At 39.1% G+C, this 144,179-nt stretch overlaps 1 long non-coding RNA gene across 7 annotated transcripts; it reads left to right on the plus strand.

The window, feature by feature from the left end:
• The first annotated feature begins 25,651 nt into the window (after positions 1–25,651).
• On the plus strand, positions 25,652–102,906 carry LOC114680957. Of its 7 annotated transcripts, XR_005089976.1 has the most exons (9): positions 25,652–25,849; positions 26,621–27,728; positions 27,872–27,969; positions 30,376–30,465; positions 77,845–77,929; positions 78,600–78,761; positions 94,243–94,310; positions 96,721–96,852; positions 102,189–102,906. It is a non-coding gene; the product is annotated as an uncharacterized LOC114680957 (long non-coding RNA). The 7 variants fall into 7 exon arrangements; XR_003732845.2 differs by lacking the exon at positions 77,845–77,929; XR_003732844.2 differs by lacking the exons at positions 77,845–77,929; positions 94,243–94,310.
• Positions 102,907–144,179: the final 41,273 nt, after the last annotated feature.

A 144,179-nucleotide genomic window follows, 5' to 3' on the forward strand; every position in this document is an offset into this window, starting at 1 on the left:
AAGCCCTGTCTACAGTGGCACCTTAGAGCAGAAGAGCTGAGAAATTCTTCTCTTTTTGTTTTATTTATTTTCCTTTCCTTTGTTAGACTGAAGGTATGACTTGTGGTAAGAAGAAAGAATGACTTATAAGAACTGGAACAGCCTTAGGTCTTAGGTGGTAGTTTTCTGGGTTTTTAACAGAGTGCATCAAGCCTTTTTTGTGTGGAAATATAATTAAAATAATGGATACCTTCTACTTACGAAGTATGTCATTCAAAGGAACTGAGGAGTGCCACAGCAAGGTTCAGAGGGCAGGAAGAAGGGTGCCCACAGCTTTGGGTTTTCTTAAGACTCTTAGGTCAAAGATAAAAATATGGTAGCCTTACATACTCCAATTTTTCCCAAAGCTATTTGAATTTTATTATTTGGAATAATTATTGAGTCATACATCCTCTGATGGGTCATCTAAGAAAACTAGGAATGGCAGAATCCTCTGCAAGCCAACAAAGAACATGTATGAAAATTCTGTGACCAAGATCATTACATAACTGTGGAATCCTGAACACCCCTTTCAAGAACAAGAACAAAGGAAAGACATCTGCTTTCATCACCAGTATTAAGCATTAAAATATTCTAAGTTGGCCATGGTAGCATACTCTCAGAATTGATCCAAAGCAACTTGGTTGTAGATGGAGGAGGATTGCTGCAAGTTCAAGGCCAGCCTGGGCTACACAGTGAAACATAATCAATCATACCGCCTCCACACACACACCACTCCATACTCCACACTCCATGCTTCTGATTATACTTTTGTTATCTTGCAAATGTCTTCACTTAGCCACCCAATTTGTATTTTTTTCTTATACAAAGAAAAATGAAAGATTTCACATTATTAAATGTTAAACAATGACATCTTGTTATTTAAAATGATTATTTTAAAATTGTGTATTTTTGCTTCTGGGGAGATAGAATTTATTAAGTCCTCAAGTAGCAAAATCATGGGGCATTATAAACAATAATGCCTAATGATTCTTATGAATAAATAACTCAAGTAAAACTAAAGAAGAGATATTGTATTAAACATTACATTCACATATCCAAATAAGTAGGGAAATAACTGAAATACTGTATCAGAGAGTTGAGCTCTAAGTGGGAGAGCTATAGAAAATTAAAAATGAAACTGTTTTCCTGGAGGATGATAGTATAGATCAGTATCTTACAAGCTTAGCCCATCAAGGGAGTAAAAAGAATACTTTATCTAGGTCCAGAAAATGTAAATCTTATGTGCCTAATGTGCACTTTGCAACACTTAAAAAGAAGGAATCGTCTTCTAAGTTTCATGTAGCCACACAAAAGTGTTAACTCCAGTTTAGGGCCATTGGAAATCATACTTTAAAAAATCTAGAAAGACAGTAAACCTGATCATATCAGAATGTGGTGACACAGGCACAAATTAAATTCATGAGTCACACCATTTTGAGTTCAGATGTTTTCCCTCCGTTCCCCCTTGCACTCCTTGCAGAGACAAAAGCAACAGGACTAAATCCGTCCATCTGTTATATCGGAGAGGAAAGTTTTCCATTCTCAAAGATTCCTAGGATCAAAAGCCCACAACAGTGTCTGATTATAGCAATGTGTTCACAACAAGATTTGATTTCAAAGATACTCAGAATTTTATGAGTGCTCGGATTGTAAAAACCTTTTTAAATCATAAATACATTGCATCTAGGTAAGAGAATGTCATTGCTTTTGGAAATATCCCGATGACAAGATCTAATATTATCAACTTGTTGTAAAATAGTTCAGCAAACAACAACAGCAAACATAGACATACATAAACATATGCAGAGAATGACAAAATAAATCAGACAAAATGTAAGCTATTTTAGATGACTGTGATAGCCTCTACTGTAGCGGTTCTCAGTCTTCTTAATGCTGCGACCCTTTAATACAGTTCCTCATGTTGTGGTGACCCCAACCATAAAGTTATTAGTTTATAACTGTAATTTTGCTACTGTTATGAATCGTAATTTAAATATCTGTGTTTTTGATGGTCTTAGGGAACCCCTGTGAAAGTGTTGTTCGACTCCCCAAAGCTGATGCAAGCCACAGGTTGAGAACCGCCGCTCTATTGCCTTTAGACACATCTGTTAAATATTTATAAGATTAAAGAGTCATCCTCTAACAAGTCATTTAAGCAAGAATGCTTACCTCTACCTAGCATTCTCATTCCTTTCCAGTGGGAAGCAATCATGCTTTGTGCGACCATTTAGCCATACTGATCAGCAAATCCAGAATTATTTCTGATTACATGTTCAACGTTGCTTAACTGAAGAATTGAACCTTGCTTGGAGCTTCAGGGAGGTAATGGGTTTCTGTGGCTCCAAATAGGAAAAATTATCTGACCTGTCATATGTAATAGGCTCAGTTCGGTTTCAGAAATCTCTGAAATGTGACATATACAGGTCATTTAGGACGATGAATACCAAAAAGGTTATGATTTAGACAGATACTTTTTTGAAATTTTAAAACTTGATGTAATTTCAAACTTCAGCATAATTCACATATCCTGGACTTGGATTCACTAAAAATATGTATTTTGTCCTGTTTGCTTAGTTTGTACTCTGTCTCTGTCTCTGTTTCTCTTCTCTCTCTCTCTCTCTCTGTGTTTGCATGTATGGTATGCATGTTTGTGTATGCATCCACATTTGCTTGTTGTTTTCATTACTATTGTTTTCTGAAACATTTTAGATGACTCATCTTGATGATGAGAACAAGCAGAAATAATAATTTTAACAACTCATCATTGCTGAAGCCAATCCTGAATGCTAAATTCAGGATTAGAGAGTGGAAAGTATTCCTCTCTTTTGGCACAACAAATGAAGGACATCATGCTCAAAATCTTGTCACATAAAAATGGCAAAACATGGTGTGAAAGGCAGGACTATGTCCAAGGCTGGTGACCAAATGGGTCCAAATACTGGTACAATGTCTTAAAAGATCAAAAATTCTCATAATTTATTTGAATTTGAATCTTTTAAACTCAGTGCAACTCAAGTTCTTTCTCTGTAATTAAATACATTTGTTCATACTGATACTTTCTTTAAAGGATAGGATTATCCATTACATTATATATACAGAGTGAAAGAAAACAGTACAGTCATGTTTCTCACTAGATACTGTGTGGCTTTCTATGACCTACCCTTAAGCATCAAAGACCAGCATTTCTACATTGTAGGAGTCAACAAAGTCCAGATAGTATGGGGCTCACATTCCAAGGTAGGGCACACAGTCCATGACCATTAAATGCAGGTCTTACGGACATTATCTAAAATTGTCACACTGTGTGATTGTTATGCCTCAGCATTTCTTTGAGGCTTGTTGTGGCTATAGTCACTACCCATTCAGTAAAGTTCCTTGTTATTTCCCGTGAACATTTCTCAGGCAGCTATTGTGTTAATTTCACACTTAGTCACTTCAAACACGCAGTTATGGAGGTTCAAAATCATTTCAGGGTCTTAAAGGGCTAAAGTAAAGGTAAGAACAGAGATCCTTGTCTTTTGGGGGCTTCGGGAGAGAATCTATTTGTCTCTATCCCCAAGTTTCTACTGGCTGCCTGCATTCTTTGGTTCCTAACTCCCTCTGTCTGCAAAATTGGCAACATGTCATCTGCAACTATTTCTCCCCCTCTACTCTCCTCTTTTTTTCTTATGAGACCTTTGTAATTACATTGAGCCCAATCTAGATGATCTAGTAAAAATTCTTACTATCTTAAATGTATTATAAAGGGTAATATATCTTTAGGTTCAGGCATGAGATGTGGACATCTTTGGGTTTGTCAGTCTATCTCTAGGGCCATGTTTTGAGGAGTTGTAGATTGCCTGGCTTTGGAACTTTAAAACTGTCTTAGTTAGGGTTTCTATTGTTGTGAAGAGACTCCATGACTAAGGCAACTCTTATAAAGGAAAACGTTTATTGAAGTGGTGGCTTACAGTTTCCAAGTACATTATCATCCTGATGGGAAGCATGGCAGCATCCAGGCAGACATGGTGCTGGAAAAGGAGCTAAGAGTTCTTCATCTGCATCTGCAGGCAGAAGGAAAGAAGACTGTCACCCTGGGTGTGGCTTGAGCATTTGAAACCTCAAAGCCCACCCCTCAGTGACACACTTCCTCCAAAAAGGCCACACCTACTCCAACAAGACCCCACTTCCTAGTAGTGCTGCTCCCTATGGCCTATGGGGGTCATTTCTTTCAAATCACCACAGGAAGTTTGTAGTTACTTTGCCCTGCATGTTATAATATGGGGGGGGGTGTGTTCTGATTTGTTGGCCAAGAAGAAACTCTTAACTGAAATAAAATTCTCTTTCTCTGTCTCTCTCCCTCTCTCCCTTTCTCTCTCTCTCCTGCATCAGTCTTCAGAATACTGGAATTGCAAATTTAAGCCACCATGCCTGGCTAGCTTCTAAACTTATAAAAAACATTATGAGTATTTACTTGTGTACATTTATGTGTACATAGGTCAAAAGACAATTTGTGGAAATCCATTCTCTCCTCCCACAGCGAATGTGCAGAGAATGGAATGAACTTGGGTTTTCAGGCTTGGTGGCAAGTTCCTTTATCCACTGAGCCATCTCACAAGCCTTGAAATTCTTCTTTTTTTCTTATTTTAAAACCTCTCTCTCTCTCTCTCTCTCTCTCTCTCTCTCTCTCTCTCTGTGTGTTGTGTGTGTGTGTGTGTGTGTGTGTGTGTGTGTGTGTGTGTGCACAGATGTGTCTTGTAGGTCAAATCCTCTGGACTGGAGTTATAGGTGGCTGTAAGATTGTAAGACACCTGAAATAGCTACTGGGAACCAAATTATGGTTCTCTCCAAAAGCAGCAGGCACTCTAAATTACTGAGCTGTGTCTCCAGCTCCCACGATTCTTATTAAAAGTTGCATGCTATTATCCATCCCATGACTATCAGTTTAATTTTAGTTTTAGTATAGCGTGGTTTAAATTCAAATTGCCAGGCTTGTGAGAGATCCCTGATCTGAATTCTTAATTCTTCATAGCAATTTTCTAGGACAATTATATTTTATAGCTCAGTGACTGTCACAGAGTAAAATTTCAAATAATATGTGTTAAATGAGTTAAATCTCTGTATGATTACTGAAAACACTGGGTATGAATCCACTATTAATCAGGTGATGCCTTTATGATGCCTTTATGCTGCAAATAACAATCCAAGACATGTTTTCTTAAGAGAGTGTTTCCTTTTTCTTTTCTTTTTTCTTTCTTTCTTTCTTTCTTTCTTTTTTTTTTTTTTTTTTTTTTTTTTGTTTTTTGAGACAGGGTTTCTCTATGTAGCTTTGGAGCCTGTCCTGGAACTCATTCTGTATCCCAGGTTGGCCTCGAACTCACAAAGATCCACCTGCCTCTGCCTCCTGAGTGGTGGGATTAAAGGCATGTGCCACCACCACTCGGCTCTTTTTTTCTTTTTTTTTCCAGAGCTGAGGACAGAACCCAGGGCCTTGTACTTGCTAGGCAAGTGCTCTGTCACTGAGCTAAATACCCAACCTGAGTGTTTGCTTTCTATGCACAATCTTTCAGCTAGTGAAATTATTGGATGGTGTTTGTTAATACTGGCAAATAAATAAAAGAGATTTATGGACAACTGGTGGTAATCAGTCACTGACCTTCGACTGAAGTAAAATTGTTTATACTTCTATGTCACAAATGATAATACTTGCTGCATATAATAGGACTTTCCCCAATAGTGTGGGTTTTTTTTTTGACAAAACAAAATATAATAAGATGAAGCAAAAACTATTACACTGAAGTTGAACACAACAACCCAACAGGAGGAAAAGAGTCCCAGGAGCAGGCACAAAAGTCAGAAACCGACTTGTTCTTATAGTCAGGAGTCCCATAAAAACACTAAGCTAGTAGTTATAATATATATGCAAAGGACCTGATGTAGACCCATGTAGGCCCTGCTTCAGTCTCTGTGAGCTCATATGCACCTTGCTTAGTTGATTCAGAGGGCCTTGTTCTCCTGATGTTTTTCACCTCCCTCCCCCCTTAAACTCTTTATGATTCCTCTTCCTCTGGATTCCCTGAGCTCTAAGGGGAGGGCTTTGATGGAGACCTCTCTTGAGGCAGAGGTAAGAGAATGCTGCAGCTGGTGTTCTATTGCAGTGCTAGAGATGAGACTGGGGGATTGAGTGTGGGGAACAGAGAGAGAAGAGAAGGTCTTTGGGCAGCCTACCTGGTTTTCTGACAGGCATGGCCTGTGGTTTAGCAGGAAGTGCCTGCTGGAGTTTGGGGATGGGATACAGACAAGAGTAGGGGGAGAGAGGTTAGGAATGGATAGTCTGTAGGATCCACAGGATATGTGAGCAGCAGGGAGGGAAGGCTTTAGCTAGTGTTCTGTTCCAGCACTAGGGACAAGACTGGGAGATCGATCTGGTCTGGGGAAAAACAGAGAGGGGAGGGTCTGCAGGCAGCCTACCTGCTTTTCTGGCAGGCATATGTTTATTTTTTTTAAAGACTGTAAATATCTCAGTTTATCATGGTATGATCCTGATGTGACTTTCACTAGTACCGCACTGAAATCCTTGACCAGGACTGGCTAGAGTCATTGCCTCTATTCTAATTTTTGTCTTTCTTTACCTCTTTTCCAGTGACTGACCATAGCAGTCAGTTCCTGTCTCAACCTATTCTGTAACATGTTTCATGGTCCCTTTCCCTTTTTCATATGACATCTAATAAGTGAACTGCAGAGAATTTCTCTTTTCTATTTGTCAGTACAAAAAGTTAACAATTCACATCTCAACAGCCATATAATGGAGGGTTCTATAGCTATTCCCACTTCCTAGTGGAGGGATACATGCAAAAAAATACAGAAATTTGAGTGTTTGTTCACATTTTTTGCCCTTTAGAAAAATTAGACCCATTTCTTGACTACACAAAGAAGAGGTTTTATTGATTGGTCTATGTCCACTAGAAACACAGAAATTTTAGGCTAAGTTGTTTCTCATAGATGACGCTCTCAAAATCTAATAATCCTCTAAATTTGTGCACATGCACCATACCAAAAGCATCATTTTATGTTGGTCTACTAGTGACTATAAAAGCTGCATTTCTTTGAATACTGGAATTTCAGCAGTTGGGCAACTTCCCACAGAATGGATAGGAATACAGCACGACAATGCTAAATTAAATGTGAGAAGTTTACTCCTAGAAACTTCAGGAAACACAAAAATGAGAGTTGCTCATGGAGATTCAGCAATCTACTATATAGCTGAAGCCTAAGAAATTGGGGAAAATACAGTTCCAAAATGGTTACCTTCACTGTTGGTCCTCATTTCCCCACCTCCACTTTTATAAGCATGTACTCATTAAATAAATTGTCTTCAGAATTCCATTCACCTGTGTCTTCTGCTTCCTCTTGCTAAACACCAAATAACAGTCAGTGAGAGGAATATTTTCTAAACATTTCTCAATGGTGTTATCACCTCGTATGTAAACTGTGTTCTGTGCTATAAGTCACTCTATTGTGATTCAGAAAAAAATGCTTTGTACCTGCCAAGATGACAATAGCACACAAATGTAGCATGAATCTTCAAATTTCTTATTAATAAAATCAAACCTGAGGCCAGTTATTGGGGTGAAATGCTGGTAGATCAGAGAAGCAGAACAAGCCACAGCTACCTCACCTTGCCAATTCCTCAGCTGATCCTGTATCCTCAGACTGGAAACCTCTGAGTCCTCATCCAGAATGAATCTCAGCTGAACTGCTTGCTGCTCCAAAGCCTGAAGGCTTAACCAGCTAAAAGCTTCTAGTTTCTGGTCTTCACGCCTTATACACCTTTCTGCTTTCTGCCATCACTCTCTGGGATTAAAGGCTCAATTCTTGGGATTAAAGGCTTGTGTCACCATGCCTGGCTGTTTCCAGTGTGGCCTTGAACTCACAGAGATCCATGCCTCCAGAAGGCTAGGAATAAAGGTGTGAGTGCCACCATTTTCTAGCCTCTGTATCTAGTGGCTGTTTTGTTCTCTGACCCCAGATAAGTTTATTAGGGTGTACAATATTTTGGGGAACACAATACCACCATACACAAAACTCTATAAACAACACTGTCTTAGTCAATGTTCTATTGCTGTGAAGAGACATCATGACCACAGCAACTCTTATAAAAGAAAGCATTTAACTGGGTCTGGCTTACAGTTTCAGAGGTTTATTTCATTATTGTCATGGTGGCAAGCATGGTGTCAAGCAGGCAGATATGGTACTGGAGAGGTAGCTGAGAGTTTTACATCTGTATTGGCAGGCAGCAGGAACAAAGATACCTGGGTCTGGCTTGAGCATTTGAGACACTAAAGCCCATCCCCAATGACACATTTCCTCAGTCTTTGTCAAGTAGTACCACTCCCTAATGACCAAACATTAAAATCTACAAGCCTATGGGGGCCACTCTTATTCAAACCACTGCAAGCATGAAGAAATTGCCTTAGTGCTAGTGCACTTGGGGCTTTCAGAAATCTTCTGTACTAACAACATGAAGAGGGAATCACTGCTGGGTTATCATTCTATGACTGTGGAAAACTGGGCATATTTTTGCTTAAGAAACACTTTACTTATCAGTGTTGGTTGTACCATCATCACATAAGCTTTTCTTGAATCAAACCTGTCTTAGGTCTTGAGGTAGGTTGATTCTCAATTTTCTGAGAAACCACCATACTGATTTCCAAAGTGGCTGTCCAAGTTTGCAATCCAACCAGCAGTAAAGGAGTGTCCCCCTTACTCCACATCCTCTCCAACATAAGCTGTCATCAGTGTTTTTTTTTTATCTTAGCTACTCTGACAGGTGTTAAGATGGTATCTCAAAGTCATTTTGATTTGCATTTCCCTGATGGCTAGAGATGTTGATCAATTCCTTAAATGTTTTTTAGCCATTTGAGATTCTTCTGTTGAGAATTCTGTTTAGGTTGGTATTCCATTTTTTAATTGATTACTTGGTATTTTGATGTCTAGTTTCTTGATTTACTTATATATTTTGGGGATCAGCCCTCTGTCAGATGTGGAGTTGGTGAAGATTTTTTCCCATTTTGTAGGCCAGCATTTTGTCTTATTGACCATGTCCTTTGCGTTAAAGAAGTTTTTCAGTTTCAGGAGGTCCCATTAATTAATTGTTGATCTTAGTGCCCCTGCTACTGGTGTTATATTCAGGAAGTAGTCTTTTGTGCCAGTGGGTTAAAGGCTACTTCCCACTTTCTCTTCTATCAGGTTCAGGTAACTGGATTTATATTGAGGTCTTTGGTCCACTTGGACTTGAGTTTTGTGCATGGTAATAGATATGGATCTGTCTGCAATCTTCTTCATTTTGATATTCAGTTATACCAGCACCATTTGCTGAAGAGGCTTTCTTTTTTCCATTGAACCATTATGACTTCTTTGTAAAAAATCAGGTGTTCATAGGTGTGTGAATTTATATCAGGATCTTCAATTTGATTCCATTGATCCACATGTCTGTTTTTATGCCAATAGCAAGATGTTTTTTATTACTATAGCTCTATTGTAGAGCTTGAAGTCAGGGATGGTGATGCCTCTGGAAATTCCTTTATTGTACAGGATTGTTTTGGCTATCCTGGGTTTTTTAGTTTTTCATATGAAGTTGAGTATTGTTCTTTCCAGGTCTGTGAAGAATTGTGTTGAGATTTTGATAGAGATTACATTTAATCTGTAGATTAATTTTGGTAAGATTGCCATTTTTACTATGTTAATCCTACTTTTTCTAAGAGCATGGGAGATCTTTCCATTTTCTGATATCTTCTTCAATTTCTTTCTTCAAAGACTTAAAGTTCTTGTCATACAAGTCTTTCACTTGTTTGATTAGACTTACCCCAAGATATTTTATATTATTTGTGGCTATTGTAAAGGGTGATATTTCTCTGATTTCTTTCTCAGTCCATCTATCATTTGTATATAGGAAGACTACTGTTTTTTTTTTTTTTGAGTTAATTTTGTATCCCACCATATTACTGAAGGTGTTTATCAGCTGTAGAAGTTCCCTGGTAGAATTTTTTCGGGTCACTTATATATACTATCATATCATCTGCAAATATCAAAAGTTTGACTTCTTCCTTTCCAATTTGTATCCCCTTGATCTTCTTTTGTTTTCTTATTGCTCTAGCTAAAACTTTGAGTACTATACTGAATAGATTGTTTTGTTTTGTTCCTGATTTTAGTGGAATCACTTTGAGTTTCTGTCCATTTAATTTGATGTTGGCTCTTGGCTTGCTGTAAATTGCTTTTATTATGTTTAAGTATGTTCCTTATATCCCTGATCTCTAAGACCTTTATCATGAAGGGGTGCTGGATTTTGTCAAAGGCTTTTTCAGCACCTAATGAGATGATCATGTTTTTTTTTTTCTTTCTTTCAGTTTACTTATATGGTAGATTACATTGACAGATTTATGTTAGTTGAATCACCCCTGAATCTCTGGGATGAAGCCTACTTGATCATGGTGGATGATTTTTTTTTTAATGTGTTCTTGGATTTGGTTTGCCAGTATTTTATTGAGTATTTTTGCATCAATGTTCATGAGGGAGATTGGTCTGTAATTCTCTTTCTTTGTTGCATCTTTGTATGGTTTGGGTAACTGTAGCCTATAAAAAGAGTTTGGTAATGTCCCTTCTGTTTCCATTGTGTGGAACAATTTGAGGAGTATTGGTATTAGCTCTTCTTTGAAATTCTGGTAGAATTCTGCACTGAAATCATCTGGCCCTGGGCTTTTTTTCTTTTGTTGGGAGACTTTTAATGACCATTTCTATTTCCTTAGGGGTTATAGGTCTATTTAAATTGTTTTTCTGGTCTTGATTTAATTTTGGTATGTGTTACCCATCCAGAAAACTGTCCATTTCTTTTAGATTTTCCAGTTTTGTGGAGTACAGGTTTTTGAACTATGATCTGATGATTCTCTGGATTTCCTCAGTGTCTGTTTTTATGTCTTCATTTTCATTTCTGATTTTGTTAATTTGGATGTTCTCTCTCTGCTTTTGTATATCAGATATTTACATTTTGATTTATAATAGTAGCAAAATTACAGATATGAAGTAGCAATGAAAATAATATTATGGTTGGGAGGTATAAGGGGATACAAATTGGAAAGGAAGAAGTACTGTATTAAAAAGTCTCAACATTAGGAAGGTTGAGAACCACTGAACTAGGTGATCTGGCCAGAGGACCAGTATCAGCCTCCACATAGCCCTTACTGGAAGCCCACTAAAATTCTAGGGAAAAAGAAACCTGTAATGCTTTTTATAAATACCTGTCTTCAGGTTCAAGATGTGGCTGTGAGTGACATCTTGTGTCAAAGATGAGTGATGATTCCAAGATAATGGATTTTTCAGAGCGTCTTGGTTACCTACTTCTTCTATCTGAAAGACCACACCATAAACAACTGATCAGATCCTTTCATGGAAAATCTAGGTCAAGCAGAACCCACCAGTTGTGAATATAGAAACATGGCAAACCTTCCTTGAAGTAGCACATTCTGGCTTTCAGAGCTGAATCTGGGAACATGAATCCTTATCTGGGAAGAAACTGAGTCTCCCCAAGGAGAGAAAGAAGAGAAGAGAAGGGAGCTTCAGTTATTTTCTAGGTAGAACCATGGCCATTATAACTCAGGTAGTAGGGAACATCTCTTCAAGATATACTTCTGAGGAAGATCTTAGGATAGGAGAGGATATACAGATTCTCTAGAGATACTCAGTAGCGAGTCTGGTTTGGGAGTTGGGGCTGAAATTGTCAGAACGGAATACTTGCTTCTCTTTCTCTACTGCTGAAGTGAGGAGGAAGCTGGTTGACAGTAGTTCAATTTTTCAGGTATCATCATGAATTCTATTGATATGATAATAAATTTCCACTTAGAAATAATCCTGTTTAGCTTTCTTTCAAATTTCATGTGAATGATGAGTAATAATGCTTCAAATTATATCAATTTTCTATATGAGAAAATATGACATTTTCATGACATTTTTGTTTTTTAAAAAGGGAATCAAAAGGTGATTCATGACTGCATTTTATAACTTCTGTATGGGTTGAAAGATTTTTCTAAAGAATGTTGTCATGATGATTTCACCCTGGGGAGACTGGAAATGCTTCAGAGTGAAATTTTTAAGTAATTGCATTAAAGGTAAGTTTGGATGCAAGTGTCAATTGCAATTGTAAAAATCTTTTGTATTTTATTTTTTTACCTGTGCTAAAATCAAAGTTTTTAAGCCTAACTTCATACAGAAAATATTTAGCAAATGAACCTTAATCACACTCAACCTCAATAAAAACTGAATTTTGGGGGCATACAGGACTGATTTCATGGGCCAGAGGCCCGTGCAGTTGCACAGGGATCCAATTATAAGGAGCCCTGCACTTGATTTAATACTCTGGTGTCTTGAAAGTCTTAGTAATTTTTTTTTCTTAGCAAACAATCCTGCTTTTCTGTTTTTCACTGGTCCCTGGAAAGTTATGCAGGAACCTCTGGGTCTGTGTATTAAGGCTTTTGTTTTATGTTTAATTTTTGTTTTGTTTGGGTGAGGATTGTTTTCTTTCTCTTCCTTCCTTTGTTCCTTCCTTCGTTCCTTCCTCCCTTCCTTCTTTCCTTCCTACAGGCTAACCTGGAACTCCAGGGCCTCCTGTCTCTATTTCCTAATTGCTGAGATTGCAAACATAAACCACCATGGCTTTTTTTTTTTTTTTAAGATCTGGCTCCTCATTCTAGGCTGGCCTAAAACTCACTGTGTGGCCCTGGCTAGCCTCAAAGGTTCAGCCATCCTCTTGTTTCAGCCTCCCAAGTGTGTTTATTCCTTAAAGCATCTCAGGTGATTTTTGTACCCAAAGCGCAAATAGATAATGTTGAAGTCTTGGACAATGCTACCAGTGAATAGCAGAGGATGTCTGTTGATAAGAGAACTGGAGCTTCTGAAGTCTAGAAAATTCTTGTCTTCAATGACACTGGGTTCTACTTCCCTAGAGGATCCTCTTGCCCTGCATACCTGCTATCTCAATAGAGATTTGCCAAGGGCCCATGTAGTGGGAACCTTAATGAAGGAGATAACTATCACATCTTAAACATAGATCCAAGCTTAGAGAAGCAGGTGTGCACTGCCTTTTCCTGCTCTAGTGTTCTGCAGTAAACAGGGTAAGGGGGTAGGTGACTCTGGTCTCTGCATAGATGAGGGAGTTCTCCTAGTTGAGTGCCCAGTGCTAGGATCCTGGTGTTTGTCTTCTGCTCTGAGAGAGTGTCAGCTGACTCCTATACTCTTCCAGTCAAAGATTTTCTTGCCCATCTCTGTCATTGAATCACCTGGGTTACTGCGCAGAACTGGGAGAAGAGCCCAGATTGTGCAAAAAGAAGGTTTTAGGTAGTCACCACTTAACATTCAGACACTATCAGGTAGATCCACATTAATATATTCATAAATAAGAGCCAGGTGTGCTTGCCAAATTGCCTGTAATCCCAACATTAAGAGGTAGAAGCAGGAAGATCAGAAGTTCAAGTCTATCAGCAATATATAGTTTGAAGCCAGTCTCTGTCTCTCCTTCCCTTTCTCTTTGTCTCACAGTCTCTCTCTCCCTCCTCTCTATCTATATGCATATATATATATGAAGAAGAAATGTACATGTGAAGAGAAAGAGAGCACAAAGTATTCATTATGAACTTTTATTCTTCATTATTATCAAGTCTTTGCTTCGTAAGATAAAATTAGTCAGAAAATGAACTGGCTTTCCTATCAATAAGTGGGTGAAATCTGAACATTCTTTGGTCTTATTCAGTGTAACATATGAACTTACTGTATTTGTATTGGGACCGGTGAGCTAGTTTAGTGGGCAAAAGTTGTTGCCACTAACCACCTGGGTTTGATGGAGAGAACTGACGCCCATAAATTCCCACTGACCTGCATGTGTGTACACCCACATATATATGCATGTGCAAAATAAATAAATGTAATAAAACTTAATCATTATACCAACCAACATTTCAACAAATAAATAAATGTAATAAAACTTAATCGTTATACCAACATTTCAACAAGTATTTTTAAGTCATCTAGAATGTACAAGACCTAATTCTAGGTGCCAGGTCATAACTGTAAACAAAATAAATGAAAATTCCTGCTCTCTGCTAGGGAGAGATGGATGATAAAAAGAATAAGATGAAGGGCATTTGATGGAGATCCATGCTACCAAGAAATATAAAGCAGTGAATGCAGCTAGTGGACATTGGAAGTTGGTAGGGTATGTTGAATGAAAAATGTCCCTGAGAGGCTTAGATATTTGAATTCTTGTTCCTTAGTTGGTGGTGGTGCTTGGGGACATTCTGGATCCCTTTGGAGGTAAAACCTTGCTGGAGGAAGTCTATCATTGGGGAAGGGTGTTGATAGTCTCACATCAATTCCTGTTCAGTTTCTCTGCTTAGTGCTTGCATTTGAAGATATGAATGCTCAGCTTCCTGCTACCATGTCTGCTGCTTGCTGCCATGCTTCCCTGCTATGACGAAATCTTATGCCTCTGGAATAGTAAACCTAAATAAACTCTTTCTTATGTAAACTGCCTTGGTCATGGTGTTTTATCACAGCAACAGAAAAGTAACTGATAGTGTAAGGTTTGAAGTTGCAAATCAGCAATATCTAAGTAATTGCTGTACTTGGGTGATGGAGAATTCTTGTCTGATATTGGCTATTACTACCCTAATGCTAGGGAAGGCTTTATGACCTGGGACTCAATTGCTGGGCAGCATCTTCACAGATGGAACCTTCAGCTTCCCTACTGGTATTCTGATTGGTTGGTTTAATGATGGGTGGAATTCATATGCATGTTAAAGAAGAACTCTTTACTAAAGATACTATATCAAAAGCACTGAGCACATCCATACACAGTGGTACATGCATGTAATCTTAGTCCTTAGGAGGTGGAAGCAGGAAGATCAGAAGTTCAAGGTCAGCTGGGCGGTGGTGGCGCACGCCTTTAATCCCAGCACTCGGGAGGCAGAGCCAGGCGGATCTCTGTGAGTTCGAGGCCAGCCTGGGCTACCAAGTGAGCTCCAGGAAAGGCGCAAAGCTACGCAGAGAAACCCTGTCTCAAAAAAAACCAAAAAAAAAAAAAAAAAAAGAAGTTCAAGGTCATCCTTAGCTACATAGCAAGTTTGAGGCCAGCCTGGACTACAGAAAACAAACAAATAAACAGTCCCAAACAATACAACCTATAACACCATGAGCAGACCACCAAGTTTTGAATTTTTAACATTTTCCACAGGCATGATTTTGAGAAAAACAAACAAATATCAAATTTATTTTCATTCTGCTATAACACTTTGATTCAGTTTGTGGGCGATAGCTGGAATACCTTTGTACATTTTTGTGAGAGTAAATTTAGTCAAGTTCCAAATGGCTTTTGACTGTTTGAAAGATTTCAAAAGTTTTTAAGAGTCTAGGTATTAAGACCGAACAATGGACATACAGAGAATTATTTCCAGCTTTTCTTCTTTTGGAGAATTGACACTTTCTAGTTTTCTTGGCACTTCTGTCTGAAAAGCCACACTATTCATCTTCAAGTGGTGCAGACTCCTTTCAAAAGCATTCAGTTCTCTTTTATGGGTAATATACAAAGTGTTGGGTTTCAGATATTGCTTTTTGGTTTATATTGGGTTCTATCCCAGGCATACATTTCAAAATGAGTTCTTGCTATCAATGGCAACTCTAACATTTTCTATGGAAGAAGGGCATAGGACATAGGAGCTGCATAAGATTGGAGTTAAGAGACTGGAGCCAGGACTGGAAAGTATGCTTCAAGTTGCATTAGCATATTTCACACTGTTATCTAACTTAGATATTTTAGGAGGATGGCTGAAGAGGGGTCCAGAGTTAGTGGAGATTCTAAGAGAGGGTGAAAGACCCCTCCCTGACCTATCATGCTAACTAAACTGGGAGGAGTAAAAAGAATGAGGCTCCCATGACACCTCTTGCTCCCATGTTACAGTTCCAAGTTTCTATCAAAATTGGGTAGAACTTCAACTTTCTGAAGGCTTCTTTTATATAAAGCTCTAGGACCAAGTCTGTCTTGGATTTTCTTTTTCTTCCATTTCTTTGTCTGCCTCCCATGCATCCTCTATGGTTAAAATGATGCTGTCGCCTCCAAAATTTTTGTTGATCCCTAACCCCCAAAGCAATAGTATTAAGAGAGAACTTTAGGAGATGATTAAGCCAGAAGAGTTTTGTTATCATGGATGGGGAGTGTTCTATAAAAGGATTGGAGGGGGCTGATTTTGTTGCTCAGTTGATGGAGTACCTAGCATGGGTGATGCCTGATCCCCAGCACCACAAAAAAACATTAAGTAATGGTACACATCTGCAATTCCAGCACTTGGGAGGTACAGGTATGGGGATCAGAAGTTCAAAGTCATCCTCTGTCTGGTAAGGAGTTCAAGGCCTACCTGATCTAGAGACCCTATCTCAAAGGGAAATAGAAAGGGAAAGGAGCTGGAGAGAGCTAGTTAGGTTCTTTCCCCCTTCCACCTTCTATTATGGAAAGACACACAAGATTTTGTATGAGGAATAGGCCCTCATTATTCTCAGCACTTGGATTTCGAGCTTCTTAGCTTCTAGAACTAAGAAAATTAAATTCAATTTCTTATAACTGACTCAGTCTTAGTTATTTTGTTATTGTAGCACAAACAGACTAAGGCTTTGCTTATTATATTCTTCAGTCTAGTTCTTGCTAATCTTAGCTTCTCACCTAATCTGGCAGATATTTATGGAGGAGACACTATGTGCTGAGCCTTTTTCCTTAAGTATTGAGAAGCTTTTGGTCTTCAGTAGTCCCAAATTAAAATATAAATGAATCTGGAAGACTTCCCAGACTGAACTAACATCAATTCCCAACTTGAATAGTCTTCCGTTCACCATTATATCTCCCATTGTTTAGGAAAGAGGGTATCACAATCCACTAACTAGAGGTGAAGTTGAATCAGTGGGTATTGTAATTTGACTATGGAAAGTCTTATAAATGAAAAACATTTAATTGAAATGGCTTACATTTTCTGAGGTTTAGTCCATTATCATCATGGTGACACATGGTGGCATACAGGCAGACATTGTGCTGGAGAAGGAGCTGAGAGTCCTACATCTTGACCTTGAATTCATTCATTCATTTATTCAATCATTCATGTGTTTATGTGTTTGTCTAAGTATATGTGCACACATGTGTGCAGGCAATAGGAAGTGGTCTGAGACACTGGGTCTGGCCATCTCCACAGTGACCCTCAAAGACCATCCCCACAGTGATACACTTCCTCCACCAACAAGGCCATACCTACTCCAGCAAAGCCACTCCCTAGAGTTGACGGGGCCCAATTACATTCAGACTACCACAGTGGGGCATACTTTGGGTGTTGCACAATCTGTGGAGATTTTAAAGTCATAAACCCTGCCATGTGTCTCTAAAGAAGGGAAAAATCTCCAAAATCCTTTAAATATGCTAAGATTCTATAATTCTAAATTTCTAACAAGTCCTATTTTGGAGGAGCCACTAGAGTAGATAAACTCTCAAGATTCTTTCCAAGTTCTACATGATTTTGCCTGCTGCTGTTCTTTGTGAACAAAATTGACTCTGCCTCTCATTCTTTGTGTATGTGTGTGGTGTATACATGTGCTCAGTGTGTGTACATATATGTGTTTGCATGTGAAAGCCAGGGTTACCATCAGCTGTATTCCTCTATTACTCTTTACTTTTTTGTCTTAAAATATCCATCCTTCCATCTATTCATTCATTCATTCATTTATTCAATAATTCATGTGTTTATGTGTTTGTCTAAGTATATGTGCACACATGTGTGCAAATCTGTGTGCTCATGCTCAGGTGTCCTCCTCTGTCACTCTTGGCTTATTATTATTTAGGTAGGGTCTCTCCCTGAACCTGGAGTTCTCATTTTGACTAGGCTGGAAGCCAGAAAGCCTCCCTTGTAGCTAAAGTCACAGGATTAGCAGTGATCCCAGGCTTATTACATGAGTGGTGGGATGCACATAACTACTGAACCATCTCTATAACTCCTTTATTTTTGAGAAAGGGTTTTTCAGTGAACCTAGAACTCACCAATTCAGCAAGACTAACTAGCCAATAAGTCCCAAGAATCCTTGTCCTTGCTTCTGGAATTATAGGTGCAGGTATGCCACACAGTTGTTTTATGTTGGTACTGTGGATTCACACTCATGTCCATAAGTACATCACTAACTGAGCCATCCTCTCAAGAGTTTGCCTATCATTCTTAAATGTGCTACCCTTGAACATTGGCTGTAAACTGAATATACATGATGGACAGGTATCACTAAGAGTTGGTGATGACTCCCTGCTGTACTGGTTCCCAAGTGCTACAAAGTATCTCAAACTGGGTGGTTAAAACTAGCAGACATGCATTGTTTGACAGTTCTGGAGACTGGAAGTCTCAAATCAAGGTGCTATCAGAGTTGTGCCCCTATAAAGACCCTAGAAGAGGGGAGTCAATTCTTGTTTCTCTGATTTCTGGATTATCTTGACTTGTGGCAACCTAACCCCAATCTCTAGTGTTCCTCTGACTGGACATGGGGAACTTCACTTTGTCATCTCTTCTTGTAAGAACTACCAGTAAAACTGAATTAAAGGACCATTTTCTACCACTGTGACATCATCTTAACTTATGTCATAATCACATCTCCAAAGACCCTCTTTCTAAATAAGGTCACACTCTAAGGTACCAGAGAAAACAATTTCAGCTTATTTTTGTAAGAGATGTAATTCTAAACACAACACCTAGGGACCAACAATACATTTGTCAACCATGAAAAAGAATAAAGCAAAACTGTCCACAATGGCAAGAAATCATGAGTTCACTAAACTGATAGGCTTCCCAATTGTCCCAAGGAGCCATACATGTAGCCACCCTTCCACAATGTTGCATGTCTTTTCCTAGAATACTTGGATAAACATGAATAAATGTCTATTTACTTCAGATAGGGCATCCTCTGGTCTCTCCCAGCAGACCAAGGATATGGTTATAGCCAAGTCTAGCTTGCTGAACTAATGAATTTATTGATGCTGCTCATAGTAGAATGTGAGAGGGTTTAATTACGGAAGTATGGATGACTACAAGGCAGCTCTATCTCCAGAAATGCCACCCCTGCACCCTAAGTACCCCAAAAAGATGCGTCCCTGGGTTGCAGGGTCCTGTACATGTCTCCCATCCTGAGTTATTTACTACTAATATAACTTTGGGGAGGTACATCTCATTCTTGTTACTGTCTGAGTTTCTAAATCACATAAATTTCCTTAACTCCTGAGCTTTTTGACCCTCCTATCTCCTTCTAGGAGGTGATGTTTGGATTTGTAGGAAATTGCTATACAACGGTATTAGTTCTTATTGACATCTTTCTTTTTCTTTGGTCCCTTCTTTCTTTTCTTCTTTCTTTCTTTCTTTCTTTCTTTCTTTCTTTCTTTCTTTCTTTCTTTCTTTCTTTCTTTCATTTTTCACCCAAAGTCATGGAATGATACAGTTAAATGGCGATGGGAATTTATGGAATCTAAATTTTTACAAAGTACTTTCATGTGAATAATATAAATAGTAATGTATTCCTTAATTTGCCACATGCCTCAAAACCAACCATCAATAAAGAGGAGGAGAAAAGGAGAAGAGGGGTGAAAAATATCTTACCAAGAGTTTTGTAGGTGAAGGATTTATCACAAGTATTCAGATTTACATTTACCCATTGTTTATATATACACACACTGTCGCTGCATTCCTGCTGAGCTCCACCTGGCCTGGCTCCAGAGAGTAGCACCTAGCCCTAATCCATCTTTTGTTTGGCAGACACCTTTTGTTTCCCTTTTTGCCCTACATGTGAATCCTCTCTTAGAGTTTCCCAAGGATACAAAGGCCTATGCAAAACTTGATTCAGGAAAACTGTGGTACCTGAGAAATCGAGGAATTTGCACTTGGCATTGTATTGTTGGGAGCTCCTTTCAGGCGGTTTTGAGCATATGGAAATTAATTGGCTAAACTGTATTGGAGAGAAATAAAACTGCCCTAGGCGAAGGGATAGGCTTCAGTCCTTCGAGGCTGGTCCCCCTGCAGCAATGAAAGGCTAGATTCATTCTTAAGATGCCTCTGTTCATTCCACGGATCTGTGTAAATCCACACACCAGTGTAGCCACCATACAGCTGCAACAGACCTACATGCACATACTTATTTTTCCTTTAAAGTTTTTAACTTATTTTTTGAGAATTTTATATGTGAGTACTATATTTACATTATTTTCACTACCCCATCCTCTCTGCTTCCAATTCCTCTCATACCTCCACCTGCCTTTCAAAATCATTATCTCAGGCTGCCCATGATAGTACATACCTTTAATTCCAGCACTAGGGAGGCAGAGACAGGAGGATCTCTATGAGTTTAAGGCCAGTCTGATCTACAAATTGAGTTCCACATGGACCAAAGCTATGTATAATAATGAAACTCTGTCTTCAAAAAAAGTATAAAAATAAAAACAAACATCATACACCTACACACACACACACACACACACACACACACACACAGAGAGAGAGAGAGAGAGAGAGAGAGAGAGAAATTGTCTGTTGCTCTTCATCTAGGGGTGGAATCTTATGAGATTTCCTCCATCCATCCATGCTTGGATGTCAACTGGTGCCATCATTTGCAGGTCTTGCTTAGGAGACTATATTGTTGAGATTTCATGGGCACAGCTTTCCTGTCACATATAGAAGACACTATCTGGCAGAAGAGTTCTCAGTCCTTTGGTTCTTAAAATATTACTGCCCCTCACCTTCCGAGAGCCTTAGATATAGGGATTATGGGGTAGATGTATCAACTGGAGATGAGGAACTCCATGGTCAGTTTTTCTTCACATTTTGATCAGTTGTGGATCTCTGTAGTAGTCTCCATCTGCTGCTAAAAGAAGCTTCTTTGATGAGGAGTGAGAGCCACAGTTACCTGTGGGTATAAGGATATGTATTTAGAATTCATTTGAAATTATACTGGTTTAGGAAATAGCAATAGTAGGTTTCCTGTAGGGTCCATGACCTCACTAACCATTAGTAGTTGGGTTGGTCTACAATGGCAGGCATGAGTTCCTTTCTATTTAACAGGCTTTGAATCCAATTGTTGACTATTGTCTATTTTTAAGTTACTTAAAAGCAGTAACATTTCAATTTGAGAATTAAATGGGTGGTATTGTCTATCCTCATTGTCTTGTGTGTTAACTGCTGACATATTTCCCTAACACAAGGAGACCAATTAAAGTAATTGACATTCTGCAAATTTAAATGTTGCCCACTAACTCTAATCAACCAAAGTAAAGAAATTTAGTTCTTTTCTCAGAGCCAGAGTGGCAAATGTCAAAACAGCTGTCCCATCATAGCCTTGTAAATCAATTCTCAATTACAAGAAAAAAGGAGGGAAGATTTTATTATGTTCAGGCTCATAACTTATAAGGTAAATGGACACCGGGCAGTGGTGGCGCACACCTTTAATCCCAGCACTCGGGAGGGAGAGGCAGGTGGATCTCTGTCAGTTTGAGGCCAGCCTGGTCTGTAGAGCAAGATTCAGGACAGGCTCCAAAACTACACAGAGAAACCCTGTCTCGGAAGAAAAAAAAAGGTAAATGGACAAAATATACTAAAATAATTATCAAATGACATCTCAAGTGGGGAACGCTAACACACTTAGAAACGTTTTTGCTGGTGTGAGAACTAGAATAAGAAGCCATCATTGGGATTAAACTGTCAGACAACAGTTTATGCCCTGTTTTAATCCATTGTTTTGAACATGGACTGCAAGTAGAACTCTCTTTCCAGGGCTCTGGGGATGCTCACATCTGTCCTCACCTATGTTGCAGACATGTCAAGGAAACTACTGAAACCAAATTCAGGGTGCTATAGGATTCCTTGAGGACAGTGGAGGTGAGTGTCTAGTACATATTCTTATTTAAAAGTCAATGAAAAATTTTCAACTGCACAGGAATTAAATAAGAAATTTAATGGTGATTGGTTAGTGGGTCAATTGTCCCAGTGAAAGAAAACACAGGGAAAATGGTTTTAATTGTACCCTTTACATATCATGAGATCTTGCCTTAATTTTGGTCAGAATAAAATGGATCTGCTGGTTTATTATTATTTTTTGTTTGCTTCCTTTTATTCAAATGTGTCACACCCTTCTGGTTTTGAGAAATTCAAGCTATCTCTTAGACTATACCTGAACCCCTGATATAGGGCACGCATGGGGAAGCCTGGGTCCTCATGGTCCAGCTTGCCTGAAGCATCAACATGCCCTGAGTTGGGTGCCAATATGATGAGCAAGTATATATGGTGGTGAAATGGGAGAGAAAGAGAAACAGAACACTTGGTGTACTGTGGTAAGAGGCAGTTCTGAAGAAGCAGGGCTGTGTGTGGGTGGCATCTGGGTCTGGGCTGCTGCCTACAGCCGTGGGTCTACAATAGCCAGGGTCTATGTTGACATCTATGACCTACATTGCAATAAGGCCACTGGGATGCTGGGGTTGTGGGCTGCTACCTGTGGCCATTTTGGTGTCCACAGGCTGTGCAGCCACTGGGGCTGTTGATGTGAGTGACCTGTGGTGCCACCAGGGAACATGGTATTCAGGCCTAGGCTGCTGCCGTGAGCCATGTCTGGGTCTGTGGCCCAACAGCAGCCAGGGTCTGGCTGATGTCCACAGCTCCTGTTACCACAGGGGGTCATAGGAACCATGCGTGTTGAGATCCCAGGGCCGTGCTGAGCCAGCCTGTCCCTCACTGGCCTTGGGATAGCTGGCATTCTGCCCCTGCTGAACACTGCAGCAAGAGAACTGATGCTGCCTCCCCCATGGAAGAGTTGACCCCAGTACTTGGGAGAGCTGGCCCCAAAGGCATGGGCTCTGCCCCTTGCTTGAGGAGGTGGTCCCAATGGCTAGGACTGACCAGCTCAGCTACCACCCAGACCCACATTTTGGGCCTTGGGTTGGCCCAGTCTAACAGCTGTCCCATCTATGACCCGCTGGAATGTGCAAAGGGATTAGTCCTGCTTAAAACGATAATTGTCAAGATCGCCATGACTTGGGGCAACAACAGGATATCTGAGAGGAGTTTTGGTGAGGGCCCAGTAACAATGGTATATCAGAAACAAGAGGGCTTGAACCAGACCTTGATCATTTTGCAGATGGGGCTGATTGGACAAAAGGGGTATACTGCATGACATACCACAGCTCCCAATATCACTAGGATGACTGAAGAAGTGCTGGAAAGATGGAGGAGCAAGGTGAGTTTTTCGTGGTTTTTTTGTTTGTTTGTTTTGTTTTTAATTAATTTTCTTTGGCACACTGCAGGGATGAGGGCAGATATGGAGGGTCTGGGAGGTGAGTAGGATTGGGGTGCATAAATTTCCAAAGAATCAATAAAGAATTACATTAGAAAAAAATTAACTATGCCTGAAGTACTCTTTCCAAATTTAGATGTTTAATCAAGCTGATTTTTTTTCTTCTAAACCAAAGAACTCAAGGGAAACTCAACCTAAAGGACAACTGTTAAGTGAGCTCTATAGATCCGGGGCTGATTCTTGAAAATTCAATGGAAATAGTTTAGACAAAGATAGATTCAATAAGGTAGACAGAAAGAAATGAAATTCATTTCTAGAGGATAGACAAGGCCACACTGGAACTCATTATAGAAGCAGCCAATGAACAGTTGAGAATCAATATCTGATATATAACTTAATGTACAGAGGTCACTTAATATTAACTCTTCTAACTCTTCAGCAACACACACTTGACCAAAGAATCTGGCTTGCAATTACTACTAGTTTTTAACCTTAGCTGTTTTTAATTCTTGCAAGTGTTTCTTTGGAGGCAGAAATAAATGTTAGAATAAAACTGAATGTATTGGAGGCATTTACTTGGATTAATTAGGTAATAAAAGCATTTTTAAATTGCTAATTTACTAGCAATGCTACCAGAATGCTAAGTTACTTTATTTTTATTATGATGATCAAAGGAGATAAATGCAGAACTAGCCACAACCAGAAGAGAGAGGAGGCAGCAGTCACTCTGCATAATACTGGCATTTGTCATGCTTTCCACAAAAAAGGATACTTCAATTTCTAAAGACTGTTTTCTTTACTTTAGGACTGTTTATCATCCATGTTGTGCTGATTTACCCAGCAACACCTATAGTAAGTACTACTTCTCATTAGTCAATTTAATGAATTTAATTTTGGTTTACAGTGTTAATTAAAAAGTGTGTACTTTATTCTTATAAGTATAAAACTTAAAACCAATTCTTGGTTCACTCAGGAGTAGGAGAACCAAGAGTTCAAAGCCAGGCTGAGCTATATAGCCAAATCCTGTCTCAAAACAATTATGACAGAAAAACCTCTGTTCCCAAATATCAGGTTAAATGAATGACTAAAAGCAGGGTTGAAATTTTAGTATCATGAGATTCAGATAGATTTTGATAATGGATGATCAGGAATTTTCCTATCCCGTGTAAGAAGACAAATGCTCAAAAACCATGTAATGATTGAAGGGAAATTTTGGAAGGAAAATGTAAAGAAGAAAGGAAGTTTGCCTGAAGGAGAAAGAATTAAAGAAAAAGCTACCAGATCAGATAGTCCATCATTAGAAAAATGAGAATCTTATTTTTTCTTGGCTTTAAAAATAATTTTTTTTTCCAGATCTAAACATATTGCTAACCTGGAAGAAAAAGGATTCACTTTTCTACATAATTACATTTAGTAATCTCCATGAAACTGACATCTTAGAAATAAAGACAAAAATCAAATGAAATCTCTGGGGTTCCTGATCCCAAAATTATGAGCCTGTTTTAATGAAATACTTAAAATATACTTAAAAAGGAGCCAATTAATATAATTACAGTGGATTTAAACAATACATATACACTGAATCTTTTTCTGTAAAACATGGCTGTTCTACTATTTATTTTTGTTTTTAAATGAGAAAGGTGGAATATACAATACATAAAAAATGCAACTTTTTAAAAAATCGAGCCTGTTTTCTTCTGCCATCACCCCCTCAAAAAAAAAAAAAAAAAAAAAGCCAACAGCCCGATACCAATTAGCATGGAAATCTTTAGATTGATGCCTCTGAACATTACTGCGGTTTTAACAAGGATAGCAGCTTATCCTGATAATGTAACAGAAACAGGGCGCAGGCAGCAACTTGCATCCATCCCTGCCCGTTGACATGGTTATTTCTTTGCCTCCTCTCACTGGCTGATTCTACTCCACTTTATTTGACTCCCCACCCCCTCTACCCCCCTTTCCTACAAAGCAGGAGGCATACACCCGCTAGGCGGTGGAAGGTGCCTGGCAGGGAGTGAAGCGATAGCGGAAGAACAGGGCAGAGCATGAAGTGCCCACCGCCTTGGCCGCCGGCTGAGGGCGGGAAGGTTAGGATAGCAGGGGTCGGGGCGGATCCCAGGGCCGCCCCTAGTTCTCACGGGTGCCTAGAACCAGGGAACTGCTGCAAGAGGCGCGGGCCAGGCAGCTCAGGGCTGGGCCCCCCGCAGCGAGGGGCGGGCGGCCGGGGGCGGAACGCAGCGCAGCGCGGGTGGCGGGAAAGGGGCGGAGATGAAAGGCTCGGGTTGGGCTGGTAGCTGGACCCAGTTAACAGAACCTGCAAGCCAGGTGAACCAGCGGTCCTCCAGGCTCCAGGGAAGCTCTCCCAGCTTCTCTGAGGAAGCGAGGCCGCATGTGGGGTCCCGCGGTTTGCGGGTCGTCGCCTTCTCAAGCTGCTGGAGACAGCGCACCAGCGGGCGCACCCTGCGTTCAGGTGGGTCCCCCCCCCCCCGAGCAACAGTGGCTCCTTGCCCGCTTCTCGGGTCGCCGCGGCCTGGAAAGCAGGGCTGCTATGGCCATCGTGGGCAAGGACCGGCCAGGTCCCAATTGGCAGAGGAGGGTACTCGGCCCCCAGGGTGTGCGCTTGAACGCGAGCTGGAGCTAGGTGGGGGAGACGTGCGGGAGAATTACCGCCTGTGGGATTCACTTCTTCGGGTCTCTTAGGGGCGATCCTCACCTCGACTCCTTGGAGGAGCTGAGCTTCCATGCGGCGTCTGGCGACCGCGACCCCTTTATCCATTCGCAATCTGGGTGGTGGTTGCCTGTCGCTCCAACCTTCCGGATCCCCACCCAAAAGCTACCAGGACGACCCTGCTCTCGACCTGCGGGGACTGAAGGGACTGGGTCAGGGGAGACTAGTGGCAGGATTGCCGGGGGAAGGTTGGAGTTGCTAGAGTATTGTATGCCAGCGTGTCACCACACTCGGGGGCTCCCTCCTGCTGTCCGAGCTGGGATAGGGGCTGGGGTGATGGGTGTGCGGAACTTCCCTCCGAGGGCTGGCTGCACACTATCCTCGGGCGCTCATGCACATTTGCACTGCACGAGGTCTTCATGGAGACACGTGGGAGCGGTATTAGTCCTTGGCGGGTACTCAGAAACCTTCCTTGGGATGGTCCAGGGTACAGTCGGGCTTGGGAAGGGAGAAGGTTTTTGGTCTCTATTTTCTTCTTTTTCTTTTTTTTTTTTTCTTGGATGAACACCCTAGGAAGGAGGAGACCAGTGAATCAAGGAGACTTGGTTTTCCAGGATTTGCGCAGTTCTGTAAAACAAAACGAGCTTTCCAGCTTTAAAGTAAATGATGGTAAGTGGGATGCGTCTCTGGTGTGGGCAAAGAAGTCCAGGCTTGGCCGAGTAGCAAGCCAGGCGAGTACGGTAGGGTCTTTTACTGTCTCGGTAAGGGATGGGCGCGGGAACTGCTTCTTGTGTCTTTGGCTTAACACGTTGGAACCTGGAAGGAGATGACCACTTGCCCTGGGAAGAGTGGCGCTCCGACGAGCTGCCCCTCTTGAGGTGCAGCAGCCGTGCAAGGCGCTTCCTCATATTTTTAAATAACTACAGAATTTCAAGGTTTGTCTTTATCTTTCCCTCTGACACAAACCCTTCTCTTATCTATGGCTGATTGGATTCTCTGGTAATTGCTTATGCATATTTTATTCCTCTGTTCCTTCTGTGACTTTTTTTTTAAGAAAAAAAATCCATCTGTATTTTAATCAATATGATGTAGGGAATATCTTTCACGATTTATTTGTGTTCAAATCAGGGCCAGGGCACTATGATGAAGACAGCCCACTGAAAATCTGTTTAGATTGAACTAAGCTCTGTTCAGACTGGAATTATAATTTTTAAATAGATATCTTATGATCTTGTGATAAAGTAACCTTAGCGTGGGTCCCTTATTTCTATCTGGTTAATTTATGGAATTCTTTATTCTCAAATTATCATACTGGGCAAGTTGACTTCTAATTTTAAATGGTAGGTCTCAAAATGGCTGTAAATTATGCTGGCACGTGCTCTCTCTCCCTCTTCTCCCTCTCATCTCTCCTCCCGTGTTCTCTCCTTTTCACACACACCCATCTCCCCCCTCCCTCTCTTTTTTCTCCCTAGATTAGCCTGGAACCCCGTAGGTAGCCCAAGATGGTCTCAAATGCGTGTCCATTTTCTCCTTCTCTACCTTCCTAAGGCTGGGATTAGCAGAACTCCCATCTCTTTTAATGAACTATTCAGAAGGCCATTTGGTTGATGACCTGGGACTTAGTATGTTTCTGTTGCTAAAGAAGTACTTTATCGAACTATTGTGGAAGGAGATGCCTTAGGTATGTTGCATTGGAAGAAAGAAAACTTCGGTTTTTCGGAGCAAATATTTAGTCACTTTTCCTCCCATTTTCTCTGTTAGATGCCTAAGAAAGATGCAGTGCTGATGAATAACACATGATTTATTTCTCTTTTATGTCTACAGGTGGCAGTGTCGAAGCCAAAAGCTTCCAGAAGTGGTTTTTGAAAAATAAGAGTTGAATGTAAATGAGTAAGCAAACACAGGAATCCGAAAAACCACAGGTATGTAGGACAATTAATCCACCTATCCAGCTTTATAATTATTGCATTCCAGTAGTACTAACCCATTTGTTTTTATGCTAAATATTTTGACATTTCTATTGACTTTTATGAAATGAAAATACATTTTGAGGTTCTCTCAGAAAGCAAGACTAATCTATTTCAGATAGTAGGTTTAAATAAAATTATGCAGTACACCAGATTACACCAGTTTACTGAAGAAAAGCATTGTTTTTTCATTTTGTCCACATGGTACATTTTAAGGAGTGGTTTGATCCTTTCTTTTTAACATATTTTTCCTGAAACTTTAAATCTGCCAGCTGCTCCAAGCAATTTTTTGTAAGTTACATTTCTGACTTGTCTTGTTGAGCCAATGTAAAAACTGCTGCTGTTAATTCCATATCACATTGATCAGGCTTCCTTGTAATTCTGATCTACCTGCTTCTGCCTCCCAAGTGCTAGCATTATGGGTGTATGCAACACTACTGGTTTATGCTGGGACTTTGTGTGTGCTAGGCAAGCATTCTACTGCTTAGCCCTGCCCAGGTAGTTTCCTTTACACTAGTCTTTCTGTGTTTCATCACTTCACAATTATTACCTTGCTGCTTTTCCAGCCTAGAAGTTTGTCCGTTTGACTAAACTAAGGAAATGTTATATGCAATGCAGATGCAATCAAGTTTGTAAAACTGACAGCAAAAGGATTTGGTGCTTATTACATTGTAAGATTTTGCATATTAAGGTCTTTAATATTCACATTATTATTAATGGCAGGAGCCAGGGAGGTGGGGAAAGACATTGCCCCTCCTTTTCTCTTTTGAAAGGAAGGTGATATTACCTGTGCTATCTGACTGTTTAGGGTCAGGCGATAAAATCTCCCTTTACAAGAAGAATGAAGGTTTCTCTTAGAGTGGGTAGATGGTGGGTGGAAAGAGTAGGTATGGGAGGGATACCACACATTTATCAAATACTGGAGTGTGATAACACTGTAACCTGCCTGGCAGAAATGAAGATACTTAAAAAGACTTGTGTTTCTCAATCTGACTATCAGACTATTGAAACAGGAATTTCCCCAGGAATCTCATGCTGTGAGAAGGAAAAGCCCTCAGCCAGAGGGGCAACTTATCTCTGGGGAAGACATTTAACACAGTTATAACAACTTGTCAGAACACCTTACAGCCAGATAATGATGGGTCTTTGTAGATGGGACCATACCTTGACTAGGACTGTTTAGATATGGAAATCCTTGGGCCTTTTAACTTTGATCTCACTTCAAGACGCTGACTGACTTGGGGGATACTGGATCTCTGTCTCTTTTCTCAATGTGTCCAGATTGAATACATTTTCCCTTTCTGCTTTCCATGTTCAATTTGGCTTTTTTAATTGGCTTGTTGAGGGTGAGTGGCAGGACCTCACTTGGCACAGGTGTGACCCCCCCACGATTAACACCTTATGATATATATTATATTTATAATATATCATATGTAAATAGATATACACATACATACACAGATAATTTTTAGAGGTGTGTGGGAGATGCTTCTGGGAATGGAATTCAGGGCTTTGAGTGCATACTAGGCAAGGGTTCTAACACCGATCACCCCCAGTCCTACATTGATTTTTGACATTCTGACTTTATAACTGGCGGGTGGGGGGGCATGAGCTAACAACGAATTAAAAATAAAATTCCATCCATGATGTTTTGGAAAATTAAAAGGACACTACTATCATGGTGGTGGATGATTTTTAATACTTGCCCTTGGGAAGGAATAGCAGATGAAATCTGTGCTATGAAGTGAAACCCTGTCTCAGACAAAAACAGAACAAAAACCCCCTGTAGGGCAGGGTATGGTGGCTCTCATCTTTAGTTCCAGCACTTGGGAGGCAGGGCCAGGCAGATCTCTGAGTTCGAGGTCAGCCTGGTACACAGCAAGTTTCAGGACAGCCAAGACTACACAGAGAAACCCTGTCTTGAAAAACCAAAACCCAAAAGATTAACAGTGTCAAGTTGGACATTTGACCAGTAGAAAGCAAACAAGAGTTGTAGATTTCAAGTATAGACTAAATTAAATAAAAAGCAAGTTATTATAAAAACCCAATAGATACAGAGTGGTTTTAGGAAAGGGAACACTGAAAAACATAGGAACAGGAAGTTTGCTCTGAGTCAGATTCATCCGGGATCTTGGGAAACTGGTAAGTCTGGGTACAATAGACTCAACTTCCAAGTCAGAAAAGGAAAAGGAGCAAGGTTGCAATTTGTTAACTTTTGGAATCAGAGATTCCCAAGTGAGAGACCTGAGGTGCTTTACAAATAATTAACCTTTGAGATATAACAAACAAGCAATAAAAGTATAAAGTGCATTAATCCAAAGTATGATTGATGCTCACTTAACGTTTTCTGTGAATATGCAGCCCGTGACAGATCAAGCCTAGTACATTTTCAGCACTTCCGGAGAGTTGTTGCCCAGTCTGTTCAATATTCATCTGGACTCCATCATGAAGGTAAACTAAATTGCCATTAAAATAACAACAAAACTTAATCCAATGCTTTAATCTGGTTTTAAGATCCATAGAAATAATATCACACAATAGGAACTCTCTGGTGTATATCTTCTTTCACAGGTTGTGTGATCAGTAGTTCCTTTGAATATACTGAGCGATAATTGCTTCCTGTTACATCTTTGGGTAGTGTCCAGGATTTGGCTAAAATGAATAAAACATATTTAAACATTATTGCTTGTGTTCTTTGCTTCACATTTCCACTCAGTTCTCCAGACATAAACTTAGGAAAGAGAGTGTTACTTATAGCATTGAGCTTCAGTAGATAGATGTCAACAGTTTTCGAAAGTGGTTGTACCAATTTAAATTCTACTGGTGGGGCATAAGAGTTCTGATTCCTCTCTACATTTTAAGCAACACTTTATCTCTCTGTCTGTCCATTCATTCATTCATTCATTCATTCATTCATTCATTCATTTATTTTTGAGGCACGCTCTCGCTGTCTGTATTAGTTGTTGCTGAGGCTGGTCTATAATGCCTGAGCTGAAGTGATCCTCAGCTTCCCAAGTAGGAGACTATAGTCACGAATTTTTTTAGTTGAATTTTACCTATTTTTGATGAGGACATGGTGGTATTTTTTGTAGGTTTAAAAATACATGCTTTAGAATTGTGATAAAAATACATACAAGCAATTTATTATTTAAGATTTTTTTCTGGTATATAGGTAACGACATCAACTACATTCACATTAACTATCCCTATTATTCATCACAAGAATTATTATAAAACCAAAACTGGTAAACTAATGCTTTATTCCCCCATGCTATTATGGCAACCACCATCCTAGTTTCTATCTGTGAATTTGACACTGTAGGTGGTAAATGAGTAGAATCTTATAGTGCTTTGTGCTGTCTCCTCCTCTTCCTCCTCTACAGTGCTCTGCCTTTCTTCTTTCTTCCTCTTCCTCCTCTTGCTTGTTTTTCCTCCTCCTTCTTAATGGCTTAGATCACTTAGAATACTGCCTCAAGGTTTGTCCATGTTGTAACTCTCGCCATTAATATATTGTTTGTCTATGTGATTTCATGCTATCCATTCACTTGTCAGTAGACTCTTGAGTGGTGCCACCTTCTGGCTGTTGAGAATAACGCTGCTGTACACTTATGGGTACAGATACCTCCTTAAGGCTCTGCTCTCTGCTCTTTCAGTATATACATTATACATAAAGTAGAGTGACTGGAAGAATTGTATTTTTAGTCTTTTGAGGAACTGCTATGCTGTTTGTGTTGTGTTTAGAGCATTTTACATTCCTGACAGTAATGTGAAGATTCTAATTTCTCCACAGCCTTACCACAGCTTGTTAATTTCTGTTTCATTTCCAGTAGTACCCATTCTAATTAGTGTGAGGTGATCCTTGTGGGTTTAAAAACCATCTCTTTAATTGAGTAGTGATGCTGAATGCTATAAATGTCATTGATATTTGTATATCCTTTGTGAGTGTCTGTTCAAATCTTTTGCTCTTTTTTTTAAGGCTTGACCTCCACTTGGTATGTAGTTTAGACTGGCTTCCAACAGTCCAACTGGTATTTCTCTTACCCCAGGCTCCCAAGTGCTGGGATTAAACATGAAGCACCATGCCCATTTCTTTACCCACTTTTGATGCCCCCTTATTTTATTGTAAGAAACATTCCTCATATGAGTCCTTTGTCAGGTATATAAATATGAGTATTTATGGGTTTGATGGTACACACCTACAATCTTATCACTCAGGTAAGATGATAGTTACTTCAAGGACAGCCTGGGCCACTAGTGAGACCTTGCTTTTCTGCGAACATGCAGTTTGCCTTTTTATTCTGTTTTTTTTTTTTTAGATGCCTTTTTATTCTTAACATGTCTTTTGATTTTTAATTTTTAATAAAGTACCCTTGTTTTTTTTTTCATTCATGACTATCGCCTTTGTTCTCTGGGTACTTCAGAGTTCTTTTTATTTTTAAATTTTATTTTTGAAACAGGGACTAACAGTCCTGCCTGGGCTGCTTCTAACTTGAGCAGATCCTTCTGCCCTAGCTTCCTAAATGCTAGGTTTACAGCCATGCACCACCATGATGGCCTTGCATTGCTTTTAAAGCATCTCATTAGCTTCGGCCACCTGTGGTAGGAGGAGCTGGTTGCCTGGGTCAGCTGGCAGACCATCAGGAAGAAATCTCTGTTTAGTGTTGAGGTCGCTCTACATAGCGGCAATGAGTAGAGTTCTTTTTTTTTTTTTTTTTTTTTTTTTTGGCTTTTCAAGACAGGGTTTCTCTGTGTAGCTTTGCGCCTTTCCTGGAACTCACTTGGTAGCCCAGGCTGGCCTCGAACTCACAGAGATCCGCCTGCCTCTGCCTCCCGAGTGCTGGGATTAAAGGCGTTTGCCACCACCGCCCAGCTGAGTAGAGTTCTTTAATGAACAGGTGAAGGCCCGCTGAAGTGACAAGCTTGTGCCAGCACAGTGTGTTTCCCATTATTAGTCCCTGCCACACAGGCTGCACCCCCTAAGTCTGTGGTTTTTACTGGTATCACCAGGGTCTACTTTTTTTTTTAATTGCTAAGGACACATGAAGATTTTTTTTTGTAGCTGTCATCTTAAGCTAGCTATGGAGTTAAATAGAACTTTATCTAAATGCTTGAGTCCAGAAGCAGTATTTGGGTTTTAGAGTACTTGTCTTTATCTAATGGAAACTGAGTTTAAGTGTGACTCATTTATATTTATATAACTTACTCATACTGCTTGATGGTAATTATAAACACTTTATTTATTTTAGTATACCTATGTTTTGACTGTCATGTGAGTTCAGACATGAACTTTTTTAGTTTTTGGAGAATTTCTGATTATGGATTTGGGCTGATCAACTTATATAAGTACATTTCAAATATGTGCCTCAAGGATCAAAGCTGATATCCATTGCTGTTGTGGGTGGCATAAAGGGGATTTAAAAAGTTGTATGTACCCCCTTTCTTGGATCCATTGAATATATTTATAATCCCAGTGCTCATGAGGCAGAAACAGGAGGATTAACCCAAGTTTGGGACTAGCCTGCTCTAATATATGAGTCCCTACCTCAAAAATCAAAATAAAACAATTTAAAATGATTAGTGTTTTCTCCATGGATATAGATGTTGTCATTCATGTTCTCAATTACTGTCATTGATTCATCATTTAAGTCCTGCTTAATAGTGGGAGGAGCCCATGGGGAGGACTGATAGCTACAGGATTGAATGGGCAAAGTGGATATCTCAAGGCTTCCCTCTGTTCCCAATCACCATTACTGATGCTTCTCTCAGGATTTTTTCATCCATTAGCCTTTTGTTTTCTGCATCTTTGTCTGTTTCCTGAATGTTCTGCATTCACACCTTCACTTCCGTCTTTTGAACTTTCTCTATTCCCTACATTAAGATACCCCTAAAATACCAACATTAAAGAGGCTGAGCCAGGCAGGTGAGATGTTTTAGGCCAGCCTGGGCTGTATAATGAGACCCCATCTTTTTGTTGTTGTTTTTACGTATTTCCAGATAGGGTTTCTTTGTGTAGCCCAGGCTGTCCTGGAACTTACTCTGTAGACCAGGCTAACCAGATCTAACTCAGATCCACCTGCCTCTGCCTCCTGAGTGCTGGGAATAAAAGGTGTGTGAGTCAACCACTGCCCGACTGAGACTCTATCTTTAAAACAAAACAAAATTCAACCAAACAATATATAACAAGATGTCCTAAGTCTTTATCTTCTAGTATCTATTTCACTACTCAGGGTCTGGATGTGGACCACTTTCTAAGGTCCTCTTGTCTGTCTCCCTGAGGATGTGCTACAAGTGCCTTTGTAGGGAACATGAGCATTCCTTTCCAGTCTATTCTTCTTTCTTAGCCTACTTACCATGCTTCTAGGGTTATAAAGTAGTAGAGTCTTGGCATAGTTCCTGATCTTCCCACAACTTTTCTTACCTTCACAGCCCATATTTAGTTGATTGTCAAGTCTCCTGAACTTTGCTCCTGTCTCTGAAGCATCTTTCAAAGACATCTTCACTCCTCCATGTTCACTACCCCTTGAGAATGTAGTAATTGCTTTCCAACTGGTCTACCTGAATTAGACTCTGGCCCTAATCCATCTGCAACTGTCATCATCTTTCTTATAACATCTAATTATTCCTTAGGGACAATTTGTAGCACTCAAGTCTTACAAGAGGGATTCAAATTTCACAGCAAGACATACAATATGAGACCCTTCAGTGTTGGCCTTCCATCTGTTTTCCTGCTCCATCATCTGCTATTTCCTCCCTACACTCCATCTGCCCTAAACTATTTGCCACTCCTAGAACATTCCCTGAGTTCTCTGTTTTAGTTATCGCTTTCTTCTACTGTGTTTTCCTTTCCTTCTGCTGGGGAAGAAATTCAGATTGTATATACTAGGTAAGAGCTCTACCACTGAGCTACTTCCCAGTTCCAGTTCCTTTTCAAAATGGTGTTTGGCTTAAATATGGCCTCTTTTAAGTCAAGGTCTCACCTGGAACTAGCTGTGTGGCTCATCCTGGTCATGAACACATCATCTTTCTGTGCACTTCAGTAGAATTGTTGGAAGTAGTAAAAAGAAAGCAGACACTGGACTTGGACATAGCTCAGTGGTACATACAGGACTACCAAGCATGCTTGAGGATTCAGCCAGTATTACAGATAAAACACTGGGCATGGTCGTACACGACAATCCAAACAATAGGGTGGTAGACATGGAAGGTTCATGGGTTTGTGGTCAGCCTAAATTACACAGAGAGATCCTGTCTCATCCACAGCCGTTTCTACAAATTGTAAAGACTTTTCATCATCAGATAGTGACCACTGGCATAGCTGGAGCCCAAACAGTCTACAACCTGTATGATCCACCCAAATCATAAATTGTGTTGCTTTTGGATGCGTGTAGAATTTTAGCCATGGCATGAGAGTATGCCTGGTTAATCCCAGCACCCTGGAGTCAGAGGCAGGAGGGTGACAAGTTGAGCTTAGGCTACAGCAAGACTCTTTTGTAAATAACACAAAGAATTGTAACTTATGTTAACAAAAGAGTTGTGAACATTTATTTTGCTTTTGAGGCAGGATCAGACGGTCTCAGCTGGTCTCAGACTTTCTATGTAGCTGAGAGAATGACTTTGAACTGGTTCTCCTGTGTCCATCTCTTGAGTGCTGAGATTATAGACAGGCATCACTATGCTTAGTTTATGTGGTGCTGGGCTTCTAACCCAGTGCTTTGCACATGCTAGTTATGCAAGCAGTCAATTAAATGAACCACATCCTCAGCCCTTAACAGTTTTTCTTCCCTAGGACATACTTCTAATTTTATTTTTTCAGAGAACAAAAATTTACTACTTAAATCTCCCCATGCTCATTTACTGATAAGTTTTTATTGGATCTCTGGTTAACATTTTTAAAAAAATTACAAACTCATATGAGCATGATTCAGTATTTTTAGAGGACAACAATAATTTGGTTAAAAGATCACTATTTTAGTTGATGAGTAGTAACAAGTGAAGTCCAAGTACTTTAATAGACTGGAAATGCTTTATTTTTCTGAAAGAGTACTTAACATGTTATTAATAAGAACTCTTCCTAAATTAAATTTATTGACATGTATACATGGTGCGTATGTTTCTGTTGACACTCACTTGTGTGGTCTGTATGTGCACATCATGTACAGTGCTCAGGTGATTGTATCTATGTACAGTTTCACCTCTACGTTATTTTTTGTAATTGATGGCTTATTTTGACTAGGGAGATATAAAGAAATGTTCACAGAAAGGGCACCAATAAAATCTGTTTGACATGGCTGAAAGAAAGCAGCTACATCATAGGTAGCCAACCACTCAGAAAAATTGTGTTAGTGTGGTCCCACCCTCACTTACCCTTCTACCTCCTATATATTCTTAAACACCCCAAGATCAGATACAGCTGGGGGTGGGCAGGAGGAAATATTTGATGGAGTCTTAGTTGACGGTCAGGTTATTCATTTATCATTACCATAGATCTGACTATTACTGTAATCTGCCTGTTTCATTGCCATGAGTTTGATACCAAGCTCTTTTATAGGTCACAACAAGCTCTTCATGCATGATGGCAGTGATCACGTTATATCTCGAAGACAGCTATGCCACAACAGTAATTAGCAATAGCTATGGGAAAATGGAGAGCTATTTGTTCATACAAACATAGAAGACCAGGTCTGAATTCTGTCAGAGATTAACAATTTAGTTGTATAATTAGTTGTTATGTACTACAGCCTTCCCTTCCCTAAAGGTAAATATAAGAGACAACTAATGAGTTCACTGAATGAAGGCACCTTTGCTAATACTGAGGAGTGTTAACAGGCATACTGTTGGTTTCTACATAGAGATTTAAAAATGCACATTTAAGTTGGACTAGATAGTAATGGTTCTCTTATAGCTAGAATACTACATTAGATGACATTGAGGATTATTTGCATGTTTGGTATTATTCCAAATTAATGATGCTTGCATTAAGTTTCACCCCCACTGTCAGTGCTGTGACATTGTCAGTGTGTCAGTGTGGTGGGTTTCTAGGCATAGGTTTAGGCCTGAGGCTGGCATCTGTGGCTATATATCTGTATCTTGCCTACCCAGAAGCCCAGATGTGGGTGCAAGGGGCTCTTGCATTATATTTTGACAGTAACAGCAAACCCAAAACTAGCGGGTACCTGATCAGGAAAATAATAGTGGAGGAAGACAATGAAGTCTTAATGAATTTGCTCTAAAGGAAGAGTTTGGTGGTTTTGAGCTTCAGGTTTGTGTAGGATAGAAAGAGAAAGGACAAATGATATTCCTTGGAACAGCTGTATACAGTCAACTGCTGTATGTACCTTAGTGACAGGATCCATGCGAAATGGGGTCATTGGATGGTCTATCCTTCAGGATGGTAGAAATAACTTGATCAATGGAGCTCAAATGACAGTCCCAGACCCTACCTTTGTCTACTTCTTGACATAGATTTCTTTGCCTGTGAAAACCAGGTGTAGCCTTATGTTTATGTGTGTTTTGTAGCTATTTCTGATGAATGGAAACAAATCACACACACTTCCATAGGTATTAAAAAGCTTGGGCTATCTGCTCTCCTCTCCTCCAGGAAAAGTCCCACAGTGTATGTATGTGCTTACATGCATTCTCTTAGTGATGATGGATGATACCTTTGTGATAAGGGTGAATGAGTTCCTAATGTACTTTATTTTGCATCAGTGGAAGAACATAGATGTTTGTTGAAATGTTTCACTGAGAACTTAGATCTTGGGAGATATGACTAGGCAGTTGGCCTAGAAGTCAAGAGGTTGTTGCTGTATTGGTTTCCAGTTAGTTTCTACATGGCTCTGCTGACTTAGGACATTATTTTTATTGTTCTGGGCTTTGATATTACCATTTCTCACACAGGGTTAGATTCTAATCTCCAATGTCTTTTCTAATTCTGATAAATACCAGTTTTAGTGCCGTGTTTTTGTTTCCTACCACCCCTTTCAGTAATATATCAGTATAAAAGGATTACTGGGATTTAAAACATGGTTATAAAGTCTGGGGAGATGCTTGTTGTGCTAACATAATGACCTGAGTTTGATCACTAGAATGCATGCATGCATGCAAAGAAAAAAAAAGTCTTTCTGCCGGGCACTGGTGGCACACACCTTTAATCCCAGTAGGCAGAATCAAGTGGATCTTTGAGTTCAAGGCCAGCCTGGTCTACATAGCGAGTTCCAGGACAGCCAGGGCTACACAGATACACAGAGAAACCCTGTCTTGAAAAACAAACAAACAAACCATCAAGCAAAAGCCTTTCTCAAAGTCTAAGCCCAGTGCCAGCATCATAGGTATTAGTTCTATTACATTATATTTCTAATGCGTCTTAATTTAACATGCCTAAAGGAACTGTTGTAGCTTTAGATTATGTCATCCTCTAGAACTGGTACTGTGGGACTTTTGATGGCAGACCTTTTCCCTGAAACAATGGGGGAGATTCATTGCTACCTTTTTGTAGCCTACTGACAACTATAATGTTTGATTCTTTCAGTTAGTCATGGACTTCGGGGGAATACCCCTAAATAAAACTTTTCCTTGGAAATACTGTGCAACTGTTAAGAGACTTCACATTGCCTTCTAGAAATCCCTAGCCTTATAGCTCAGACTTTTTCTACTGAGCACCTGGGACTATCCTGTATTTTATCCTAGTACCCACCACCTTGCCTCTTAGTATGTGAATAGGTCAAAGGGTTCTCAACCTTGTTTGTGGAGACAGGTTCTCTTACTGGCCTAGAACTTGCTATTTAGGCTAGGTTGGCTAGCCAGAGAGCCCCAGGGATCTGCCCATTTCCAACTTCTCAGTGACGGGATTATAAGCATGTACCATCATACTTTTTTTTTTTTTTAAAACCGGGTTCTAGTGGTTGAATTCTGGTCCCCATGCTTGCAGAGCAGCACTTTACTGACTAAACTATTTCCCTAACCCCATCACCTTAGCCTTTGTGTGTACTACTCACTCAGTCTAATCCTTACTACGAGTCCTCCCTTTTCTTGGCAGACAGTGTGAGCTTGGAGTTCCCATATGCCCCAAAGAAAGGAAATGGAATTATCTTATCACCTCAGAAGAGCTTCCTTTTTTTGTCATTGAGTCCCTCAGTAGTTGTATGCCAGCCTCATAAGATTTTCCTGTATAAACTGTCAAATGGGATGTGCGATTTGCTAATATGGATCATTTGCATGTTCTTGTCTATCCTTGAGTCTTCTGTTTAAAGAGTTTGTCTCTTCGTGATAAAAAGTAATTTTGGTGGTAAACACCTGCTGACTCATTACAATATTTCCAAAGGAGGAAAATGGCAATAGTTAGATGTTATGGTTCTCTTCAAAATATTTTCTTTACAGGCCTTTCTGTTTCCTGGTTTTAATTTGTCTAGAAAAGCCTTTGTAGGTAGAAGATTGGTAATGGAGGTAATTTCAACTGATAGATTCCTTATTGCATACATTTATTCTCCCTATAGTAAAATGAGGCATGACTGTCATTGCAAGCCCTCCCATTTGGGTGGTGAGATTTGCTCCAGAGAATTTGAGTACCATTGACAGGCAGTATACATGGTTTGCATATGTGTAAAGCCAAGCACAATACCCCTCAGATTAATTAAATTTAAACCACTACATTGTTCAGGTGCAGTTATTACTTTGTGTCTTGAGACAGGGTCTTGCTCTGCAGTCCTGGCTGGCCTCAAAGTGGAGACCTTTCTGCCTTAGCTTCTGGAGCACATAGTGTACCACACATGGCTGTTAAGCATTTCAAGTTCCAAAACAACCAGGGGACACATAGAAACCCTGCCTAGAAAAACAAACAAGTAAACAAAAAACATTTTACTTGAGACTAGGTAAGACTTATCTGGTTAAGAAGTATTCAGTGTTGGTGAAGGCTCTGTGTTCTAGTTTTTGACTCTGCTTCTCATAAGCCTTTTTTTCCTGAAAGGTGCTGCTGCTACTTCAAGACTACACACATACATTTATTGCTTTATGAAGTAACTTCTGAGAAATGTCTTTAGACGTTTTTGTAAAGATCATAAATTCCCTTACATAAAGCAAGTAGATCTTGCCAATTATGATACTGTACATAGAAGTTTGCACTATACTATGTAGCCAGTGGTTTGTTTACAACAGCCTTGCCACACATGTGAGTAATGCATTGTGGTAAATTGAAGACCGGAAGGAATTTTTGCTTTTCATCATTTTTGATACACATTCTTATAGGTTGATCCTAATCCTGTTTTGGTCCTTCAGATTTCAGTGAACCATTTATTACTTGGAAATTAAGGTTGTTCTTAGATTTCTTTTTGATAAAATATATTGTCAGTATCAAGTCAGAATATTAGAATGCAAATTTCTTTTAATTTGTTTAGAGTTTGTGTGACACCAATGGGAAACAAGGCAGGGTATGTTAGTGTTTTAAGAAACAGAATGAGCCTAAACAAAAAGAAACAGTAATTCTGAATTTTAAGTATTTGAATTTAAGTCCTATTGGTTGTAGTATTAAGGCAACTCCACATAGTTAAAAGGGAGGTTTATTTTGTGGGGTAACTTACAAGTAAAGGGATAGATTACAGGGTCCAAGAAAGGTGTAGCGCAGTCCAGCAGTGTTCTCTGGAGAATTCTGCTCAATCTACCTTCAGGGTCCAGGATCCAGGAACCAAGAGAGCCAGCCCATCCGGATCTTGATTTAAAGGGCTCCTATCTCAGCCCAGCCTTGGAGGTGTGATAGTTACCCGAAGCCTCAATGGGAGTAGTACTTCAGGTCAAAGCTGGAACAGCTACCCACTACAAAGTCCCAGGCTTGTTATTTATCTTCTGTAGGGTCTTGGGCAAATGCTCCCACTTCCTTCTTACTGTGTTATTTTCTGTGTTTGGGTGTTTTGCCTGCATATATGTCTGTACCACATGTGTGTCTGGCTGCAGAGGCCAGAAGTGGGGGTCAGAGTCTCTGGAAGTGAAATTACAGACTGTTGTGAGCTGCCATGTGGGTGCTGGGAATCAAACCGGGGGCCTGGAAGAGCAACCAGTGCTCTTAATTCATCAGTACTTCTCCTTCACTTCTAAAAAGCCTTAGTTTCTTCAGTTGAACAAGGGATAGACTAGTTATAGTAGTCTTTTGTTTAAGTCTGACTTGGGGATCAAATAGAATGTCTTCATGTGTGAAGTCTCTTTCTATACAAAAAGCTGTAAAAAGTATCAGTTATCATTAGGATTAATGATGCAGTCCTTGTCAGCAGCAGCCATCTGTTGGTTGTGGCTGTGATTGTCAAAAGCAAGATGTGAAAATGGCCCAAGGGTATTTCAATTATATACATCTTGACTTTCAATCACACCTCAAGTTTTTTGTTTTTTGTTCTGATAGTCAAGCTGACATAATTCAAATTATGATCTGTCTCCTGGAAACCATTGAAATAGAGGACCAGAAGGGATAGTGGGACCATATTAGCCAGTCTTCCTCTTCAAAGACTAAAGCTTAGGAGGTCTAGCTGACTTACAGAGGTAGCAAGGGCTGCTTCAAGGCAAGGCCACCACTAAGGTGCTAGTTGCTTCTGTTCTTAGTTGAAACCCTGATTTTTGTAGTTATAGTTTTTGTTCTGTTTAAGATACCATTGCTGTAGCTCAGGCTTGTCTTAAATTCATGGTCCTCTTACCTCACCATCCCAACATCCCAAGTGTTAGGATTTATAGGCATGCACAGGACTTATACAGTTTTGGTCATGGACTCCCCCAAAAATTCACTGGTATTGAAGTGTTAGGGTTCTCTTCTTCCTTTCTACTTCATAGCCCTTCTCCTGTTCTGATAACAGTACGTCTTTCTCTCATTTTCCTAGAAACCGTAGGTGGGCCCACTGTAATCATGAGGGTCTTTAAAAGTGGTCTGTGCTTTCACAGCCCTTCTGAGTATAAGAACTGCTGAGAATCTTGAATTGCTTTGACTTATCTCTAGTTAATGCCTCATTGATGTCTTTCCTTTAAGAGATATGATTACATCTGTTTTCTGTGATAGCTATAATGAAATGAAAGAAAGCTTATATGAGTCAGGTGCTCTCTATTGCCTTGCTTAATGTGCTAAAGGGTCAAGAAGTAGACAGCAAATCCTTTTATGGATGAGGAAACAGTACAGAGTAGTTAGCTTCCACAAGGTCGCGCTACTAGTAACCAATGACCCTGAGGTTTTATTGCACAATAAAGAGGACAATTCTAAGGTGTGTTATTTGCACTTCTGCCAAGGCATGCTCATAATTTATAAGGTCTAAATCTATGTTTTACAAAGTGTCTCACATTTCATTTTGAAAGTTGAAGACAAACATGTATATAATTGAAACAGTATGACTCTAACACACTTATAAGAGAGGACAAAATAAGATTAATTCCAGCAAAATCTTGATCCTATTTTGTAATCTCTTACTTGTCTACATGTATATGTTAGTTTCCCATAGCTGTAATCTCAGAGGTCTGCTCTTTTAATTTTACATTGTGTATTTTCTCGTGTTATTAGGTGTCCTTGTAATTATTATCATAGGTAGCCTATAGGTTGTTTCTGAGTTTTATATTGTTAAAATAATGGCTGAACAAACAGCTTCTGTCTGGGATAAACCATTTGGCAAAGGAAAGAGGGTGTCAGGTTCAATTCAAATCAGGAAACTAAGCAGTTAAACTAATAATTTCACCAGCTACCTGGAGGGGATAAGATAATTAGAGGCAAAAAAATAAAAATATAATTGAGTGATAACCTAGAGTATGGTGGCATACATCAGTAATATCGACACTCGGGATGATAAAACATGAGGATGGCGAGTTTGAGGCAAGTCTGAACTACATAGAAAACTTGTCTCAAAAAATAAAAGTAGGGCCAGCAAGATGACTTAGCAGTGAAGGTGCTGGCCATGCAAGCCTGGAGAATTGAAGTCGAGCCCTGTAACCTATGTAAAGGTAAAAGGAGATAAGACTCCACAAGGTTAATCCTCTGACCTCTACACATACACAACATGTGTTCACATACACATACACTAATAATAATAAATAAAATGGAAGTATTGGGGCCTGGGAGATAGCTCTTCAGTAAAATGATTGCTGTGCAAACATGAGGATCTGATTTTGATCTCCTGTATCTACATACAAGCTGGGTGTGGTGACACATACCTATGATCCCAATGTTGGACAGGCAATGTTAAGAGCTGAGTCTTCAAGCTCCCACATTCAGTGAAAGACCCTGCCTGAAGAGATAAGATGGAAAGGGACTGAGGAAAACACTAAATATTGACCTCTGGCCTCTACATATATGTTCAAATGTGCAAACACACACGCCTATGAACATGTACACATACACAAGTAACAAACAAAAATAAGCTGCCTAGTCGGTTTGTGTTTTGAGGCAAGGTCTCAGTGTGTTACTCCAGGCTGGCTTCAAGTTCCTGGGCTTAGGCGATGCTTCTACCTAGGCTGTTTGCTCAGTAACCTTGAGTACAGGTGCTCACACCACACCTGGTACAGGCTGGTTGGTCTTGAATGCAGATTCTGACCTTGAACTAGGGCTGTCAACAGGTACTTGCTGCCTCTGCAATGGAGGAAATACTGTGTGGGTGGGTGTGCACTTTGTCTGACACACTGATAGACTGCTAGCAAATGCTAGTTCCCTTCAGAGATGTAATTTGGCCATGGAATTGAGTGTGCTATTTTGGTTCTGCTGTTTGGATAAAACTTGACTTTTAGGTTTTTAACTGCTGTGGATTTTCTAATCGTGAAAGAAAAGATGGGTTGAATTTGTGGATTATACTCATTAAACTCTTTATTTTTTGCTGTGTTTTTGGAAATGATCTAGTGTCTCATACTGCTAGGTAAGCCCTCAATCTCTGAACTACACCCTCAGTATAAATCCTTCTACAAAGCACATAATAATTATTTGGGAGCTGATCTAAAACCTCTGGCCCCAAGTTCCAAGGACTGATAGCAAAATATTGAGTGCTGGGGTGATGGAGTTAGGCAGATCCCTGGTACTCATTGACCAGACAGCCTAGCTGAATTGGAGAACTAGAGGTTCAGTGAGAAACCCTTTCTTAAAAATACAGTGGAAAACAGCTGAGGAGAATACCTGGCATTGAACTTTGTTCCATATGCACACACACAGACACGTATATACACATACACTAAAAAGAGAAAGAGAATAATGGGAACTTAAAAATCATAATAAATGACAGAAGTTTAAAATCAAAGTACTGATTCATCGTCTGGTGAGGGAGACGTGCTTTCTTTTTTGTCCTTAGTTGGCACCCTGTCTCTTAATCCCCATATTGCTAAAGACCAAATGTGCCAACAGGTTCCAGGAATACGGATAGCATTCATGATGACAGTACTAATGGCCTAGTCACCTCATAAGGGTCCACTTCAGAATTCTATTTTCATTTAAGTCAGTTTAGAGGGACACAGCTTTGAAATGGTATCAGATGATTATTACAGAGTCTCTGTTATTTAATGAGCTTTTAATCAGCTTTTTTGTTATATTATTGTTGTGTATGGGCCCCATCTCTGAATGATTTTCTGCATTTTAACAACATCCTTAAGGGCATCATGTGCATATTAAGTTTGAATAGCATATTTATAGGTGGTTCTTAGGAAACATTTTAATTATTTGGTTTAGGAATTTGAACCTAGGCTCTGGATGGACTCCAACATTTTGGTTTTGAATTATTACATAATTGCCTTTTACAGACCTTTCTTGCTGTCTAGACTTGGCTGGCTTGGAACTTGCTGTGTAGCTTAAGCAGATCTCAAAGTCATTCTCCCGCCTTAGCCACTCACATGCTGGGTTATAGATGTGTCCTTGCCTGCCTTTTAATGTGATTATAATAAAGAGTTAATATAATAAAAACTTAATATGAGCAATCTTTAGAATTAGGCATAGTTGGAACAGTAAGAATTTAGAAGCAGTTTTTAAAAATGTTTTAAGAAAGTTACTTAGAAGACTTAATTTGGAATTCATACTGGTAGTCTGGCACTGTTTGCTTTACTGGAACATGTCACTTAAAAGAGGAGACTCAGCAGTCCAATTAACTTAAAAAATAATACTTAGGGTCTTTGAACAGATCTGTTCAGTTTTGAACTGGAGAATAAGTTTTTTCTTGTAATTGCCCCTTGTCTTTGATATTGTTATTGTTTTCCATATGTTGATTGTGGGTCAGGAGGGGACCTAGCTCACCAAGAGTGCAGTGTAGACACTGAATGAAGTGAAATTTGAAAATCGTTTACAAATTTTCAGATATATAATCAACATAAAGGGTTTGCTTGGTTTTAAGGCAAATGGATATATGGGGCCAAATCTACTATGTGCTTGGAAGCAGTTGTCCATGGATATTCCGTTACAAAGATAGAAATTCCCAGGTACCAATAATAAAGATAGGAAGCTTTTTATAGGTGTACATACATAGTTGATAAAACTATAATATGCCTTGATTTTTTTTCTTTAAAACTGAGTAATTGAGGTGGCCATGTTGGTCCCTCAATGTCCAGAGTGCTGACTTGGTATCTAATAACTTAAAAAGTGAGAGAGATCAGTTTGACCTTGAACTGAGAGCTGTAGGAAATGGTCCTACTGTATCGCATAATGGGTGCTTTGAAGTTTCAAAGCACTTTAGCATGTAGATGAACCCGAGGAGAAAGTGCAACACAAGGTAGAGCAACTCTTCTCTTGTCCAGCATAAAAAGAAAGGTCTCTTGTATACATCCATGTTCATATCGTGTCCACCATTTACTCCTAGTCATGGTGACCTCCTTTTCTTTTCCTTCCTTTCATTTCTTCCCCTCATCTACTTCCTTTGAAATTATTTGTCCCTGCAACCAGTGGTTGACCATGAACTCTTTTGTCTGTCCTTGATAATTGCTTTTCCTTTTCTTTTTATCATGGTGGGGTCAGCTCTTTCCAGCAGATGAGAAGTGAAGAAAAGATGAATTTGGTTAGTTACCACATCCAGAAGTTGACTCAAGATTTAGATCTGTATGTCCGAAATCACCCATTAGGAAAAATAGTCCTCACTGAAGTAGTAAGAACTGGTGGCTGCCCCTGGGGTGGTTAGGGAGTTGTAAAGATGATCAAGGATATGTGATAGGAATAGTAGGCAATGAAATCTATTATAGATGGGGTATTGTATTGCAAAATTAAAAGAGCATGGGTGTTAACAAAGTGTTCTAACCACAAAAGTGCTATTAGCTGTGTGAAGTAAGACATTTGATAATTAGCTACAGTTAACCACTACACAGGATATGTACTTTAGAACATGGTGTTGTATATGATAGATAACTGTTTTATCTGACAATTTAAAAAAATTAAAAAATATGACATATACACTTTCCCCATAAGGTGTGCATGCTCTAAGCCTAAAGTGAGGAAGCCTGAGATTTCTTGTGCTATTGACAGGAAGATGGATAATAATTATTTTCTCCAATTCTTTACTTCTTAGTTTTAGCTTTTTTGAGACAATCTTGGTTGTAATCATAATGGCCCAGGCTGGCCTTGATTTCTATGGTTTTTTTACCTCAGCCTCCTAAGTGTTGAGATGACACCACAGTGGACTTTATTCCTCATTTCAGGGTGTGTTAGCTATAAGCAGCAGAAATTGTCCCAAATTCTTGTCAGTTTTATGTGCATATTATATTCTTGACTACATAGTTTAAACAGTATTTCTAGGGACACAACCTTCTTCCTCTTTGCAGCTTCAGGGTACATATACTGCTCCTAGTTCTTGAACTGTTTATCATGAGGCCCTCCCTGTACTGATGTATTTTTTCGTGCTGGAGAGTGAACACCAGGGCCTTGTGCATGTCATACAAGGGCTTGCCCAGTCACCCGCATTCTCAGCCTGAATTTGGGGACTTTAGTAGGCTTGCTCATTTCATCTTGCATCCCTAAGCCTTATTCTCTATGTCTCTGTTCTTTATTCCTCAGACCCCTGCCAGTGCAATCCAAGATAGGCACCCCCTACAGCTTTTCCTATGCTAGTGTCTCCATGGAAGGCTTGCCAGGATCACACCATTACAGGCGTCTCTGTTTTTTTTTTTTTTTTCTGTCGTACCTCTGGGGCAGTGCTCCATATGTGTAATAGTGGTACCAGTTATTCCTTCATTGAGACAGAACTGAAGCAGGAAGAATCATGGCATGCCCATGCATAAGTATCAGAAAGCAAATTTTACTTCTCTGTTTTGTCTTTACAACATGGAGGGGTGTACAAATCACACACTAAGCAAATACATGTTCATGGCGTCACATACTTGAATGAAAAATATGGGTAGATATTCTGTCCAGCTTGTTTGTGAATCATAGATTCCCCAATGCCAAGGAGTCCTAAGCTACTGGAAAAACTCACTTTATTAGCCCTTGTTTTATGATTTCTAGTATATAGAAATGTGCATTACAATGCTGTTATAGGAGCAACCCCCTATGTAATGGTTTTTATGGTGGAAAGTCAAAATTAAGAGTCCTAGCAGGCAAATTGAATTCTCTAGAAGGAAGGCTTGGGTGAGTTTGCTGCTTTTTGCTCTGCCAGCCTGAATTTATCGTTCTTAACAGTCTTCTTTCCTTAGAGTGACTTGTGTAATTCAGAGGAATGGATGATGGATAAATAAAGAGGTGTGGTAGAGGTGGAACACAGGCTGGAAGCAGTGAAGAAGTGGGACTGTGGCTAATAATGTTTGACCAACAACCCGCCCTTTCTCTGTCTACAAATGAATGATTCACTTTGCTCCTTTTATTATAATAGCCACAGTGTTTAGTTTCCAAGACTGTCTTGTGAGATACCCTTTTGTTAGAAGCCAATTCAGCATACCATGCATTCCATTTGAGAAAAATGTCAGGATCCTTCCTGCTATGAAAATGTCATGTGTGCTTAAAGTGTGCTTAAAATGACAACGTTTGTCCCAAGCAGTAGTTTCAATGTGTTTTATAATGATTTGTTTTGAGTCTTTAAAGCAACTTCAATTCTCACTGTTTCATTTTCAAGACGACATCAACCATTAAATATCAGCTTTTAATTTTTAAATATCAAAATGTTTGAACTGCAGGTTTAGTGAATGTATAATGGAGAACAAAAGTGGTACTTTGGTTTTTTTCTTTTTACTATGACAGATAAACATAAGGTCAATTTGTCATCTAAACCATGCTGAATGCACACTATAGTAATGTTTCATGTTCACGTTGATATGCCATGGATGTCTAGAACTTTCTCACCTTGGAAAATCAAGTATTTACTTTAAACAAAGCCCTGTCCCCCAATCTCCTGGCAACCACATTCTACTTTGTTTTTAATGAGTGTATACTTCAGATTTCTCATTATATTTGGAGCTATGCGTATTTGTCTCTTTCTGACTTGCTTGTTTTAATTGGCATGATGTCCTCCACGTTCACCTGTATTATTGAAAATGTGTGTTGTGTTCATGAGCATGTATACCCAACCATATTTTCTTCATTCATTTGTGATGTTACTGTTGCTTTTTGTCAAATATTCCTCTGGAAACTTCTTGGAAAGTAAAGCGACCAAACCATAGAGAACATAGAAAAATCAAATTGAGTCACACATAAGAAATGGGATTTCCATGTGTTATATTTAATATCAGATATTCACACTTGGATAATATGGAAGTCACTCAGCTGAAATTCTAGTATAAGTGGTTTAGGATCACATTGCTCCTATATTTTCCCTATCTCCCCACATGCCAAATGAACTCTTCTTAGAATTACATGAGCATGATTAATGGTGACATTTTTTTCCTAAACTTGTCTGGGCTTCACTAGAATGTGTTGCAGGCAAATAGGGTACAAAAGGGCAGGGCAGGAATGTGGCTGTTGCAGCCAGGAAAGGATGGATGACCTATGAGCTCATTGGGGTTGGTACTGGGTTTTCTTATTGGGTGCTGTGAGGTTTTCTCACAGATCTTCTATATGGATTTTAATTCCAACTCAGAGAAGAGGTAGCCCTGCCGCCAGAGAAAGCACGTGGGTAATAGACTCTGTGATCTGGTTTTAAGTCTTTGAGAAGTGTTGTTACAATACCAAAGACAAGGTTTGTCTTCAAGGAACATACCCACTTGGGAAGAATCAGAATGATGTGGGGTTTCTCATTCTTTCCCCACTTTATTGCATTTTTAAAGCCGATTGACTGGGCAGGCTCTTATAGCAACCGCGCTGGTCCCTGTTCTCCAAGGTGCTTCAGTGCCTGGCAAATAGAATCTGTGAGAGAAATCCCCCTTTCTCCCTCTCTGTCCTCCTTATGGTTGGGGATGCACATGTGGTGCTACAGAGTACTGGAGGCCCACTTTTTCCTTGTGCCTTGCCGCAGGGATGCCTCTGAGCTAGGATGGTGCTAGTGCTAGAGAATGCCTCCTTCCTGCCTGGACTGTCCTGCTATTCTCTGTCTCTTTTTTGATGGCCTCCTTGGATAACATGGCAGGGCCTCCCTCAAGTCAATGAGGGAGGAGGAAAGCTGTAAAATGTGCCTAGGGTTGACAGTTGCACCTAAGGGCCTGGTTTTGGCTCAGTGGAAAGAAAAGGTGATGTTGTCACAGCAAGAGCAACATTCTGTGGCCATCACACCTGATTTACTCCTGCCTCAAGTGACAATGAAGAGGAAATAAATGCTTTTGTAAAGCCCTGCCAGCTGATAGGCTAGTTAGCTGATGCTTATTCTTCAAGTCATGTGAGAATCATGACCAATCATCCTCCAAAGTGAGGGAGATGGGAGGGAGCCATGGGCCCTGTTTACTGATGCCAGTGTATATTCCAGAAGAAAAGTTTCTTTGAGACAGTGTTTCACTGTGTAATCAATCTGGCTGGCTGTGAACTCCCAGAAATCATCCTGCTTCAGTTCCCAAGTGCTGAGATTACAGGCATGAGCCACCATGCCCAGCCCAGAAGAAATGATTCAAAGAGACATTTTTTTTGTTTGTTTGAGGCTGGGTCTTACTATGTAGCCTAGACTGGCCTCAGACTTGATTTCTGTGTGTTAGCCTCCTGAGTGTTGGGATTATAAGTGTATGTTATCTCTTCTGGTTTAAAGAGATATTTACCAAATCCTTTGTGTTGTATTTTGTGTGTATGTCTTTATTTTTTGGTTTTTGGAACCGGGTTTCTCTGTGTAGCCTGGCTGTCACGGAACATCCTCTGTAAACTAGGCTGGCCTTGTCTCTGCTGTGATTAAAGGCGTGCTGCCATGCCTGGCTATGTATGTGTATCTTAAAATAAAATACAGTTGTATTTGTTCTTTCCTCTAACATGGTAAATCGTTAAAGAATTTTATTAGTGTGAAGGTGCCCACAACCTCAGTAACTGCTATATATACTTGTTTTAACAAATGCCTGTTTATCTCACTGTGGAATTCCCACCCTTCTGCATTATCTTATCACTGATCTTTATTTTGGCCCTTACTTCAGGGAAGAGACTAGCAATTAATTAAATGTTTTGCCAGGGTTCACATGAAGGGACTTCTTGCTTTTGCCATTTGCATGTTTTCTTCATGTATGCTACGACATGTAAGGAGAAACTGTGCTGTCATAGTATTTCATAACATGCAAAAATCCTCCCTTGGTGCAATATAGCATTGTCCTAAAGCACATTTTACAATTCCATGACAGTTCATGATGGCATTTGTTCATGTAGAACTAAGTAGTCTCCTGGCAATAGCAGATTACCTTGGTATTGTAAACATTAGGAAAATGGGGAGTTCTTGAAAGTACATTTTATTTATTACTGCTGCTTTCACTGGAGAAGCTTTCATTGCAACATTTGTTTTAATTGTCACACCTTTGCTGTGCCAGGCTCCTTGAATGATAGAAAAGGAACCAAAGGTGTGAGTAGATGAAGAATCTGCTCCCAGTTTCTGCTTAAAGGGAAGGTGGGAGTTCGAGATTTGGCTTTGCAGATCTTAGTATATATTTGAATGCTAGATGCTGTGAGTGTAATAGCTAACCTTAAGGATGGAGTCTTCCTTGGAAAGAGAAGAGGGTACTGGTATGTGTTAGGAAGGACTCCATAGAGCAAGGAAGCTGGTAGGTAGCCTCCGTGGTTACAGGAGTTTTTCCTTTAAGGTTTCTGTTTCTGGTGGAGCTTCTGCTTTGAGGCAGCTATACCCCATAATGTCTCTAGGGATTATTCATACTGGGAGCCTTTTTCTTTCACTCTAGTAAGCTGGCTATGATGATGGCAGGTTTGGTGAAGGCTTTACAGATAAAAAGCTAAGTTGGATCTGATTTTGTTGGACCTTTCTTGACTGAAATTTTTAACAAATGGAAGGACCTGTATCTTGGATCATTTCCCATTCCTCCAATAGGGCATTATTTTTTTCCTGTTGAAAGAATGGTACCCATGTACTTACTATGTGAGAAAAGTGATAAATCATTTGAATAGGAAAGCTGTTGCTAATAAGGTTATAAGAAACAATGGCCAAACAAAACACGTGGAATAAGCTCTGGAATCTGAAGATTATTCCCTAAAACCCAGGTATCCCCCTTTTCATGGAAAAGCATGTGAACTCGAAGAATTGCATTCATTTTACTAATAGAGGCCAGGTTGCTGTTTAGACCACAGATAGACAAGAAAAGCCCAGCAGGATTTCTTGGGTATAGTTACTCATCCTCTCAAATGTTGCAAAATCCCGGAGGGAAAGGAAAGCAGAAAGGGGAGGGGGTGGTTGGTGGTTTAAAAGCTGGTGACTAACCAACTTGTGCTGACTAACGCTGGTGAACTCATAATGAGTAACAGTAATGAATTCAGGGGCTATAAGTAGAAGGGAGCTATTTAAAGGTTGCTTTTATAGAAAAGGGATCCAAATTGTTGGTCACAAGAAAGGATTCTCTTTGGGGAACTTGGGAGTAATTCTTCAAGCCTCCACAGCCAAGTTCAGTTTTTTTGAAATTTTTATAAGGCTAGAAATTGTGATCCTCCTGCCTCAGTCTTATGAATGACTCATAGCCTATACCACCATGACCAACTTCCAGTTCATTTTTAAAAAATGATTTTATGTACAGGTATTTTGCCTACATGTATACCTGTATACCACGTGCATGCCTGGTACACTTGTAGGCCAGAAAGAGATGTTAGATCTCCTGGAACTGGACTTATAGATGTTTGTGAGCTACCATGTGGGTGCTTAGAATACAAAAACCTGGGTCCTCTGGAAAAGCTGATTCATGTCTTCAATCTCCAGTTCATTTTGAAATACTATAATAGCTTAATCTGTAAAATTAAGAGATGAACACTTTGTCATTTATTAAAGTTTAGATCTTTGGAAATAGATAGATGGGCAGCATTAATGTTTTCCTTTTGATTTGGACCCCACTAAGTGGTTGAATTATTTTGAGCAGTAGAAATCATTTTTGGGGGGCGGGGGGGGGGCTGGAGAGGTGTTGTCCATCCTGAGAGACTTGTAAACAAGGAGGAAGAGGCTACTTGCTGCCTTCCAGGGATTGGCTGTCTGAATGCGGAAGGATTTTGAAGTCTGTAGGAAGACAGGAAGTTCTCATGTTGATAAACATTAAAAGGAATGAGTTTCTTCAGATTGTACAAAGGATGGTAGCACAAAGGAACGGCTTAATGTGTCGAGTGACTGGAATGGTAAACCTCATCTTAGTGTTCTGGCATGCTAATGAAGCTTGAATCCTGAAAGAAGATATTTCTACGGAATAAAGCAGAAACTTATTTTGTATAGTCAGTGAAATCAGAGTATTATATAAAGAACTGTGCCTATTTAACGTACCAAGAATAAGCTAGAGAAAAAACATTTCTATTAGGATGGACGAGGCCTTTGGTCACTGAAGAAAATAGAGTGCCATCTAGTGGAGTCATTTCACTCATGTGCACTGCCCTGAGTTCTCAGGAGATTTACTCTCATTGTTTTGAGACAGAGTCTCACTGTGTAGCCCTTGCCTGGAATTTCCTCTGTAGCCTAGACTGGTCTTGAACCTGCAATGGTCTTCTGTGATTAAGGCATGGATCACTACACCTCCATATGATTTAGGCTCTAAATTTTAATTTATTTTTATTTTATATACATTGGTGTTTTCCCTGCATGAATGTCTGTGTGAAGGTTTCAGAACCCCTGGAACTTGAGTTACAAACAGTTGTGCTGCCATGTGGGTGATGGGATTAAACCCAGGTACTCTGGAAGAAGCAGCCAGTGCTCTTAACCTGGTGCCCTTAGGTTCTTAATAAGAAATTATTTTTTCTCTTGTAGTGTTCATCTTTAAATATTGTTTATTTTGAACTGATTTTACATTTGCAGAAGAGTTAAAGAAATAGTAGAGAATTTCTAGCTTCCTCAGTTAGCCATGGCATACATACTTATCACAACCAAGAAATTAACATGGTACGGTACAAAAGTTTCAATTTCCAGACTCTATTTAGACTCATGAATTTTTCCACTTTGGTTCTTTTTCTGTTCCAGGATCCCATCCAGGATCTCACAGTGTTTTTATTCATGCCTCCTTAGGCTCCAAAATCTGAAACAGTTCTTCATCAGTTCAAAGGCTGCTTACTAAAAATACTTCTTGGGATTATGGCTGTTGTAAAATTCTCTTGAAAATAGCCAAAACTTAGAAAAATGCAAAGGTGTAGCAATGAGGCAAGACTTCTGACCTAAAAATATTTATCCTGTTTATACACATATGAGAAATGTTTTTATGTTTGCAATGTTTTCTAGGTTTTACTTGTCTTGAAAAGTTAAAGTCACTCATGTTTCACAATTTTATCATGTTACTTAAATAGGAAATTGAACCTTGGGGGAACTTTCACATGTTACCTTTTGGTCACTGGTCTCATGTACAATGGCAGGTAAAAAAGGGAAGACATCTCAAAGCAATTGCAAAGTAAACCTCAGTTGGCCAAGAGTTTTTGTTCTGGTGGTAACCAAAATTGGAAGATAAAAGAAATGTACTAAAATGACACAGCCTAATGCATCAAATAGTTTCTTTTTCAAATTAGATTTTTTTTTATTATGTGTGAGTATTTTGCCTGCATGTAGGTGTACCGCTTGCATACCTAGTGCCTATGGAGTCAGAAGAGGGTATCAGATCCCCTGGGACTAGAGCTATAGATGGTTGTAAGCCATTGTGTGGCTCTGGGAATTGACCCGAGGTCCTCTGGAAGAGCAGACAGTGCTCTTGACCACCAAGCCATCTCTCCAGCCCCCAAATATTTTTTTTTGGAAATACCAAGGTGTGTGTTTCAGATATTTAAAATAATTGTGACATTTAAACATACACGTTGGTCTGGTTAGTAAATAGTTTTTACCATCTATTTTAATTGTTCTAAACTTTACTAAAGCATGTATTTAAACATATTTCCATTACAATTTTTATTAAACGTTAGAAATAAATTTTGGTCGGGGGTCATTTTAGTGTTTTGTGGCTTCATTGTTCACAATCCCACATTTTCTAAGACTGTTTAAGTCTCCACTGGAGATATTGACCATAGGGAACGCTCATATATCCGAAAGCTATAAAAAGGCCTGGTGTTTCCTGAAGATATACTGATTTTCTTTATTATTGTTCTTCACCTCCCTTTCCAAAATAATATCCATTAAAGGTGGTGGAGCTGTATGAAATGAAACTGCCTTCCAGATAAAGAATGACTCGGGAAAGGTTTGGGCCAGCAGGGACAACTCTGGAAAGCTTGCCATCAGTTAATGACTGTTAGGAGAAGGAGGGATGTTTCCTCATCCAAGATGCCAACAGGCCTGGAGCTATGGTCAGCTCATGAAGCAGCCAAGTTGTGGGGGCAGAGTGTTTTTGGCAGTTCACATGCCTCCTTTCTCTGAATGTTTTTCTTGACTAGGAAAATACAAATGTGTTGTCCTTTCAGACCTGTTTTTTCTTAGTACATTTTTTAATTTGTCTTAACCTATACAATAAGTAAGGACAGAAAACAGTATGGATGAATAGTTAGTCCTCTCTGGAAACACCCTCACAGATAGGCCCAGTTCTTAGATCACAGGAAGCAAGCATTTTAGGACTGCATGAAAGGCAGCTATCCAAATGAATCCATTACACAATACATTAGGTCATATTACATCTTCTGAGCTGTAAGAACCTTCCAAGGAAATGAGAGAAATAAAGAACCTGCCTGTTGTGCTTTATCCTGGTCAAAATTTAAAAGTTTGAGTTTGGAGTCTTGGGAAGATAATTTTAACACTAATGCTCCATAGGGATGTGACTATATTTCACAAACCTCCATTTTATTTTGATAATTTGAGTTTATCATTAAGCACTTCAACAACATTTTGACTTCCTTTATATATTTCTCCTCTTCTTTAATAGTTTTTCTTGTGGCTGCCTATTATTAAAAATGGCTTCATGTTTTTCTAGGACAAGCTTTTTGAAATGGTGTTAATTTAGACGTTTTAGGGACAGTGTTGAGGGCAAAGACATGAGGTAGATTAAGAAAATGAGTTTGTTTCTCCTCTAGAAATTTAAAAGGTGAAGTTTGGTGTCTTAATGTAATGTCTCCTAATTAACCTTCCTTTGACTCGCAATGGGGGCATTTCAGTAACTTTTGCTTGTAGTAATTTCTCTTCAGTCTCCAAAGCAGGAGCATCCTAGAAGACAGCTGTTAGGTGAGGTAACTGCTTCCTCGACTGCTGGTTTTGGTGGGCTTTTTGGACATTTTTGTTCCATAAGACAGTAGGTCACTTCATTGCTGTTTTTAGTAAATGTTACCTACTCTATGGCTAAGCTCCCACCTTTTAAAGGGTTCATATGTGGAGGAGAGAGGAATAAGAAACTTTGAGATAAAAAGAACTTCCACTTCAGAAAACAGGATAGATGACAGATGTATCCTTGGATGCCAGAAACATGTTTTCATGGGATTTCACTGGTTAGTATTTATGTGTTAGACTCTGACAAGTACTCACTACATTTCATTCCTTCCTTGACATTGGGAGAAAATGATGCTTGACCTTGCTTAGAAATAAGGCCATAGCTAAATATAAGAGATATTGAAGGTATGTCCCAAAGTCACATAGCTAGAAAACATAGATTTTTCATCAACCTCTATCAAGAAAAAACATCTGAAAATGGGCATTGTGGTTGATATGTCTTATTTGCATATCAGTATGAATTACTTTCTTTCAGAGCATCTAGTTTTCTTTGTAAGACAGGTATCATTAAGTTAACGAGAATGTCCTCAAACTTCTGGGCTCAATGGCTCCTACCTCATTAACTGCTGCCCCAGTAGTTGAGATTGTATAGGTATGAATCTTATGCTTGACAAAGTTGAATCTTAATGTTGCAGAATTTTTGTATAATAGTATGATTGCATGTACATTAAAAATATATTGACCCTGTTACAGAATTTGGGGTTACAGCAGTGAGCATGCACAAAAAAATTTGTCTTTTACCAAATTCTGAGATTAAAAAATGAAGAGCTTTATGTGTGTGCATTTCATTTTTTCACTATTGAGGCTTTAAAATGGGGACCAAGATTAATCATTGTCATTTTTCCCATTTATTTTTTCATTGAAAAAACTGAAACCTCCATTACTCCCCTCACCTCCAGTTTGCTCATGCAGATGTCATCTATATCTCCTTTGCTGGGCAATCCATGCATCCCTCCTAGGGTCCAGGAGGTGTGTGTTTTTTTTTTTTTTAATTCATATGGATCTTGTGACTCTTTCTTACAGTTTCATCTGATGAAACAGTGTCCCTGTTAGTTTTATCACTGTGACTGAATATCTGACAAACAACTTCAGGGAAGAAAGGTTCATTTGGGCTCATTATTTCAGAGGTTTTGGTGTGTAGTTTGATGGGGGAGACATATAGCAGACCAGATCAGTTTGTGACATGGCATCCACGAAGCAGAGTGGACCAATAAAATGAAGGGCCAGGGCAAGATACTGCACATAGGACATAAGGCCAGTGTTATACTTCCTCTAACCAAGTTCCCCACCTTGCCCTATCCTATCATCTTCCAATAGTGTATTTCAATTTTAAATCCATTAATGAGTTAAATCACTGGATCAATTACAAAGGCCCTTATACAGATGTCCTTACAGAGTCCCTCAGAGCTATGCTTTGTTTCACAACTCAGTCAACGTGGTTAGTAATCAAAATTAACCACTACAAATGGTTAGCATGAATAATTGTAGCTCTGAGTAGGTTCATGGTTAAAAACCTTTCAAAGGGGGAATCTCCAGATCTTGATGTGAAAACATTTAGGGAAGCAAGAACCCCTATTAGGCAGTCACTTCTAAAGAGAGAGGGAGCCGGGCGGTGGTGGCGCACGCCTTTAATCCCAGCACTCGGGAGGACTGCATTAACCTGACTCTGGTTTAAAAGAACACACTTCTGAGGAACAATACTTTTTCATGAACATTAAAAAAAAATCATAAAGCAGTCTTAGTCAATATACGTGTTCATAGCATTCCATTTTTAGTATCTAGAGATCTGTAATGATACTCCTTCTTTTTGTTCTTGGGATTAATAGGTTGTGGGGTTTTAATTGTTTTTAGTTTCTCTCCCCCCGCCCCTTCCCCTCTGTGTGTGTATGTGTGGTTTTTTTGAAATCATTTTTGTCAGGTGTTTTAACCGCTGTGTGTATATTGTCAAAGAATCAGTTTTTGGTGTATTGACTTTTCTCCCAAGTTTTCTGCTTTCTGTTTCATTGCTCTCAGCTCTTAGTCATTATTTATTATTTGATTATTTCCTTCCTTTTAGCTTTAACTATATTTTGCTTCTAATTTCCTGAAGTAGAAGCTTGGGTCATTGATTAGGGGGCCTTCCTTTGTTTCAAATGGAAGGATTTAATGCTATAAATTCCTCTATATGCACAACTTTTGCTGCATCACATTTTGATGATTCAATTCAAAATTGTTTATTTTTTGATCCATAGGTTAGAATTATGTTTAATTTCCCAAGTAACTGGACATTTTCCTTTTGCCTTTCTGCTCTTGATTTTCAGTTTAAGTTAATCACGAACAGAAGACATACTTTATTAGTTTAATTCTTTTGAATTTATTTAAGGCTTCTTCAGAGCACCATTTGTCTTGATAAGGATTTTGTTTTCCTTTTAAAGAATACATATTTTGTTTTTGTTTGAGTGTTTTATACATAATTAGGCTCAATTAATTAGTAGTTTCCTATTTCTGTATATTACTGAGTAGTTGTTGAACAAGTTTACTTGTTCAAATAGAGTTGTACAATAGAAAACTATCAATTGTTTGCCTCATCTAGTTTTCAACTTAATTTTCTTTGGGATTATTCTAGATGAACTCCGCATAAGGTTGATTCTATTTTTTTGAAATTGTGTTTTTATATAGTCTGTGAAATACATATTTTTAGCCAATATGTTGTTAGCTTTTCCTCCCATGAACTGCATAGTATCTTTTCTTCTCATTTCTTTTATTTCTTTACTGTTCAAATGAGCTAACATTTAGATCTATCCCCAGGTTTTGTATATTTGATTGTTAAGTTCTCAAATTTCTAACAGTTCTTTATATCTTTTTTACTTTTTGATTAGCCATTTTGGCATTGGCATGTGTTATCTTTTCACGTTGAGTAATAGTGACTATCTGAGATATTTTGAGTATTATATTGTGAGACTAGATCTCATTTAAATGCTGTGGAGAATTGTGTTCAGTTTAGCCCACAGTTGACAGTGTTAGGCCCAATGAGCAATTACCATTTTACCTTCAGTAAGCTGTGGTCTCAGTGTCATCCTTTGCCAGTACCATTTGTGTGTCTGCTCCAGATGGCCAATCTGGAGCCTCAACACTTTTGCTACCAATTCTTTGGTAGGTTATTTCTGATGAGATCTACATGTCTTAAGCCTGAGAGGTAAGCCTGTGAGTTTATTAACTATTAGGAGGGATGTTTGTTTCCTAAGCTCCTCCTTCTGTATGATTTTTTTTTTTTTTTTTTGAGATCCTTCCAGTTCTATTGGGCTTTTTTTTTTTTCTTCATTTGGCCAGAAAACTTGGACTTTAGTTACTGTCTTCTGCCATGAACTGCAAAACAATGTCTTAAGTTTTTGCAGCCAAATGACTGGACAACAAACCACAATGGGATTCAGCCCCACCTTCTTGGAACCACAGCTTTGCTGAACCCAGAGGAAGGTTTTGTTTCAGCTTTGCAGACTTCTCTTGTTGCTGGCTGCCATCTACACCCCTGGGATCATTGGGGATGCTGGCCTGAGACAGCAGGGGGAGGAGAGAAATGGAGGCTACAAGTCTCAGTAATTTTCTTTCATAGTTAGAGCCAGAGAGCTGTGGGCATCCGATTGTTTCTCCCTCTGCCAGCAACTAGTACCTGGCAACAATAAATTAAGCCTGGACTTGGGCACAATTTTGTTAGTATTTTAAGTTCTGGTTGTCTTTCCTTGGCTGCCTGCTACTATTGACTTTGCAGAGTCCTCATGCAACTGCTCCAGGTTTTAAAACTGTGAACCCTGGTTAAGACAGGGGACAGAATGTGCTGACTCTTATTCATGTCTGATTGTGAATTTGACAATGGTGTGAGACTAAACTATGGAGAACATGACTAGCTTTCTCAAACTTTACATCTTTGCTTGAAAAATATTTCTACAATGTGCATTAAAAATTTTTGAGGAAGATGTGGGTAGTGCCATCATTGAACAGCCCTAGGTCCATCAGCCCATGAAACAAAACCTTAAAATCCTCACTGGAATGGAGATGGTTGTGATTTTTTTTTTTAAATGTCATTTACCTGTTCATTAAAACAAAGGTGCTAGGAATGTAGCTCAGTGATAGCAAACATGCAAAAAAGCCTTTTGCTCCATCCCAGGCAAACACACCCACCCACACACCCTTTCTTCTGTTCTAATGCGTCATTGAACATTGAACCACTGAACTATATGCCCACCCTTATTTTTTTACTTTTTATTTTAAGACACAATCCTCCTCGTTCTGTAGCCCAGGCAAGGCAGCCTTTGAACTTAGGATCTTTCTGCTCTAGCCTTCTAAGTAGCTGGAATTATAAGCATGCACCATCAGGCCCACACAAACTCAAGAATTTCTGAAGTCTTTCTATTCCAGATTAGTAAAAGGACCATTAAGATGATATTTTTTTTGTGAATTTACTCAAGCAGATTCACTTTCTGCCGAATGAACAGGTACCTCTTTCATGAGGAGAGCTTTGCTGTATATAAATTGTAGAGTCATGTTTGGGATTTGGAGTTTTAAATATGCTTATAATTCCTGTAGAAGCGATTGTTTTGATCATAGCTAAAAATAGTTTCATGGGGATCTGGGAACAAGCTTCTCTGAAAATCTAAAGTAAGATGGAAATGCCTCCCTTAGTGAATGGTGAAATGGTTTAAGGTATTCCCAGTGTGGTGAAGGATATTCAAAGACCTGTTGTTCCTGAGGGGTTAGGAGCAGGAAGCTCTGCCATGGAAGTAAGAATGGAATGTTTTAGGGAGTGGGGGTTTGTATTTCCATGAGCAAGGCAGACTGCACAGTGGGGATGGTCTGGCTCCAACTTGAGCCCACTCACAGGATGTCAGGGGAAGTGTGACTAAGGTCATGGCCACGCCACGTGGCAGGCCAGTTGGATTCAAAGCAGGGGCCTCTGGCCACACATCCTGAGTTTCCATGGTCTAATGTAGTAGGCTTGAAAGAAAGGGTGGATGCAGGATGCTGGCAGTGGCTATGCAGTGCGTGGGCAGTAAGTCTTAAGTGGCAGTGGGTGGAGATCACAGCATTTCATCTGCTTTTCCTTTGACACCTTTTAAAGATACAACCTACAGTATGCAAAGGCTTATGCCAATGTCTGCTTTCAGGGATCTTGCAAACCTCTTAAATCCTTTTGTGTTCTTAGGAGCACAAGGGAAATTTTTATTTGGGTACCATTTACAACAAGTAAGGAGATGTAAGTTTAGATTGAAAATTTGTCCAGTTCGATATTCAGTTTTATAGGGGATGATTCTAACACCCTGATGTAATTTTCAGATGTGGGTGGCTGTAAGGATGCATTAAATTTCTTTAACTAAGCGGGCGGTGGTGGTGCACGCCTTTAATCCCAGCACTCGGGAGGCAGACGCAGGCGGATCTCTGTGAGTTCGAGGCCAGCCTGGGCTACCAAGTGAGTCCCAGGAAAGGCGCAAAGCTACACAGAGAAACCCTGTCTCGAAAAACCAAACCAAACCAAAACAAAACAAAACAAAAAAAAAATTTCTTTAACTTTTCTTTAGAGAAGGGCTGTTCACAATGTTTAGCAGGTTGGGTTTAAGCAGCTTTATGGTGTTATCATGCAGTTTGATAGACTGAATTTGCACTTAATGGAAATGGAATATATGTTTAACCATGGGAATATGTTGTACTTAAGGAACATAGGAGAGTATGTCAGATTTCAGCTGTAATTAATATTTCACTGGTAACTTTTCAACTACATGGCATACTTAAACTTGGCTTTCATTTGAGTCATTTCGAGTGTTTCCTGATTGTAAAATGTGAAGAGTCTTAAAAAAAATCAACTTGGAGTTCTTGCACTTCCTTTATCCAGAGATCTCTGGCATAAATTCTTAATTTTGAGAGAAAAATGTATTATGAAAAGCTATAAATGTTCAGTCTTTTATGCCTCCCCAATAAATTATACAATATTCTGGGAGGAATTAAGGAGAGGAGTGAGAATCACCATAGAAACTTGGGTGGGAGGTTGTAAGTCCTGGGGGGTATATGCTCTGCTATTATTAGACATCTTTGTTGGGGGTGCTGTGTTTTTATGACTGCCTGAGAGGGTTCATTGAAGTGGAAAAAGCACTTGAAGTGTTTATTTACTTCAGGGTCTTTCTAAAACTTAGGAATCCCATTCCTCCTATTGAGAGAGGTACAGCGTGGGCTTTCATTGTATTATTTTGAATGTAATGTCATATTTGGAATTATGAGTGCCTTGGGAATCTGGTGCCTGGAAGAGACAGGGATAGAAACTGAAGTTGACTGCCATTAAAGACGGCATGAGCTGCCTTTTCAAAAGTTTTTATATGTAGGATATACTTAATTATATTTTTCTCAAGCTGTTTTCCCATATCATTTGAGCTTCTCTCATTTTGCCTGGAGCTCTTTGTCATGAGGTGATAATGAGCTGGTGACCAGGTCTGCATGCAGTATAATTTGTCTGAGGTGTGTAAAGGCCATTATTAAATTCCCTCCAAGCTTTAAATAACACAAAGCAGTCAGGAACACTGCATTGGATTAGCAATAAGGAGACTGTTAGGAAGCGTAAAAACCAGTGGGATGACAAAGACAGGACTGTATCATACTGTGAGGACAATGCTTTGTGGGCATCACATGGCATTACAGTAGGCCACTTGTTAAAAAGATTTCTTTTAAAAAGATTTATTTATTCATGTTTTATGTGTGTGTGCCATGTGAGTTTATGTGCACCATGTACGTAGGTACCATAGACACCAGAAGAGAGTGTAGTGTTGGATTTCCTGGAGCTGGAGCTGGAGCTACAGATAGTTGTATAGCACATGGTGTGGTGTTGGGGAACCGAAACTGGGTCCTCCAGAAGAGAAGCAAATGCTCCTAACCACCAAGCTACCTCTCCAACCCCACAAAATTCTGTTTTTAAGTTTTTAAATCTAAATACCTTGAATTGCATTGCAGGGCCAGGAAAGTTTTGAGGGCATGTATTCTCATCTGTCCCCAGAACACTTTCTCTTCTATAGTATCCTAAGTGGCCAGAGAGCTGTAAAAACAACTAACCATGACATCTGGTACAGTATTATTATTCTTGGACATTTTAGAAGACTTATCACAAATTAAAACTTACATGAAGAGGTTGGGCAGAAATCGTAGGAGAGGAGAACCTTAGAAAACAAACAAAAAAAGGGTAAGATTTGTGAAGAATGGACAATAGGGAAGATAGTCATATAGACTATTCTCCTTATTCTATTCTGCTTATTCTCCTTGCCAGAAATAGCTTTCAGCAAGTGAGAGTCCACTGGGGATGCTGCAGATTCCAAACTTAGGGGCATTCTGATGCAGAGTATCAAGTTCAAAATGTTTGTAGAAAGTTCATTGCATTTTTATACAACACACAGTTGTTTCTTACATGATACTGTTCGTTTATGCCACATATGTCTTGTATGAGATGATTAAAAGTGGACAAGACAAGAGAATGAACATGAATTTCCTGTATACCCTGTACTATTCAATGTAGAGATTTTGAGAATCAGGAGAATTGCTCTCTAGACATGCCCTAGACACACTGTCCTCCTTGTGCTGAATATAGATTAGTGTAACAAGTGGTTAGTAAACAGAGGGTGGGTGTGTTAAGAACTTTAAGAAGGTGACATGGAGATAAAAGAAGGATGGGATTTACCTAAGAAGGTTATTCATTTTATATAATGAATGCATTTTATTCTAGTTTTTGGAAAAATGGTTGTCTCATTTTTAATTGTGGCATTTGCTTTGATTATCTGGAAAATGGTCTGTGCTAATTTTTCAAATTACATTTAAGAAGATGCCACCCGGACCTACAGAACAAATGAACAACAAAAGGAGAAGAGGATGCAAAAGAACCACTTCTCATTTAAAAACAAATAAATGTGTAACATGGACTTAGAGAGTAATGATATACTTAATTGAATATTAACTTTTCATTTGGTAATAATTTAACTCCTAAAGAAAACAACCGAACACTCCAGAAAAGTGTGTTTTAAAATTATCTCAAGTTGGTGAGTTGTCTTTTGCTGGACAACTTTTTTTTTGATCCCCGGACCCACATAGTAGAAGGCTAGAACCAGCTCCCATTGACTTGCACATTCATGCCATGGCATGCATCCACATATATATAACACATGAAATGAATTAATTAAAAAAAATAAAAATCACTCACTGTGTGTGGTGAATTCATGCCTATAATCCAAAGACCTGTGAGGTGAAGCAGGAGAAGTTGCTTGATTTTTTTAGGGCAGCCTGAGCTACATAGTGAGTTCTAGGCAACCGGGACCATAATATGTGACCCTGTCTGAAAATAAAACAAACGAACAAAAAAAAAAAAAAAAAAAACAGCAAACAACATCGACCTGTTGGCCTAAGAAAAGTTTAAATATTCACTTGCTTATTTATTTCCCTAGTGATGGTTTATATGTACTATTATCTTAATTTTTGTATATACTTTGAAGTTTTCTACCATAAACTTTTTAAAAGAAGCATCAGAAATAGGAAATAAAAAAAATTCTAGGGAAATCATTGACCTGTGAAAGATTGCAGGGAAAGATCTGAGTATAATTGAGGTATACCTGCAATAGCTAGCAGCATGTAGAACTAGTTCAGTGTCTGTGTGGCGGGCATGGAAAACAAAAAGGGTAGAAATGAGTGAGGGGTGTCACACATGGAAATCTATTAGCTGTAGTGAGGGAATTATGATTCACCTTGACCTTGCTACCTGAAATCCTTCACTGAATGAGCTTATCTTATGTAGCCTATCCCTAGTTCATCTCTTTCAGTCCCAGTCTTTTCTTGTCCCCTAAAACTTAGCCTTCACTGGCCATTGCTCTACTGTAGTATCAATGCCATAGTTGTGTGTGTTTTAAATGAGAACAACTTTATTTTGTCCTAGCTTTCCTAGAATCTGCTCATTTCAAGGACACTGGATTTTGTTGAGAAGCTCTAATTAAGGATTTTCACATCAATGGTTGTATTGTTTAATTTTTTTTAGATTTTATTTTTATGTGTATGAATGTTTGCATTTATGCTTGTCTATGCAACATACATATGCCTGGTTCTTGTAGAGACCAAAGGGGGCATCTAATCCAATGGAACCTATGTTTGAGGATGTGTGCTGCTATGTGAGTGTTGGGAATCAAGCCCTTGTTCTCTAAAAGAGCAACAAGTGCCTTAACCACAAAGCCATTTCTCTATTCCCAAGGAGTAAGTATTGTAATACCTTCAGAGATTTGTTTCCTTCCTACCTGTAGGATCCCCCTTTGATAGAAAGAAGCATCACTCTTTCAATAACCTTGAAACGTGGGTTGGGGACAAGGCTCAGTTGGTAAAATCCCTGTAGCATAAGTGTAAGAACTAGAGAGTGGATCTCAAGAACCCATGTAAAAGCTGGAGACATCAGCATGAATCTATATTAAAACTGCATGAACATTCCCCAATGACAGAACAGGGTTGCTTTTGCTGGTGATAATTATTGCTACTTTGTTTGTTTTAGCACATAGTGCTCCTCTTGGAACCCTAGTTCTTGTATATGGTAGGCAGAACTCTGCTGCTGAAATATACCTTCAACCATCTTGCTGCAGGCAGAATGAAAGGCAGTGACAAATAATTTGCTTTCTAATGTAATATCTTGCTCATATCCTGATTTTATGTTATAGTTTGAGTTCATACATATGTTAGACCAGGGGCAAGATGGTATGAGCAGTGAAGGAACTCTACATTGACTCACTGGCATGTTATTTTACTCTGTATAATTAGTGTGTTTCCTGCTTGGAAAACTTAGAAATTGGACCAGGCATGATAGTGCACGCCTTTAGTCCCAGCAATTGGAAGATAGAGGTGGAGGTAGGTGGATCTCTGAGTTTGAGGCCAGCCTGGTCTACACAGCAAATTTTAGGACAGCCGGGACTACATTGGTAAACTCTGTCTCAAAACAAAAACAACTTCCCTTGCACCTAAAGAAATAATCCCAACCTAGTAAATGGGGCTCCTTGGATCTGTGTTTCCACATGTCTAAGTTAGTAAAATAGAGCTGCTGACAATTGCCTTTCCTGGTAAACAAAGTCCATGTTCCACTGTCAACCCTGCTTGCTTCCATCTTTTGTCTGTATTAGTGGCTTTGGCTTTTGGGAAGGGTATCTTGCTTGGGATCTCCCTGTTTCACAAGACTCTTTTCACAGGGATCTTTCTGTGGAATGGGGTGACTTGGGTGAGAGCTGGGCCAGGATGCTAGCTTAAGATGGAAGTAGCATGACTCCCTCTTGGGTGATGCCTCTGATATGTGCTCTTTATGCACCACCACTTCATGTCTCACTGGCCACAGCTGAAGCTCCTTCATTTTCTTCAGAAATGAATGCAGGCAGAAAGACTATCATTCCTGGATGATGGAGTACTGCAAATCTATAAATCCAGCATGTGGGAGAAGTTGAGGTGTACAGTAGTATTCAACTAGTATAACTAGGTTATAGAGATGATCTGTCTTTCAAAGGGGCACAGGGAGAAGGAAACAACAAAAATAAAGTGGTAGTACCATTCCTTGCGTCTTCTATTCCTGCCAGTCACATTCTTTTACTCTTTCCCAATTCAACTGGGTACTACACCTGTCTCACCCTCGTGTCTTGGCAGACATTGCTGCTCCTTAGTGTGCTGCTCATCTTAGAGCACACTTGAATGTTTTGAAGGCTGAGTGCTGTGGGAGTTTGAGGTTACAACAGGTAGCAGAGAACACAGCTGCCAGCAGAGGCTCTTCTAGCTTCTGGCAGATTTGCCATGATCCATGTTACTCTGTTGGGCTCTCTCTCCCACCAGTCATTGGAAGGATGGAGAAGCTGAAGGTGTTCTTTTGTACCTTTGGAGTCCACATGCTTCCTTGGATGATTTATAGTCTTCTCCTGATTTGTTTGTTTGTTGTGGTGTTGGGGATAGAGCCTAGGGCTTTTGTACATACTCTACCACTGTACATAATGTACTAGAGTTATATGCCCTGTTTGATCATTCCTCACTTCTGTACCAGGTCTCTGTGATGACATCATGATTTCTGAAGTGCCAGGTCTTCATGTGTATTTTTTCTGTCCCAGATCCTAGCACATTGTAAGGTTGAAAGGATTTTTTTTCTTTTATAAAGAGCAAACCAATACTTATGTGCTCTTCAGAACACATAGTATATAGGTGATACAAATCTACATTTTCCATATGTGGAGACACCATTTCCCTTTGTTTGGACACATTTGTTCCGTATTGGACAATATTTGTTCAATATTGGAGTTTTGAAAATGGAAACCTGCTGTGGGATGGTCTGTATGTCAAATTGCTCAGATTGGTCAATAAATAAAACACTGATTGGCCAGTGGCCAGGCAGGAAGTAGGTGGGACAAGGAGAGAGGAGAGTTCTGGGAAGCAGAAGGCTGAGGCAGAGAAACTGCCAGCCACCACCATGACAAGCCGCATGTGAAGACACCGGTAAGCCACCAGCCATGTGGCAAGGTATAGATTTATGGAAATGGATTAATTTAAGCTATAAGAACAGTTAGCAAGAAGCCTGCCACAGCCATACAGTTTGTAAGCAATATAAGTCTCTGTGTTTACTTGGTTGGGTCTGAGCGGCTGTGGGACTAGCGGGTGACAGAGATTTGTCCTAACTGTGGGCCAGGCAGGAAAACTCTAGCTACAGAAACCAACTCATGCCATCTTGCTCCATTGAGTTCCTGACACCTGTTTCCTTCCACTTGGGGCTAAAATTAAAAAACAGGTGGGGACAGGCCTTGCTGAAATATCACTGGGATTTCTTAGTCGCCTGAGATGGGAAAGGCAGGGAGGACTGGTGTGTTGATGAGGTTTTGGGTAGAGACTACCCTCAGACTTCAATTAATAGGGCAGACACTTGCCTAGAGTACACCATCTCCAGCAACACTATAGACACATGCCTCAAAACCCACAAAAGCAAAACAATGAACCAAATGAAAGGAAAAGAAAGATGAGAAAAGATACTATACCTCCACAGCAGAACAGCTTCATTGGGTAGCTGTGTGTCAGTCATTTCAAGAGGCTCCAAAACCTATGACAAGGTACAGAGATGGCAAAATTGAGAGTTGGTAGCCCTGGTTTGCTAAGTTTGCTTAAATATGGCTCTTCTCATAGTAGAGAGCCTTCACAGGGCCATTTTCCTGTAGGACAGAATCTCTTCTGTGGTTCAGTATACAGTGTTTTGTGCCATTGTCTCTCTGGAGTTCCAGAAGAGAACCTCAGAGATGATGAGGGCAAAAAGGGTCTGAGGCAAGAATACAGTCTATTTCCAGTTTCTGCCTTCTACTAAAATGTGAATTGTGTGATTCTAATCTTCATGATAGCTGTGTTGGCACATTGAAACAATCTCAATGAGTTTTGCAACATAGATTTTCTTGCCCTCAAATTTTATAGCACATTTGGTGTCCTTAGTATATTTAACCTTCCTCTGCTCTGTTTTTGTGATTTTCCTGAAAAGTTTTTATGCTAATTTTGGCAAATTCCAAGATTACACATCCTGTAACCAATAGAATTGGGTAGAGCTGGCATTTGACTTGGGCAGTTTGTATTGTAAACCCCATTTGACTGTCCTTACCTAGGATTAACTAATTCAGGTACCCCATCTTTGTGTGTGTGTGTGTGTGTGTGTGTGTGTGTGTGTGTGTTCTTGATAGCAACCTAAGAATTTTAAGACTGCTTTTCACAGCCAATACCTGCAGTCAGAAAATGTTAATTTCATGAGCAGTTACATTCTGTCTAGTCCTCAAGGTGCTAGGTGGTAAGATTTGATGTCCTCAGTTCCTAAGACCTTTGCTCAGACTTTGTTGTATTGCTACAGATGGATTCTACCTGCTGCTTGCTAACTCTCTGGGAGATAGCCCTTGGTGCATGCTATTCCTGGTATTGGAGCTATCGAAGTCATTCATGGAGACATGTCCAATTTCCTGTTCATGAGACAGATCTGAAAAAGTCATATACATTTCTTTTCCCTTTATTTTGTTTTTTTGAGACAGGGTTTCTTTGTGTAGCTTTGGTGCCTGTTTTGGATCTCTCTCTGTAGACCAGGCTGGCCTCAAACTCAGAGATCTGCCTGGCTCTGCCTCTTCAGTGCTGGGATTGAAGGCATGCGCCACAACTGCCTGGCCTACTTAGGTGTTTTCAAGAAATGTTTGCTGCTATGGTTGTTGTGTCTTTCAACACAACAACAGTTACAGTTATTCATGTACTTTTGTTCAGAGTTTGTGTTTCTTAGCGCAAAAAAAAAAGCTAAGCATCATTGATTACTCACAACTCTTTTGAACACTTATGGTTTAAGGTTTGCTAGATACTTCAGTTTATAGCCACAGACTATTAGATTATTCTAGATTATATCACCAATGTTTTTGGTTTCATTGCCTTAAAAAACATGCGTTGAGGCTGTAGGCCAGTATGGCAGCAGCAACAATAAGCAGCCATTTCACAAGAGATCAAATTACCCAAGTCTGAAGAGAAGGTCTTAAACAAACTCCTAACAGAAGGTAGATGAGCTTGGAAGAAAACTGAACAGGTTATACCAGTATCCCTCCATGGGTGTTCTGACTTAACTTCCATTTTGCCTTATCAGAAGTGAAGGCTAGGCTCCTTCAATTGGCCTGTGTTCACGAGTCATCTGTTATACCACCCACTTCTTCCTGAAGCCACTGTTCCATTTCTCTTTGTCAGAGTTATCTCTTAGGACAACCTGGCATGCTTCTGTCCTGTGCTCTATAGGCCTTACTTTCTTTAAGAATGGTGTTTCCATCTTCCCCTATCAAGAGCATCCAGGCCCTTCACAGTTGAAATTCAGTCTGAGGTACTGGTCCTGGTATCCATCAGCTTATCAGCTTATCAGCTGATCATATGCTCTTCTTTTTGTCTCCTGATGCCATTGTTTCCCTGAAGGGTATTCCTTGCTAGTTCCTTTTGTTATAGTTACTATTGCTGTGATGAAAGACCAAGACCAAAGCAACTTGTGGAGAAAAGTGTTTGTTTTGCTCACAGTTCCATGTAACAGTTCATCATCAAAAGCAGTGAGGGCAGGAACCTGGAGGCAGAAGCCATGGAGAGGTACTGCTTTCTGGCTTGCTTCACATGGCTTGTTCATCTTGGTTTCTTATAGAACCCAAGACCACCAGACCTGGGGTGGCCCTCCCCCATCAATCACTAAGTAACAAAATGCCTTACAGATGGATCTTATGGACACATTTTCTCATTTGGGGCTCCCTCTCTGATGTTTCTTGCTTGTGTCAAATTGACATAAAACTATCCTCTACACATTTGTTGAGTTCCCCAACCCCCTGATATTCAAGGGCCTTGGTCTTCCTCCTATTATTTTCTTCTTCTAACTGCCCTTACTGTCAGCACAGACCCAAAGCAAAGGACCAAAGCAGTGGAGAACTAAGTGAAAAACTGTTCTCTCTGTATGTTATGTCAGATAGTTTGCCATAGTAACTAACAGAAGGCCGTCCTAACATACCATCCAAAGATCTTTGAACAGCCTACACTCATTATCAGAAACTTCATACAGTTTTGTTTCTCAGAGTAAGGACTGATAACTTTTTTGACTGGCCCAGGAACCCTGTGTAACCTGCTTCCCTATGCCTGTTCAGCCTAATCAATCTCATTTCTCTCTTCTTTCTTCCCTGCTCATTCTGCTTTGTGACCCTGGACTTTCTACTGATTTTATCCCTGAGAAAGTATATTTCCACCTCAAGTTCTTTTCTCTCTGCCATAACCCTCTTCATTCACTGCCCAGGTATTTATGGAATCTGCTCCCGTGACTACTTAATCTGCCCCTCCCATGCCTCCTCTATTCTTTCTGGGCACTTTATCACCAGCTTGTCAGTTCTGTATTTATTTGATTTTATTTCCTTTTGTTATAGTCTGGAAACTCCATTAGGGCAGGGCCTCTGTCTCTAAACCCAGCATAGTGCTTAGCAGTTAGGAAGTATTTGGAAAGGCGTTGAATGACTGAATGAGTGTACTGGGCACTGTGGTCAGAAAAAAATGACAGGGAATGTGTATTCACCCAGTTGGAGGAGAAACCACAACTTCTATAGCATTTCACGTAGTCTAAGGGGATTTCTGTTAGACGCTCCCTGAGATCTTCACATTTCTAAAATTGGGGTGCATATGGCAGTGGATGAAACTTCAATTGTTATCTGCCCAGCACTGGTTATTTTACAGTGCTGTTTAGCCTGGCATCCACAAGTTGGCAGTAAGTGTTCACTTGACTGTATGTGTTGTCTGTGTTCCTGGTTCTGTATAGAGTGAGTATGCCTGCTCTGTGATAGGTTCTTTTGTTGCCATTGGAACAATACCCTTGCAGAAAGGCATGATAGTGGTAGGGAGTGAATTTATTAGTGAAGTTGGGAAAATGACTGGGACTCTAACTTTCAGAGCAATACCTTGGAATGTAGAAGTAGTTGAAGCCATATCATGCCCCATTACAATGTTACATAAAGACTTGCTGATCCTTTCCAAACAGTGAAATGAAGGCAGAGGATATTGCCCAATTCCTCAAAACAAAGCAATGAAAAACATGTCTGTCTTTGAGGTACCATGTTATGTACCTCAAACTCACAGAGATCCACCTGGCTCTTCCTCCCGAGTGCTGGGATTAAAGGCGTGCGCTACCACCGCCCAGCCGGCTTGTTATTTGTTTAAGGATAACATTTTTTCAGAGAGCTGTAAGTTTGCTTTTCATTTTAATTGCTTTCATCCCTTGTCTATGCAGTCTCTCCTTTCCCATTTTTTATTACTTACTCTGTTTCATTTATGTTTTCTGACATTACATTGTTTTCCATCTATCAAAGCCAGTTTCCTATGATGTGTGTGGTCTGTTTTATGAGGGATGTTGGTATGCTGACCTCCCTATTCAGCGGATCCACCTCTTGCTTTCTGCTTCTACTGATTGCTTTTCTTTGTCACCTCCCAACAAAGATCAGCTCTCTACCACCCACACATCAACTGTCCTTTACCAGATTCATGCTCTCGGGTGTCTTTACTACTACATTTTTTCTTCTTGTCTCTTTATTCCACACTTATTGACTGATTATCAGCAGTCTGAAATTCATTTCTACTTAAAATCTACAGTACCTCTGAAACTTATGATTCCCACAACTTGACAAATGCTTGGCAGCCCCTGTACCCACCCTTGCTCCTACTCCAAATGTTTAGTGTATAGGGAACAGAAAGTATCTAAACAGACTGCTCAATGACTCTTCTGTCTAGGGTACTTTTACTCTGGTAATTGAGATATGTTTTTCTCCCTCATTGTTTCCCCTTGAGTTAATATTTAGAACATGTGCATGTAGTGTGTTTATGTGTGTGCACATGCATGTCTAGTGGCCAGAGGATGGTTTTGTCATTTCTCCAGCACCATCCACTATTTTTCTTTTTGATGCAGGGCCTCTCAGTGGCCTGGAGTGTCTCTAAGTAGACTAGATAGACCATGCTGGCCAGTGAGACCTAGCAAGCCAGTTATTCTGGCTTACCCAGCACTGGGATTACAGATTTGTACAACTATGCTTAACTTTTTTTTTTTTAACATGGGCTCTGATTGAATGTAGGTCCTGTGCTTGCAAGTGAAATACTTTTCAAGTGAACCATCTCCTCAGCTACAGAACCTTTCTTTTCTTTGAGAGAGAGACTTAAATTTGAACTAGAAATTTCTTTTAGCCACTTACAGCAGGCACAGAACAGGATGTGGCAAAACTGCGCTTGAGAATTTTGTTTTGGATACATAGGAAATTTGAGATTATGAATTTGGTGACTGACTGAAAAATGAGTCCTATTAATTTGGCAGAGTCTTTGAAGGCTGAGGGTATAGATAGCTAAGTCATCCAGTCTGAGAACAGATGTGGTTCATTTTATATAAACTCAGCATTGATAAATAGTATATCTTGGTTAAGATTTCTTACTGTTATTAAGGCAGTTTTGCAGATAGGTACACTTGGGTGTACAAATTGTCATCCACAAAGAACTCATCGTTACTAATTAAAATTTCCAAATTGAGGACTACAAAGAACCCAAGAAGCTTAAAAGCCTTGGCATATTCAAAGTTGTCTTGAAATAATTTATTAGAGACCCCATTAATGGTACTAGTACAAAATTACTATCCTATAAATAGAAATGAACTTTGGAAAACCTAACAATGTGATAAAAGCACTGTCCTTTGAGCTCTGTAGATCATTCTGTAAGGAACTGGATTTGTAGAAAACACTGTCTCATTAGCTCCATGCTTTAGCAAAAACAACAGCAAGCAGCTAAGTGGTAGAGTACTTGCCTAGCATGCCTGAGTACCTGGGTCCCAGACTCAGCACTGCTAAGGAAGGAAATGCCCTTTTGACTTCTTATTATCTCTATTTACCCAAGAACAGAAAATACTAATTTGGTTGTTTAAAACTGTTCTTTAAGATAGCCATTTTCTTCTAATGGAAAGTCTCACTGTGTATGTATGGGCTGACCTTGAACTAAGCAGTCCTCCTGCCTTTGTGTCCATGCGCTGAGATTTTAGGTGTGCCTGAGAGAGCTGATCCCTACCCCATGTAATACTTCCGCATACATTTTTTAATGCTTGATTTTTATTTGACTTTAGTACATTTTTTTCTGATTATTCCTAGTAAATTCATTCATTCATGAGGATTCATGTATTTCTGTCTAAGGCACTTCGAGAGGTTCATGTGCTAACTTTCTTCTTACTACAAACTATTGGGACAGAGATGCCTGTCTTCTGGCATTTGCCCCCCTAGTGCACTCATCATTTCTAGTGGATACTTTGGAGTGGCTAAACTCATTTTCTGAGCAATTGTTCTTAGAAATTCTGTATTTTGTCTTGGCTAAATAGTGTGTAACCTGGCCTCTTCTCAGTATTATCCTAGTGTTTTTCTCACTATACTACAAGGGCCAAAGATTATCTTACAGTGGGCTCTGCAGTAAGTCTTTTTTCTGAAATATATGTGTAAATCCAATGTTTTTAAAAGATTCTTAAAAGGGTTATCATCAAGTTCAAACTCAGGATTTTTGTCAAAAATTGTATTTATTAACAAATGTTCTTACATCTTCTGTGAGAAAACAGTGATTGTAGTTAATTTTGAGTGATTGTCACATAGTTGATAATTGCTCTGATTCATGATATTATTATATTCTCTTTCCTTCGCCCACAGCAAAACAAGCTTAATTTGATTTATATCCTTAGGAAGAAGAAAAAAACCCTAAGATTACTCACATGGCTATGATTCAGCTTTTGGCTCCTTCCTCTTTCCCTTCTCCTCCTCCTCTTTCCCCCTCCTCCTTTTCTCCTCCTCCCCTGCCCACTCCTGTATTCACTCCCACCCACGATGTTGTTGTCATCAAAGAACTGAGTCAGTTCGTTCTTAAAAATGGGTGGAGCAGGAGACAAGTAATAAAATTTTCTGAGTGAAGTATGCGGCTTCTGTGTGAAATCATTTCAAGAAGGCAGGCAGCTCCTTATATGACATGAAAAGCTTGGAACAGAGTCCAGTCCTCATACAGACATGTTCCCAGTGTCCTACATAAATCTGCATGTAGTTTGTGTGCATGTTTGTAGAGGCATTCAAGTTGTATAGCCATGGAGGCAAGTTCCTATGAGATAATTCTGATACTGGGAATTTTATATAATGTGCTTTCAAAGGAGAGTACTTTGCTAAACAGCGAACGATCTTGTTTTGGATACAGGATCTCACTATGTAGCTCAGGGTGGTATTGAACTTGTGTTTCTCCCACCTTTGCTTCCCAAGGCAGGGAATTATAGACATGTATCATCATGCCTGGTATTATTTGCCTTCTAATGAAGAGTGTGACTTGGAACCTTGAGGCTGTTCTTTCTACCCTTGGAGTGGAAGAGAACTACTGGGGGAGGGGTGTGGCTGCTCACCCTTGGTGATGTGGTGAGCATCATGGAAACAGATTTCTATTTCTTCCTTGTATTTTTTTGTTTACACTCATTCTCCAGGTGATGAAAAAGAGAAAGGAAGTGACTCTCTCAGGTTCCTTTAGGCAGTACCCTCCCAGACCCAGTATTGAGTCTGACTGTCTGTGTTCACTCTGACCTATAGTTGAGGTTGCTGGAACTGATAGAGTCAGATTATTTGGTATTTTTGGTTGCTGATAGAGAGGCAACTCCATGTTATTTCACCAACCCATCCTTTTAGTGCAGAGTTGAAGCAGATCTGTTCCTCTCACCCAAGCTCCCTCAAAGGGGTGAGTCGGGCCATCTCCTGGCATTCATTCATAATCCCTACCACCCTTTCATTGTGCTTTTCCTCTCCCCATCATGTTGAAGACAAGTTGGAGCAGTTGCTTATCCTTCAGCCGAGCAGGGTATGTACATATTTATAAAGTGTGCTTGCACCTCAGAGATGTCTGCTTGCTGTCTTTTTTATCAGTCTTCAACTATGTCACATGCAGACTGGATACTATTAGCTTTTGTTACCTGAGGGCCTGTGGAATGATTGAACTGCTTCATAAAGCTTTCAAATGGAACCAGAGCTGCTTGTACTCAAAAGTAAAATTTCTTAATGAAAGACAATCTAATAGAGAATGTATAATGAGGTTCTCCACCCAACTGCCTGGGTTTCTCTTAGGGTAAATGTAGTGGGGTTTTATGTTGTGGCCTTATGAAGGGAAAAAAAAAGGAGTACTTTTTTCTGGGTCTGTACTCTTCTTAATGCCTCTTATTAGGGAATGTTTGCTGTGCCCTGAACAGGGCTATAATGTTCCTCCAAATATTTATTCTTTCCTGGCTGGTGACAGTCCTAGTATCTTGACCTACTGGGGTCAACTAGAATGAGAGTTCTGTTTTTTGTTTTGTTTTGTGGCAGGGTTTCACCTAGGCTGGCCTTGAACTCCTTATCCTCCTGCCACAATCTTCCAGTCTCCTGCATGTGCTTGGCTGTGATGCGAGTTTCTGAATGCCCATCTCTGACTGGTCCATCTGGTCCTATCTCCTTTCTTCATTGACTGTAGGAGACCCCAGAAAATACGGTGGGAAAAGCCCAAACAGATACTGCAACACTCTGCAGAAATGATGGCTTGGTCCAGTGTTTGTCACCGATGCTAAAGTAGTTTTAATGATACACTAACTATGCTGTGTGACTCAAACACTGTTTTCCGGCCCTTTTCAGTTCAGGAGCACAGCTAGGAATAGAGAAACCAGGATCAAAATGCTAGCTGCTCTCTAGACTTTTCAAAGATGTGAAAGGTCTTTTTAGATGCCAGAGTCTTGATTGTTTGATTTTATTTTATTAATATTCTGTTTATTCTCATTGAAAGCTGTGTAATTATAGACTAGATGTTCTCTGTGTACTAGAGCTTTACTCAGAAAATGTCAGTGGCTAGATTAATACATCTCTGAAATATGAGCACATTTTAATAACTAGTTGAGAAATGTAATTTGAAAACCTGCTTCTAAGTAATCTGTGTAAATTTAATTTCTAAAACCTAATCTTTATGAAAATTTGGAGTGGTATTTATTCCAGTAAAATCTTATAGAGAATTTTTAATAAAGTGAATGAATTATCAACTCCTCAATTAACTTTTATATTATTTAAGTGTGTGTATCTTTTCTGTGTCTTCATCTATGAAATGGAGAATTGGTATTTGAATTTTGCCTTACATTGTAAATATAGACGATATGTCCTATATAACATAGCTTAGTTACCCATCATGGTTTAATCAACAGTAAACGATAAGCCTTGGTCAAAGCACTTGCTGACTTTGCTCAAGGTTAAAGGAAGTATGCTGAATAGAGATAACTGCTGTTCAACTGCTTGCCTGAGCCTTGCAGATTTTTTGTGTGTGGGAAATTGTACTCATTATTCCATTTCTTCCTATCTGCGTAATACCTGGGAACAATTGACTTCATGTAATGCCATTCCCGTCATGCTTATTACTGAACCTTTTACTGCAAAGGAGACTTTTAAGCATTTTATTTGGGATTTTTCCCAGAGACCATTTGGTGACTTTCAAGTTTTTGTCTTCAGCTTTTAAACAAGTTGATATTAAAAGACTGTCGGGGTGGGGCAGGGTCATTGTCATGTTGGTGTTTCTATCTAAGTGGCTCAAGAGTGCAAATTGCAGTACATACAAAAGTGAAAGCCTCGTATGTCTCTCATCTCCCTGACCACTTCCGGAAGAACCTGCCACATGGGCCCCATCACGAGATTTAAACTGGGTTCTCCCGGTCGTAAAAGACATGAGGCAGACTGTTGATTTCCCCACTGTTGTGTGAATTTCATTATTCAGTGGCCTTAGTTCTAAAATTTCCAACATACGGTTCTGTAACATTACATATTAGGGAGTGGGGCCAGGGCTTTGCTTAGGCTTAAAAAAATACTCTTGGAGTTTTCTTGTTTCCACGATTGAATGCTTTGAAACTACTAGAACATGTATTCTGATCCTTAAATGTACAAGTTAGAAAAGAAACAAATGTGAGCTGTCAGATCAACTACAACCAGCAGTCTAATAAAACTGACTCATATCCAAATGGCTGCACTTACACTACCCTCCCATTCTGGAGAGAATGTGGCCGGGGGAGGCAGTGTGAGTCACCACCTGCTTTGTTTGACATATGCTTCCTTCCATAAATTAGGAATGGCAAGCAGCACAGTGCTCTGGGCTCGCCTCGGAGAAATAGCTATTGCAGCTTTGCTTGAGCAAAATAGGGCTTCTCGTTTGGAAAAATCAAGCTGAGACCTCGTTTTGAATTTAAATGTCGGGGAGGGGGAGAAGAAATGGACAGATCCAAACAAGGAACACTTAACTTGTAAGTACCATTTTCAGAGAATGGAGAAATGGTAGGAGTGTTCGTGGTAAATTTCTTCCTGAGGCATAAGTGGTGTTTAAGAGAAATTGGGCTGTTAAAAAGGAATTGGCAGCTATTTCATGAAAGGGGCTTGTTTACTTAATGAGAGTGTGCTTGAAATGGACAGTAAAAAATGAACAAGGAAGAGGGATATGATTTGTAGTTAGCATAAAGATTTTTCCTGATGATGTTTAAGTTTGCTTAAGTTTTACAACTGTTTAAAAAATATATTTGATATAGGGAATCTTCTCTTAGGCACTTTGAGGGAGGAAAGAGGATTATGCACTTCTCATTTCCCTACAGGTGGCTCTACAAGGCTCCGTGGAGCTGTGCCGAATGAAGCGTTAATGTAAGATTGTCAGGGACACTGGCAGAAGCGGGATGAGAAGTATGTTTATAGCTGCATTAAGTTTTTAAGCTCAGCCGCTGCTTTGGGATTATTTTTTAATACATGCCAGACATTCTTCTGATTTCTATCCTGGCTGGCTCTCGGGTTCTTCTCTGTCTGTGTGAGACTAGGGTGTTAGTTGTTTTAAAGCTTGAGTTGTTGCAGCCAGGGCGTTTTCTGTTTCGGCATATGCCCCCCCTCCCCACTTTCCTGAATGAGTGTCCTTTGTATAACCCCAGTAATTCAGAAATCCTACAGTGTTAGGGACTGCCCTGTCATGTGACTTAGGTACTAGGTGTTAGTTTCGATTGGTCAGCAGCTAATTGGTGGGTCCCTATAAGAAGTCCCGGGTCAGGCGACTGTCCACTCTCTACTCTGCCGCTGGCTACTGCTCAACAGGGGCAGTGTGGGGGAGGGATCTGTCCAGTGATTCCTGCTGTGATAGATGAGCAAGTAATTGCTGCCCTGGGGGGTCTGCACACCAGTGGAAGACCCTCAGATTACTTGTGGCTGATTTGATCAAACTCTGGCTTCCTGAACTGGTAACTGTCACTTTAATGTAGCTTACTGATTAAACAGAGAAAAATGTAGCTGAAAATGTATGCCAAGAACTTGTGTGGACTTATTCCCTGTCTCCTCTTTCCCCTTTGTCTGATTCATTTTGTCACAGGAATGAAACGTAGATAAGTCGTTAGAAAACTTTTGTAGGAACAGTGCCTCGTGTGAACAGAACAAAGCCGTTTTATAATCAGATTTACCAAGCTGAGAAGAAGGAGTTTCAGCAAACGGAAGCTGCAGTGTTCTATCACCAGGAAACTGTTTTCCAGAATCGGTAAGTGAAAAGTAGCACTGTCCCTAATAGATCTCATATGGTGTGTGGGAGAATTGCTAAATTGTTCACAGACCCCTAACAAGTGTGTAGAACAGAAAACATCACAGTATAGCGTAAAGGCTGAGAAAGAACCAGGTAGTTAATAAAATGGACTGAGTGTTACCAGTTCAGCCAGGTCTTACTTTTTGAACATGGTTTCCTTTTCCGTGGAGGAAAGCATAAAATCAAAACAGGTTGTTTGATTGAGTTGCTACATTAACTTTCCATGGATAGCCATTTGCATTTCAGTCTGACTAGCAAGTTGAAATTTGAAGACATACTTTCAGAATTAGTCAGCTCCTTTGCCTTCCTATTGTGCCGAGTACTTTATCTAGATGTTTTTCAAAATGAAAGTTGAAGCAATGCACCTACAACATCTTATTGTGAATGGCAGATTATGATGGTCATGGATTTTGTTTTGCATTCATGTCATGATTTTGAGATTGTACTGTCTGATTACATTAATAAAGCAAAAGGGTTCCTGTTTCCATATAGTCTATAACATTTTCAAGATGGTAATAAGCAACTCTTAGTGGCATAGTGCCTTTGTGTCTGGCTTCCTTTTTCTGAAACCTGAAATCCAGTTTTCTGATTTTGAATCTGCACTGCTACTATGCTTAAGGTTTCCCCAGAAAGATAATAAGGCTTGAATATCTGTGTTCCTAAGGACAGTGAGATAGCACAGTTTTATATTAAATGTGAATGTTTGATTACTTGACTTTGCTTAATATAAAGATTATGTGGAGAAAGGTTGAGCACAACAAGATTATTGGGTGGCTGCTTGATTTTTGCCAGTTTCTCATTGGTCAGTAGAAATAATCATGTGATATATACTTAAATAGAATTATAGGGAAAATATTTTAAGTGTCAGTAATTATATAGGTATTCTGAGCAATCTTCATTTATGAATGCTAACATGCAATTACGCCCTGTGAACAGAATTGTGCTTTATTATACCCTATAAAGGGTATAATATTGTTTATTTGCTTTAAGTATCTCCAACTAAATTAAAAGTTAGACTAACATTCCTGACTTCTGCTTCCCATTCTGCTGCGTTTGAAATCATAAAATTCTCAACTTAAAACAAGAAAGCTATAACACGATAACAAAGCTACAGTTTCTCTGTTAATTGAGTGGGGTGCAGATGGGGAGGAGGAGAATGAGTGCAGTAGAATCTGTAAATTGCCCCCTCACTTTACATAGTGAACATTTTTCTTAGACTAATAAAGACTTCCGTTTAAATTGAAAGACAAGCATGGCTGTGAAATGCAAGTTTGTGTGAATGTCACAAGTCATTTGACTTAATGAATGTATACCCTCCTGACCTGCATGAATTTATAGGTTTGAGAGAAAGACAGAGAAATGGTGGAATGAAAGCATTTCTAGATAATACTGCTAGTGTTTTCAGAGAGTAATATTTATTTTCACCTCTATTTCATGTAATTACTTGAATAAAACATGGTGGTTTAATATTGGGCTAAATACATGCTGGATAGGAAAAAGACTATATAAAACCTTGGTGATCTTCAGGCATTTAGAAGCCATTGTCTTGAATGATAAAAATGGGATTTAATGTAAACTGGAATAGTAAATGTTACAAAGTATGTCCTAGAATAGTTTTCGAAAAGCTTCATTTTATTTTACTTTGTCATTATTTATTCTCAATGTATTATTTTAAAATATACATATAAAGCATCACTCTGAAATCCCTCTTGGAGTTATTGAAAGTATTGGTATTTTGGCATATTTGGTAAAGTACATTAATGACATATATTTGTGGGTTTGTAAAAACAGCAAAGTGAAAGGAAGCCATTTGAGATCCATAACCTCTCTCCAGGAGTATTTGAGAAGTATACTATATACCTTTGTCTGATTAAGTTTTATTGAAGTAATCTCAGCCTCTCTCTCTCTCTCTCTCTCTCTCTCTCTCTCTCTCTCTCTCTCTCTCTCTCTCTCTCTGAGTGTAAACTTAATTCCAAGGGGGACTTTAATAACCAGTGAAATGACTATTTCTTAGAACTCAGATAAGAGTAGTTGATTATTGTCATATAGCTTAGAAATCTCAGTTCATAAATGTCATTTAAACCTTGTGTCATTGAGTAGGGGGATAATAAGAAAAAAACCATGAAACATCCTAAATAGGAAACACTGTATTCCTTTCTTGTCTTCTTGACTAGCTTTTGTGTATGGGCTGACCATAGGAGTGGTAAGCATAGGTTTTGAAGAAAGCAATACTTATTACCAACATATAGAGTAATAAGAGGTCAGCTTCCGTAAGGTTGTGCACATCTTTCTCCAGTGATGACCAGCAGTAAGAACATCTTTAACCAGTTATTGTAGGCTGTGCAAGAGCTGCAAATATTCAAATGCAATGTGAAGAGAACCACTTTGGCATAGCCTTTATTCCTCTCCTCTTGGCCGACTACAGAAGCTTCTGTGTTCTTGCAAGACACATGCTTTTCAACCAACTGTTCATTTGCCATTTACTAGCTTATGTCTTCTTTTTCCTAATGGAATAGACAGAATTGCATTATTAAATAGCCATGAACTTTAAACAGTTTATCTTATATTCAAAAATCACTTTTAACATTCTTTAAGAAGAGTTTTTGAGACCTGTTTATGGAAATGAATTGGCAGGCTGATAATGTAGGAAACACTGTATCAGAGCAAGAGAGTGTTTAGACTAATATGTACCATAGATTAATTATGTACTTGTGCATTTTCCATGCCTGAAGGCATTTTCTATTCCCATTTTCTATTACTCAGTGGCTTTGACAATTTATTTTGTCACTAGCACATTAAGAATTAGTGAGGAAAAGATTTCAGTAAGGTTTGTCCCTTACTTAATAAATATAAAGCTACCATTTCTTCTCAATCCAAACAGGTCTAACAAATGGGGAAAAGTTTTGTCATAAACTGACAGCAAGTCCTGACCTGAGCTTACACGAGGACACTTGTATTCTTTATTTAGCTCACTAAGTCTGTATGTTTTATCATAGAAATATTCACCATACTCGATTCTTCAATAGAGTACCAGACCTCCCCTGTAGTTACATACATATGTGTGTATATAAAGTAATCACCCTCTTTATAAGATTTATAATAATCTGAGTGTCTCTTGCCAGTAAGGGTTTCTGACTCTTGAATTAACATTTATTGGACTAATGCTTTGTGTTAGGTTCTTTTCTAAATGTATCCCTGGCATCTAGCACAATGCCTACCAGTTCCTGATAGATACCCAGGAGATATAGTTTCATATTAAATGTTTTACATATATTAGCTGAAAAGCCAATATGATTGTTATTCCATTTTGTGTAGAGAAAACTACAAGAGAGGTGAAGCAAATTGCCCAATGTGACATAGAGGGATATAATGGAGTCAGGTTTTGCAAGCACTGAAACTTGGCTGAGTCAGAGGGGTGTGTCACCTGGTCCCCTCATTCCTGGTTACCCTATGCCTAGTGTCATCAGAAAGTGGTGATATCATATCACCACTATGATCATTACCAGGGTCCTGTGTGAAATGTTTGTTAACCGGTGGGTGGTGGGACTATGGGAGTTCCAAGGCCTTAACCTCTCTATCAGTGAATCAACCTGACTTTTTAAATTGGGAAATACTAAAAGAAATTACATGTTTTTTTAACCCCAAGGCAATTTCCGTTGAAAAAGTCCCCCTTTTTTTTTTTTGTTTTTTTTTTTTTGGAGGGGGGCGGGTTTCAAGACAGGGTTCCTCTGTGTAGCTAGCTTTGGAGCCTGTCCTGGAATTCACTCTGTAGCCCAGGCTGGCCTCAAACTCACAGAGATCCACCTGACTCTGCCTCCCGAGTGCTGGGATTAAAGGCGTGCGTCACCGCCGCCCGGCGAAAAAAGTCATTTTATAGCTATTTTCTGGGACTTTTTTTTTTTTTTTTTAAACCCAGAAGGAGGTCTAGGCTGTGAAGGGAGAAAGGGTCACCCTGTGAGTGGGTGACTGTTCTGTATAAAAGTAATGCTGGGCACAGTAAGTGCCTTCAGGAAATCCGGCAGCCCCAGGAAATTGAACTGCATGACTAAATCCAGAAAAAGATGCTTTTAACGGTGCTTCTCAAAAACATTTCTACGTTGTTTCTCTTTTCCCGATGTGTTTCTAGTGATTTAAAAAAAACTTTCCAGCCCTCCGTTTTACTTCCCTGTCCCTCCGTCCCCACTTAGTTTTTCCTTTTAGCACTTCCTTTTGGCATGTTGTATATTTTATGTCCTTGCTTGACATTTTAGTCAACCACTCCTGGTATTGTTAGTTTTGAACAGGCATAAAAATTTCTAGATATATATTTTGATCTGTCTTTAGCTTCCCTTATCTTCATTTCAAAATGGTATTGATAAGAAAAAAAAAAGTATTTTGCCGAATTTTTTTCTTTTTTCTTTTTTTGTATTTTTGTTTTCCTAGAAAAACCTTTTCTGTGTATCACTTGGCTGTCCTCTTGCTCTGTAGACCAGGCTGGCCTTGAACTCACAGAGATCTCCCTGTCTCTGCCTCCCAAGTGCTGGGTTTAATCCACCACCACTGCCTGGCACCAACTATTTTTTTTTCTGTTATGTACAATTTTACAGTAATAGTTCTAAATATTTATTTCTATTAAACAAACTGTTTAGAGATCAAATGGTTAAAATTTGGAGAACAGGTTTTATTCAGAAGGGGAAACTTAACCAGTTTTGAATGGAGTAGTACTGGGTATATATTTTATAATTTAGAAATGAAACGATTGGCTATTTATTTTCTTGATAGCAGGAAGAGTAAGGATTAAGAAGAAAATCATTTTATTAACTACTTTGAACTTACAGAGATGGGCAGCAGAATTTGAACATGTATTTCAGTTAAAATATCTTTTTTTGTTTTGTTTTTTTGAGACAGGGTTTCTCTGTGTAGCTTTGCGCCTTTCCTGGAACTTGCTTTGTAGGCCAGGCTGGCCTCGAACTCACAGAGATCTGCCTGGCAGTTAAAATATCTTAACACTTACCTACTAAACTGCTCTTGTTTCTTTGAAAAGTAGTCAATTGCTGTACGTACTATATATTGATAATGTAAGTGATTTAATGTTAACATCTTCTGATTCATGTTTATGATTCTATGCTATAACTTATCTCTCATTACTCCATTTATCCTAATTTTTCCCCCCTAAAGTGTTTAAACTAATCTAAGACATAAAGCATACCACAGTGCTATTAGCTGTAAATTATGTTGTTTTGTAAACACATCATTATAGCTCATTTCCTTTCATTTTTCTTTTTTTTTTTTTTTTTGGTTTTTCGAGACAGGGTTTCTCTGTGTAGCTTTGCGCCTTTCCTGGAGCTCGCTTGGTAGCCCAGGCTGGCCTCGAACTCACAAAGATCCACCTGGCTCTGCCTCCCGAGTGCTGGGATTAAAGGCGTGCGCCACCAACGCCCGGCTCCTTTCATTTTTCTAAAGGAACAGATTTGATGCATATAGAAGTTGGATATGATGACTTTTGTAAATCAGTATAGCAACTGAAACTGTTGCTTTTCTTAGCTACAGTAAATAGCACCTATTTTGTTTGTAATAACGTTAAAAATATTAATGTAAGTGTGGTGATAACTTTGCACATTAACTTTGTTAATGTAAACTGAGCAGTGATAGTGCATACTTGGGTGGGAGGCAGGAGGCTTTCTCTGAGTTCAAGGCCAGCCTGGTCTATAGAGTGAGTTCTATGATAGCCAGGGCTACACAGAGAAATCCTGTCTCAAAAAACAAAGCAAAACAAAATACATATTTCGAACCTTTCAGGGACTGGATGGTACTACATGCCTTTAATCCAACAATTGGGAAGCAGAGGCAGGTAAATCTGAGTTCAAGGCCAGCCTGGGCTACAGAGCTAGTTCTAGGACAGCCAGGACTTTTTATAGCGAAACCCTGCCTCCAAAAAAAAATCAAAAACAAACAAACAAACAAACAAACAAACAAACAAACAAGTAAATAAATAGGGTGGAATCTTCTGTAATGAAGGCCAGGCTAATATTTCATTTTAAAGGACATCTCCTTCTTGCCATGAAAAAAGTATTTCCTGAAGCACATGGCTCTTCTGTTTGGGGGCTTTATTATTGGTGTTACTATAGTTTTTCTGCCTTTATTCTTTTTTTAAATGGACAAAATGTTTTTTTCAAAGAGAATCTATTGACACCCCCCCCCCCATTAGTACCTTAATTTAGTTCTCTACTACAAAAAATGGGTCGAATTTATTTAGGCCCATCAATGCTTTGCTTTCACAGTTCTCTTTACCTGCATACAAAATAATCTCCAAATCTGAATTGTTTATTATATAAGAGGCCCAAGCTTGAGGATCAAATGTGCTTGTGCTTGAAGTGTACTTTGCCCCTAGGTAGCTGAGTGACTCCATTGGTTTCTCTAAACCACAGAACCTGAAGGGAGTTCTGGTGTTTGCACTTGCTCATATATAGGAATACACGTTAGGGAACCTGGAATAATGGTGCTCCACTAACTTGTATTTCCCAAACCCTATCAGTTTAGCCCCAGGCCTGTAAGTTTATGCTAACATATGTGACATTGGGCACCGCAGATGAACTAAAAGGCAACAATTTGTTGGTTACCATTTGTTGTGCACTTAGTGTGTTTGAGAAGCTGCTCCTGCAGGTACTCAACGGGCAGTAATGAGTGATCCTCGTAGCAAGCTGTTGATGCCACTGTCGTGTCTTCTTCATAAGTGAGGAGGCTAAAGCACACGGAAACAAAGGAACTTGCTTCCGGCCACTAGGCTGTTACCAGTACAGATGAGAAGCACTTTGGGTCCAAAGGCAGAATAAAAGTTGATTGAAGTTGAAAGTTTCAGCAGTGATCTTCTCAATTCTGTTCTAGAAAGTGTCACATATTTCAGACCTGGGCCTCTCAATATTGAAATCCACAGTTGACTTTTGATACTCCTTATTTCACAAATCAGTATGAACAGTCTTAGTCACTGGTGTTTTATGAGTTTTAATTAGGCCACTGAAGTCCAGGAGGGGAATTCCTTGTTTTCTAAAGTTGATCTAAATCACTAATAAATTTACTCATCTAACTTCCCCTGTTCTTTTCCTCTCAAGTTTTTATTTGAAGTTGGGGGTGGATGGGAGATGTATGTGAGCACTTGAATCCTCAGGATGGACTTTTGGAACAAAGGTAAAGTGAATGAGAATCTATATTCATAACATATTCTACCTTTATCTCCATCTAGTTCTGAAGTCTTTCTCTATAGACTAGAACTTGGAAGAAGCCACTGATGTCCACTTAAAAACAAAACTTCCTGTTTGCACTAGTACTTAAGTTTCAGATTATGGGAATACAGCTTGAAAATTCATAGTTGCTTCTTGCTGTAAATGCTGAGAATTTGATTTAGAAGGTAGATGAGGGCAACCCACCCAAGTCCATGAGTTTAAAATACTTGGAAATCTCTAAAAATGCTTATTGGTCTTGAACTGGGCCTGCCCCTAGGAGGATATGCTAATGGGACTTACCATCATTCCATAATTTTTTTCTGCTAATTTATTCGTCCTAATTTACACTCATTCAACCTCTTCCTGCAGACAGAGGGGAAAAAAGGACAGGATGAGAGTCCATGGAATGTGACTGGAGAGAGGAGTAGCTATAAGCTGTAAATTACCTTGGTCCATTCTCCCTCAGTAAAGGCCTTTTGTTTGATACTTGTTGTTTGGGGGTTGTATACCTCTCACAGACTGACACCAAGTCTTTGAGCATCTTCTCTCAACCAGTGTCCTTGCTTAAACTGAGACAAAAAGGCTTAGGAGGCAAAACTGTGAAGAAAAAATGGCTGCATGGGCTGATTGACTTCCTTTCTTCATGGCCAAACTGTAAATATAATCTCAGAATCTACACTTTCAAACCATTTCTATAAAGAACAGTAAATGTTTACAAAAGCCTCCCCAAAGATATCTTGGAAAATAATTTAAAATAGAATTGAACTCTGATTCTGACCTCAGTTAAATTTGAGGGTTTTTGCTTTGTCGTTTGTTTTGTTGTTGTGGTGGTGGTGGTGGTTGTTTGCTTGTTTTTTAATCTTTAAGTAAAGCTGTGAAAAGTAAGGAGGGATACTTTCCTCTTTGTGGGGAGAGGGACATATAACACTACTAACACTCCTGAGAAAGTATTACTTGTCACGATTCTGGAAGCAGGACATTTCTCTTGAATACTTATAAATAAGTACTAAGTTCAACCTGGATTTCACTGCCCACAGGTCTTTTAAAAATAACCATTCACATTCTTCTCAAGGGAACAGAATGACCTGTGTTTTTAGCCACAAAGACATTGAAAATAATATGTATTTAAATGTGAATTTTGAAGTTTGCATTCCTAGTAAACATATGGTCCAATTGGGAGGGAAAGGTAATGTAGATCAAAGTTAATTGGTCAGTCAAATTTGTCAACACAGGGTTTCTTACTTGCCCACATTCTGTTTGTCATTCACACACTAATAACCCCATGATGGTGGGTAGGTTATAGAGCACTTATTCTTTCTTCTCCTGCACAGTTTTTCTTAGCCGTAGTCAAATGGATCATTCCTTCAGTCCTATACTCCTGACCCTTAACGTTTGGATTTTTTTGGTAACGTGTTAATAAAAGTTGTCTTGAGTGACAACTGGACTTGATAAGTATGTAGGAGAATTACCAGGCAAAGATACCACACAGATAAAGGTTTGTTTTAGTGTTCTGAGTGTAAGAATGCAGAAAACAGAACCAACCCAGACAGATAGGGAGCATTGCAGGCTTAGAATTCCACTGCTATCTAGAGCTGATTGCAATGCCTCTTTGATGTAGTGACATTTGTGCAGAGAAACCCATAGAGAGATCAGGGACAGCCATGATTTAAGCTAGAGGAAGAAAATTTTAGTAAGAAAAAATAAGAACTACAATAGACACATCAAGATGGACCATTTAGAAATCTGTTCTCCATAGTTAAGATGCTGCTGGAGGTATGAGGTACTAACTAACTAGAGGAGGGGGTATGATATCCATAGAGAACCTGGAGAGAAGAACCCCTTTGCATCTTATAAAACCAAAGTGGGTATAAATTGTAGATGGCTTCTTTTGATAAAATGCTTCTCTTGTGATTCTAATTATGATGTTTATTATTAAGCTCCTAGTATAGAAAGATGAAGGAGATCAAGGTGGATAGTTCCTCCTCTCCCATGCATTCACAGAAGTGGGGGCTTGACTATTTAATAATGATGTTTCCATTGATTTATGTTTACCTATTACTGTCTTCCCATTGGGCATGTCTTTGCATTTTGTTTGGAATTTGAAGCACCTTTGGTTTTTTACCAATTCTATTTTATATTCAGTCAATTAGTTAAATTCTTCATTAATCTATAAGAAAATTTTGTTTGGCACAGTGTAGCAGGAATCTTAAAAGTTCTTATTAATAAAATCAAACCTGAGGCCAGTTATTGGGGTCAATGCTGGTAGATCAGAGAGACAGAACAAGCCACAGCTATCTCACCTCACCAGTTCCTCAGCTGGTCTTGTCTCCTCAGACTGGAAGCTTCTGTGTCCTCATCCCGATGGCTCTCAGCTGAACTGTTGCTGGAAAGCCTGAAGCTTAACCAGCCACATGCTTAACCAGCCAAATCTTCTAGTTTCTGGTTCTCACGCCTTATATATTTCTGCTTTCTACCACCACTCCCTGGGATTAAAGGCTGGCTTCCTGGGATTAAAGGTGTGTGTCACCATGCTTGGCTATTTCCAATGTGGCCTTGAACTCCATTATATATATTAACAATGTCCAGTCCAGTAACATCTGATAAACTCAGACCAAAAAATTTTCATTACTTATCTTATTTAAAACAAGTAGTTCCTTTTTAAAAGTAGATTCCATAGTCTCCCTTTTTATCTTATCAGCACAGGATAGAAAATTAAATCCTACTGCTTTTACAACTCGAGATGAAAAGGGAACCTAGGAAAATGAAAGCAGTTGGTCAGCTGGGAAGGGTTGGAAATTATACCTTTTTAGAGTAAAATTTTATTGAAAACAAGTACTTGCCATTCCTGAAAGGTAGATGACTGCCATAAATTCTCCCTGCTGTTCTTTTTGTAATCTGATACTGAAAGTCTTGATTTGTGCATAAAGGATGTGCAGTTAGTGTCATCTGGGAGTTTGCGTGGCAAACATGAGAACAACCATAAAGGATATATATACCATTATGTAGACAACTCTACTAGACCAGGCCTGACAACAGATGGGGCTTGATAACTACTCATAGATCTTACCTAAGTGGATCTTATTTCATAATAACTGAGCCCTTATCCAAACATCTTATCATATGGCTTGACTAATTAGTGATGCATTCCTGTTAACCCCTTTATTCTTTTTAGCAAGCAGCCCACCTGCATAAACGAATGACTGGTTTTGTTGTTTATAGTTTGGTTCATTTGGGCCAGATATTATCATTGCCTCTGGCTGAAACTGACTGACTAACCTGTTTCACTTGTGTGGAAGGAGAAATGAATATTTTGGGAACAGTTGTGTGGTGCCGGGGAAAAGGGCTACATTTGCTGCTTCCCTGACCATGACTCAAGAACTCAGTGTGAAAACAGAGAGAGGCTTGGGACGTTATGAACACACCCATTCCCTTGGATGCATTGCATATGGAGCCAAGAGGAAAATGGAGAAACGGACAGGGGAGGAGGTAGGGGAGTCCCAGGGGATAAATCTCTGGTTCCAAGCCCAGGTGTCAGCCCTTCATTCTTCCTGGTGTCCCAGACATGCTGTCCATTCCTGCTTACATCCTATAAAGGAAGTGCTTATGACTGAGCATCACTTTGCTGAGGAGATGGTAAGGATGAGGAATTCAAGAATGGCCTTTTAAGGCATCATTTTGTATGAAATCGTCGTCGTGTGGACATCTCTCTGCTGAATCTACATTCTAGAAACAGAAAGATGATTTCTTGCCTTGAAGACAACAGCATGTTTTGTCTGTAAGATTGTGTTGTGCTCAGTCCTTCTTCCAAGACCTAATCTCATGGACTCTATCCTTATTCTCTGTGCCCTGGGATTTCCCCCTCTTCTCATGTAAATCCAGACAACTTTCTGCCTGTGTCCCGAAACCTTGGTGTTTCTGCCTTTGACTTGAGTCTCTTCGAAACAATTGTGTGGTGGCTGGGCACTGCAAAATGAGTCAGTTCCTGCAGTTTGGTTACAAGTTCTCAAAAAGTATTTCAGAATGTGGATGTGGTGAGCAAAGTCATTTTCCAGGCATCTAAAAGGAAACCCACATCAACTGTAACAATTGAGTGACGATCTGGTGGTGCTACACAACAGAACTAGGCCTGCTTTCTCTCAGAGCAATTCCTTGAACTGCCCTCCAATTTAGCTGCCGTTAACATATCCCCACTGGGAACTGACATGGTCTTGTTTGCATGTCACGTTTTATCTGCCACCATTTGCACAAACAATGTGACACGGGTTTTAACTTTATTTAGGTTTTCTATAGGAAAAATTACTGTTTTACAAAATAGAATTGGCAGGACTAGTGTGCAGTTAGAATATTTGAAATGTGACGTATGGATGAAAAATGGGTTATTTTTCTGAGGAGTAACCAAGGGGATTTTTTTGGGTACCATGTAGTATATTCATTCACTAACCTTGCAGCAGCAGTCATACAAGTAATTAAATTCTCTTCAAGCTCCTCAAACAGAATATAGGCTTTAGAAAATATTTTGTAGAAATCTTTATTTATTCATGTACCATTAATTCTGTAAAATTTGAATGAGTTTGTTTCAACCACTCCTAGAAACTGATGACATTTTCAATAATGAGAAACCAGCAAGAACAAAACATTGGCAAAGGATCTCAACATACCTTTCACTAAAGAAGATACTCATATTGTATAGATAAGTACATGAATAGTGTTCAGCATCATTAGTCATTAGGGAAATGTAAATAAAAACTATACACTATTTGAATGGCTGAAATATAGAAGGCTGACTATTAAGGTGAGGTTGAGGATGCAGGAATTTGGGGCTCTTAGATATTTAGGAAGGAATGTGAAATGGTAGAAATATTTTAGAAGACAACTTGGCAATTTCTTAGAATGTAAAACATTCACTTACCGTGTGATCAAGCTGTCCCATTTAGAGTGACAAAAAAAAGCCATGTGTACATGAATGTTATAGTTATGTTATTAGTTATAGTCAAAACCTAGAAAAACCCAAACGTCCAGCTGCAACTTAATGGACAAACAAATCACAGTGTATCTCAATGGGTACTGCTCAGAATTGGAAAAAGTTACTATCATAAATAAAGTGAGGGACCCTTATGAGAATACACTGAATGTAATGCTGTTTACATACATTTCTAGAAAATGCAAAGAAATCCTTAATGGCAGAAAGATGAATAATTGTATCAAGTGGAGAACAGCATGGCTAGCAAGAGGGGAAGAGTTAAAATGGGGCACAAGGGCACCAGATCTTGGGGATAATTTCACTTCCTTATTTATTTATGTTGATGTTTTCCAGAATTCCCGATCATCTAAATTAATTATGTGTAGTTTTGCATTTGCTTATTCCTTGATTTTAGAAGAATCTGAAGAAAACAAGGTATCATTACAGCAGATGGAGGGATTGAAAATGTCCCTGTTTGGTAAAAATCAAGATTACCTTCTCTTAAGGAGGAAAAACCTGATAGAGTTCTAATGGTTTTGGTATAGAAACATAGTACTTTCTAGGATAGGTGAATGTAGTCTGTAGCCACCCTCATTTTTCTCCACCCCTTTGTCATTGAAATGAATGTATTTTTTCACAAAGTGATCTCCCATTCCCCAAATTGGTAGAGCAGCTGCCTGCTGGATTTATAAACATGACTTAACACACCATTGTTGTAGGGCTCCTATGTAACAAGGCTGCAGTTTCAGAAGCTGGTTATAAGGTACCTACCTCATTGTGTGCAAGCCTTTCTATGGTCATGTGGGTTGGTATTATTTTCTTCTGGTGAAGAATAAGCAGGCTCAGAAATGCCTAGCTGTTTCCTGGATCATGGAACCCTTGTGTCACTTTGAGATTGGTCAAGACTCTGAGCTCATTTCCAATTCTTCCTACAAGGACACTAAATAATAATTGATTTCAAGTGATTCACAAAACCACAGGTAAAGGCAGATGGTGTTGTTGTTGTTGTTTTTCCTGGAAGACTGATTTATTGCCTGGTATCTTTTTTTGCACCTAGACCGTGTTGGTAGCATATTCATTCTCCAGGTACCCATCACTTTAAATGTCCTTCAATGTCTCTCATACTTTTTCCCATTTGTGGTTTTGAGGAAATTGCCTCCAGAGCACTTATTACATAATTTGCCACCCAAACTTGTCTATGTAATAAACTATGAGCTGTCTGGGTATAGCCTTCAGTGCTTTGGGAGATGGTACTTAACAAACATGTTTTGAAGGGACATGAGGAGAGTTCTATGGGCAAGTAAGTTTAAGAAACTAAGAGGAACAACATCAAATCTTGCCTTTTAGCTTGCTCAGAACCTTAATATTTGTAGGGAAATGGTACTGTGTGTATTTCTCATTTGTAATAGAGTCTAAGAACTGTGGGTTGGTTTTTTTGTTTGGTTGATTTTGCTTTTGTTGTGGCTTGTATCCTAGTTGAGGGCTCCACTAGACACACTGTTTTGTAACTTGTTTGGTGTATTGATAAAATGACATTTTTCCTAAGGGCTTTCTGTCTGTTTCCCATTCACATGTAGGAAACAAAACATAACTTGTTTTCTTACTGGATCTTGAGAGTTCTTGGCTCTGAGTGTTGTGTTCATGATTGGAGAACTCATCAGCTGTATTTTAGCTTTAAAAACATTAGGAGGTATAGTAATAAAGGTGAACAAAGAATGTAAGATTCTGTCTGGAAATGAAACTCAGTCAAAGAAAAGTCTTGCTTTATTTCATTTTGACCAAATCATCTGGTACTGCTCTTATCAAATTATTATGGTATCTGCCAGTTTTCATAGGGACACAACTGTGGAAGAAATGTGATGATGGACATGACAGCTCACTCCAGTCTATCTGGGATTTCCATATTAGCACTACTACTCTTAAGATGGGAAAGTAAAAGAATGACCATGTTAGGGATTTTTTTCCCTCCAACTTTGTTCCCCAAACTACAGAGTGTTTGATCATCAGAGTAAGGCTTACAAGAGAGATCATGTCTGAAAATGAATAGTAATTTCCCATGAGAATCTGAAACAGTCTTGATAGCATAGTAAGAGGGAGAATGAACATTGTTGTCAGAGGCTTAGAACTTTGAAGAATGCAGAGCCTTTTCTGAGTGGAGGGAGCACCTGGGTGTGGAAGCCAGGGCCTCACACATGGTAGGTAGACACTGCCACCCACTGAGTCACATCCCAGCCCTCTTACCCCACTGCCTTTTAAACTGATAGTTACGTTCCCAAGACACATTGACAGTCACATCCAGCCCTACCTGACTTTCAGCTAATCCTTTCAAGGCATACTTCTCCTGACCCCCTTTTCCCCTCACAGAAAGAGGAACCAGATTTCCCCTGTGTTACTTACCATCAATATAAACAGCAATTTTATTCCTGTTATTTCCCCTTTCAACCTAGTAATGAAGTTGGCTACTGTTCCTCTGCACAGGAAGAAAGATTTCCTTCCTCTATCTCTTGCCTTCCACCAAGCTTAGGAATAGTCTTCCCTTTCTTGTGGACTCTGCACTCTAACATTTTCTAACTTTAATTAAACTGATCAAAGTCACTCCCTTCTCTGTCCAATCTTTCAGATTTTCTCATGTTGTACCTAGGTAAGAGCAGCCATCCAGGGAGCTTATGTCCTCACTGAGGAGTGTCAGGGTTGCCTGTCTTCTCTTACCCATGTTTCTGGTTTTGCTGCAGTGGTGGTCACCTCTCCTTGCACTTTGTCACTAGTAGTGACCCTATTTAGTACCTACCTTCCTTTTTATATTGCATATTATGCAGTATAAAAATAGATGATTTCCAATGAAAAAAAGATATCTCCCTCTCCTGCCTTCCCTCCCATTAGGAGGAAAGTTTTCCTCTCATGTGGTGCATGGACCAGAGGTCAACCACCAGTGTTGTTCTTGGGTGCTGTCCAACTTGTTTTAAGGCAGGTTCTCTTGTTGAACTCATAATTTGAGGAGGCTGGCTGGTGAGCAAGCCCAAGGAATCCAGATTTCTTCATCTCTCTCCATTGCTGTGATTACAGTAGAACACCACCATCCACTGTTGCTGATGGCTACTGCTTGTTTCTTTTTCAAACTTTGATGCTGTAGACCAAATTCAAGTCTTTCTTCTTTTGTGGCAAGTACTTTACAGACTTTACCAATCTTCCCTGCCCTACTTTTCTTAGTTTTTCATCTTAATGTTGACTCATTTTAAATGGCTTGGCAATGTTTCTCTAAAAATTTGTTTTTGCTCTACAGAACTGGCCATGTGAAAACTCTTCCACTATGAGCAACTAAATTGAGGAGAGAAGAATACTGTTGTCAAGGTGTGGCATGGTCCTTAGTTTATATTATGCTGCTTCCAACAAAACACTTGCTCTTCTGACTAATTGAAGAAATGGATTCATTTTCACTGTGTAACAACCAGCCTCGACCAGTTTGGCAGTAAATACTTGGTTGTATGTTAGGACTATATATAGCTATCTTTCTCACATTCTCTAAAGTTTTTGCAACACTCTTCAGACCACTCTTTAAAGTCTCACTTAGGTTTTCCGTTTTCTCCTTGTTACATACACTAGTAGAATCCACATTTTCTCCCTTTTTCTCTTTGCTGAGTAATGCGTTTTGTAGCTGGCAGCTTTATCAAATAGGGTCTGTGTGTATTGTGATACACATTTAATCTTTTTCAAATTATCTGAATTTGTGCCTCCATCAGTTAGCTTGTTTTTTCCTTCTTTTCCTTTGTGGTAGGAACCATTTGTATAGACTTAGTTTTTAAAAACCACAGAACTCTATCCGTTGGTACACAGTGTGGTTTGGTTTCTGGTATACTTCCATGGTTGTGCAGCAGGCTGTAGTGAAGGTTAATAGTCTTCCTGAGGGCACCCCTGCCCTTCCCCAGCACCCTTCAGTGCTGTTAAGTGTAGGAAGGCATACACAAGGTCCATCCTGAATGGAGATGTTTGTCCATGGCGTTTCAGGGTTTTCTGTTTATGCTTTCTTTGAGGCGTGTTATTATAGGTGCCCAGACATTTTATAGTTGATTGATTTACATGACAAATGTTTATGAAATGCTGGTGGCACCTAGGGAATTGGAAAAGAATGAGACTCCATTACTACCTAAAACTACCTGTGTTCTCACAGGAGGCCGCATTTTTTTTTTTTTAAATTTTACAATACCATTCAGTTCTACATAACAGCCACAGATTCCCTTGTTCTCCCCCTTCCTGCCCCCTTCCCTCCCCCCCCAACCCCCATTTCCACCTCCTCCAGGGCAAAGCCTCCCCTGAGGACTGAGATCAACCTGATAGACTCAGTCCAGGCAGGTGGAGGCCGCATTTCTAACCATTAATGACCGAGCAGTGTGACTTTGTTTCTGACCAGCACAGACAGAGCCATCAGGGAGCAAGCTCCAAAGAAGCATCCTTCTTTTCATCTGTGAGGAGGCCTAGAACTGGACCTTCCACAGGCAGGAGGAGTGAGCAACTAGCACATAAAGGGCCCACCACTTTGGACTGAAAAGAAGTTGTCTGAGAAGAGCTACAGAAGAACTAAAAATTCAGTACTTTGAAAATATTAGATGGCACAAGAGTTGGACAAGGGAAAAAACAAGAGGCTTGGTGGTTAATATTATAACTGAGACCTACAGCCTGTGATGTTGGATGTCTTCAGAAAAGTGAATATGGCTCAGAAGTGAGACCCAATATGGGAAGGCCAATAATGGGTTGTGGTTAAACAAAGACCAAGTATTCATTTTTGGAGAAAGTGACTGGTTTATTTATTCTTTCTATTATTTATAGGTTCAGAAAACAATTATTTGTGCATATTTTCTTATCATTAATGGGGTGCAAATTTTATTTCCCCTTTTTAAGGACAGGAATACTTCACTGCCTTGCACATTGCTGACACTGTTTCTAGAAAATGCCCTAGGTGTTTTTTACAGAGTGGAGAGAGAGGGAGAGCAGGAAGAAAGGGAGACAATGGATTTAAGGCAATTGATTTCTGGAATTTGTACACACACACACACACAAAAAAAAAAAAAAAAAAAAAAAAAAAAAAAACAAAAAAACCCTGTGTGTCACTTAGGTAAAGTTATCCCTTTTCTCTAAGTGTATTTAGTGAGCAAAACTCACTTATGTTCTCATCCAGTAATTGTTTAAAAATTAATCTTTTTCATTCAGAGGGATTAAAGGCATGTATCTAATTGGTAAATATTATTTTCAAAAACTAGTCTGAGTCTGTCTTTATTAGCTGGAAGAGGTTTCATCCTTAGAAGCATGTTTAGGATCTTGTGCCAACCCAAACCCTTCCCAGGCCTGTTCAGGCTAGAATTATTTGGCAGAGAATATCTTTTTAAAAGTGTCATGAACAGGAATGTCCCAGAAATGTTCACCTCAAACCTCAAGTTGACTTGTAGAACAATTTACTAAATAGAGAGATGTGAGGATCAAGTGACCATCAGCTGGTATAAATGTTTTTGGTCAATGTAGTCACAGGACTTCAAGTATGCAAGAGTTAGACAGGCTGCCACCACGTGCCTGGTTATGGTGATAGCTACTCTAACATAATGCAGAAGGAATCTAAGCTCACAGGAATGTACTTTAATTAGACACCTGCATTTCAAGGGTGGTTTCTCCAGAATCATTTAACCCTGTGGCACACTGTGTGTTTTTGAATGCATTGCTTTCCTGGTCTATACTTACTGTTAATTAGACTTTTTGTTCTTTACCATTTCAGAGGCATGTGATTTTTATCAACAGCTTTATTGAAGAATGATAAAGAAAGAACAACACGTACTTCATGTGGGAAGTTTGAGTGTGGATATACGTAAACACCTATGATGCCATAACCCAATTCCCCATAATCAAGGTAATCACAAGCCCTGTGCCTCCCAAAGTTTGTTTCTCTCTCTCTCTTCCCACTTCATGTATATGTCTATTTTTTAAAAAACATTTAACATAAAGCCCACCTAATGGAAGACATTTTGATTTACTTTTAAATTAATGATGACTTTATTAAAATCATGGAGTGGCTTGTGCTCTTTTGGACCCATAAATGTGTTTGTGATAGAAGTTGACTGCATTCTTAAGTTAACGAAAGCCTGCTACCATATGTATTAAATGTGCATGCCACTAGGGTGGCACCTAGAGACATGGGACAAAACTACTGGGATTAGAAAAATCACAGAACTAAAAAGTGTTTAGAAGCTTTTTTTTAAAAAAAGAAAGATTATTTTCTTTTAAGTTTTCAAAAGTCCTTTGAACACATTCATTTTGCCAGTGCTGTTTGAGTAGCTGGTCCTTCTGCATTTACTTCCCACATAGTCTTTAGGATCAAAATTTCTTCACAGAGCTGTCATTTCTAAACTTAGGGATTCTTTTTGAAGGCAAAATAGAATTGCTTGAGGAAAAAAAAAATCTTCAAAAGCTATTGAGTGATTCTATTCTTGCTTTAGTTGAATAACCCTCCAAGCAGTGTTTCTTTCATTTCTAGGGAAACTGTGATTCAAGTGTTGTTTTCTAGCTGGAAGCTTAACTTTCATTGTCAATAGGTTTCTTCCTGGTTCAGCCTGTAGGTTGCTCCTGCTTAATTGTGGGGTGTGGGCTCTTCAAATTCTAGGGTAACTTTGCAAGTAATAGTTCCATCCCAGTTCAAAGCAGGCTTAACTTTTAATGAGTCTTTGCTTCCAATTTAAACCCTCTTTTCCCACCATAGACTGATGGTCATCAGCCAGAATGGAGACTTTTGTGTGTTGTTTGTGTTTTGTTTCTTTGTGGTACAGATTACATTCAGGCAGTGGATCCCTTGGTTACAGTTCTTTCTCATACGGGAGTTTAATTACTAGGTAATAAAATTACGTAAACTTTGTAGTTTAGTACTGTTTCTTCTCTTTGAATTTCATTTATAAACTTTGAAAATGTGCTGTTATTCAAAATTCCATATCAAGGTGGTCACTATTGCATTGGTTAGTGGTGGGTACTAATGGAATAACCTTTAATAGTTTTATTTATAGTTGTTCATCATGCATTGTCTATATAAGTTTAAAAGAAAAGAATACATTAATCTTAGTTCTTTAAATACAGTGAATTTATAGGATAGATAGGGTAACCTTTGAGTATTAAAACTATCACTTTTCTAATGTAAAGTTAGATTAAGATTTATTTTGTATTTACTTATTATTTATTTATAATGTATGTGTTAAATATTTAGTTTTACGGTACTGTTACAGTTCTATTTTTAAAATTGCCATCCTTAATTGGAAATTTTAGGCACAATAGCAATTGATTATATTCTGAATAATTTTATTGTTACATAACTTTATGTATGTATATAATTCATTTTGATTAAATATCTCATGCCCTCCCTTCCAATTTTTTCCCTTTTATTGAAAATAGATTCCTTTCTTATACAATATATCTTGATTATAGTTACCCCCACTTTTTCTCCCAGTTCCTTCCCACCTCCTTTCCCATCCAGACTCACCCCCTTTCTGTCTCTCATTAGAAAAGAACAGGCTTCTAAAAGAGAACAACAAAACATAACAAAATAAAATAAAACAAAAACTATCACACCGAAGTTGGACAAGGTAAACCAACGGAAGGAAAAGAGCCCCAAGTGAAGGCAAAAGAATCAGAGACCCACTCATTCATACACAGGAGTTCTTAAAAAATTCTAAACTGAAGGCTATAATATATATGCAAAGGATCTGGTACAAACCTGTGTAGGCCCTGTGCTTTATTGCTTCCATCTCTGAGTGCTCTTTGCTCACTTGATTTAGAGGACCTTATTCTCCTGATGTCTTCCATTTGTTTCTGTCTGCTGCAGGAGGAAGCTTCTCTAAGGATTGCTGAATAAGGCCTGAGAATAGCAGAATATCATTATGAGTCATTTTATCATTCCTTTTTTTTTTTTAAAGACTAGTAGTATTTGGTTTTACCCTAGGTCTCCTGGCTATCTAATCTCTGGTTCTTGATCACTCAAGCAGTGTATGGCTTCTATCTCATGGTATAGGCCTTAAGTCAAATCAAACATTGCCTGGTTACTCCCAAAAGCTTTGGGGCACCATTGCCCTAGCATATATTTTGCAGGCAAGACAGATTGTAGATCAGAGTTTTGTGGTTGGGTTGGTGTTTATGTTTGTCTTTTGATAATCTGCAGAGTACCTTCCTACATCAGAGACTAGGATATAGGGTAAAGGTTTTATGTTGGCACTAGCTTGATCTCTCCTTCCTCAATGAGTTTTGTTTGTGTTGTCTTCAGCAATGGGGTCTTGCTGTCTGTTCATGAAGAGCAACTTATATTTTTTTCTACAGCCTGGATTGTTTGAAGATTTCCATGTGGCCCCTTAGGCCAACAACTGAATTAGATGTAACCCAGTCCCAGTACTGGCTTTGAGACTCTCTCCCCCATTATTTGGAGATTTCATTAGAATTGCCTTCATATATCTTTGGAAGTTTACACTGTACTAGGTTTCCATGCCATCCTTTAAATCCTTCAATTCAAGCTGTATCTCCCTGTATTCCCTCCCTCAACCCTACCTGCCCTCCCCCTCCTAATCCTCCCATTCTTATCCCCTCCAGACCACCCATAACATCTATTCTATTTCTCCCTCCCAGGGAGAACATGTGTCCTCCCAGTCTCTTCTTCCATATCTAACCCCTGAGTCTACAGATTGTAGCTAAGATTGACTAAGATTGTAGCTAAGATTTATAAATGAACATCTGTTTAATCTTGGCATTGGAACTAACCAAACTAAACCCTTGTCTCACTCTGGAAGCTTTTTCTATAAAAGGTGATTTAGGAATAGTTGTAAAATATTATGAGATGTGTGTTTGTGTCTTTTGTAAATGCTTTATTTTACAGTAAGTGTAAGAGCCTGCCAAAACTGAGCAAATGCTCTACTTTGTATTTGATTATGCATGTTCTTTTGTAGAGAATGCTAATAGATGTGGTTAGTTTGTATTTATTGAAAGGGGGACAAATCAAAGAAAAACCTACTTCCTTCATCAATCCCAACCCTGTCCTCCTGAAAAGAGCCAAGCACATTGTGGCTCTCAGAAAGCTATTTATGTTTCCATACCATTAACAATATTGTAAAGAGCCACTTTTCTTGGTCCTGCATGTATTTGATTTTCAGTCTATGGTCTGATTGCATGTTAATTGAACTTGTGCTATTGGAAAGTTGTAAGCCTTTGAGAGATTTCTTTCTGATGATAACACTCCTAAATGTTTCCAAGGGAATGCTGCAGAATTTTAAAATCTTAAAAGAGCAGGACTCTAAGGTGTATGTGCTTGGAGCAAAGTTGCATAGTTCTTTACATTTGAAAATGATTTTAAATGTAGAAAACAGTGATTGCCCATGGTGGTCAAATGCAGACATAGAGTGCCTTACTCCAAATCATTGGATATGTTCCTAACTTGATGCATTTAACACTTGCCTCTTTCATTCCCCCAGGTTCCTGACTCTCCCCTAGATATATGTATGCTTCTGTCAGGCATTCAGACTGTCAGGCCTTCAGTCACACACTCCTTCACTACCATAAAAATAGTACTATTATTTTCAACTATTTATTATTCTATGAAATGAATGCATATATGCTGGATTCTTTTCTTGGTTTTTCTTACCCTTGTTGTCATTCTCAGTTCCAAGAGTCAGGGGTCTTTGTTCAGTATTGTATTCTCCATACCTGGACTCAAAAACAGAAGTTTCCCAGCAATTATTTCTAATTATTTCTAGAAAGATAAATGAGGACTGGATCAGCACAGAACTTACCTAGTTAGCAATTTAGACCTGTATTATTTTATAGGGGAACAGCTTCAAACTGACAAACTGATGAGGTGCTACTTTGAATACTTTTGCAAAGGTTACCTTTTAATAATTTTCTGTTTTAGACATTAATGTTTTAGACATTTAGTAAGTGAATCTAGAGGAGGTTAACAGCTACATATATGCACAACCTGAGAAAAATATGCCACTGAAAACTCTTGGTATTTTTTCATTAATTTCTATAATTGACATCCTTTCTTTCACAGAGTCTCTCCTAAGAAGGCCACAAACTGTCTAGCTCTCAGAAGAATTACGGTGCCCTCAGTGGCTCAGTAGCCAGTGTAGATCCTGTCTTTGGTAATCAGCAGCTACATCTGGCTACTGGGTCTCTGGTGGCATCATCTTGCTTCAGTTATTATACCCAGAAGAAGATTATTGAAATGATAGCTTTATCTGGAGCAACACACACACACACACACACACACACACACACACACACACACACACACACACACACACACGCATAGACATGCATGCACACACAGTTTTCAGAGTCTAATCTTCCATTATTTATTGTGTTTGGGAAGTCATCAAGAATTTTATGAATGATGAGGTCTCTGTGTTTAGCACTGCAAAGGATATTTGAGCCATTGATTGGATTTTCTCCTTATCCCCCTCTTTCTGCCATGAAGATACCCTTTTCTATTCAGCTGTCTGTCAGTGTATCATATACTTAACTTGATATTTAACCACCTCCCTGTCTGTACTTCCGTACATTTCTTGACCTTTAAAGGTCATTTTAAAAATAGCATGATGGATGAGAACCAATAGAATTATTTGAAGAAATTTCACCTACAGATAAATCACAGTAATTGTGACTTATGTTTTCTCTATGGTAAATAAGGCACATATCACTTTTGACATATTGATTTGCTTTGAAATAATCTGGATGATTTGCAGGCTGAACATCCAGGTCTGGGGCATGAACCTGGCATACAATGTAGATTTCTGTGTATATTAGGCAACAGCTACATTGTCTGCTGGGTTTCAGGCTACCTGGAAGCAATTCTCCATTGGCCACCTTATCAGAGTTTTATCTCTAATATTTCTGAGTCACTTTTCTAGGAACCATAAATGAGTGTGACTTCTCTCATTGAAAAGAATAGAGGAATGGACCTCCATGAAGTTGATCACCTTAGCAATTAATGGTTTCATTGTGATTTCATCCTAAACAGTCTCACATGCCATCCTGTCAACTGAAGAAACCAAAGATAAGATGTTATGTCATCTTTCCTCTTCTTGCTTCAACATTCAAAGATTGATCATGTTATAATGAAATACTTTCTATTTGTTGTTGCTGACAGGAAGTAAAATACCTTAGGGCACTGCGCACCTACCTCACCATTCCTCCTCATTTTGTTTTCTCTTCTACTTGCAGGAACGTGGTTTATTTTTGTTCTTCTTTTGTCATTGTCTCAAAAATTTTATGAAGGACTCTCCAGTCTCAATAGAATCTGAATGTTTTTTCTGGTGTTCCAACATCTTACCACATCATTAGTTCCCTGAAAGTGCACACTAGAATTTACTGGACTGTCCACTATTGCTGATCATTCCTTATGAAAGCAGAATAGCTGTGTGATGGAATGACAAGGAACTCAAGCATGGCTTTCCATGGTGAGAGGAAGAAGAGAATTGAAATTGCTCCTAAGAAACACAAGTTTTATAATGTGGTTTATTTGCCTACTCATTTGGTAAATAAATGTAAATGTATGAATATTTCTAGAAAGTAGCAATTCAGGCTAAAATTCTCAGTGGAGGAATAGAAGTTTTAAAGGTGAATTTGTAAGTAGTTAGTTATAAACTAGAGATTTTTAGTAGGAAATCATGTATTTTACATTAATGTGACTTAAATAAAAAACTAGAAAAGGTAAGTAAGTGATGCAAAGATCAATGTCAAATTAATTAATCACCAATGATGGTAATACAATGTATTTTTGTCATCTCATGCTAAATTCAATGAAAATAAAGCTAATGACTTAGAATTTTTAAAAGATTGTACTGTCTGTTCTGCATGCATTTTGGTTTCCTACTTACCAGTTCATTCCTTCTACTATTTTGTGCCCAAGCCACTGGTCTTATTTTAAAAAAAAAAGACCCTTTGTAGTTGAGGAATTTGACAACATTTTAAGTGTGGTAAATGACTCTATATAGCAAGGGTTTATTTAATTAAACTCATAGTTTTCTTAATAGTTATCAAGAGGGGATTGTTTTCTTTCTTCCATTTCTGCACCCACAACGTTCTTTGAAGTCAATTGTGCAGGAGGCCGTGGTAGTATACAACAGGTGAAAACTAGTGTCCAACAGGTCAACCCACCAGAGGAATAACTCCTTTTTGGGAGCCCCACCTGGCAAAGCTGTGGAGTTACTTTCTATTAATGTCTGTAACTTTCTCATGGGCCTCCACATAACTCCCTAAAAAGAACAGCTGTGGGGTCCTTTCCACAGACTATTGGTAGTTTGTTTTACATCTTTGGGCACACTTATAGCTGTGGATGTTCAGTAAGATGATTTCTGTTTAAGCTGTATAATTCTGATGAACAGAATACTAGAATATTTTTCTTTTTTGGCCTTTATTTGCTTTTTTAAAAAAAAACATTATGTACATTGGTATGAAGATGTCAGATTTCCTGGAACTGGAGTTACATTTGTGAGCTGCCATGTGGGTGCTGGCAAATTGAACCCATGTCCTCTGCCAATGCTCCTAGCCCCTGAGCCATTTCTCCAGCCCCCTAGAATATTTTTCTTAATTAACACAGGAAAGTAATAGTATTCTGAGTCTCAAAGACAGCTAATTATAAATTTCAGAATAAATTCAAAATAGACTAAGCTGCCCCTGCAAAAAATACACAATGCCTTGTTTCCAGTTGTTTATTGCTAAATCAGGGACAGGCTGTTTACATTGAGACATAACCCCTATAGTAATTGACTGTATGTACCCAAATCACTCAAGGTTTAGCCAACTATTGTTATCCTGAATTTCAATGTCATCTGTCTGGGAACGTTAACCACTCATGTTACATGCTTGGCCAGGTTTTACTTACTGGCCATTCAGTAAGACCTTCCTAACCTGAGAAAAACTGTATGTGACTTATGTGTTATGAGAATGGGTTGGACCCTGAAAATGTAACTCATATTTATACTGAGTTTGGCTGTGAGGGGGACTGTGAAAAGCTATGGGGAGAAGTGCTGTCAAAAGAGCTGTTCAGAGAGTAAGAGAGTGTGTGGGGATATGTGCTGAAGAAGGGATATGAAGGAACAGTGTAAAGAGCAGGGAGTGAGCGAGGTATGGGAGAGTGTTTGTGTGTGCTGAGTGAGGGATGTAGCTGTATGGAAAGAGAAGTATGAGAGATAGAGTAAGGTGAGAGAGTGAATGAAAAGAATGAGTAAAGAGTGAATAAATGGTGTAAAATAAATAAATGTGAAGGAATGTAACAGTAGAGAGAAGAAATGTGTATAGAAGAGATGGAGTTATAAGGAAGAGATGTAAAAATGAGGGGTATATGGCTATATGGAGAATAACACTATGGAATGTAACTTGGGTATATGAAGAATGTAACAATGTGGAATGTATCTATGTGGAATAGAGATTTACTGAGAGGATTTTTTAAGATGAAGAAAAAATAAATTACTATTGGAAAGCATGAGTGTTTCTTTATTTTACCCCCTCCAATAAAAAATGGAAAATGTCTAGCCCTCAGATGACAATTTTTCCCAAGGCCTCACTGCCTTTGTGGATATTTTATTTTGGGGGGTCATACCCTTGGTGTAGTCTTGGAGCTGGCTCTCCTAAAGACTGCTCTATGTTTGCCTATCACTAAACAAAGTGTTGACTGTGGAGCCAGATGGATAGAGTTTCATTTCCTTTTCCAGAGTGACACAGCAATACTGGATGGATCCTCTAAGTATGGCCAAATATAGCAATATAACAGGAAATACAAACAGGAAATACATATTCAGACTCAGTGTACAATTTCTGTCACCCTTGTACTTTACTGAGTGATAGGGATGCTAAGAGAATCTTTTATTGCAGTATTTGGTCTATTCCTCACAATAACAGCCAAGATCACTAGAGTCTATATCTTTTGTATGCTGATGAATAGATGGTGGAAGGGGGAGTCTGGTTGGCTTCCTGAAGGTGTCTAGATGCCAAGAGCACCGTGATATGTGTTTTTCAGACTGAGTAGGTGACTCTATTTCCATACTTATAGTAGTGGCTGTGGAATGGTTACATTTTGCCATTATTAAAATCTCCAGCCCAGTAGTCATTTTCTTAGTCCATTTGTGCAACTACAACAAAATACCTAAAACTTAAAACAATTCCTAAACAAAAATAATTTATTTTTTACCAACACTGAGGGATAAGTCTAAATTTACGACATCGACATTCATTGTCTGATAGCCAACTTCTTGGTCTTTATTCATGTGATAAAAAGGCAAAAAAGTTGAACACTTGTCACTTAACCCATCCATCAAGCCCTAATGTTCATAAGAGTGGAATGCTTATGACATAGTCAACTTTCTGAATACCCTACCTCAGTGTTGCATGTTGAGTTTTCACATGGTACTCTTTTAACCCCATCCCCCATTCATGTCCTTTTTAGTTGTGAAACACTGAAATCTTGTTCCAACACATCTAATCACTTTAAAGTCTAACTTATTACTGTTACACTTCTGATCACAAGTTTCAACATGAACAGGGAGGGTGACAACAATCATTAATGCCTGATTAATCACAAATATAATGGAACATCCTCCAAATCTGAAGTTTAGAAAGCCTCCAGCTTAGGTAGATGTGATACTGAGTGTATGACCTAGGGCAGGAATGGAAGCCAGGTGTCTTTCAACACGTTACCAATATACATGACTTTGGTTGGACTGTTCTTACCTTGGATCCCTTCGGGTAAATGAGTAAGTAATGGTAAGTAAATGCCCCTGCGTTCCATGAGCTATATAACAACTTCCCCAGCATGAAGCCTTTGGGGAACTCCTGATACATACATATGTCAACTGACAAGTGTAAATGGTAGCAAGCAATTGGCATTTGAAATAGAACTCCTTTGAGATTGAGCTCTTAACTTCTACAATATGCTATCTTCAAGTAGAAGATAGCTAAATTGAGTTGAATTGTAGACAAACAGCTGATGTCATGAAACTCCTAGACATCTGGCACATTTATCAGAATGGCGTGAGTTAAGACAGGGCTAAAAGGGTACAAATGATCAGAGACTCATTTTTCTGAACGTTCCCCTCTTGTCTCTGTGAGACCCTTGGAAAAAGTAAACTAAATGTTTGATGGCTTTGTCTATAAGTGAGACCCACAACCTGGAGAGAGATACATAAATGTATAACTATAAAATATACTGCAAAATATAAACACTAAAAAATGTTAGTGGGGATTTTTATTAAAGAAAAAATAATAAGCAGTCACCAACCTAAGTATGCACAAAAGAATTGGAGGCTAAGATAAATACATGTATGCATATTAACAGTGCTGTTAGTATTTACAATAGCCAAGTGATGGAAACAACCCCAATGTCCGTCAACTGAAATATCATTTAGCCATAAAAGAAAGTATAAACTGGGTCTGATAGGAGTAGGGGATGGAAATAAGATGATCAGTTTAAGGCCAGACTCCCATCTAAGAAACAAAGAGAATAGTAGGAATTTAGACTACAATGTGAATGAATTTTAAAATGGTCGGTGAGGGAAAAGCAGTTACAAAAGACCACATACTGTACAATTCTGTTGACATGAAATGGCCATAAGGGTTTTCAGGAGCTGAGAATAGAAGGGAGTAAGAATAGAGCTGCTTTACACATGTGGAAGATTCAGAGCATATGGTAACCATACATACTAAAATTTCTGGTATCATTAACAAACTAATATTACCAACTCCAAGTGTCCAATTCCCCAGCACTAGGAGACTTAGGCAGGTTTGCCACAAGTTCCAGACCAGCCAGAGACACATCGCAAGCTCATCTCAAAGTAATAAAATAAAGATAAAAGGTGCAGGTTAGGGTACTTAACAAAGCTTTACAATCATCACCAGAAAATTAATTCCATACCATTTCATCACTCCAAACATGTCTATATCGTATGTACATGATAGAAAGCAAAATTAACATGGGGATGCTATCCATCCCTCCTTCAGATTTGTTTGCTCACCTCACTTGTCCCGTTTCTACTTTAGCATCTCATCTGTCATTTCACTCTTAGTTACAAGATCTTCAATTCTGAACCTGAAACAGGTTTACATCCTTCCTTTGTCATGACTGACATTTTGGAAGAATAGAGGACAGTTATTTCATAGACTACCCCTCATTTTGCTCAGATGACTCCTGTTTAACTTTGGGTTACACATTTGTCAGTACCATAGAAGTATGCCCTTAAGTGCATTGTATCTACAGGCACATTAATATAGATGTGTCCCACCAGGAGTGGTAACCTTGACCATTTGCTAAAGATGATGTCTGTCTGATAGTGACTTCATCCCCCATGCCTTGCGACTTCTGCTTCCCTTTTGTGAGGTCCTGGGACAGGAACCAAAGCCTCATATGCTAGGCTATTACTCTATTAGTAGCTATATCCCAAGCTCTTTACTATTCCTATTTTGCAGTACTGGGGAATAGAACTCAGGGTCTTTTGGTCTAGTACATGTGAAGTAATTGTTCTATAACTAAACTACAACCAGCATCCCAAATTTTCCTTTTATTTATCACTCTGTATTTCCATTTCCCTCACTCTTTAAATGTGCATCATGCAGTCAGTTTCTGTGTGTTTTTTGAAAAATGTACCCTATTTTGTTCAGATAATATTTAATTTACACGAGTTATACTGTGTTAGATCTGTCTCATTCTGTTTCTTACCTTTTTACAAATTAAGCACTGTTTTTAATGTTTATTCATGTCACTTCAAATTCTGTGTTGGACTCTATGGGGTGTTGCTACCACATTCTACCCATGCCATTTCCAGTGATGGAATCTAACCCTCATTTCTTGTATCACAAACAGCATTACAGTAAACATTCAAACACATGTCCATTTATGGGTCTGTGTAGGAAATGTTTTGGAGGTAATAGTATAAGGGATGAAGTTGTTAGATCACCAGATTTTCCTGCCTCTCCATGGCCCTCCCTAGTATGGACTATCTGTGTTCCAAACATTAGTGAACCCAGGTAACTGCCACCCTGAATTCTAGAATTAAGACTGTTAGTGAAGTTTCTGTATGTAGAGTTATATAATCCTTGGTTGGACTTATTTTGCTGGAAAATAGTTCTGAACTGGATATAGTGGTGGAGGCCTATCATTTTAGCTACATAAGGTGTGGCAGGATGATTTCAAGTTGAAGCCTGTCTGGGAAACTTAGGAAGACCCTGTCTCAAAAGTGAAAATAAGAGGTAGTGATTTAGCTCAGTAGAGTACTTATCCAGCATTCACAAAGCCCTGGGTGGTATCTCTAGAACTGCATAAAGCTAGGCATGGCAGTGCACTTTTCTAATCCCACCACTAAGGAAACTGAGGCAGGCAGATCTTCTGAAGCTCTGGTGCTATGCAGGCTGCTGAGGTAGAAAAGTGAATAAATATTACCCAGCTGTGAAACCTGAAAGCTGCAATCTCAACTTAATAGACAAGATGTACACACTAGTGGCAAAACTGCCTTTTGTTTGGTTTGAGGCCAACTCTCCAAACCCCCTCAGGTCTGGGTCTATAAACTTGGTCAAGAGCTCATGGCTTGGGAAGTCATTGTCCCTAGGTTCAAATCTACCACTTGTTTCTGGTTAAAGTGCAGAAAATAAGTGATGCTGGAGTGTGCAGCCTTGAATGACACATCTATATCTCTTCCAGAAAGACTCAATGAACATACAAGAAAAGGAGTTTGGGAAAAAGAGCCCAAGGACTGAGGAAATGTACAACAAAAATATGTCTTCTAGACATGGCATAGGTATTGCACTCATGAACTCATTGCAGCTGTGGTGGATCATTCAAAATTTCCTCTTGCGTGGGGAAGGGCCCCAAAGGCCACACCCCTTCCTGAAAGACTACTGATGGTTGCTCAGGGAGGGGCATAATTTTCTTTAGTGATGTAGCTACAGATTAGTTAGTTGGCTATGCTCTAATAAATAACCCTAGGCAAACAACTCTAGTTAAAGTCAGTGGATCACACAAAAAGAAGAAGAAGTAGGAGAGGGACTTGTTGAGAAAAAATGTTTTAGTGAGACACATGGGGATATGGGGGGCGGGAATTGAGTGTGAACAATTAAAATTCATTACACACATGTACATGTCAATAAAATGAGAGGAAAAAGAAACTGATGCTCATCCTTCATTATCAATGATCACCCTAAACTTCATGAGATTCTGTTACAAATAAATTTAAAAAAAATACAGGAAAAGAGAGAAGGAGTGGGAAAAAGTTAAAGAAGGTTTGTGTATGTAAATCAGTCATAAAACATGTGCCTAGCATACTTGAGTCCCTGAGTTTAACCCCTAAGTACTATAAAAAATAGTTTCAATTTAAAAGTATCTATGAGGTTTATTCATACTGTGTGTAGGTATAGCTTTCTCTTTTTCATGCCTTCATTTTAATCCATAAGTAAATTTCTGTTTACTTTTTGGCAGTGCTGGAGATGGAATACTGGGCCTTACACACATACCAGGTAACTCTCTACCACTGAGCTACATCCACAACCTCATGTTAGTAAGCTCATGTTTTCAGTTATATGTTTTATTTTCAGAAACCCTGATAAAAATATTATTTCAGTTGTAACTTGATGGCACATAATTCACTCATTGTGTTGGATTATACCTTGAGGTAGAATTGTTAGGTCATAGGTTGTAGAAAAATCAGCCTTTCCAGCTGACATTCCAAACAGTCTTTCATGGTGATCTTTATACTTCACACTACTACAGGTGGTGGATGGGAGTTCCTAATTGCTCCACATCCTCATCAGCACTTACTACAAGCATTTTTAATTTTAGCCATTTGCTAGATTCAATGGCATTTAATAGTATATTAAATTTGAGTATTTTCAAAATATGTGTTAGCTATTGAAATATCTACTTTGGTGATTTGTTTGTTCAACTATTGCTCACTTTTTATATTGGGGAGAGTTTTTACACAGGGATTCTTCATAAATTCTCTGGATATAAGCCTTTTGTTATTTGTGGTAATTTGTAATTAGCCCCCATAATCTCATAGGGAGTGGCACTATTAGGAGCTGTGTCCTTGTTGAAGTAGGTGTGGCCTTGTTGGAAGAAGTGTGTCACTTTGGGGATAGACTTTGAGGTCTCCTATTCTCAAAATATCACTCAGTGTGACAGACCACTTCCTGTTTCCTGCAAGATGTAGAAGTCTCAGCTACTTCTCTAGCACCATGTCTGCCTGCATGCTGCCATGTCCCACCATGTTGAGAATGGACTGAACCTCTGAACTCTATGTGAGCCACTATAATTAAATGTTTTCCTTTATAAGAGTTAGTGTGGTCATGGTGTCTCTTCACAGGAATAGAAACCCTGCTTTAAGACAGAAGTTGATATCACTGGGTCTTGAGGTAGATTGATTCCTATAGCTGGAGAGTTTCTCTCCAGCTCTAGCCAAGTCCCGGCAGTCCCACAGCCTACTTATAAAATAAATACACAGATGCTTATATTATTTAAACTGTTTGGCCTAATGGCTCAGGTTTCGTGATAAATGTTGTTACATCTTAAATTAACCCATTTCTATAAATCTGTACCTTGCCACATGGGTTGTGGCTACCAGTACCTTACATGTCAGTACTCATGGCAGCATCTGGCAGTGTCTCCTGACTCAGACTTTCTGTTCCCAGAATTCTCTTCTCTGCTTGTCCCGCCTGTACTTCCTGCCTGGCTACTAGCCAATCAGGATTTTATTTATACAGAGCAATATCCACAACAGATTCCCAATTTTCTGAGAAACTGCCATACTTATTTACAGAGTGGCTGTACAAGTTTGCATTCCCACTAGCAGTGGAGGAGTGTTCCCCTTACTCCACATCTTCTCCAACATAAGCTGTCATCAGTGTTTTTGATCTTAGCCATTCTGACGGGTGTGAGATGGTATCACAGAGTCATTTTGATTTCCATTTTCTTGATGACTAAGGATGTTGAGTAATTCTTTAAATATCTATCAGACATTTGAGAGTATTCTGTTGAGAATTCTCTGTTTAGATCTGTACCCCATTTTAATGGGATTATTTGGTATAAGGATGCTCAATCATACCACAAGGACACTTGCTCAACTATGTTCATAGCAGCATTATTTGTAATAGCCAGAACCTGGAAACAACCTAGATTCCCCTCAACTGAAGAATGGGTGAACAAAATGTGGTACATTTATACAATGGAATATTACTCAGCATTAAAAAAAAAACTATGAAATTTGTAGGCAAATGAATGGAACTAGAAAAAAATCATCCTGAGTGAGGTAACCCAGACCCAGAAAGACAAACATGATTTTGTAGTCACTCATAAATGGATAGTAGATGTAAAGCAAAGGATAAATAGGCTGCAATCCACAGCCCTAGAAAAACTAGGTAACAAGGAGGACCCTAAGAGTGATTCATGGATTACCTTGGGAAGGGGAAATAGAAAATATCTCTTGGATAAACTGGAGGCAGGGGGAGGGGGTAGAGGAGAGGTAATGGAGGTTGGGAACATAAGGGATTGGGATGGTCCAGTTGGTGGAAGGACGGAGAAGGAGAGCAACCAAAGAGACATCTCGATAGAGGAGAGCATTATAAGGTTAGGGAGAAACCTGGTACCAGGGAAAATCTGAGAAATCCACAAGGATGACCCTAGCCAAGACTCCTAGCAATAGTGGAGAGGTTGCCTGAACTGGCCTTCTTTTGTAATCAGGGTGGTAACTACATTATTTGTCATTGTAGAACCTACATCCAGTAACTGATGGAAGCAGATGCAGAGATCCATAGCCAAGCATTGGGCTGAGCTCTGGGAGCCTTGTTGAAGAGAGGGAGGAAGGATTATAGGAGCCAGGGTAGGAGGGAATGTCAAGATCATGATGGGGAACCCACAGAGACAGCTGACCCAAGCTCATGGGAGCTCACAGACTTTGGAAGAACAAAGGGAGCTTTAATGAAACTGACCTAGGCCTTCTGCATGTTGGAGATAGTTGTGTAGCTTGGTCTGTTTGTGGGGCCCCTAGCAGTGGGACCAGGATCTGTCCATGGTGCATAAGCTGGCTTTTTGGAACCTGTTGTTTCCTATAGTGGAATGCTTCCCTCAGCCTTGATGCAGGAGGGGAGGAACTTAGTTCTGCCTCAACTTGATATGCCATGCTTTGTTGACTACCATGGGAGGCCTTGCCCTTTCTGAGGATTGGAGGGGCATCGTAGAAAGGAGGTAGGGGAAGGGAATAGGAGGAGAGGAGGGAGGGGAAACTGTGGTTGGCATATAAAATAAATAAAAAAATTAAATAAAAAAAGACCAAAGTTAGTAGGAGGGACTGGGGTATTGCTGTGATAGGCCTGGCCATGCTTTTGTTTGATGGAATATGGATCTTGGGACTGTTCATTAGAAAAGCAGTTGAATGCTTTAAGTGCTGTTTAATGTGTCATAGTGGTAGGAACATGGAAGATAGTGGTACTGAGTGTGATTTGATGAACTGTGAGGGGGTTGGCTCAAGATGTTTCAGAGGAGAAGAGTATTAATATGTGGCCTAGATATGTGATATTATGGTGGTATTCTATTTGTACTGAAATATGATTTTAATTGTATGTTAATAAATAAAGTTGCCCGGGGGTCAGAGCTATTAGAGCCACAGAAAGAGCATGGCGGTGGTGGCGCACGCCTTTAATCCCATAGATCTCTGTGTGTTCAGGGATACAGCCAACAATGGAGACATACGCCTTTAAGATCTAGAGGGCTGTACTTACAGGCAGTGATGAGGCAGTCGTGTGTTTGGGTTTACAACCAATGAGAAGGCAGATCAGAAAGACTATTTAAAGACATACACACAGGAAATAGGTCTCTTTCAGAGAGCTAGGAGCATCGCAGGAGGAAGGGTAAGATTTTAGTTCTGAGCTCTGACCTTTTGGCTTTCTCTTTTACATTGGTTCTGTGTTTCTTATTTAATAAAACTGTTGGTTACATCTACATGATATCTTGGTGAAGAATGTGGTTGCCTTTTGCCCTTGTCCAAAGAGTCTGCCTGAGGCTAAAATGAAGAGTTTTAGGTTAATTCTTTTGGCAGAGGAAATCTCAAAACAGCCTCGTATAGACTCTGACATGTGGATACTAATGGTAACTCTGGTGAAGATTTATAATGAGAAGGAGCATGCTAAGCAGATTAAAAATACAAAATATATAGAATGAGAAATGGGGCACCAGGAAGTGGAATAGAGCTAAATCCTATGTTCAAGGAGATAAATGGATTAAGAAATAGAATAAAGGGGGTGGTGACCTCAGGGCAAGATCCCACCCAATTAAATTTCCAATTTTTGAAAAGGAATTAAAGAAAAGATTAGAGCTGGATCTTGTGGTGCGTGCCTTTTGATCCCAGAACTCAGAAGGCAGAAGCTGGTGAATCTCTGAGTTTGAGATCAGCCTGGTTTACAGAACAAGTTCCAGAACAGCCAAGCTTAGGCAGTGAAGGAAACCATAGAAATCAGAAAGCTGGTGAAGATGTAATTGAATGAGGAGGCCATGTTCCAGCACCAGTAAGCAACAGAGCTTGGAAGCTTTGGTCATGTGGTTCTGGCTTTAGAGTCAAGGATACATGAAAGGCATTATGGGACCTTCCTCAGCAACTAAAGAAAGCCACTGAGGCCAGGCATGTGCCAGGGGTCTCCCTGAATGGAGAACTAGAGAGGCCATTGCATGAAGCTGTGGAGTTGAAGCTTGGATTGCCTTGGAGAACCCATAATGTTGGAGATGACAGAGTTGTGGAATACCTGCTGAGGAAAGCTGCTAACATGGAATGGAATCAGCTCAAGAGTGAGAAGTATGTTTGCAGCCAACAAAGCTGAAAGGAGTTGGAGATCTGAAGAGAGGTTTTATATCAGACAGGGAGAAGATGAGTTTGAAGTTTGCCCAGATGGTTTTCAGTCTTGCTTTGGTCCAGTATTTCCTAATGATGCTCCCTTCCCTGCATTTAGGAATGATAATGTATATTCTGTGCCATTACATGTTGGAAATATGTGATGTGTGTAGTGGGTAGCCATTCCAGTTTTGATCTGGAAGTTCCAACCCCATTGAGGCTTCAGTAACTGTCATGCCTATAAGGCGAAGCCGAGAGAGGACCCTAAAGACCCGAGATCCAGATGGGCTGGCTCTCTTGGTTCCTGGACCCTGGATGCTGGAGGTAGACCCAGCAGAGTTCTCCAGAGAACACCACCGGACTGCACAGCACCTTTCCCAGACCCTGTTACCTATCCCTTCATTTGTGAGTTACCCCATAAAATAAACCTCCCTTTTAACTATGTGGAGTTGCCTTAATAATTTCACCAATAGATCTGTTTTTTTTTTTTAAATTTTGATTTTATAGGGGATTACAGTTAAGAGATTGCATGAATCTCAGAAGAAACTTTGAATTTTAAACATTGTGGAGACTGTGATAGACTATGGGGACTTTTGAAGCTGGACTAAATGCATTTTACATTATGATATTGTTACAACCTTATGAGGGCCAGGGAGTGGAGTGTAGTAGTTTGAATGTAATTAGCCCCCATAATCTCATAGGGAGTGGCACTATTAGGAGATGTGTCCTTGTTGAAGTAGGTGTGGCCTTGTTGGAGGAAGTGTGTCTCTTTGGGGGTTTTGAAGTCTTCTATTCTCAAGATACCACCCAGTGTGACAGACCACTTCCTGTTGTCTGTGAGATATAGAACTTTCTGCTACCTCTCCAGCACCATGTCTGCCTTTATGCTGCCATGTCCCACCATGATGAGAATGGACTGAACCTCTGAACTATAAGTGAGCCACCCCAATTAAATGTTTTCCTTTATAAGAATTGGTGTGGTCATGGTATCTGTTCAGTCTATCAACCCTTTAATAATAAATGCTAATTTTGTGTGCCCTACCTAAAATCTTTCCCTACTTCAAAAGTTTCATTATGTTTGAATCTATAATGTTCCTGAAGTGAATTTTTTAAGTTGGGTGTTAGTCTAGAAATTTAATCCAATAGTTTATCCAATATTGTCGAAAAGATTTTCTCACTGCTCTGCAGTACAACTTTCATAATGAATCTAGTGCTTTTAGCTATTTATATCTATTTCTGAAATAGCTAGTCTATCTTCCTGGACTATTTGCCTGTTCTTGTGTCAATACCACTTTGTATTTATTACCAGAACTACAGAAGTTTTGATAGCTACTACAGTCATTGTTCTCTGATTTTGCTTTGAATAGTCTAGGCTCTTTGCACTTGTGCTACAAATTTTAGACTCTATTGTCCATTTTTGATGAGAAAGTTGTTATTTTAATTGGAATTTCAGTAATCTATTTGAGGAAAATTGGTATTCAGATTTAATTGGGTCCCCTGGTATGCTTCTATTGGGATCTTTCTATTGGTGTAGTCTGTAATGTTCTCTCTCTCTTTGTTTTCCAGTTTTCTGTGTAAAATTCTTACACATTAGATTAAATTTTAGGTATGTGATCTTTTGTAATGCTGCTGCAAATTTCATTTACTGAAAATTTCACTCTGTAATGGATTTTCATGGTCTATAAAAATACAAGGTGGGTGTTACATTTGTATTGATATTGATAAACTTACTTGTAAAATAAACTAGAGCTTGCCTATAAACACAAATCTATGTTTTATTTCTTCCATTCTAATATTTATTTTCTTTCCTCATGGTACTGCCTTGGACATGTAATACAAGGTTAAATGGAAGAGTAGGTGGAAGGTATCTGCATCAGTCCCCAAGGAACAGCCTTCAACATCTCTTCAGTGTGATGTTTGCTCTAGAGTCTTTGTAAAACAGAATTTTCAGTGCAGTTTACCTCTCTTCTGAGGCTGATGATTTTTACTATGAGTCAATATTTACTTTTATCTAATGCTTTTTCTGCATTACTGAGATTGATTTGTATTTGTATTGAGGTATAATTTGCATACATTAAAGTAGAGCCATTTAAAGTATATGATTTGAAGGATTTTGATAAATTGTCATCACAGTCAAGATACAAAGCACTTCATCATCCTATAAATCTCCCTTGTGCTCCTTTTAGGTCCATTCCCACTACCCACTTCCCCGAGTGCATACATACACTTGTACAGGGCACACTAGTCTGTGTTCTATGCCTTGTCTAACATTTTATGTAAATGTGCTTTTTTTACAGTGTAGGTGTTTTAATTGAGTTGCACTGACTTGACACAATATTTTGAGATTCATTCATGTAACATTTGTCTGCAGTTTGTTCATTCTTCTTGCTGACTAGAAGTGTGTGTGTGTGGGTCTATCATGATTGGTTCATTCATTCCCATTCCAGGAGACATTTTGGTTGTTTTCAGATTTTAACAATTATGCAGCTTTCATGAGCATTCACTCTCTTTGGACATATATTTCCTTTTCTGCTGGGAAAGTGCCTGTGAATCATAAGCAAGTAGTGCTTCCTTGAATTTTTATAAGAAACTACAAAATGGTTCTCCAGAGTGACTGTTCTCATCTACACTTAGTAATTCATTTGTTTTATACTCAAATTGACCTTGGGTATTGGGAATCATTTTTGGCTTTTGTTGCACTAGTGGACATGAGTAGTTTTTCACTTTCATTTGTTAAAATTTTTTTTTTTTACTCTATGTGTGTGGGTATTTGCCTGTATGTATGTCTATGCACAGTGTTCATTCCCTGCCCACTGAGACCAGAAAAAGCATTGGATCCTCTGGAATTTGAGTTACTGATTGTAGCTAGAGTTTTCCGGCCTTGCCCACAGTCAGGACAAATCTTTGTCACCCGCCAGTCCCACAGCTGCTCAGACCCAATCAAGTAAACACAGAGACTTATATAGCTTACAAACTGTATGGCCGTGGCAGGCTTCTTGCTAACTGTGCTTATAGCTTAAATTAATCCATTTCTACAAATCTATACCTTGCCACGTGGCTGGTGGCTTACCAGCGTCTTCACATGCTGCTGGTCATGGCGGCGGCTGGCGGTGTCTCTCCGCCTCAGCCTTCCGCTTCCCAGAATTCTCCTCTCTCCTTGTCCCACCTACTTCCTGCCTGGCCACTGGCCAATCAGTGTTTTATTTATTGACCAATCAGAGCAATTTGACATACAGACCGTCCCACAGCAACTGATGGTTGTTGGCCATGTGGGTTCTTGAACATACACTTGGGTCCTCTGTAAGAGCAATAAGTGCTCGTAGTGGCTGAGCCTTCTTTTCAACAATTCACTGTGATTTTAAGATACATTTCTGAAATGAGTGAAGTTATTAATTTTCTATTATTTATTTATCTCTCATTCATTAAAGTGAAAAATCGCTATATGTTTTTCTCATTTCAATTGAATTGTTCTTCTTGTTGTGTTTTTCAGGAGCCGAAGATACAGCATGCATGGAGCCCTGGGTTTCATCCTCAGTACCATAAAAAGGTGCTACACCTGTGATTCTAACACTTAGGGAACTTAGGCAGAAAGACTGAGAGCTCAAGACCAGCCTGAGCTACATAGCAATACTCTACTTCAAAACAAAAACAAAAAAACCCCAAACCTAAGAGCTAGGAATTCGGCTCAGAAAGCACCAGTGTGACATGAGCAAAGCATTGAGTTCAGTTGCTAATACTGCAGAACAGAAGAAAAAAAATCTCTCTTTACATGGTCTGAATATAAATATTTTAATTTAGATATGTATTTTCCTTAGTTACATCTCTTTTTTTTCTTTTTCTTTCTTCCTCCCTCCTTTCCCCTTCCCTCTCTCCCTCACTCCTTCCTTCCCTCCCTCCCTCATTTCCTTCCTTACAACATTTTCTTTTTTATTTTATACAGGTACTTATATGATAGACCAAGCTGGCCTCAAATCTGTTGTCCTTCTACTTCAGCTTCCCCTTTATTTTTTTCTTTTTCTTAACACTATTTCAAGAACAGACATTGTAAATTTTTCATTAGATTTATTAACTTTTACTTTCACTCCTTAAATTTACTTTTTAAATAGTACTTTTATTTATTTTATTTTATTTTATTTTATTTTACAATATAATTTAATTCTACATATCAGCCACGGATTCCCTTGTTTTCCCCCCTCCCCTTCCCCCAGCCCACCCCCCATTCCCATCTTTCCCAGGGCAAAGACTTCCTCGAGGATTGAGATCAACCTGGTAGACTCAGTCCAGGCAGGTCCAGACCCCTCCTACCAGACTGAGCCAAGCGTTTCTGCATAAGCCCCAGGTTTTAAACAGCCAGCTCATGCACTGAGCACAGGACCAGTTCCAACTGCCTGGATGCCTCCCAAACAGATCAAGCCAAACAACTGCCTCACCTATTCAGAGGGCCTGATCCAGCTGGGGGCCCCTCAGCCTTTGGTTCATAGTTCATGTGTTTCCATTCATTTGGCTATTTGTCCCTGTGCTTTATCAAACCTTGATCGCAACAATTCTTGCTCATATAAACCCTCTTCTTTCTCGCCAATTGGGCTCTCGGAGCTCCACCTGGGGCCTGGCTGTGGATCTCTGCATCCACTTCCCTCAGTAATTGGATGGGGTTTGTAGCACGACAATTAGGGTGTTTGGCCAGCCTATCACCAGAGTAGGTCAGTTCGGGCTGTCTCTTAACCATTGCCAGCAGTCTATTGTGGGGGCATCTTTGTGGATTTCAGTGGGCCTCTCTAGCACTTTGCTTCTTCCTTTTCTCATGTGGTCTTCATATACCATGGTCTCTTATTCCTTGTTCTCCCTCTCTGTTCTTGATCAATCTGGGATCTCCTGCTCCCCCAAGCTCTCTTTCCCTCGACCCTCACCCTTCATTACCCCTACTCACAGCCAGGCTGTTCATGTAGATCTCAGCCATTTCTCCATCATTGGGCGATCCTCGTGTCTTTCTTGGGGTCCTGTTTTCCAGGTAGCCTCCCTGGTGATGTGAGTAGCAGTCCAGTCATCCTTGTTCCACATCTAGTATCCTCCTATGAGTGAGTGCATACCATGTTTGTCTTTCTGAGTCTGGGTTACATCACTCAGGATGATTTTTTTCTAGATCCGTCCATTTAACCTCATGATGTCATTGTTTTTCTCTGCTCAGTAGTACTCCATTGTGTATATGTACCACATTTTATTTATCCATTCTTCAATTGAAGGGCATCTAGGTTGTTTTCAGGTTCTGGATATTACAAACAATGCTGATATGAACATAGCTGAGCAAGTGCCCTTGTGGTATGATTGAACATTCCTTGGGTATATGCCCAAGAGTGGTATAGCTGGATATTGGGGGAGATTGATTCCCAATTTTCTAAGAAAGCGCCATATTGATTTCCAAAGTGGTTGTACAAGTTTGCATTCCCACCAGCAGTGGAGGAGAGTTCCCCTTGCTCCACATCCTCTCCAGCATAAGGTGTCTTAATTGTTTTTAATCTTAGCCATTCTGACAAGCATAAAGTGGCATCTCAAAGTTGTTTTGATTTGCATTTCCCTGATAATTAGGGATGATGAGCAATTCCTTAAATGTCTTTCAGCCATTTGAGTTTCCTCTGTTGAGAATTCTTTGTTTAGTTCTATAGCCCATTTCTTAGTTGGTCTGTTGGGCATTTTGATGTCTAATTTCTTGAGTTCTTTATATATTCTGGACATCAGTCCTCTGTCAGATGTGGGGTTGGTGAAGACCTTTTCCCATTCCATAGGCTGTTGCTTTGCCTTGTTAACCATGTACTTTGCTCTACAAAAGCTTCTCAGTTTCAAGAGGTCCCATTGATTGATTGTTTCTCTCAGTGTCTGAGCTACTGGTGTTACATTTAGGAAGTGATCTCCTATACCAATGCATTCAAGACGACTTCCTATTTTCTCTTCTAGCAGGTTCAGAGTAACTGGATTTATGTTGAGGTCTTTGATCCACTTGGACTTAAGTTTTGTGCATGGTGACAGATATGGATCTATTTGCAGCCTTCTACATGTTAATATCCAGTTATGCCAGCACCATTTGTTGAAGATGCTTTCTTTTTTTCCATTGTACACTTTTGGCTTCTTTGTCAAAAGTTATATGTTCATAGGTGTGCAGATTAATGTCAGGGTCTTCAATTCGATTCCATTGGTCCACATGTCAGTTTTTATGCCAGTACCAAGCTGATTTTATTACTGTAGCTCTATAGTAGAGCTTGAAGTCAGGGATGGTGATGCCACTACAGGTTGTTTTATTGTACAGGATTCTTTTGGCTATCCTGGGTTTTTTGTTTTTCCATATGAAGTTGAGTATTATTCTTTCCAGGTCTGTGAAGAATTGTGTTGGTATTTTGATGGGGATTGCATTGAATCTGTACATTGCTTTTGGTAAGATTGCCATTTTTACTATGTTAACCCTGCCTATCCATGAGCATGGGAGATCTTTCCATTTTCTGACATCTTCTTCAATTTGTTTTTTCAGGGACTTAAAGTTCTTGTCATACAGGTCCTTCACTTGCTTGGTTAGTGTTACCCAAGGTATTTTATATCATTTGTGGCTATTGTAAAGGATGATGTATCTCTGATTTCCTTCTCAGCTTTTTTGTCAATTGTATATAGGAGGGCTACTGAATTTTTTGAGTTGATCTTGTATCCTGCTATGTTGCTGAAGGTATTTATAAGCTGTATCAGGATGTATGTAGGTTGAATCTTTGGTTTCACTCATGTATACTATCATGTCATCTGCAAATAGGGAAAGCTTGACTTCTTCCTTTCCAGTTTGTATCCCCTTAATCTCCTTATGTTGTCTTATTGTTCTGGCTAGAACTTCAAGTACTATATTGAATAAGTATGGGGAGAGCAGACAGCCTTACTTTGTTCCTGATTTTAGTGGAATCGCTTTGAGTTTCTCTCCATTTACTTTGATGTTGGCTGTTGGCTTGCTGTAAATTGCCTTTATTAGGTTTAGGTATGTTCCCTGTATTCCTGATCGCTCCAAGACCTTTATCATGAAGGAGTGTTGGATTTTGTCAAATGCCTTTTCTGCATCTAGTGAGATGATCATGTGGTTTTTTTCTTTGAGTTTGTTTATATGGTGTATTACATTGATGGACTTTCGTATGTTGAACCACCCTTCCATCCCTGGGATGAAGCCTACTTTCTCATGGTGGATACTTGTTTTGATGTGTTCTTGGAGCCTCTTTGCCAATATTTTATTGAGTATTTTTGCATCAATGTTCATGAGGGAGATCGGTTTGTAGTTCTCTTTCTTTGTTGTATCCTTGTTTGGTTTAGGAATCAGGTTAATTGTAGCCTCATAGAAGGAGTTTGGTAATGTTCCTTCTGTTTTTATTGTGTGGAACAATTTAAAGAGTATTGGTATTAACTCTTCTTTGAAGATCTGGTAGAGTTCTGTGCTGAAACCATCTGGTCCTGGGCTTTTTTTGGTTGGGAGACTTTTAATGACTGATTCTATTTCCTTAGAAGTTATTGGACTATTTAAATAGTTTATCTGGTCTTGACTTAACTTAGGTATGTGCTACCCATCCAGAAAATTATCCATTTCTTTTAGATTTTCCAGTTTTGTGCAGTAGAGGTTTTTGAAGTATGACCTGATGATTCTCTGGATTTCTTCAATGTCTGTTATGTCCCCCTTTTCATTTCTGATTTTGTTGATTTGGATGTTCTCTCTGTATTTTAGTTAGTTTGGATAAGGGCTTGTCTATCTTGTTGATTTTTCTCCAAGAACCAACTCTTTGTTTCATTTATTTTTTGTATTGTTTTCTTTGTTTCTATTTTATTGATTTCAGCTCTCACTTTGATAATTTCCTGTTGTCTATTCTTCCTGGGAGACTTTGCTTCTTGTTGTTCTAGAGCTTTCAGATGTACTTTTAAGTCACTAGTATGAGATTTCTCCAACTTCTTTATGTGGGCATTTAGTGCTATGAATTTCCCTCTTAGCACTGCTTTCATAGTGTTCCATAAGTTTGGGTATGTGGTGTCTTCATTTTTGTTGATTTCTAAGAAGTCTTTAATTTCTTTCTTTATTTCTTCCTTAACCCATTGGTGATTCAGTTGAGCATTATTCAGTTTCCCTGAGATTGTAGGTTTTCTGTAGATTTTGTTGTTGTTGAAATCTAACTTTAAACCATGGTGATCTGATAGAAAGCAGGAGGTTTTTGCAATTGTTTTGTATCTGTTGAAATTTGCTTTATGGCCAAGTATGTGGTCGATTTTAGAGAAGGTTCCATGGGGTGCTGAGAAGAATGTATATTCTTTTTTTTTAGGATGGAATGTTCTGTAGATATCAATTAAGTCCTTTTGATTCATAACATCAATTAAGTCCTTTTTTCCTCTGTTAACTTTCGATTTGGGAGATCTGTCCAGTGGTGAAAGTGGGGTGTTGAAATCTCCCACTATTAATGTGTAGGGTTTTATATGTGTTTTAAACTTTAGTAATGTTTCTTTTCTATATGTGGGTGCCCTTGTGTTTGGGGCATAAATGTTCAGAATTGAAACTTCATCTTGGTGGATCTTTCCTGTGATGAGTATATAATGCCCTTCTTGATCTCTTTTGATTGATTTTAGTTTGAAGTCTATTTTGCTGGATATCAGGATGGCTACACCCGCTTGTTTCTTAAGTCCATTTGATTGGAAAGACTTTTTTTCAGCCTTTTATTCTTAGGTAGTGTCTATCTTTGAATTTGAGGTGTGTTTCTTGTATGCAGCAGAAAGATGGGTCCTGTTTTTGTATCCATTCTGTTTGCCTGTGTCTTTTTATAGGTGAATTAATTCCATTGATATTAAGGGATATTAATGACCAGTGATTATTCATTCTTCTTATTTTTTTTGGTGGTAGTGTGTTTACTTCTCTTCTTTGTTGTTTAACTGCTGTGGTGTTATCTATTGCCTGTGTTTTTGAGGGTGTATCTGACTTCTTTAGGTTGGAATTTTCCTTCTAGTGCTTTCTGTAGGGCTGGGTTTGTGGACAAGTATTGTTTAAATCTGCTTTTGTCTTGTTCACCTCATCTAGGATGGTTGAAAGTTTTGCTGGGTATATTAGTCTGGGATGGCATCCATGGTCTCTTAGTGTCTGTACATCTGTCCAGGTCCTTCTGGCTTTCAAAGTCTCCATTGAGAAATCAGGTGTTATTCTGATGGGTTTTCCTTTATAAGTCACTTGGCATTTTTCCTTTGCTGCTCATAATATTCTTTCTGTACATTTAGGTGTTTAATTACTATGTGGTGAGGGGACTTTTTTGGGGGGTCTAGTCTGTTTGGTGTTCTATAGGCTCCTTGTTTCTTCATAGGCATTTCCTTCTTTAAGTTGTGAAAGTTTTCTTCTATGATCTTGTTGAATATATTTTCTGTGCCTTTGAGTTGGTATTCTTCTCCTTCCTCTATCTCTATTATTCATAGGTTTGGTCTTTTCATGGTGTCCCAAATTTCTTGGACATTTTGGTTCATGACTTTGTTGGCTTTAGTGTTTTCTTTGACTGATGAATCTATTTCTTCTACTGTATCTTCATCACCAGAGATCCTCTCTTCCATCTCTTGCATTCTGTTGGTTGTTCTTGCATCTGAAGTTCCCATTCCTTTACTCAGATTTTTCTATTTCTAGTGTTCCCTCTGTTTGTGTCTTCTTCGTTTTTTTCTATTTCCTTTTTTAGGTCTTGGACTGTTTCCTTCATCTGTTTCATAGCTTTTTCATAATTTTCTTTCAGGGCTTTATTGTTTTCTTCCAGGTCTTTATTGATTTCTTCTGCTTTATTTGTCCTTTCCTCTTGTTTTTATAGCCTTCTTCCCATTTTTTTTGTTTGTCTTTTCCTCTATATAAGCCTCTACCTTCTTCATGATGTTATTCATAAGGCTGGTTTCTTCTGCTTCTTCCATTTTTTGATGTTCAGGTCTAGATTTTGGAGGAGGGCTAGGTTCTGGTGATGCTGTATTGCTCTTCATTTTGTTGCATGTACTTCTGCCTTGATGTCTGCCCATCTCTTTGTGGTTCGTTCTTGGTCTCATTAGTGCACTTGGTCCAGACAGAGTCGACAGGTTCAGGAAGTCTCTTTCTCTTGTCCAGATGGGAGCTCTCTTGTTCAGATGGAAAGTCCAGGGCATGGTGGGAGCTCTTGTCCAGACGGGAAGTCGGGGACAGGATGGGAGCTCTTGTCCAGACAGGAAGTCTGGGGCAGGATGGGAGCTGGGTGCTGGTCTCTAAGTCTTAGGAAGTGGCTGGGGTCTTGGGCGAATGGGCGTGGGGGCAGGGCGTGGGGATTGCAGGTCTGCCATGGGTGTTGGAGAAGGGGAGCCTTCCCGGTAGAGGTAGAAGGGATCCTGCCTGATGGCCAGAACCTGGGGCCATGTTGAGCAGGTCTTCCCAGGAGTGGCTGTTGCCCAAGATAGGATCTAGGCTGAGCCCAGGCACTCACCATATTTTTATTTTATAATTAACTAAATTTCATATATCAGCCACAGATCCCCTGTCCTCTCTCCTCCCACCCCCTCATTCCTCCCGCCTAATCCGCTCCCCCATTCCCACCTCCTCCAAGGCAAGGTCTCCCCTGGGGAGTCAGCCCAGCTTGGTAGACTCAGTTGAGGCAGGTCCAGTACCCTCCTCCCTACACCAAGGCTGAGCAAAGTGTCCCAGCATAGGCCCCAGGATCCAAAAAAGCCAGCTCATGCACTAAGGACAGGTCCTGGTCCTACTGCCTGGGGGCTTCCCAAACAGTTCAAGCTAATCAACTGTCTCACTTATCCAGAGGGCCTGATCCAGTTGGGGGCTCCTCAGCTATTGGTTCACAGTTAATGCATTTCCACTAGTTTGGCTATTTGTCTCTGTGCTTTTTCCAGTCATGGTCTTGATATCTCTTGCTCATATCTCTCTCTTGCCGATTGGACTTCCGGAGCTCTACCTGGGGCTTGGCAGTGGATCTCTGCATCTGCTTCCATCAGACACTGGATAAGAATTCTATCAGGACAGCCAGGGTGTTCGGCCATCTGATCACCAGAGTAGGTCAGCTCAGGCACTTTCTCGACCATTACCAGTAGTCTACAGTGGAGGTATCTTTGTGGATTTCTGGAGACCTCTGTAGCTCTCTGCTTCTTCCTATTCCCCTGCGGTCTTCATTCATCACGTTATCTTTCTCTCTGTTCTCCCACTCTGCTCCTGGTCCAGCTGGGACCTCCCTCTCCCCTAAGCTCTCTTTCCCCCAACCCTTGCCCTCCATTACCCTTCCACTCCCAGTTTGCTCATGTAGATCTCATCTATTTCTCTGTCATTGGGTGATCCCTGTGTCTTTCTTAGGGTCCTAGATGTACCTTTTAAGTTTTGTTTTTAGTTGATAAATTATAATTGAATATATTTTTAGAGTACAATGTAGAATGACTAAATCTGGCTAATTAGCAAATCAAGTGTTTTTTATCTTTTTATTTATCTTTTTATTATGAAAATATTTAAAATTCACTTTTATTATTTTGTTATTTATTTATTTATTTATATATGTTATTTTGAAATACATATGTTATTTTATTATAGCCAATATTCTGTTCAGTTGATTTTTAATCCTTTGATCAAAACCTCTACTTTTCCCAACCTGCCTCTTCCACTGGCATCTATTAGCTATCATTTTATTCTACTTCTATGAGTTTTATAGTTCATGTATGAATGAAGTCATGTGGTGTTTCATATTTTGTACCTGTGTATTTCACTTGTACAATGTCCTCCAGGTTCATTTCTGTTATTAAAAGCATCAGCTCCTTTTAAAGTGTGAATAGTATTCCACAGTATACATACACCGCATCTTCTTTATAAGTCTTCTTCTCTTTTAAGATTATAACATTTTAATGATGTATTAAAGAAATAACTTCTTGTGTTTCCTTACAAAATATTTCAAAGTTTTTATATCAAGATTTTTTCAGATTATAATATAGTTACGTTTTTCTCTTCCCTTTCTTCCCTCCAAACCCTCCAATATACCCTTCCTTGCTCTCCTTTGTTAACAGACCTCTTCTTTCATTGTTAGTGCATGTATATGTGTATATGTATGTGGTAGTTTGAATAAACATGGTGCCTGTAAGCTAATAGGTTTGAATGCTTGGTCACCAGAGAGTTGACACTATTTGAAAGGATTAGGAGATGTGGCCTTATTGGAGGAAGTTGTCCCTGGAGGTAGGCTCTGAGGTTTCAAAACCCCATACCAAGCCCAGATTCCTGCTGCCCACAGATCTAGATGTAGAACTCTCAGCTTCTTCTCCAGCCTCATGTCTGCCCACACACTGTCATGATTCCTGCTATGATGATAATGAACCAAACCTCTGAAATTGTAAGCAAGCCTCAATTAAATGCTTTCTGTTACAAGAGTTGCCATGGTCATGGCATCTCTTCAAGCAATATAAACCCTAAGACAATGTATATTATGTATATATATGAATATGTATTATTTATATGAATATGTATTATTTATATGAATATGTATTATATATGAATATGTATTATATATATTTAAGAATATATATATTCCTAAATATAACCTGCTCAGTCTGTATAATGTTAATTGTTTGTATTTTTTTCAGGGCTGACAATTTGGTATTGAATAACCAATTGATGTGGTTTCCCTGGAAAATGCTACTTTTCACACTCTCAGTATTTCTTATTTGCCTGTGGATTTTTGTGTAGTGTTGAGACATCATGAGCTTTCTCCTGTCTACTCTGGCATGTCTAATGATGTTGTACTTGTTGATCTCATGTTTAGGCAGTGAATAGTCTCATTTTTGTATATGGTATGAAATAAGGATTGGAGTTTTTTAAAATATATTTTCATTTATTTGGGAGTTTATACATGTATTCTTTTTATTCCATCAAGTTTTCAAATTCTCTGAACAATGTTTCCTGAAAAGATCATCCTTACCCTCTTTATGTGTTTGCATGCATGCATGTATATGTATGTGCATGCATGCATGTCATTCCTAATGGTCATGACCTTACAAATTAAAAAATTCTTAAGATCGGGACCTCTCATTGAACTAGAACCTGCCAAGTAAGCTATCTGGTTGGCCAGTGGGCCCCAGGGATCTACCTGTCTACCTCTCCATTGTATCCCACCTTTTTTTTTAAAATGTGAGTTCTGTGCATCCAACTCAAGTCCTCATGCTTCCAAACAAGCACTTTACTGACTGAGCTGTCTCTCCATCTCCCTTGCCTTCTTTTACAAAATGTCAGTTAACTACAGGTCTATTTCTATGCCTTCTCTTATGTGTTATGGATGACATGGCTATATTAAAGCCAATATCTTATATTCTTGAGTACTGACTACTCATACATCTTCATAGTTTAAATTGATAGTTTAAATCCATAAACCTTATTTTTCTCTTTCAAAATCTATTTGTTTTATTTCATTTATTTGTTAATGAAAAATTATATTCATATTTAATAAATAATATAAAATTTACATTATTTATTTGTTGACAGTTTATTATATGTACTACATTTGTACCTTATTTTGTACTATTTAAATTAATAATTAGTAAAAACGTATTGATAGGAAACATCTGCAATATTAAGGTGGTAATAAGAATGCAAATCTTGTGCACCTATTAGATAAAGTGCTGAAATATTAATAATTATTTTAAGTTCATTCACACAGGTGCTCAATCAAGGTGATCATGAGGTATTGAGTGACTAAATTTTCTTGAACCTGACAAGGGCTGGAGCAATGGCTCAGTGGTTTAGAGCACTGGCTGCTGTTCCAAAGGACCTGGGTTTAGTCCCTAGCACCTACATGGAAGCTCACAACTGTCTGTAACTCCAGTCCCAGGGACTCTGGCACCCTCTTCTAGTTTCTATGGGTCACTGCATGCATGGGGCATATAGACATACATGCTGACAAAACACCCATACACATAAAATAAAATCTCAAAAACAAACATGAAAACAAATTGGAATTTCAAAAGTGCTAATATTAAAAAGTGGATGCAAGAATACCCAATAAGAAAACCATTCAATATAAACGTGTTTGAGAAACAGGTCAGACTATTGTTTCTCTTTTACAGATGCTTTTCTGAATTCTGTTGTCTCTGTACTTTCTGTCCCATTCAGAGAATTAGTTGTATAGACTGATGAGGCAAACCAAAGCAAAACAAAAACAAGTTATTTTAAAAAGACTAGATCTCATTTACAAAACCCACAAGAGGAGTTCTTGCAATTGGTATTTCTGATATGAGATAGGCCAGAAGTTAGATATGGGGCAACTGAGGAAAACTCCAGTTATATCTTCAGAGCTGTGTCTCCTGATGATCAGGATAACCTTTTGTGATTAAGCATCCTTGAAGCTGCAGTTAGGTTGTTCTCACTCCAGAAAGTAATGCAACAAAGCATTCTCTCACACATGTGCACTAATGTAGGATATGAATCCTTGAAAGCCCTGATGTCATTATACTATCATTTGCATTGTAGTTTTGACACTTGCATTTTGGAGAGATATGAGAAAAACTACCATAAATGGAAATCTGGCCCATCATGATTTGGAAGGGAAATGGGTTTCCTTACTTAGTCTGCAAATGTGCCACCAGCCTCATAAATATTCATAAACACTGAGAAAGTCCACTCTCTATATACTCTTTAGAGTATTTGATTACTTTAAATTTGCTAAATAAACCACTTAAACTGTATGCCTCATGACTAAATTTTTGCCCTCAATAGAAGAACTAGGAGACCTCCTTAGCATCAATACAGAACTAGTCAAAAGTAAATAGAGCTAAGAGACAGACTATACCTCCATTGCCCATCCCTTTCTCACTTCCTGAAAAAAAAATACATTAGCAGGATGCATGGACTGTAGAAATGGCATTAAAAAGCAAAGGCAAAAACAAGAAAGAAGTTTGCAAGCTCTGTATTCCTAGATGTCAATACATTACTTTTGAGAGCTAGCGGCGCAACCAAAGCCAGGTGTTTAGCAGCCAGAGGGCTACAGTAACTGAGTACATGAACATTTCCCTTTTGGCTCTTTCCTTGTTCTCCTCTTCTAGATGTTGCAAACGTCTATTCAGCTTGATTATTTGTCGTCTCAATGAAGCTGCATCCATGGCAGTCATCTCTTCCAAACTTGCCTCCATTGCTGTGTCAAAACTGGAAGTGCTGTGTCTTATGGTGTCATGTTGAGGAAGAGACATGGCACCCATTGCAGGTCTGCAATTTTGATCTAGTACACCCATGATCCGGTGGTAAGCTCCATGAGTGGAACCCTGGATAAGTGACAAAAAGCCTCGAACAGAGGGAAGATTGTCTCTGTCGTCAGGTAACATTTGGAGAAGATGGACAGGAGCTTGGCTGTGGTGATACTGTTCAAGTGATAGGATTGCTGACTAACCATTTCATGAAATGAAGTTTCTTTAGCTTGACAGCTGCATGGATGTCTTCATTTTGATGAGTCAGCGATCTTTTAAATTCAGAAATCTTGTGAGGTTTCACCTAACACAAGGACATGAGGTAGCTGGTAGCTGTAGTGCCAAGGTTTGGATGTAGTTGACTGAGCCTGCTGGTCTTGAAACAGAATGGCCTGGCACTTCCTGCCATGACAACCCTCTCTGGAACCTGTGACATCACACTTGCACTTGGAACTCCTTGGAATTCTTGTTTGAGGTCTCCTTAATTCTTTTTAGACCCTCTTTGATTGACTAATAACATTGTTGTATTCCATTTCATCCTCAGTTTGATTAGTTTCTCAGAAGAAACATAACAAGGAAATGCCATCCCATTCCCCAGATATGGACCAGCTCCTTCTTGCTGATTGATGTTGTCTGCTTTTATGCTTCATCTTGAATTTTGTGAATTGTTTCAGTATAAACACTGAGTTTAGAAGCACCCTTGTCCTGCTGGGCCTGTGGAGGGTCCCCTGGCTGGAATGGAGATGGATGTTCTCTGAGGCTATATGCTGAGCACAGGAAGGTACTGTGACAAAACAAAGCACCTGCTGCGCTGATGTGCAGCAAGCTAGGAGAATCTTATTTGGTTACTTTATTATTATTTTTGTATGTTATGTATGTGTACATTTATGTGTGTATATATACTGTCAAAGCAAATGAGTATAGATGCCAGAGTACAACCTCCAATGTAGTTTCTCAGGTGCCGACCACCTTGTTTCTGAAACAGGATCATTCATTGACTTGCTGGCTGGCCAGTGAGCCCCAGGGATCTGCCTGTCTCTGCTTTTCCAGAGCTGAAATTATAAGTGCGTGCCACCATGCCAGGCTTTCCCCCCATGGATTCTGGTGGCTCAACTTTTGTTTATGTAAGGCAAACATTTTACTGACTGAGGTATCCACCACAGACTTTATTTGGTTACATTAGATCCTTCACATTTTTGTGTTTATTTTAGAATCAAGTTTTCATTTCTACAAGACAATCTGGTGGGATTTTGACTGAGTTTAAATCGAATCTGCAGATATTAGGTAGCCACCCCTTTCTCCCCTTTGCTCACTTGACCTTTTTGTCTTTCATTATTGGGAATAAACATCTTTCTTTTTTCTTTTGTTCATTTCATTTTTGTTTTCTATATGCCTAAAAATGCTGCACCCCTATTCTATTTTCCATCATTCCAACTTTTGCCTTCTTCCTGATTCTCCTATTGTCCTGTGTCTTCTTTTAGTTTGATTTACTTTTTCTTGTGAATACACAACCCAGTCATTTCCAGAGAAAGAGAATGAAGAAAGCAAAAATTTCAAGACTGTCATCATCTTTACTTTGTTCTCATAATTAATACATATTTTCACTGCATGTAAAGTCTAGGTTGGGAATCAATTGTTGGAAAGATGATATTATTGATGTATGTGTATATATGTGCATGTATGTCCACATGTGTTCAGGTTCTCACAGAGTCCTGAGTGTGTCACATTTCCTGGAACTAGAGTCGTGAATCTCTTGATATGGGTACAGGTATTCAAATCTTGACTCTCTGAAAGAGCACCAAGCACTCTTAACCACTGGGCCATCTCTCTAGCTCCCTCTCTCAAGTTTTTTTGGTGTTGAGTACTCTTTTGGAAATATTAGTGAGGAAAATTAGAATATCACAACGGTCTGTGATTCTTTAACATAAGGGCTCTTTGTTCTTTATGATGCTTTTCCAGTTCTTCCTCTGAGAAGAACTTTTCTTTGTGCTATGTGATTGAAAACCGCCTTGATGTGGATCTGTTTTGCTCCTTTGAGATAAACTTTTGCAAACAGGAGACTCCAGTTTTCCATTTGGGAAAGGGTTCTGGAATTGTTTTATTAGTGGTGTTTATAATGCCTTATTCTTTTGTTTTCCCGACTGGGTTTGGAGAATACAGAAACAGGACAGAGGGACAGCTGTTGCTCTTCTGTTAAGTCTTAACTTATTTGCCTTTTGAACTGTATATACTCCTATAATGTTAAGTAACCAAACTATAAATAAGAAAATAGACAACTGTTTTTCAAAGGAACGACAAGGGATTTAAGATACTTTGGTTTCCTTACACAAAATTAACACAAGTTGTTCAAATCTGGATCATCTGAATCAATCCTCTTCCTTCCCTGTATTTTAATCCCTAATGCTTTTCGTTCCATTTTGTATTTTCTCAATGTCCAGTAATTTTTACATTTGTTCCTGTCTTTTTGTGTGTATGGTGGTATTGGTGTTGTTGTGTGTGTGTGTGTGTGTGTGTGTGTGTGTGTGTGTGTGTGCATGTTCACATGTGCATGTCTGCACTTTTACATGTGTAGGCCAGAGCTGATTTCAGAAATCATCCTCAGTTGCTCTTTCTCCTTATTCACTGAGGTGGGGTTTGTCAATCAAACCCAAAGCTTGCCCATATAGCTAGTCTTGCTAGCCAGTTTCTTCTGGGAATCCCCTGTCTCCACTTGGGTGCAATTGTGGCTGAGTTGTCACACTCACTCAGCATTTATATGGGTTATAGGGACCTGAACTCCTGTCTTTGTGCTTGCTTAAATATCAAGAGCTTTAATTCAGTACCTTGCTAGTGTATTCTCAATCTTCTTACTACCGTTTTGTTCTTGTCTCATGGATATGATATTTTTTCTCTCTGAAGACATGGGTAAACCTTTGTTTTGCAGTATTCTTCTTTTTTAATAAGTCAATTTTTTTGCTTTTTTCTTGTTTGCTTGTTTTGTTCACTTTGTTTCATATGTCTCATATTGGATGACCTCTTACTTAACTTCATTATACAGGTTGGTGTATATGACTAGAGTTTTTTATTTTTTATTTTTTTTTTACTATGGGAGGCATTAGAAAGTGATCTGTCTGATTGATTTCCTAGGAAATCTCAGATGCTAATAATATCTTTCTCTCCATTGGGTTGATTAGAATATATATTCCTTTGTAAGCATTTGGGAAGACAAATGGGAAAAGAAAAATGACTGTGTCAACAGTTAATATGCACAATTCACAATTTCCTTCCTTTTCCTGCTCACTACACATCTCTGCCATCAGCTGTGCTTGACCCACCAGTTTAGAAGCTCATAGCCCTTCTTCGCTATACTCAATAAGCCTTCAGGTTTTGATAGGATGATGGAGGATTCTTCTCTTGACTATTTAGAATGATGATATTTTGAACCCAGCTTTTTTGAAGGATTTTCAGTAAAAACTTCATTTTTAGCCTTACTTTAATCACCATTTCTACAGCTGATGCCAATTCTTAAGTCCTTAAGGAAATTATGTGGTGCAGATGTGGTGCAGATAGACTTTTTTTTTTTTTTTGCTGTCATTATGATGGCTTAGAATCCAACTGAGTTGGGTCTATTAAGTCAGCTACCATCTATCCATCTGTTTTCCAGCTTTCATAAATTTATTACTGTTGTCTTCTCTTCTTTTGTTCTTGTGCCTCTCTTGGAAGACACAAATATGTATGTTCAGTTGGTCATCATTATCCAAAACAGAGCCTTTGCTTTAACTTACACTCATTATAATATTCATGTGTTTTCCTTTTCTTTTTTCTTTCTTCCTTTTTTTTTTTTGAGACAGGTTCTCACTTTGCATTTAAGCAGGTTGGCCTTGAATTTGAACAATCCTTTGGCCTTCTCTTCCCAAGTGCTGGGTGTGTGAGCCACCATATCTGGAGCTCACGTGTTTTCTGATATATTTATCCCCTCTGTTATTCCTGATGTTCTTCTCTCCCCCCAGTTTAATCATTTGCTCAATGCTAGACCTCATTCATAATATCCACATAATGTTACATAGGACAGTTGCTAATGACAGTGCAATTGCAGGAAGAAGCAATATATATGTGTATCTACTATTGTGTGTGCACACTGACATGCACATACACATACGCAGACAGAGAGACAGACAGAGGGACAGAGAGAGAGCAGATTGAACTCTTTGTTAGGTAAGAACACAGAATCTTACTGGAAACAAGGAGACTACCTTTTCTACCCACTGCCCTGGCACTGCTTCACCTCTTAAAATGATACAGATCATATATCCTTTGGTTCTATTTTTGTTATTTTTAATATGAGGGATTAGTTGTTTAACTATACCACAATACCACCGAGAAAACTTTTACACAAATATCTGTGTAGCACAGAGCCAATGTCTCAGAGTTCTGGGCTGAAGTGGGAGGATCATAAGGTCAGTGCCAGACTGGAGTACATAATGAGACTGTGCCCTAGTTTTATTTTGGTTACTGTTAGAAAATACCTTGAAAAAAGGTAACTTTTTGTGAGGTGGTCGTTTAACTGATAGTTCCAGATTACAGTCAATGATAGCAAAGATAACAAGGCTGCAGGAACTTAAAATATCACACTCACAGTTAAGAGCAGAGAGAAACTAATGCATTTATGTTCACTTGCTTGCCTGTGTTCTGTTCTATTTCTCCACTCATATACAGTTTAGAGCCACTTACCTAAAGAATGATGCTGCCCACAGTGGTCTATGTCTACCCATCTCCACGAATTAAGAAAAATCTCTCACAGGCTTGCCCACAGGCCAATCCAATATAGATAATCTTTCATTGAGACTGTATTCTCAGGTGATTCTAGATTGTTTCATCTAACATTCAGTTAACATTCAAAGAACATTATAGGAATGTAATCAGTTAAAGATAACCATTCACAGATCTTATCTCAAAAAACAAAAACAAAACAAGAAAACATCTATGCGAATGAGGAAAGTATTTAGCAATATCCTGTAACATTAGAGGCAAATTAGAAGATTGATGGCCAAGTGATTCATGACCTAAACTTCAGCATCTGATGCACATGTAAAAGATAAATCCAAGCATGTGTTAGGAATATTGGATATCCTTGGATATTCTATCAGTGTATTGTGAAGACTATTTCCTTGTTAGTCTGCTCATGGGCATTGATATAATATCCTTTTCTGAGGTAGCTCTAATACTATGTTTGGTCAAAAAGATGAAATAAAATGTGATGTGAAGGTGGGGGGAGGGAATGCTGGAGGTTAAAGGTTTAAACAGAGATAGGAGCAGAGAGATGGGAGAGGAAGGGAGATTGGTTAACCAAAACTGAGGACATATAAAGAAGCTTTATGGAAACGCACTGATTTTTTTTTTGTTTTTGTCTTTTGCTTTTTGAGACAGGGTTTCTATACACATCCCTGACTGACCTAGAACTTACTATGTAGACTGAGCTGGCCTCAAATTCACAGAGGTCAACCTACTTCTGCCTCCTGAGTCCTGGGATTAAAGGTTTGTGCCACCATGCCCAGAACAAAACCCATTGCTTTTTAAGCTAATTATTTTAATTAAAGAAGGAGCTTAAATGAGGGTAACCTGAATGGGTGAACAATGCTTCCTTCCAGAACACATGGGTTATTAAATCTAATGCTAGATATGGGATACCTCCCCATAAGTTATTGGTCATGGAGGTCCCACAGGCCCCTTAAATAACACAGGCTATTGCCATTGCTCTTGGTTCCCATCATGGCTATAGCACATTTCTATTGCTGCAGACACAACATACTTTGGTTATAGGACATAGCAAAATCAAGCTAAAACTGACATGGAAACTTTTTTTCTACTAGCTAGCTTTCACTGTGTCTGCAGGTTCTATGAAACTCACCAGGAAAGGAAAGTCATCTATGGATACCCTAAATACTGTATGTCTTAGTTAGGTTTTTATAACTGTGATAAACACAATGACAACAAGGAATCCAGGGAATAAATGGTTTATTTCATTTTATAGCTTAGAGTCCTTCATGAAGGGAAGTCAGGACAGAAACCTAGAGGCAGAGACCTAAAGCAGGGACCATGGAAGAATGCTGCTTACTAACTTGCTCTCCATGGCTTGCACAGCTTGCTTTCTTATACCACCTAGAACCACCTGCCAAAGGATGGTATTTCTCCCAGTGAACTTGGGGCTGAACTTTCACATCAATCATCCATCAAGAAACTACCCTATAGACTTGCCTACAGGCAATTTGATGGAGGCATTTTCTCAACTGAGGTTGCTCTTTCTAGATGCAAAAAAAAAAAAAATCTAACTGGGACTCTATGATACTGCCTTTCCAGGCAAAATATGCCTACTAGTACACGAGAGATATGACTGTTATGGAGGTAACCAACCACTTTCTGATTGGACTTGAGGCTTGCACTAAAGAATTCATGCCTGGTATTATAAACCTAGTCAAATTGTGGCTAGGGAAGTCATAGGCACTAGGAGAAAAACTACTTCTGTTGTCTTGCTAAATGGACATGTAGCCAAACTACCCTCTAACTGTTTGTTTATACGTATAGATTACTGCTGCTCTCAACTGCTTTTTGCAGTGGACAGTGTTCAATGCAGAAATTCATAACTGGTCAACATGCTGAGAATAAGTGATTGTTGAGTGATCAGCCCTAAATAGGATGTTTATATCAACCATACAAGCTTCAGAGAAAATCACTGAAGAGGGGACAAACAGAACATATAAGCAAAGAATGAGAATGAATGCTGTGAAATGCTAGCTTCTGGACATGACATAGCTATTGCACTCAGGAACTCAGAGCAGCTATGTTACCTGTACCACAGCTGCATAAGATCAAGCCAACCAACATTCCAGAATGTTGAAGCAGGTGTCTGGGAGAAGTGGAAGGGGAGATTTTTGTTGAATGTGATCAGGATACGCTATATGCATTATGAAATGGCCTAAGAATAAAAATTAAAAAAAGTAAAAAATAAATAAGATAATGTAGAATTAGATTTCCAATGTCCTGAATATGTGACTTCAGTGTAGAATAAGACAAAGAGTGCTTTGAAGCCATTTCCTTTGAGTCACATCATACTCTTTTATGCAGTTATTGATCCATGTAAGTGGTACAGAAACAAGTAGTTTATACCTTTGCATTTGAATTCACAAGCTGACAAATGGTTTTTGTTCAAGGAGTATGTTTTGGTTTTATATAACATTGCACAATGCAGGTATGTCTAGTGTGGATTTGTTAGTTATAGAAACTTCAAAGAATTCTACAAGGTGCTCAAAACTTTCCTGTGGTACATGTGCTATAATGATTGGTGTTGCATCCATAATGATAGCTGCATTCTATTCTCAATAATTTTTATTATTTTTTATATTTATTTATTTTGAGACAGGGTCTCTCTGCATAGCCACGGCTATCCTGGAACTCATTATGTAGACCAGGCTGGCCTCAGACTCATAGAGATCCACCTGCATCTTCCTTCCAAGTGTTGGGATTAAAGGCATGAGCCACCATGCTTGGCTTAGCAAAGACTTTTTAGCATCAACATGAATTTGAAAAAGGGCAAAATGAAAGTATGTTGTGTGGTGGTATTGTGTTCCCCAAAATATTGTGTACTCTAATAAATTTATCTGGGGTCAGAGAACAGACAGCCACTAGATACAAAGGCTAGAAAATGGTGACACTCACACCTTTAATCCTAGCATTCCAGAGATAGAAATCCCTCTGGATCTCTGTGAGTTCAAGGCCACATTGGAAATAGCCAAGCATGGTGACACATGCCTTTAATCCCAGAAAGCCAGCCTTTAATCCCAGGGAGTGGTGGTAGAAAGCAAAAAGATATATAAGGCGTGAGGACCAGAAACTAGAAGCATTTGGCTGGTTAAGCATTTTGGCTGGTTAAGCATGTGGCTGGTTAAGCTTCAGGCTTTTAAGCAGCAGTTCAGCTGAGAGCTATTGGGATGAGGACACAGAAGCCTCCAGTCTGAGGAGACAAGACCAGCTGAGGATCCGGCGAGGTGAGATAGCTGTGGCTTGTTCTGTCTCTCTGATCTACCAGTATGGACCCCAATAACTCGCCTCGGGTTTGATTTTATTAATAAGAACTTTTAAGATTCATGCTACAATGTTGTCAAGGTATACATACCTTACTAATTCACATTTGTTCATAAAGTAAAAGAGTATAGTAAGTCTAATCAAGAGGATTAGTTTAAATAGTCTTCAGGTTTTAAAAACAATTTTCAATGATGATTTAAATAACTCTCCTTTCAGGAATTTTTTATTTTTATATTATATGTATGTGTGAGTATCTGCTTGTATACATATCTACCATATGAATGCCTGGTGCTTGAAGAGGCCAGAAGAGGGTGTCAGATCTCCTGGAAGTGGAGTTACAGGTAGTTGTGGGCTGTCATGTGAATGCTGTGAACCTGAATTCAGATCCTCTGAAAGAGCAGAAAATGCCTTTTAACTGCTTAGCCATCTCCCTGGGAAGCCCTTTAAACAGAAAATTTAAACCTAGCAATTTTCAGTGCAACTGAGATGGGTGAACCACAGCCATGATGAAAACTGTCATCAGAGGATTTTCCTACAAGTCAGGGAAAGCTGGGCTCACATGTCCTAATTTTGTTCCTTGCCCTGAAATTTCTGTTTATCAAGTTATATGTTCTACGTGTTTAGCATTTGAATTGAAGTCAAATCATCAGCAGTACTATAAATTCTTGAGGTATTTACTCCTGTTGAAAAGTGTTTTTTTTTTCTTCTGATTATAATTAGCTTGATGGAAGTAAGGAATCTAGTCTGTTTATGTTTTCATATTAAATAATAAGGGGAGTTCCTTCTATGCTTTTTTTCCTCATTTAATGGCTGGATGTTACCAAGTTAACATTTTTCTTTCTTTTAAAAATTATTGTCTTTAATTTATTTTTAATCATATGTAAGCATGTGTGTGTGTGTGTGTGTGTGTGTGTGTGTGTGTGTGTGTGTGTGTGTGTGCATGTGAGTGCAGGTGCTCATAGGAGCCAGAAGTGGGCATTGGGTCCCCTGGAGCTGGAGTTATAGGTGGTTGTAAGCCACCTGAAGTAGGTGCTGGGAACCCAACCTGAGTTCTCTGCAAGAGCAGTATGTACTTTTAACCACTGAGTTATTTCTCCTGCCTCAACACTTTGTCTTTAATGATAGTATTATATGTGAGCCACACATTGAAAATATTTGGAAGTAAGTGGCATCTGAACATAGACATAATTTTTTTCTTATCTTTCCTGAAACAATGTACTACAGCACCTATTTACAGAGTATTTTCATTACTTTAGGTATTAAAATAATGTAAGGATAATTTAAAGTATGCAGGAGGATATGTGTAGTTTCTATGAATTTATCACACCATTTAATGGAAGGAACATAAATACCTACTGATTCCTAAATCCATTTCACTTCTGTCCCCATACTGATGAGTGACTATATACAATTTATAGACAAGGAGAGTTAGACTGTTTAGATTCTGAACATTTTTGGTCTGCAGTCTTACAGTAACACTAAAAAGTGGACATGAGGATTAAATGCTACCCAAATTTTGTAAGGAGCAAGCATTGATAATTGAATTCCATAAATGTTTAGCAATATCTACCATGTGCAGAGTTCAGTACCAAGTGCTAAGGAGAAACTAAATTTCCTTTAACAAACAATCCTCAGAACTCAGTAACTACACACTTAAGTCGCAGTCCAATGTAGTTAGCAAGTATAGGAGGGATGGTTGAGTGACCTAGGCTTTACCTAATCTAGGGATCTTTGTGATAGATTGTAGGATTTTTACAAACTCTCATTATTGAAGATGACAAAGTAAATTAGTGTTCTAGTTTCTAGGTTACAGTCCATCATTGAAGAAGTGAGGACAAGAACTGTAGCAGGAACTTGAAACAGAAACCATGAGGAAATGCTTCTTTCTGGCTCACTGACAGGTTTATGCTCAATTATGTTTCTTATATAGCTCAGGGCCACCTGCCAGGGGATAGTACTGCCCTCATTGGGCTGGGCCTTCCTCTATCAGTTATTCTCACAGATTATTCTGATCTAGGCAATTTCTCAATTACAAAGCTAACAATTAATTGAACTCAGAAAATTAGTCAGTGCACATTATGCAGTACTGTGCTAAGTTTATATAGGCTCACAAAGAATGAACAGTTAGCAGTTCTTTCTAACTCTGAGTTCAGTGATATCACTTTGGTATTTTGAAATCAGCTATAATGTTGGATTATTTATACCATGGGAACCAGCAAACACTCAAAGTTAAAGCTTTGCGTTTTGTTTTGTGCAGAGATGTAGAGATCCAGATGCAAATACTGACCTGAACGTAGCCGTTTATAAGATGCTATTACAAACAATCCCAGGGCCTCAGTGCTTTGATACATTAAATTTTCATTTCCTTCTGATATAACAGTATGTGATGGTTAGAAAATGGTCCCCAAAGGAAGTGACATTATTAGGAGGCATGGCCTTATTGGAGTAGGTATGGCCTTGTTGGAATAGGTATGGTCTTGTTGGAGGAAATGCATCATTGTAGAGGTGGGCTTTGAAGTCTCAAATACACTCAAGCCACACCCAGTGTTTCAGACCACTTCCTGTTGCCTGTGAGTTAAGATGTAAAAACTCTCAGCTCCTTCTCTGCTCCTTCTCATGTCTGCCTGCATGCTGTCTTATTTCCTGCAATGATGACAATAGACTAAACCTCTGTGCTATAAGTGAGACATCACAATTAAATGCTTTCCTTTATAAGAGTTGCCATGGTCATAGTTTCTCTTCACAGCAATAGAAACCCTAACTAAGACAGAGGTTGGTAGGAGGGACTGAGGTATTGCTGTGATAGGCCTGACCATGCTTTTGTTTGATGGAATATGGATCTTGGGACTGTGAATCAGAAAAGCAGTTGCATGCTTTAAGTGCTGTTTAATGTGTCATAGTGGTAGGAACATGGAAGACAGTGGTACTGAGTGTGATTTGATGAACTGTGAGGGGGTTGGCTCAAGATGTTTCAGAGGAGAATATTAATATGTGGCCTAGAGATTGGTCTTGTGATATTTTGGTGAAGAATATAGCTGCCTTTTGTCTTTGTCCAAAGAGTCTGCCTGAGGCTAAAGTAAAGAGTTTTGGATGAATTCCATTGACAGAGGAAATCTCAAAACAGCCTAGTACAGATTGTCATTAATTTATTAGTGATAACTTTAATGAAGATTTATAATGAAAAGGAGCAAGCTGAGCAGGATAAATTACAAAATATAAAATTTGAGGAGAAAAGGAGCACCAGGAAGAGGAAAGGAGCTAAGTCCTGAGTTTAAGGAGAGTGGTGACCTCAGGGCAAGATTCCACCCAGCTAAATTTCCAACTTGTGATAAGCAATTAAAGAAAAGATCAGAGCTGGGTCTGGTGGTGCATGCCTTTAATCCCAGCACTCAGAAGGCAAAAGCTGGTAGATCTCTGAGTTTGAGGTCAGACTGGTCTACAGAACAAGTTCCAAAACAGCCAAGCTTAGGCAGTGAAGGAAACCATGGAAAACAGAAAGCTGATGAAGAGGCCAGGGAATGGGAGGTGGTTTGAAAGAAAATGGTCCCCAAAGGGAGTGGCACTGTTAAGAGTTGTAGCCTTGTTGGAGTAGGTGTGGTCTTGTTGGAGGAAGAATGTCACTGTGGAGGAATGCTTTGAGGTCTCATATATGCTCAAGCCACATCCAGTGTCTCAGACTACTTCCTGTTGCTTGTGAGTTAAGATAAGACTCGCAGTTCCAGCACCTGTCTGCCAGCAGGTTGCCTTGCTTCCCACCATGATAATAATAGACTAAACCTCTGATCTGTAAGTAAACCACCCCAATTAAATATTTTCCTTTACAAGAGTTGCTGTGGTCATGGTGTCTCTTCACAGTAATAGAAACCCTAACTAAGACACTTGTAATGCCATTTTGCTGGGGACACTCAGCTCCAGTTAGTAAGTCAGGGGCCAAGTTTCTTTCATTGTGAGCCTCCACTACCTTCACATGGCTTCACAGTCATCTTGAAATATCTACTCACATACAGGATGCATGACAGAATACAGGGAAGGTCGACCACCTCTTATTTGCTTTAATCCCAGAATGAAACATCACTTCCATATGCTTCCAGAAATGAGGCTAAGCACAAGGTCCCACATGGATGTGACAGAGAAAAAATATTTGGCAGTAAAGGGTAGTAACACCTTAAAAGTATACAAAGGCCAAGCAACTTTATTCTGTTGAATAGATTTGCTAAGCAGTCTATCACTGAGCAGTACCTCTAGCCATTGAGCAAATCTTTCTCTGGATTCAGAAGACCTACTTTCAGGAAATACTCAGTATATTGAACAAACTCCATTCATGTAATGGAAATTTGATAATTTTATTGATCAAAATAAGTCACAAAATCTTCCCATGTTCAAGAGAATGGGTAAGAAAATCTGGCTGTGAATTCAAGAAGCAGCAGAACCATCTTGCAAGGGAATGTGGACACAGGAAGGCATGATCCATGGAAGAACTTCTCTAATAATCTACTACAGCCTCCTACCAGCAAGATCCCAGCAGCCCTGCCTGCCTCTTGTACACCTCATATATATATATATAAAATTTTGGTTATATGTCATGCTGGCCTTGTAGTTCACTATAACTATGGACTACAAGACTTGAATAGAATGTAGGATTTTTCCCCAACTTACATCTGATCTAATTGTAGTCCTCTAATAAGTTTTTTCTTATTACTCTCATAGCACTGGGATTACATACATGGTCTGACCTACTTTTTATATGGGTGCTGGGGATTTGAACTCAGGTCTTTACACTTAAACATTAAGTATTGAGCCATCTCACCAATCTTTATGCTATGTTTTTTTGAAAAAATGAAATATCAATATTTTTAAATGACCAAACACCATACAAAACAATGAAAAAGAAGCAAAGTGTTTGCTCAGTACTATAAAACCCCACACATCCCTTGGCCTCACTTTGGAGCTTGAACTGACTGGAAGATGTTGATGCAGGGAAATATACAGCTGCTCCTGTTCTGTTCTGCTTGTTCCAGTGTTGCTTTATGGCCCCGCCTTGGCTGACAAAATCATGTGTCAGTGCATTCACTGCTAATTCCGATGCAGCCTTTGTGTCAGATGTACTCATGGACCCCCTTCACTCTGGTGAATACTGTTTGCTGATTTCAAGGTCAGGCAGTTTGAGATGAGGTCAAATACATCACCCACCCTATTCCATTGGATGTTCATGCCATTTTTGATTTCTCATTTTTCTCAGTCCTATTCATAATTTGGGGGAAATAGCCAAGTTTTTTTTTGTCAGCTTGTCTGTAAAATTGTCCTAACCATTTCAAGTGAAAGGGAAAAATATGTGAAAAACAGAGATCTTCCTTTCAGAGATGAACCAGCTAGAGTCAGATTTGGGGCTTACTTCCATTCCCACAGACTGAGAGGAGCTTGTGGAAGGAGAGTGTCCTCCACCCCAGGCTTCTCTCTGGAACAGCCCACCATCCATCTTCCTTCTAGATTATTCTTGTCTAATTATCTGCAATGAATTCAGTGTTTACTTCTCACCAATTTCTCTGTTGAAATTCTAACACCCAAGGAGATAATGGCAGGATATGAAACCTTTGAGAAGTATATAAATCATGATTAGGATTGATGTCCTAGAGAGCCAGCTAGCCCCTTTTACCTTATGAAGACACAGCAATGGCTGAGGAAAGGGATCCTTATCAGGAAGAAAATTGACCAGTGCTTTAAATTTCCCAGAGAAGAAAATAGCAGCTATGTATAAGCTACCCAGTTCCTGAATGAAGTAAGACCTTGCCCATGGTTTACTTTGTAACTTTTAATTATTGTTTTTGTTCATAGTTTGGTCTTTTAAAGAATTTTAGTCCTTTGCATTTGAATCAAATTCTTTTTTTTCATTTTTAAAATTTATTTATTAAATTTAATTTTACATATCAGCCATGGATTCCCTTGTTTCCCCCCGCCCGCCCGCCCCAGCTCACCCCCCCAATTCCATCTCCTCCGGGGCAAAGACTCCCCCGAGGATTGAGTTCAACCTGGTAGTGAATCAATTTCTTCTACAATCAATGAATGGATGTCTGTCTATGAGAACTATTTACCATAAACGATTAATTCCAAGTAACACAGAAAAGAATTCTTTTAGTAAATTGCACGTTTTGCAACTCTGTGGGTTTGGTGTCCTGGGTTGGAGCACCAAAATGATAGTAAATTGATGGCTGAAACTGCAAGGAGACAGTTCAGCCCTGGAGGGCGATTTTGACCTGCTCTTTCAGCTCTCTCTCTTGTTTTGTCTACTCGGGGACATCTCAGCAAGGATCTTCTTTGCGCCAGTGAGTGAAGATCTTCACACCCAAAAAACTCTTTTGAGGAAGAGTTTTATTTGGGAAGGAATAGTCCAGGAGAGTAGCTGCCTCTACCAGGATGGAGAGAACAGCCTTCTTTTCTAACTGACTAGGCAGGGCGGTTTTCACAGGAAGTCTAGGAGGTGGAGTCTACTCTCCTGCTCTATGATTGGGTGGTTTCACAAGTCAGTTGGACAGGGCCAGAGATGGCTCTGATCTGAGCTAAACTGTGTTTCTCTCACTGGCCTTATCTGAGCCAGCCTTCCCTAACTTTGGGCTCTAGAGTCAAGGTGGGTTTCTTTAGCCAGGCCCTTTTCCCTACAAATTCTCTATAGAAACTCTATATTACTAGCATATATCCCCTATATTTTAATAGTTTTATTGATATGCACCTGATAAAAATATATTGTGTGTATATATAATATATATATGTACAATTTTTTTCACATATGTATATAGCCATGAAACCAGCTCTGTGCTCATGAAAATAGATGAATCTATCACTTTCCAAACTTTCTCCCTGCCCTCCTAAAAACTAATTAGTTAATTTTTATAGCCAGTATCTCTCTATGTAGCCTAGCTTCTCCTTGAACTTGTAATCCACTTAACCCTGCTTCTTCTGTGCTGGGAAACATTGCCTGTGAAACTTTCAGGTGCTTTTCTCTCTAATTACATATTTTCCTTTTGCATGTGTTTATCAGTGTTCTGCTGAATACTCAAGGAGAGGGGGCTTGAGTATTCAGCAGAGATCCTGAATGTTCTTTCTTTTC

Source organism: Peromyscus leucopus, chromosome X (genome assembly GCF_004664715.2).
Source record: "Peromyscus leucopus breed LL Stock chromosome X, UCI_PerLeu_2.1, whole genome shotgun sequence".
Classification (NCBI taxonomy): Eukaryota; Metazoa; Chordata; class Mammalia; order Rodentia; family Cricetidae; genus Peromyscus; species Peromyscus leucopus.